Here is a 144179-nt window from a genome sequence, read left to right as displayed (position 1 = left end):
CTCTGCCCCGTTAGAGAAAAGAACAACGGCGGCAGCTGCCACTTAGTGAGCACTTGCTGCCAAGCACTTCACAACGAAACTACAGTAGATCTTGTATTCCCCTTTGAAGGTGAGGAAAGCGAACCTCAGAGAGGAAAATAAACATAATCAAGGACGCGCAGTCAATACACATAGCTCACCAGAAACACCTGACTCATGCTTTATCTTTTTCCTTTGTTTTTCAATTTGTTATCATTTAAAATATAATATTTGATATGGCACAAAAATGCATATAATGTACATATAATTGTTAAAGCTAAATAGTAAAATAACTGTTCACCATTCTGCCATTTAATTTAGGAACTAGAACATCATCAGTACTATGTTTTCTATCCCTCTCCCGCCCCCTGACCGCCCCTTGCTCCCAGAGGTAACAGCTGTGTTCAGTTTTGTGTGTATCATTCCCTTGCTAATTTTTAGTTTTTATTTTATTGCAACACAATTTAAAGCACAAAAATGCTTAAAGAATATTACAAAAAATAAAAAATAAAAATCCTTGTATACCCTTCACCAGGTTAAACAGTTATCATTTTGCCACATTTGTTTTCTTGTTTTTTTCCTCTATGTGTGTTGTTATTGCTTTTATTTTTGAGCCATTTGAGAATAAGTTGCAGATATCATGCCACTTTGTCTCTAAGTACATGAGTGTATATTTTCTAAAAACAAGGACATTCGATGATCAAAATCAAAACATTTAACATTGATACATTTTTATATCTAATCTGTAGTCCATTTTCAAATTTCACCTGTTATCTTAAGCAAATATCCTTTCCTGCCACCCCTAACTCCCTGCAGGATCTAACCCAGGATCACGTATTACATGTATTTGTCTCTCCAGTCTCCCTTAATCTGGAACAGCTCCTCAGTTTATCATTGTGTTTCTTGACCCTGGCAAGAAACATTTTAACATTTCTGGACAATTATTTTGTCAAATTTACCTCAATGTGACTTTATGATTTTCTTCATGTGATGCTTCTTCATAATTAGATTTGCTATAAATTTTTGACAAAAAAATATTATATAAGTGTGTCCTTTTTAATGCAACACTCAAGAAACATATTATGGTGACGTCAACTTTAATTTTGTGGTTAGGATGATATCTTCCAGTATTATCTACTCTAAAAGTAGTGTTTTTTCCCTTTGTAATTAATAAGTAATTTGTGGAGAGATGCTTTGAGATTATGTAAGTCTCTTGTTTTTCATCAAATTTCAACCAAATAGTTTTGGCATCCGTTGACAATTTGTCTGATTCAACTGTTACTACAATGGTTGCCAAATAGTGATTCTCTACCTTCATTATTTCTTTTCCGTGAGATTCAACTGTAAGAAAGAACTTTTCCTTCTTCCCTATTTATGTAGTTATTTATTTATTATCAGTAGAAAGTCATCTATTTATTCAATCTCACTGTGTACTTTCCTTTCTGATCAGCATGGTCTCTGTCATATATCAAGTTTCCACATGGTCTTGGGTCTTTCTGGGCTCTCTCATTCATTGGTCCCTTGCCCTTCCCTGTGCCGAAACAGCACTATTTCCATTATTATGGCTTTGTATTCGTTTTAATGTCTGGTTGGCCAAGTTTCCTCTTTTTATTGAGGAGTTCCTTGGATAATCTTGCTTTTCCATAAAAGTAATAGAATCAGCTGTTACAAAAACCCCTGTTGATATTTTGATTGGAATTACTTTAGCTGTATGGGTCAATTTGGGGGAATTCACTTTTAAAAAAAATTGAGCCTTTCTTTCCACAAATAGCATATTCTCTATTACTTAGGTCTTCTGAGTATCTTTTAATATTGTTACAGTTTTTTCTACACCCAGCTTATACATCTTTTATTAAATTTAATTTTATATATCTTATTTTAGAGCTATTTAAAGGAAATCTCTCCTTAAATTATGTTTTCTATGTGCTTGTTGTTATAGAAGTGTTTACTGAGTACTTATTAGATTTTACAGAAATGCAACTGAATTCTGCATATTGATCTCGTGGTAAGCTCACTATTTATAGTCAGTTGTCTTTTAGATTTTTTAAAAAAGACTACCATCATTTGTGAAATAATCAAGTCCTTTGTCTTTGATTTATTTTTCTTATCTTTCAGTAGGAGATTAATAAACTGACAAGGAGAACCTGCACTGTGGTGGGGCTGTTGCGTCACTATCTAAACTCATTCCAGTCCCCACTAGAGTTTGGCACCATCTGGTGGTAGTTGTCCACTCCAGCATACAGGTTGACTGGAAAAATTCAGAGTCTGTAGTTGATTGGACTTCAATGATTCCAGGAAATTCTTAGTTAGACAGCACCAGCTTCGTTGGCCCAGTTTAGGAATATTGAATTGGGAGATTATTGAGCAAGCAAGACTCAAACTCCACCTCCCCTCTGGGTCTGTGCTATTTCCCTCCCCTCTGTGTCCTGTTTCATTACCCAACCTCAGGAGATAACTTTATCTTCCCTTCCTCTGCTCTATTTTTGGGGTTGGGTGGCAGATAGGAGTAAGTCATCAATTCTATAATCTCAGAATGCATGATATCCTGTGTGCATTTTCACAGGATTTTATTGTACTTTTTTTGTGTATATTTTTTCTTTCCTTCCATTATAATATAAACTTCAAAAGCTTGAGGATTTTTATGTTTCATTCACAGCCAATGAGTAGAAGAGTTCCTAGTATGAATGCACTAAAAAATATTTATTGAATAAAAAGAGTAAATCAATATCAAAAGCTTCCTTTATATGGTATATTTGTTAATGTCTTCCTATAAGTCTATCAACTATTGCTTTATATATATTTTTTATTTTCTTCTTATTATTATTTGCTATATATAGTTAAGGCTCTTTTATCAGATGATACAAAATTAAAATTGTTATAGCCTTACTGGGCCAGTGTGGCTCAGTGGATTGAGTGTCATCTCATGGACTGAGAGGTCCTGGTTCGATTCCTGGTCAGGGAACATGTCTGGGTTGCAGGCTCGATTCCCAGTAGGAGGCGTGTAGGAGGCAGCCAATCAATGTTTCTAGCTCTCTCGCTCCCTACTTCTCTCTAAAAAATCAATAAAAACATACATTTTTTAAAAAGACATGTTTAAAATAAATAAAATTGTTATAGCCTCTTGATGAACTCCATCTTCCTTAACAATATATTTTTGTTTTCTGTTTGGTCATGAACCCTATTTCAGTACTAATATGCCACCAAGCTTTTTTTTGGTTACCATCTGCCAAGTATATTTCTTCACTTTTACTTTCAAACTTTATGTGTTCTTTTGTTATAGTTCCCTCTCTTCTAAATAGTATTTAGTTAGATTTTAAAAATACAATTATACAGTCATTTAATTGGTGAGTTTAGTTCATTTGTATTTATGTATCAAATTTATTTCTATATATCTTTTTTTATTTTTTATCCTCAACCAAGGACATTTTTGCATTTATCTTCAGATAGAGTGGGAGGATGGGAGGGGTGAGAGAGAGAGAAACATCGATGTGAGAGACACAACGACTAGTTGCCACCAAGATGACCCCAACTGGGGCGGGGACAAACTGCAACCGAGGTACATGCCCTTAGCAGGAACCGAACCCGGGACTCTCTGGCCTGCGGGCCGACGCTCTAACTGCTGAGCCAAACCAGCCAGGGCTATTTCTATATATCTTTAAAAAACTGTTTAATCCAGTTGTTGAATTTAAAAAAATTTTTAAACTTTTTTACATTACTAGAAAATTCTTTTACTTCTTTTTTCATTGAGGTTATTCCTCTTAGTTTTGTGTTGCCTGCTCATCTTTAATTCCATTGTAATTAGAATAATTTTATTGTTTATTTCTGTAAATATTCTATTCCTAACCCTCCATTATATGGTAAAGTTATAATAGTTATACTAGGTAACATTTGTATAGTGCTAACATAACTGTTACATACATTAGATAAACACATATGTGCCAGGTACTCTTTTAAAAAATTAATAATATACTTCATTTAACCCAGTATATTCAAAATATTATTTCAATGGGAACTCTTTGAGGAACTTTACTTGTATTAATTAATTTAACCCCCGTCTTACTAATTAACCCCATTTTACAAATTAGGAGGCTGCAGCAGTGAAAGGTAAAAAAATTTGACCAAGGTCACATAGTTATGTAGATTTCTGAGGCAGGATTTGAACTCAAGCTGTTGCTATACTCTCTCTAATACTCAGCATGGGGAGGGGTTGTGGGGCATGAGGAGCCAAAGATTGTTTTTGGCATAAGAGACTTATATTTTTGCTTTTTTAAATGTTAGTAATTTTCAACCTTATTCACATGGCTTTTGCTTTTTTTCCTTTAAGTTTATTATTTATATCCTTTGTCCATTTTTGTCTTGGAGTCCTCAATAATCTTGTGTATTAAAAGCTCTGTGCTTTGAGTACAATAAATGTCTTTTTATTTAATATAATTTTATATTTTACCAGAGATGAAATTCCAGTTAATATTTAAATTTTCTAAGGACAATTAGAAGATTTATACAATAATTTTCATTTCAAAGAAAATATACCTCTGCTGTTCCTCATTCTTACTATCAGAAAATTCTCAGCTATTATTTTCTAGTCCCTGAACTCAAATTTCCATAAGGAAAACATATAAAGAAAGAACCATTTCTGTTATGTATATCATGTAAAAATGTCATTTCTGGATCTGTATGAAATTAAATAAAAAGTTATTCGTTGCACCAAGGAACTAATTCTATTTAAAATGCCACAAACAGAATTTTACATAATTCATAAATAGACACAATTTACATTTAATACTTTTGAAGGAGACAAACAAAATTAAAACATTTTTAAAAAGGTCAAGATTAGCGATCAGGCGAGTTGTAAAAAGGTATACTTTATTTTCAATAATAATCCACTATAGAGTTCCTTTACGGAGAGATCCAAAGGCTTGTCTGATTTTTTTTTTTTTTATCCTCACCTGAGGACATTTTTTCATTTTTTGTTCAGGTAGAGTGGGAGGGAGAGAGAGGAAGAGAGAGAGAGAGAGAGAGAGAGAGAGAGAGAGAGAGAGAGAGAGAGAGAGAGAGAGAGAAACATCCACGTGAAAGGGACACATCGAGTGGCTGCCACCTGCACGACCTACCAGGGCCAGAGACAAACTGCAACCAAGGTATGCGCCCTTAGCGGGAACCGAACCCGGGTCTCTCGGGACTGCAGGCTGATGCTCTAACCGCTGAACCAAACTGGCCAGGGTGGCTTGTCTGATTTTTAAAACTATATATATATATATATATATATGTAAAAATATTTTAGAAACTGGAGATTTCATGTACTGTACTTCCATTTGGAGGCTCTGCAATTGCCATGATCAAATGGAGTCTTAGTGAAACCACACAATTTAGGAATGTTGCCATCTAGTGGTCCCCTTTAGAACTGGCCCCATAAAATCGGTGCTATCTGAACAGATTATTAGAAAATGTGAAGATCTTGACTCCTTGAAATTGGAGCCAGATATCAAGAGAGAGTTTTCTGGGGTATCTGAGCAGTTTTTAAAATTAAGGGGGAAAAGGAAGAGGCTACTAACAATATATGTGTAAACAGATGTGGGAGCAGCAATGACTGAGGGTAGACAGTAGGAAGAGAAGATGCTCAGTGCACAGGGTCCTTTACAGTAAATAAAGGCCATGAGGAAAAGTGGTAGGAAAATAGTGCAATTGGACATTGAAATGTATTAGATGGGAAATTTAAAAATATATATAATGTATTGGACATTTTCAACTTTTGGAGAATTTTTGTTTTAAATAATAAAAGCTACATTTGTTGAGTGTTTAGTGAGTGTTAGATAATATGCTTTTGTGAGTGTTAGATAATGCTTTATAGGTAACATATATTTGACTTCTATAATTACTCTGTTAGTTACCCCTATTTAAAGTTGAGAAATTGAGATTCAAAAGGCTACAAAGCTGGTAAGTGCAAAACTGATTTGTCTAAACCAGGAGGTGGGCTCCCATACCTGTGCTCTTAACCCATGTCATATACTTCCTTCTAAATTAAGTATACAACTGCCCGGCTGGTGTGGCTTGGTGGTTGAGCATAGGCCCCTGCACCAGGAGGTCTCTGGCTCGATTCCTGGTCAGGGCACATGCCCAGGTTTCGGGCCAGTCCCCAGCAGCAGTCAGCTGATCAATGTTTCTCTTTCTCTCTTTCTAAAAATCAATAAAGAAAAATCTTTAAATTAAGTACAGAGCTTAGGTTGGATATATAACATTAGGTAGAAATGTTAGTAAATTATCCAAATAATTTTGACCAAATTTTATTATTTTTATTATCTGGATCTGGTATTTTGCACTGATAAACTCATCCAACAGTAGTTTCACTTTCCTTTTACATCTGTACTATATTCTGGATCAACTCTAGGGCTCAATTTGTCTTTCATATAAAAATATTATAGTGCTTGGCCTCCATTTATAGAGTGTGAATATTAACTTCTTTGTTAGTAGTAAAGGTAAATTTCTTCTCTTCAGCTCTTGGTTCGCTTTCTGGTCACCAGCACAACTGTGATCACTATTATGGGTTGACTTGTGTTCCCTACCCCTGAATTCCACGTATTGCAGTCCTAATCCCCCAGTACCTCATAATGTACCTCAGTATTTGGAGATAAGGTCCTTAAAGAGGTAATCAAGTTAATATGAAGCCACTGGGGTATGCTCTTTTAAGAAGAGAAAATTTGGACACAGTTACGGAGGGAAGACGGTGAAGACACAGGATAAATACAGTCATCTACAAACCAAGGAGAGAGGCCCCAGAAGAAACCATCCCTGCTGCCACCTTCATCTCAAACTCCAAGCTTCCACAACTGTGAGAAAATAAATTTCTGCTTTTGAAGTTAGCCAGTCTATATTACTTTGTTAAGGCAGCCCTAGCCAAAGAATGCAGTATCAACCGGGGTTTTAGTTCACCAAAAAACTAAAACAAAACAAAATGAACACCCCAAACTAAAGAACCCCACTCTTGCCAGTTTAAGCAGGAAAAGGGCATTTCTTAAGGAATATTAGACCATTCAGGGAATGTTTGGAGGACCAAAGAGCCAGGTTGGGAGGCTATACAATTGGCAACAATGCCCAATCCCCGTTGTGAGATTGTGCCAGTGGTCATAAAATGCCAGAGCTCCCAACTTCTGACTATGAAAGATAACATTTCAGTTGCCACATTTTCATTCAATCAATAAATAAATCAAATGGATTTTCTGTAGTTCCTGCCTTGTCACATGGCTGGTTGCTGGTTTGACATCTTACATGGGTGTGTGATTGGGGAGGCCCAGGTTCCATGCCTACAGAACTGGCTGTCAGTATGAGAGAGTGAGTTTCTGCCTTCTGCTCTGGGGAGGGGGTCAGAAAGCAGGAAATTGCCTAGACAGGGAAAGGGTACTCGAAGGATGATGGTACCCCAGCAGTATGATTCCTTGACCAGCTGCTCTGATAGCACATTTCTCTGAGACCTAGTTGTCATTGCCATAGTCCTTAAACTTTTCTTGATCTATTTTTATTTTCAATGGTAATGCTCTCCCTTGTCGAGAATTCAAATAACTATCAAGAGTAAATAGTTGGACACCCTCACTCCACCTTATTGCGTACCATTTTTATTTTTATTTTTATTTATTTATTTTTTATCCTCACCCGAGGACATTTTCCCATTTTTTGTTCAGGTAGAGTGGGAGGGAGAGAGAGGAACAGAGAGAGAGAGAGAGAGAGAGAGAAACATCGATGTGAAAGGAACACATCAAGTGGCTGCCACCCGCACGACCAACCAGGACCGGGAACAAACTGCAACCGAGGTTCGTGCCCTTAGCGGGAACCGAACCCGGGTCTCTCAGGACCACAGGTCGATGCTCTAACCGCTGAGCCAAACTGGCCAGGGCTTTTTTATTTTTATTTTTAAGGACAGTGCTTTTACTAAAGCTGCGGATGGTGAAACAAGGAGGGGTCTAGGATAGAAGAAGCAACAGGAGAGCCTGGGCCGGGCTGTTGTCAGCTCACTAAGAAGTCAGAGAAAAGGGGTCCTTGGAGACAGATTCAGGGGGTTGGCCCTGGACGAGCTGCTGCTGCCCATCGCTCCTGGTTGCAAGTCTCATGGAGACCCTGAGAGTTTAGGAGATGCTCCTGGGAGGGAGAGCACGCTTACTGTGTACCTTTGTAAGAAAGAAATTAAGCAGCTTACTAAGAAGATGTTGTTTGTCAAGTATTCATTCCTCCTTATGCTGGTCAAGTTTCTTCAGTAAGTCATCCCTTCCCCTCGTCTTTCCCTGTGGTTTGTGAGTGGGTAGCATCCCCTACTCTGTTACTCCTGCCCCCATCCCAGACTCCTGTTCTGTTTGGCCAGTTAGAACATACCCACGTCTCTCCTCCCAGCCCTGCAATTAGCTCTAGAATAGGTAGGCACATTGTCCAGGACACTCTAATGAGCCTCAGTCCAGGGCACCTCTCAGCACGACAGACGTGCATCTCACTGGCTCCCCTCTCTGCCGTGGTTGCTGGGCTACGGTACTGCTGCCCAAACTGACGCTCCCTGAAAAGAACTTCCCCGGGAGGAAAGCTGACACAGAGGACAGCAGAGCCAAGAGCTAGACAGACAGCATCCTAATGTCCCTTGAGCATCTAGGACGAGCTTTGCTTGATGCTTGCGCTGAATCTGGATTTCTGATTCCTGTGCCAATAAAGTCGCTTTCGGCTTAAATCCATTTGAATGATTTTAGTCACTTGCAACCAAAGACTCTTCACTAATTTTACTTTAATTTAATTTTTTTCATTATCATTTATCCCCCCTATCTAATTTTATTGTTTAAATAAAATAAGTGTAGATTTCCCCTAATAATTCTGCTTTAACAAGCAATACTAGTACCTCTCACTTGATGTCCAGATGAAAAACCCTCTGGGCTCTGCCCTGGTCGGGGCTCTGTGACTTGTTCTATATGCCAAGTATCAGAACCCGCAGCTCCCTCTTTTTATTTGATTATTATTATGATTACTGACATCCTTGTAATAAAAATAAAGTTTGTACTTGGGGTTTAAAAAACAAACAAACACTTGGCCCTGGCTGGGTAGCTCAGTTGGTTAGATATGTCAAGGTTGTGGGTTCGATCTTGGGTCAGGGTACATACAAGAATCAACCAATAAATGCGTAAATGAGTGGAACAACAAATCGATGTTTCTCTGTGTGTGTGTCTCTCTCTCCCTTCCTCTCTCTCTCTCAAAGCAATAAAGAAAGAAAGAAAAATGGCCTTGTTTTTATGTGTGTTTATACCACATACACACACATACAAAGGAAACTTGGAGCAAATACATTAAAGATTTGATTCACCTTGGTTTTGTTCTCTTTAGATAAAATGACCTTATTAGGATCTGGTGAGCAATAAACGTACTTGAATATGTTTCTCCATATTGTTTGCTTTGTCCAGGTTTACTCTTGAATATAACAGAGAATTATTTTGCTGTTTTTTGTGTCCAAGTGTTTGGAAGTTAGCATAGGGTTAACTGCATTTATTTCGTTCTTTTTAACCTATGTGGCTTCACTTTCCTCAGGTTTGACCTTTCAATCTCATTCTTACATCTGACTTTTCCTGGTTAAATGCTGGGTGTAAACACTTAATTAATAAAGGGGCATTATAATTTCAGGCTGACGTGCACTCTCTGTCTCTTGTAAGAATTTATGAGCTCTATTGAGTAACAATAGTATTCTACTTCATTGTGCTTCATCTTTTAGTGCCCAGGTTTTTGTTGTTTGTTAATCCTCACCTGAGGATATGTTCACTGATTTTCAGAGAGAGAGAGAGAGAGAGAGAGAGAGAGAGGAACATTGACCAGTTGCCTCCAGCACACGCCCTGACCGGGCATCAGCAGTGCCCAGTGTTAACTTTCCTTTGTCTTCTCATCATAAATCAGATCCTACAACACCAATCATAAGGGCAACTGTTTTATCAAAGGAAATATATCACTATCACTAATGTATTTCTAAATCTACATTGGTGAAAATATTTCCTTAAAGGTACTGTACCTGAAAATACCAAGAATCTAGTTCTCAAGTTGTGTTTCTGCATAAATTACAAACTGGCTGAGACATAAATGAGTGTCCTGGGGACAACAATAGACGTGAGCACTGTCTTACTTTGTTCAGGCTGCAACAAAATACCACAGACTGGGTAGCTTATACACGACAGGTTTATTCCTTTCAGTTCTGGAGGTCGGGAAGTCTCAGATCAAGACGCCAGCGTGGCTGTCCTCTGCTGGGGGCCATCTCCCTGGTCCATAGCTGGTGTCTTCTCGTTGTGCCCTCATGTAGTGGAAGGAACTGGGAATCTCTGTGGGGTCTCTCTGGTAAGGCCATTAATCCCATTAATGAGGGCTCTACCCTCATGACCTGGTCACATCCCAAAGACCTCCAAATATCATCAACTTTGGGGGTTAGGATTGAACACATGAATTTTGGGGAGGACATAGACATTCAGAACATAGCAGCACTATGATACATTGGTCTGAGGAGCAGAGGCTGTTCTCTGATGTTCCACAATGCCTTCCTTTCTGAGTATGTCTTTTCATATTATCTTGAACTATGTTCCCATAATTCCAAAATAAAAACTTGCTCTTAAATATTTAAATTGATATTCTACAACTCTGCTTTACTGAATTTCATTTACTAAACTTTCTATAAGGAATAATTTCCCAGTGAATATCTGAATGTCGTATCCAACGAAGTTAACCGAAAACACAGCTTTTAAATAAGGAGCGAAGAGCTGTGATTTAGGGTTCTGTGCATCTTACGTGGCTAGATTACTCAACCTAGAAATGGGGAAATCCTGAAATAGGGAAGATTTCATTCTATCACAACATAGTAACACAATATCTGGGCTTCTGGCCGGCTTGTTTGAAATGAATGCATGGGTTTCTCAGAACCCTACATCACAAAAACTCACACCAGTGTGACCTACTGAACACCCTGGACACCCAGGGAGAGAAGGATTGGAGTGAGGGGAAGGCTGGGCAGAAGGGAAAGGGGAAGGTGGAGGAGGAGAGAAAGAGAACTCTGTTTAACTGGTGCATTTTATCTTCAGTGGGGTAAATAATTAGTATCCCCAAGCTTGTAAATAACAGGATAATGTTCCCAGACTGAAATTAGGAACTTGTTTTTACATTAGTAATTTATAATGTCCTGATTGCTATTGATATTTATTGCAGCCAAAATGAGCAGATGTGCTTTGAAATTAGATTTTCCTATTACAAACAAATGGATGTCTCAAGTTCAATCTAATTTTTTCTTAATTCCTTATTGTATGGAAGTATTTTAATTTTGTTTACTGTAAGAAATATGTACAATTAAATTGGCTTCTCTGCGATTAAATATTTTATAACTTTATTTTATTTTTAAGTTTCACTGATAATGTGGTTAGTTTCAAAAATAAATGAAGGCAAATGATTGTAGTAAACAGTGAGATTATTTAAGTATTTATAAATAAATAGTTGTGGATGAAAAAGGGGTTCTCTGGAAAGTAACCTCACAGGGTGATCTGGTCATAAATTCCTAAATGGATAGGTCATGGTGGCTGGTCATGCCCCAGGCATACAACTTTTTTAGTAAAAGTTTTATCTTGCCTTAAACAAGCCCTGTTCATTGTTTCTGTGCATCTAGGTTAACACCTTTGAAATGTCTCTTTTCAGAAGCCTAACAACCCTGCAGACACCACATGATCTTATCAACTGTCCTGTCCCCATTCCCCCTTGCTTTCTCCCACCTTCATGTATCTTCCTTACCACCCCCCTTAATTCAAATGCACAAAAGAAGCTGCCAACTGCCATTCTGAGAAGCATTTTCTCAGTCTGTTGAGATCTTCCTTCCAGAGGTATCATTAGTTTAGCTCAAATAAAATCTTATAGCCCGGCTAGTGTGGCTCAGTGGATTGAGTGTCACTCCATGGACTGAGAGGGCCCCGGTTTGATTCCCAGTCAAGGCACATGCCCAGGTTACAGGCTCGATCCCCATTGGGGGCATGAGAAGGAAGCCAATCAATGTTTCTCTCTCATATCAATTTTCTCTCTCTCTCTCTCTCTTTCTTTCTTTCAAAAAAAATAAAAGTAAATTAAAATATTATAAAAATTCTTTATAGGTTTGGACATTTCTTATGTCCACATCCTCTAAAATGGGTTATTTCTGAAACAGACATATGGATGTCTCAAGTTCAATCTAATTTTTTCTTAATTCCTTATTGTATGGAAGTATTTTGATTTTGTTTACTGCAAGAAATATGTGCAATTAAATTGGCTTTATAAATAGAATTTATAAATAGAATGTAGGCACAATATGTTAAGTTCATGCAACAGTTTTTCCAAAAACGTTCATATGCTTTTTGCTTACTTATTGATGTCTGACAAACTACCTGAAAACTTAGTGGCTTAAAACAACCACTTGCCCTGGCCAGTAACCTAGTTGGGTAGAGCGTTGCACCAATACGTCAATGTTGCAGTGCAGTTCCTGTTCAGGGCACCTATAAGAATCAACCAATGAATGCATAAATAAGTGAAACAACAAATCGATTTCTCTCTCTTTCTCCCTTCCTTTCTCTAAAATCAATTTCAAAAACAAACCCAACCATTTATTATGCCTCCCAATTCTGTGTACTGGGATTGGCTGTTTATTTCACTCAAGTCTGCCACTTCAGCTAGGATGGGTTGAGTAATGGGTTAAGACAGATCAGTAAACCAGGACAAGTGGAATAGGGAAACTGAGGCAGATGGTTAAACGGCCAAGCGGTTTACAGCCATCTAGTAAATGGCAAAATCCCGTCTTCCCTAAACAAGGACACTTAAGAGTAAATGGGGCACTCTTGATCTTGGGGACACGCCCGAGATCTTCCTCGCAGGTGCATTACCTTTACCTTCCTCTCTTTCTCCTGAGCTCCAAGTGTTGGTGGCGCGCAATGGCACCAGGTGTTAGACTGGTAGGGTCAGACCGAACCTGGGTTCAGCAACCTTGGTACTTGATTTCTGGCTAGGAAAGAATTCGAAGTCAGAACTCAAACTATAAGAGAGAATTTATTTAGAAAATCACAGAGGTAGAAGAAGTAATTTATAGAAGAAATGGGCTTAGGAAACAAGGTGTAGAGGCAAAGGAAGGGCTCCTGGAGCTTAGAAGTGAGGAAGGTAAAAGGTGATGACCTGGGGGCATGGGGACAGGAAGGGGAATGGTGTGGGTGTGCTCCAGGGAGGGAGAGCACACTGGTCCTCAGTTCGAAGGGTGGAGATTTTAGGGGCGGTTACAGGGGAAGATCTTGGTAGAATATTCAGCAGTTTTCCAGGTTTGTTCTTTCAGGGTCTAGGCCTCCACTGATTGATTGCTCGGCTCCAGAGGAGGGGTCATTATTCAGTGCAGCTGGTCCTGAGGTCAGCCTTGGTGTCACTTGTCCGGTTTTGCTGCTTTTCTGGGCCTGGAGCTGAAATACAACTGAGGCCTAGATGTCATCTCTAGGGAGGAAAGGTCAGGGGGTCCAAACCAAATGACCAGCAATATGCTAGGGGAGGACAGGTCGCCCTGGGGGCCAGGTCCCACCCTACAACTGTCTGTTGCTAGGGAACCAGGGCTTTTGACCCTGGTGACCTTCTGTACCAGGCTCTTTGTCCTTGTTCTGCTCATGTCTGTCTAACTGCCTTCCACACAAGGGCCCTTCTTTTGCCTTTGTAACTTGTTTCCTGAGCCATTTCTTATACAGCTCACTTCTACCTCTGAGACTTTCTAAATAAACTTTCTCTTATTAAAAAAAAAAAGGAGTAAATGATTTACACTTCTGCTCCCCCACCAGAAGGTAAATAACTGAAATCACTCTACTCAGGGAGATAAATAGCAGAAATCCAATTAGTGTCATTTGCCAAAGACATCTAAGGACAGATGAAGTTAAGAGAATATCTCATTTTGGTGCATAAACATAAAGCTGATGAATATTCTATTAAGCCCCTCCCCTAAGACCTCCCCTGACCACCCAGCCTTTAAAACCCTCCGGGTGAAGGCCCCAGCCTGGCTCTCCCTCTCAGGAGCGCCTTTCCCTCCTCCTCCTCTTCCCCCAGGGGCTTATCTTTGCTTCCCCTTCCCTAAGCTTCAGGGACCCTTCTTTTGCCTCTGTAACTTGTTTCCTTAGCCTATTTCTTTTACAGCTCACTTTTACTACCTCTGTAATTTTAAAAATAAACTTCCTTTTATAATTTGAATTTTTGGTTCTGAATTCCTTCCTTGCTGAACTTAAGAACTGAGGTCCAACACCGCCTGCAAAAGGGTCTGGCTGAAACCGTGCTACTGGGGTCAGAACTTTGGGGTGTTGTTTCTCCCTGTAGGTTGGTTTCCTTAGTCTTTTCCATGGAGTATCAGAGACTCTCTGTCTCTGTGTGGCCTCTCCATGTAGTTCTTTTGGCAAGGTAGCCAGGCTTCTCACGTTGTCAGTCTTAAGCCTGGAAATGACACAGCCCCTTCGGGCACATTCTGTTGGATAAGGTAAGTCACGGTGTCAGCCTGGATTTAGTGTAGAGAGGACTGGCTACACGGGGTGTGAATACCAGGAGGGGTGGCCCATCAGGGCAGAGGAGGCACCTGTGGAAACTACTACTACAGAATAAGTGTCTCTTGGATCCTAAATTGTAAAATCCAGGGCTTCGCAGGATATACCTCTTACATAATCTGAGGCTCAAGAAATGCTTTTCAGCAAAAGAGCATTGGTTTAATAAATCTGCGAGACAGTACAAGCTACAGCCTTTCTCTTAAGCTAAAAACAGTAAGGATTTTGAGGTATAAAAATCTGTTTACTTTGCTTGACCCAGCATTTCCCAAACATTTAAGTGCATAGAACTGTACCTGGTACTTCCCTTGTAAATATCTGTTGAATGAAATTTATCACAGGACCATTTTCATAAAACACCATTGATGTTAACAAAAAAGTGATGTTTCCAATGGAAGGAACTTTGGGAAAAACAGGTCTAGTCTGTAACAGAGGAGCATGCAATTCTGGTTTCCTCACCTACAAGCCCATCTAGGTGCTTCCTAATGGATTAATTGTTGTACTTTAGATGACATGGCCCTGCTTCCTGGTCACAGGTGATTAGACTCCAGATGAGCACATGCCCAAGGCAGCTATTCATAGACTGGCCAGCAACTTACAAGATACCCTGACACTAGAGCTTTTAGGGGTAGCCTACCTTGGATTGTGATAGGCAGACCGAATTAGAACCTGTCACTTGAGTAGTTGGAATGTGTGAAAACCAGTCAATTGGTAGGGGTAGAAGTAGAAGAAGTAGAAGCAGAGAATTAGTGAATTTTATTCTATGGAGCCCTCGGTTCTATTCTTCATTATCCTGTTGTGTGGCTGCTGAAAAGCTTCCTCTTTCACTTATCGCATCTTTAGAAGAAAACTCCATTAAGTGAGATAGCCCATCCATGTCTATTTCTTCCTTTCTGAAAGAAATTAATTATTACATGATGTCAGGGAGAGAAGCCTATGTTCACTTATTTAGAGTGAGAAAAAACTCTATTCACTCGTCTAGTCGGGGGAGAAATGTTCCTTCATGAGCATGCAAAACCAGTGGGAGTTCCTACTGGGGGCCCAAGGCTAGGCAGGACAGAGTAGGGGAGGCGGCCAAACCAACTGCTCAGTGTTTTCAACTGTCATCGGAAATTCTTTGGTCAACAACTGCAAGAAAAACTGGCTATAGGGGAGAATTTTTCTTTAAATGCTGATAGTCTACTTCTGGGCATGTTATTTCCCCCATTGACCATCAGAAAGGAATAAGGAAAACATTCCTTGTAGCAGACAGGTGACAGGTAGGAGAGAGCACACAGATGGCATGAAGTTGAAACTGTTGTGTCAACTCTAGCTAATTACTGAAGCAGAGCTGGTCCAGGAAATAATGGAAAACCAGGAGAAAGGTGTGCAGGCCACTAGTCTGAGTCTATGGGAGAGTCAAAATGGAATCACTCCCTAGGGTATTTATTAGGAGACAGTTTGGAAGGATAGGGAACAACACCCAGAAAACTCCATTTAAGTCCACAGAAATGCCTAGAAGGTCAGTGAGAAGAGATAGAATATTGACATTGGAACACCAAGTCAATCAGTGGATACAGCCGCAATTTTCACGAGGTAGAAGAAATGAAGTTGGGATGCCAGGTGCACACAGAACTTGCCTGCTGCTGTCTGGACAGCCTCACAGCAGGCTGAGCATTGGGGGATTTATCATAAGAGAGAAGCATGTTTCCTTCCAGGTGTCAGAGTTCTTTTTAAAACAATAATCTTTATTTTTTAGAACAGCTTCATATTTACAGAAAAATTGAGCAGGCACAGGGGTACATTAAGACGCCACAGAGAGTTCCCATATATACCACCACACTCAGTTTTTCCTATTGTTTTATTTATTTATTAGTTTTCCCTGTTGTTAACATTTTACCTTAGTATGGGACATCGTTACGTTTAATGAACCAATACTGATGCATTACTATTAACTAAAGATCAGAGTCTATTCAGATTTCTTTAGTTTTCACCGGAGTTGTGTTGTTCCAGGATCCCATCTAGGGTGCCGCATTACATGCAGTGGTCATTCTCCCAAGGCTCCTCTTGCCCATGCCAGTTTCTCAGACTTTTCTAGCCTTTGACAACCTTGACAGTTTTGAGGGGTGCTGGTCAGCTGTTTTGTGGATTATCCCTCTATTGGAATTTGATATTTTCCTCATGATTCACCTGGGGTTATGGGTTTTTGGAGGAAGATCACAGAGGTAAAGTGTCATTTTCATCATGTCAAACTAAGACTGCATATTCTCAACATGATTTATCACTGTTGACATTGATCGTGATTACCTGGCTGAGGTGGTGATTGTCGTTTCTTCACTGTGAAGTTACTCCTTGTCTCTCCATTTCTATAATACTGTTTGGAAGGAAGTGTGCACAGTCCATATTTAAAGACTGGAGATTTATGCTCTCTCTCCTAGAGAGTCGAGTATCTACGTAAATTATTTGGAATTCTTCTGCATGGGAGATCATTTCTTTTCCTCGTTTATTTATTTTTCAATCATTTATATTGATATGGATCCAGACATTTATTTTTATATTTGTGATAATCTGATATTTATTTATTTATTTTGTTGCTCAAATCATTCTAGTTTTGGCCATTGTGAGCCCTTTCAATCGGCTCCTGAGTGCTTTCAACAGACCGTCATGAATGTAGTGTTTTGTTGTTTTCGTTTTGTTTGTTTTGTTTTTTGTACTTCCTACTTTCTGACACTCCAAGATGTTTCAGACTTGTCTTATATATATTCTGGTTCCTTTTATTGGAAATGGTATTAGAAACAAAGATCTGGGCATCAAATGTACTTATTGCTACTGGGGTGATGCTGTTTTTGAACCCTCTCAGCTGACAAAGCACTGACATATACATGTATATATCATGTATATATATGTGATATACACTCATATCTATAAATATTCCTATATGTAATCATCTGTGTCTGTATCTCACTAGACATGAGTTCTTGCAAATGTCTTCAACTCTAATCTACTACCAAATGAATAATTCTAGCCTCCTCCCAATTCACACCCCTTCCTTACCCGAATCCCACTGCAACAGTTGAGAAACTTGGTTCCCACTTTGTGCCATCCATTTACTTAACTGTTTGATCCCATTATACATGTATAGTAGCATCAGAATCATTATACCTGTACCTTCATGGGGAATAACTTTATCAATTAAAGTACAGTACTTATGAGCAGTTCCTTTTGCCTCAAGTTTTACAGACTTTAATCATTTCTAAATTTATTTAGGTCAGCACCCCACTCCCTTTTAGTGACACTGTAAGGCAATTGAAAGGATAGAGGAGTACATTTACAGATTAAAATAGTTTTAAAGACATATAGTGCTTTTTAAAATAATCCTCACCTGAGGATTTTAGATGGAGTGAAAGAGAAGGAGGGAGGGGGGGAGAGAGAGGGAGAAACATCGATATGAGAGAAGTGAGAGATTTGGTTGCCTCCCGACCGAGGCTGGGGATTGAACCTACAACTGAGGTATGTGCCCTTGACCGGGAATCGAACCCTCAACTCTTTGGTCCATAGGTCGATGCTCTAACCGCTGAGCCAAACTGGCCAGGGCCATATCATACTTTTTAATTTGCTAAGACTAATTTACACTGTCTAGGGATGTACTATTAAATGGTAAAACAAAAAAAAGCAAAAGCAAAAAGTTATTACTGTAGAAACAAGCAACTTCTACTTCTGGATTGACAAAAATATCAGTGATTGAAACAACTTAAAAAAACCCAATAAAATAATATATAAAACAATGATTTTCAGACATTGGATACCAGGCAGTACAGGATAGTGATCCTGAGAAATAGGGAAATAAATGAAATAAGCCCTATAATTGCCTCAGCTTAGTATCCAGAGAGAGTTTCCAGGCTATAATACAGGGTCAGGGAACCCAGGTAGAGACTAGTGGTCCACTGAGTCAAGAAGTTGAAGCTGGGCCCTGGTTGGTTTGGCTCAGCTGTTGAGGCGCTGGCCTGTGGACCAAGGAGTTGCGAGTTCAATTCCGGTCAAGGGCATGTAACTCAGTTGTAGTTTGGTCCCCAGAGCTGGTCGGAGTCATGTGGGAGGTAACCAAAGGATGTGTCTCAAGTCTCTCTCACACTGATGTTTTTCTCTCTCCCTCTCTCCCTCCCTCCCACTCTATCTAAAGATAAATGGGAAAATATCCTCTGGTGAGGATTAAAAAAAAAAAAAGAAGTTGGAGCTGGGAATCTGGGAGACAGGGTAGAGTACTTGAGAGGAGAGAAAGCTCCAGAGATTGCAGGAAGTCCACCTGACAAAAGGTAATGAGGAAACTAATGGAGAACAGAGAAGCATACCACACAAAAGGAGCAGAGGAAAAATGCCTGGAGCTCACGACCAGCAGTAGATAGACTGTGTTCCCACCAGCCAGAGTGGAAAACTTGGTGATGGGCAAAGTACTCAATCAGTTATAGACCAATGGCTACTCTGATATCACTGAATGATGCTAAAAACAAGCCTTGAAAGGATGAAACAGTTTCCAAGTAACTTAACTGTGACCTAGAATAAAACTTTAAAATATTTATAGAGCCCTGGCCGGTTAGGCTCAGCGGTTGGAGTGTTGGCCTGCGGACCAGAGAGTCCAGGGTTCAGTTTCTGCTAGGGGCATGTACCAAAAAAAACAAAACAAAACAAAACAAAAAACCAACAAAAAACAGAAAAGAAAAGAAAAAAAATATTTATAGAAATATAAAAATATTCAGCATTCAACTAAGTAAAATTCACAATTCACAATACCAGGGGGCTAATAAAGAAGAGGAGAAGGAAGGAAAGATATGACCCATAATGAAAAAAAAATGAACCAACACAAAGAGATATAAACACAGATCATAAAATTAGTGGATAAAGACATTTATAGATAAAATAGTTATGTTACATATTTTCAAACAAGTAGGAGAAAGATTTTATGTTAAATGGATGTGTAGAAGATCTATTTTTAAAAGGCCCATAGTGACCTTCTAGAGATGAAAAATAAACTGTCTGACATGGGATATATAGAGTATTTTTATTTTAAAATATATTTTTATTGATTTTTTTTAGAGAGAGAGGAAGGGAGAGAGAGATAGAAACATTGATGTGAGAGAGAAACATTGATCAGCTGCCTCCTGCACGCCCCCTTCAGGGGATCAAGCCCGTAACCCCGGCATGTGCCCTGACCAGGAATCAAACTGGGACCTCTCAATCCATGAGACGATGGTCAACCCACTAAGCCACACCAATCGGACTACAGAGAATTTTTAAAACTCAGAAATAGGAGAACAAACAACTCAATTAGAAAATGGACAAAAGTTCTGATCAGACACATAATCAAAGAAGATACACAGAAAACCAAAAGGTACATGAAAAGGTGTCTAACATCATTGTCATTAGAGAAGGACAAATGAAAACCACAATGAGGTACCACACACTACTACAATAACTAAAATTAAGAAGACCAACCATACCAAGTGTTGACAAGGATATGGAACAATTCTCATGTACTGCTGGCAGGGATATAAAATTGTAAAAGCATTTTGGAAAGTGGTTTCAGCAGTTTTCAAAAAGTTAAACACGCGCTGACCATACAGCTTAGCCATTTCCCTCTTACGTATTTGGTCTAGGGGAAAAGAAAGCATATATCCACACAAAGACTTGTATATAAATGTTCATGGCAGCTTTATTTGCAACAGCCCCAAACTGAAATTACCCAAATATCCTTCAACAGATGAATAAAATAAATTATGGTATATCCACATGTTAAGAGTTCAGCTAAGCTACTCAATGGTATTGCTGCTTTGGCATCCGTTTTGTTTGGCCAAGTGCCTGTGGGAACCTAAACAAGCCACCTTATGAAATTGCGTGCCCTAGATCAGCGATTTTCAACTGGTATGCCTCAAGAATTTTTAAGACATGCAATACTATTTAGTCAGGGGCACTGACCTCTTTTCTCTTAGATTATCAAATTAAAAAAAAAAAAAATGACAACAGCCAACACAACAATAGCCGTTTGGTTGAATGAATCAAAATTATATCTTTTTGTTGTTGTTGTTCAGATGGGCACAAAATATATTTTGTGTGTGCTGCAGAATTTTAGTAATTAGTTTATGTGTGCCATGAGATGAAAAAGGCTGAAAATCGCTGCTTTACATAATAGCTTTCAGAGTCACAAGCAAATGTACGTTTCTGATATGACTTCCCCAACAGCTCTTGTGATCAACAGTCTCACCTGCCTGTAACACTTTCCCATTGCATGCATTTTATTTATTTTTCTTTTTTATTTTTTTTTCTCTTTACAGTATTTTAATCCTTTCTAGTAGCAGCTTAGATATTATCACAGTTTCTAAAAACCCAGAGACATAGACGTGGGATGCTCAGTTTACAAGTTGGGGAAACAATGATCACTACAGGACACGTCTGAAAATGGGGTAGAAGATGAATAGGTGAATCAATTCACCATATGCCCAACCTGTTAAGTGAAGTCCTGGAACACTAGAAAATGCTTATCTGATTTAAATAGAAAATGCTTTGTCTAAAAGTGCAAACAATAAAAATAGAAATTAAATCATACACTGTTAACTAGTTACAGACAGCCAAAATGCTTTACAGCTATAGCATAAAAATATTCTTTTAGGAAAAGCAAATGCCTTTTACAATTACTTTAGAAAATTCCTTCTTACATCAGGCCTTGTAGAAAACCTCACACAATTGTACATACATATGTATATGTATGTGATTACTAGTAAATGCAAATATACTTCATTGTTAAAGTGAAAATTCCTCAGGAAGAATAGACACTATGTTTGGAAAATCCATGACAAGATGAAGAATACCTTCTGTAATAGTCTGCCCGTCGCCTGCATTTTAGATAAGACCCCCATGGAGCTTATGAAAACCCTGCTCTTTTTAGCTTGAATTGACCGTTCTGTCCCTAGCCTGGACACACAGAGCACTTCACTTGTGGACTCTAACAACTGCATGTGCTCCAGGTCCTGTCGCTCTCTCTGTCTGCACCCTGCCCTGACCTCCTCATGTAGCCCCTCGAGGTGTGCTGTGTGCCTCTGCCAGGACTGTGAATAATAAACTTCTGTGTTTCAGTTTCTCTTGTGGCCTGTTGTTGAATAGCAACTCACTAGCCAGCATCCTATGCTCTACTTAACAAATGTTAATTTAACAAAATCATGACACAGTACAATGAAATACTAATCAACAAGAAAGTGGAATGAACTATTGATATGCACAACAGCATAGATAAATCTCATCATAATTATGCTGAAAGAATTTAGGGAAAAGAATATACACCGTGTTTGGTACTGCATCCCATTAATTATTACTCATTTATTTAAACATCAAAAATTCTAACACAATGTTTTACATATAGTAAGGCGCTCAAAGACAATTTTTGGTTTTGATTACATTATTATTTTCAGGTATAAATGATACCTAAATTAAGAACCTAGAATAATTTTAGCATTGGAAGAATCCTTTGAGATAAATTTATCCAACTGACTCCCACCCCCATAAGTTAAATGTTTACCTGAAGTCATGTAATTAGTAGAAAACCTAGAATTTGAGCATATAATTTTCACTCACTCTGAAGATCTCCTTTGAATTATGGGCAAGCCATAATTTAAAAATATAACAATTTTTAGTCACTGATCTTATGAAATTCACAATTTGGGGGATTTTTTTTCTAAGGAAGAAAATGGCAATGATGACCACAAGGAAATGCTTCAGATGAAACATGGTAAGTGATGTTTCAGGGATTCTTTCAGCCCTATTTCTCTTATCTTGTTCTTTATTCAATCAAATCCCCCTGTTGGAGAAGATATGCTTTTGATTAACTTCATATATCTTCTCCACATATGCAAACTATGGACAAATAGTACTGCCTTGACTAGAGTGGTAGTTTTCACTACAGACTAACAAGTCCCAGACATTCAAAGGGAGTAGGAGGAAAGGTATTTTCCTAAATCTGCAGTGATCCCTTCCAGAAGAAAATTCCTGTCTGCTTACAAGTTATCACACCAGTTTCTTAGCTGGTGGGAATTTAACAGCAGGGAGTGTAGAGGGTGAATGACCTCTGGCTTATGTGGCATTTTAAAAATTGTGTTCATCCCAGACTAACTTCTGAGATAAATGCTCTAATATTACCAAGCTTATTATCAAGCTTATTTACTTACCTATTACCATCTTCCTGAGAATACCTGTGTACCTGAAGGGTTAAAATGCACTTTGCTCCGGGTTTCCTAATTTTTATATCCCCTCAGTTTAGCTTAAAATATTTGACTTGCTCTTTTCAATTTTGGTGACTTTTGTAATACACAGTTAAATTATGGGAGAAGAGATCTCAGTGCCTAAGCTTACTGAGTTATAGATATCTATGAATGCCCATTTGTTGTTTAGAGTAGTAGTTCTGAAAGTATGGTCCTCTCTCACTAATGGCCTTGCCTCATGCTTAAACAAGAAAATGAAAATCCTCAGTGGAAATCCCCTCACCTTCCTACCATCTATACAAATGGGCTGGCATCTGTGCCCATCTTCCTTTACGTTATTTGGCAAGAATTACCTTTCTCCCTCCAAAGGTCCATCTTCACTTGTGGTCTGGATTCCAACCTTCAAGAACCTCCATCCTTTACCCTCTTGCTCCCTGTTGGATCATTCTCATTGGCATGCAATTTGTTCTAGCTTCTTTCTTTTTATTTTATTTTTCCACTGATTTTTAGATAGAATGGAAGAAAGGGAGAGAGAGAGAAAGAAACATAGATGTGAGAGAGACCCATCGATTGGTGTGCCCCACCTGCACATGACCCTGACAGACCACCAGGGCATGTTCCCTTGGCCAGGAATAAAACCCATGACCCTTTGGTCTGTGGGTCGATGCTCTAATCGCTGAGGCTGAGTCAAATTGGCCATGGTTCTACTTTCTTTTTAAAATATCCTATCCTGATTCTGTATTTTCCTGCAGCTATGCCTTTGCTCTGTTTTAAAGCCAAACACCTTAAGAGTTGTTCTCATATGCTCACTTCATTTGATCTCTAATCCACTTTTTTAAAAAAGTTTTTTTTTTTTTTTTGCATGTGTGTGTCAAAATTACATAACCAAATAGTTTAGAACCAAATAATTCTATAAGGAATTTTAAGACAAAGAGCAAAGCCCTGGTCATCTTCCCTTTCTGCCCCAGTTTTCATTCCCTAGAGGCAACCACTCTTAAGTCTTTTAGCTAATTTGCTTGACACATATTTCCATATCTTGAAATAATGGGTGTATTGCTTTAGGCAAAATCTGTTGATTTCTCACTATGAAAAATGAGGATTTATCCACCTTCCTCTCTTATCACCATCTCTCTCTCTCTCTCTCTCTCTCTCTCTCTCTCACACACACACACACACACACACACACTTTCCTTTCATTCCCTCAATCTCTCCATCTAGTCATACTATAATTTTTTATGGTTTATATTCATAGTTTACAGTGTTATGACTAAGGATCTGTGATTTACAGCTGAGTAGTAAAATTATTATCATCCTTTCTTTCCAGCATGATTGTTTTCCTCTAGAGATGATTCCTTTTTCCTTCCTTCCTTCCTTCCTTCCTTCCTTCCTTCCTTCCTTCCTTCCTTCCTTCCTTCCTTCCTTCCTCCCTCCCTCCCTCCCTCCCTCCCTTTATCTCTCTCTCTCTCTGTCTCTTTCTTTTTTGTAGGTTTGTTTTGACTTTCTTCATGAAATTTATTATTTTTCTCTCTTCTTAAAGAGAAGTACCCTCTTACATAAAAAACAAGGAGCAGAGAAATGGTTATAGCAAACACTTCTGGTGCCCCATTCATATCCCCTCAGCCCTTACTATTGTGAAGCATACCATTCTGACTCACCTGTGAGTATACCTCCATCATTTTCTTTGGGACCAATGTCCTCTCTACCTATGTACATTTCCATCCAAAGTAACAAGGGATGAACACCCCTGGGAAAAGTCCTTAAATAATGACTGAAGAAAGGTGTATAAATACTCCAACTCTATTGTCTCAGGTAATATACTCTGAAGCACATGTTCAACACTTTCTCCAAATTCCCTGGTAGGATTAAGCTCCAGTTGCTCACAATATTGCTTGATAACAAACTCATTATTGACTTCTTCCTGTTCCTGTATTGGTACTTTCTGGAATCACTTTCCAAATAAATGACTTGTACTGGAATCCTTCTTCCAAGTCTGATTCTTGAACAATCCAAACTAAGATAATTAGTGCCAAGTATTTCTTATTATATTACATTCAAATGTACATGATATCTGGCGTCCCAGTTTTAGAGAAGCTAAGATTGATCAGTGGCTGCAGGTGGTATCAGCCTGATCCCTCCATTATAAATTTTCCTTTTCTACCTGTATTAGTTAGGGTTCTCAAGAGAAATAGAACCAATAGGATAGCTAAAAAGAGATCTATTATAAGGAATTGGCCCATGTGATTATGGAGGTTGAGAAGTCCCAAGAGCTATAGTCAGCAAGCTGGAGACCCAGGAAAGCTTATGGTGCACTTCCATTCTGAGTACAAAGGCCCGAGAACCAGGAGAGCTGATTGTTTAAGTTCCAAATTAGAAGCCAAGAGGCTTGAGACCAAAGAGTCAATGTTTCAGTTTGAGTCTGAAGGCAAGAAAGACCAATGTCTTAGCTCAAGTCAGTGAGGCAGAAGGAGTTTCCTCTAGCGGAAGAGTTATCTTTTTGTTCTACTCAAGACTTCAACTGATTGGATGAGGAGCACCCACACTAGGGAGGGCAATCTGCTCTCCTCAGTCTACTAATTTAAATGTTATTCTCATCCAGAGACACCCTCACAGACACACCTAGAATATTTTTTAACTAAGTACCTGGGCACCCTGTAAGTTAACACATAAAATTAACCACCATACAATCTTTTACCTAATATTTTTAGCAGTTACTAATGATTATTGCCTATTCCAATGACCTCATCAGGTATTTAAAATGGTAATTTTTAAACATCAATATTTCTTCTGCATTCATTAACCTAAAACTCTATCACTATGAACTTACCCTCACTGGCTACTTGATTACCCTGAATACAATTTGTACAGAAGGATGCAATAAATGTGTTCTTTTTGATGACTTAATTTTCTAAGTAGTTATTATTAATTTAACCCCAAACTCTGTCAGCTGTCTGAATCATTTTTAATTTGGTCATTCCCATCAGATGCTCTATCAATTTCATCTTCCTAAACAAGGCTTTCCAAGGGCCTTCCGACCTCTTGGGAAGATATTTGACTAATTATCCTCTAGACCTAGTACACAGCAGTCATCCTGATATCTCCCTTTACTAACATCTGGGAATTCCCTTTGCCACGTCTTCCTCTTTCTATCTTGGTGGAGCATATCCTCCAATATTTTTTTTGAGAAAGGGTGCATGCTAATCCCACAATCTTTTGGACCTCTAAAGACATTGTTTCAAATAGTGTTTTCTAGCTCTCAGTGTTTTTATTGAGAGCTTCAATTCATTTTTATTCCCGATTCTTCATTTGTGAACTTCTTGTCCTTGGAAGGTTGTAGTAATTCCTAAGAATTTCAGAACACTGGGAAACAGTTTGCTAAAATTTCATAGTACTATGCTTTGTGTGTTTGATTTTTTTCTGTCAAGCTGGACATTCAAGGAAGGACTCAAGTCCTTCAGTGTTGGGATATTATTTTTGAATAATTTCCTTGGTTATATCCACCACTGAGTTTTCTCTTTATGGAATTCCTAACATTTGGATATTGGATTTTTGGACTGTTATTTCTGTTAAACTTTCCCCTCATTTAAAAAAAATCTTTTGGGATTTTAATTTTGCATTCTGGCATATATCTTCACCACCCCCCCCCCCCCCCCGCCCCATTCTTGCTATCTTGTTTTTAATTTTCAAGAGCCCCATTTTGATTCCTGAATATTATGAGCTTGCAATTTTGCTGATAAATCTTTTCTTATGTATTTCTAAATTTAACCCTTATAAAACATAACAATGCTATTATCACACCAAAACATGTAAGACTTTAATATCAAGAATCCAGAGATTTTTCAAGTTTTTAAAGTATTTTTTTGTTTGAAACATTGTTCAAATAAATTCTATATATTTCAATGGCTCGATTTTTTTTTTATTTAAATTTTTAGTTCTTCCTGATTTCTTTTTTTGTCATTAAATTAGTGAAGAATCAGATCATTTACGATGTAGCATTTTCCACAGTTTGCATTTGTCTGATTGCATTTGTGGTGATTTTATATCTTCCTTTTTCCTCTGTATCAACTGTAAAATAAAATTAGACCTCAAGACTTGATTAAAATCATTTGATTTTTTTTGGCATTACTACTTTATCAGGAGGAAAAAAGTTCTGATGTCTTTATTTTCGTATTAGCAGTGATTGATGGTCATTGTTTTTATCCATTTTTCATTAGAAGTTGTAAACAGTGATATTATAATTCTAGCTTTCCTTTATTTTAGCTTCTACAAAGAAAAACTTCTACAAAGAGAAACTTTTCCTCATCAACCTTTTCATCACCTGACATATAGTTAATGTAGGGAATGCAAAGTGCTTAATCATTTCCCTTTATCAGTTTTCAAAATAATGAGTTGGTTCACTAATATCCTCCAATGGTGAGAATGAGTTCTTTTTAAATTGTCATTATTATGAAAACCTAGATTTAAACATATTTAAATTGTTCTAATATTTTTTAGTTATTACCCCTTAGTACTCTGATTATACCATCTTTGACATGGGAAAGCTTTGTCAAGTTGGCTCCTAAGTCCTTTTTAACATAATTCTAGTACTTTTTGATAATTTCTTTGTTTTTGGTTTGACAAGATGTTTCAGGCTTATCTGTATGACCCATGTCTGGAATCATGAATTTGAATTGATAATATCAATGTAAACTTATGATATAATTTATCTTAAAAATAGTCTTTCACTAAAAAGCCTAGAAACATGGACTAATTCATAAGCAATGAGTCCTCCCAGAGCACAGGTTGTGATATCTAAATACCAAGAACCAGGATTCCTTGGAGAAATGGCTATTCCAAATGTGGTGATGTTCTCTTCTGAAGCTTGGAATGCTCTTCCAAGCTCATTCCTCTCATTGGCAGAATTCAGAATTATACTGAGATTCAATTCTGTATACAGACCCCCGATTAAGAATCCTCTAGAGAAAGCTATAGGGAACCAGTGACATTTTAATTGGTCTAATAACAAGACTGAATTTCAATTTTAGAAATAGTACTCTGGCAGAAGTTTCAAGAATGTTGTGGGTGGCAGGTGTGTACAGAGCAGCTGCACAGGTAGGAGGGTGTTAGGTTAAGGGGCATCAGTAGTGACTCGTGTTGGATATGGGAAGGCTCTAATTTGAGACAGTAGCAATCTGGTAAATAAATAGGAGGCTTATTTGCTAGCACCAAGAGGTAGCAGTTTCAGGTCTGAGAGATTGGTGTGTGTGTATTGAGAGAAGAGAGTATTGGGGGATGGAGGAGAAGAGCTTCAACTATCTTGGTGTCAGGGGACAGCTGTGGAGAAGCACTAAGAGTAATGGTGATAGCAGAGGAGAGAACTCATGGAGGAAGCCCCTGCCTCTGCCCCATACCCTCCTGCTAGTCCTGGAATAATTGGGTGAATTTGAAAATGTCCTCCATAGGTGGGCATTCTAGCGTACGGTAACATGCAGTCCTCTTAAGCCTGAATTTCAGTCCTTTTAAGGATTTTCTGAGCAGCTAATAATATAGAGGACCTTTTCAGCCTAGTCAGTGAGAAGTACTAGACGGAAATCTCCCAATGTGAAGAGAGGTTTCCAAAGACAAAGTTGAGGCTGTAATAAAGAAAAGGTATTTATTGGAGCAAAAGGATTGCAATCGGAAAGACTCAGATTCAGGTAGCAACCCAAACTGTTCCGGAGAGAACAAAGAAAGGCAGGGTTTATAAAAACAAAAACCACAGTGTAATTCTTCCATGCAAATGAAGGATAGTTAATAGGGATGGGTTAGTTACACTATACAAATAAGGGAGGGAAAAACTACAAAGAAGGAAGCAAAGTCCATACATTTCCATGTAGCAGCTGTTCCAGGATGTTTATGGCTCCCCCTTAAGCAGTGTAGCAACAGGTAGTGACTTAACAGCAGCTCTGAGAGCCTAGGCACAAGATGTCCATAAGCCCTATTTCCTTAATAGCTCCGTTTTAAGTGACTCTCTTAGCAATGCTTATTCCATTATATTTTCTCCATTATCATGGAGAAGGAGGCACTTTGCAAATAACCACTAAATCCAGTCGAGATATTATTGATGTCCACAGATGGGGCATTGGCTTTGTAAAAATTATGCGTTGAGCAGAACTTGAAAGTGAAGAGGAACTTGTGGAAGATAAATTCGGCGGATCCATCCCTCCTTTTTGCAAGTCTGGAAAATCCCTTTTTAAATGTGGCTGGGCTAACAAAGGCACAGATTGGGTGAACACGAGACTGGAGGCTGGGTTTATGGAGGAACAGCCAGAAGGGCAGCATTCCGCGTCAATGTCTTCGTCCAACGAGCACTGGTACCAGCAGCCAGTAGCCATTCTTTCCGGGGGAGGCCGAGGCCCGGACCGCGGCCCAGCCTCCGCGCAGGCGCAGCGCAAGGCGGCCCACCCGGAGACGCCTGGGCGTTCCACGACGATTTTCCCAGGCGCTGTCCCTTCCTCAGAATTAAGAGAGAGGAGCGACGTGGGCGCGCCAATCCCGCCCTCAATCATCCCTCAGTTCTCGCCTTTCGCTTCGCCCCGCCTCCCATACCTCTGCCCCGGACCTATTCGAGGAGCGCGGCAGACACGCCTGCAGTCAGAGTCGCGTGTACGAACGTACGTCGGCGCGCGCCGGCGCCGGCGCGAGGAGACCCCGCCTCCCGCCGGCCCCGCCCCCGCCGGCCCGCCCTTCTCCTGTTGGCCTCCAGGTTCTGAGAACCCGGTACTCGCGCGCTCTCTGCAGCCATGGAGGTACCCGGGAGCCTGTGCAAGAAAGTCAAACTGAGCAACAACGTGCAGAACTGGGTGAGTTGGGGCAGAGGAGGATGCGGCTAGTTCCGGAGCCGCTGCCTCCCTTCCGCCTCTTTTGCATTCTCCCTAGAACGCCAGGGATGGGTGCGGGAGGCCGCGGCGCCTACCAGCTGGGGTGGTGGGTGGTACTGGGCGGAGTGGCGCGGCGGGGGTCTGAGGATGGGTAGTCCGTGCGGTCCGACCCACCCTCAATGGGAAGAACGCCCTCTTCCCCAGTTTCTCGGCTCAGATGAGACTTCGAATTAAAGTCTTTGCGGAGAGAGCTGGCAGCTGTTGAAACCTGCACCCCCGACGGGGCAGCTGCCTGCATCCCCTGGAGTGGCGTGAAGGTCTGCAGAGGAGGCGCAGGCGGACGTCTTCGGCGTGTTGCTGGTTTTTCTTGGCTCTGCTAGCGCAGTCAGTCCAGGTTTGGGTCCATTTCCAAGTCTTTCCATGTCTGAGCCTCATTGTGAATAGAGTGCCCAACAATGTAGCCATTCATGAGTTGAGAATTCACTGAACTGAGGTTCTTTGTGGCTCGGTGTTAAATTGGAATGTCTAACGCATAACATGGAGTTTTTAAGACTCGATTCCTGGAGACAGTAAGGTGTGGGAAGACTAATGGTTTATAACGTTTAGCAACGACAGCCAGTTTGCTTTGATGTGCCCTCATTTAGGTGGCTTCCTTCCTTATTCTTAGATGAGACATTTAAAATCGTCAGTGCCCTTCTGGGTAGGGTGGGTAGGTGGTGTTCAATTTGGCAACCTGGAAAGGCGCTGGTTTTACGTTTAGGTGGACATTTTTATTTCATAGTACAACAAAATCATGAGGTTTAAATGAGCCAAGGGAAAAAAATACCTTTTCAGGCAAATGTTCATTTGCAGCCATTCATTTACCACATCTATTGTTGCCAAGGATTCTCACAGGATTCCTTTCTCCTTCTAGTTATTACCTTCTCCTTAGTTGTATTTATTTTTTAATCCTCACCCGAGGATACTTTTTTCCATTTATCTTCCAGATAGAGTGGAAGAGAGAGAGAGACATCGACGTGATAGAGCCCCATAGACTGGTTGCCTCCCTAATGACCCGGACCAGAGCCCTACCGAACCTCATCCGAGGTACGTTCCCTTGACCAGAATTGATCCCGCGACTCTTGGGTCCGCAGGCAATGCTCTACCGTTGAGCCAGAGTAACCAGGGCCTTTGCCTTAGGTTTTAAGGGAAGGTGAGTTAGAACATTGGAAAGAGCTCTGGACTTCTAGCCTGGTCTCTGGTACCAGCTTTGCCATTTACTAGTTTGTGATCATAAAGAAAATAACTTTATGTCTTTAAGCCTCAGCTGACTCAAGAAGGGTATAATATAGTGTGTACTTCACAGGGTTATTTTGAAGAGTATAGAAGATACTGAATTTGAAAGTACATTGAAGCCACTGCCATGAAACTTATGACATTGCTTCTGTTACCTTGAGTATTTCTTGGTTAGGGAAATAAGGAACTCAATTAAGGTATTTAAAGGTAATTTTAGTTACACCATTTGTTGCTAATTTATTTACTATTTCATTTGCCAAAGAAGTGCATCTTCTTTGTAGAGACCTGTGGCAGACATAGAAAATATGAAAAATGAGCACTCAGTGTTTGCATTCTGGTTGGTCATGACCTGATTGGGGTTGCAAATGACTATGCCAGGTGATAAGTTTGTTATAAAGTCCACAGCAAGTAGTGTAAGATATGTTATTATTATTATTATTATTTGCAATTTAGAGGCAAGATTAATTTAGCCTGGGTGTTTTGGGGAGGGTTTATGGAAGAGAAATGTGCTTAAATATCTGAGGTATAGGGGAGCTGTGTGACTAGGGCTGGGAATAAGAAGTATTACTATTATTTTTTATTCCAAGACTAAAAGTTTAACTACTCTGGAAGTTTTTGTTGAGGAGTGGAGATAAAATTTGATAGGGTGGGGTTAGGTTATGCAGTTGTTAATGTTTGTCTCCAGATTAAGACTTGATTCTGTAGAAGATTTTTGATGAGGCTAGAATTTAAAATTTTCTGGGCCTTGTCTTTTCTGCTCCAAAAGGGAACACCCACCATGTTTCCCTGTGAAGAACCCATACGTCTTTAATATTCCCATTACATGATAAAACTAGTGTTCCAGGAAAACCAGTTGCTGGAGAAATTAGACATTTTTCCAGATGTAGAAGCTCTGCAAACAGACAGGGTTATTGTGAGGTTTAAATGAATTACAGGCATACCTCATTTTATTGCACTTCACAGATACTGTTTTCATCAACACTGAGGTAAGACCCTCCTGTAGTAGAGAAGATTATCACTTCACTGAAGGCTCAGTTGATTGTTAACATTTTTAGCAATAATGTATTTTGAAATAAAGGTATACACTTTTTTTTGTTTGTTTTTATCCTCACCTGAGGACATTTTTCCATTTTTTGTTCAGATAGAGCAGGAAGGAGAGAGAGGAAGAGAGAGAGAAACATCGACCTGAAAGGGACACATCGATTGGCTACCACCCGCATGACCCAACCAGGGCCGGAGACAAACTGCAACCGAGGTACATGCCCTTAGTGGGAACCGAACCCGGGTCTCTCTGGACCACAGGCCGATGCTCTAACTGCTGAGCCAAACCTGCGAGGGCTGTACTTTTTTTTTTTTTTAAGACATAATGCTATTGCACACTAAATAGACTGCAGTATAGTGAAAAACATCATTTTGGTGCACTGGAAAACCAAAAATTTCTGTGACTAGCTTTACTGTGGTGGTTTGGAACCAAACCTGGGATATCTCTGAGGTATGTCTGTAATAGATTTGAAGCATGCCTGGGACATGCCTTTGTTCCATGTGTTGGGGATGCAGTGGTAAAAAAGCAGAAAAGGGTTCTGCTCTAATGGATATTACATTCTACCTGGGAGAGAGTTTAGAAAGCAAGCAAACGAATGAGATATTTTTCCCTTTTACCGGTTCTACCTTTTCTGAACATTTTCCCCTTATACTGTTAGATGCTTTTCCTAGAAGGCCAGCTGCCCTTTTGGATTTTGGGGAAGACTGAGGTGGTACAAAAATGAGACAAAAATGCAGAAATGGAACACAACATATTAAAGGCCAAGCAAGAGGCCAGTGTATTCATTCTTTGGAGCATTGGCCTGGTTGTTGTCGGGGGCAGTTATTGATCTTCCTACCCTAGAAGCCAGGGAGATGTTGCTGGAATTATTGCCCAAAGAGGAAAAGCTGGACTTTTACCAAGATCGTACTCTTAATGTTGACTAACAACAGTAATAAGAAGAATGATAGCAAGGTTTAGATTTGCATTGTTTAATCTGATAGTTACTAGCTTCCTGTGGCAACTTATATTTAGTTAAAATTAAATAAAATTAAAAATTATGTTCCTTAGTTTCACTAGCCACATGTCAAGTGCCACATTTCATGTAACTAGTGGCCATTGTTTTGGACAGCACAATAGAACATCTTCAGCACTTCAGAATGACATTCTATTGGACAAGGCAGGTCTAGATAATCACTTTGGGATGGATGCCAACATTTTTTTCTACTTATCTATGTATTTTTGTATTCATGTTTTTATTTTTACTTTCTTTCCAGGGCAAGGAAAATTCAAGAGATAGTGGCTTACATCACAATTTTAGGCAATTCTGAGCCCTGGCTTCTGGCAGGGTACCCATCACTGTTAGCTTCCCCTTAGCACAGTTGCTTCTCCAAATTTGAAATGTGAAATAAACTTCCCCATCCTGGCTCTGTTACATTGAATTTTGAGGAGTAGTTCTCTACTGCAGTGGTTCTCAACCAGGTAAAATTTTGCCACCACCAGGGGGCATTTTGCAGAATCTGGAGATAGTTTTGGTTGTTACAGTTATGTGTGTGTGTGTGTGTGTGTGTGTGTGTGTGTGTGTGTGGTGTGTGTATGGTGTGCTTATGGCATCTAGTGGGTAGAGGCCAGGGATATTGCTAAATATCCTACAGTGCCCAGGATAGCTTCAACAGCAGATTATCTGGGCCAGAAAGTTGTTATTTCTGAAGTTGAGAAATCCTATTCTATTCTTAGCTTTGACTTAGAAAAAGGGGGAAAAGTTATATGTATCTGAAGTTGTAATTTAAAATGCAATCCAACTGATGATAGAAGTTTCTTTTCTAGTCTGGATGTTATCTCGTGCTCTGAGATAGATCCATTACCCATAGCACACCAACAACAGAGCTCCAACCCTGAATTGTTTTAAAAACATATTATTAAGTAATTAGTTCAGACGAAGAGAATAATATTTCTTTTTGATATTTACTTAAGTGGTAATCATTTTAGTGAAATATCCTTTCCCAAAGGACGCAGTTCTTTACCAAATAAGTTTTAAGTGAGTAAAAATAGTGGAAATATTAGACACCATTTTATAAAGTCCATTTTCTAACTTTAGATGAATTCAGGTTGCTTTCTCTTTTTTTTAAATCCTCACCTAAGGATATTTTCCCATTTATCTTCAGATAGAGTGAGAGGGAAGGAGGGAGGGAGAGGAAGGAGGAGAGGTAGAGAGAGAGAGACAGAGAGAGAGACACACACACACACACACACAAAAAGAGAGAGAGACACACACACACACAAAGAGAGAGAGAGAGAGAGACAGAGAGAGAGAGACAGAGAGAAACATCGATGTGAGAGAGGCACATTGATTGATTGCCTCCTGCATGACCCTGACCAGGGCTGGTGACCGAACTGCAACTCAAGTTTGTGCCCTTGACTGGAATTGAACCCATGACTTTTTGGTGCAAGGGCTGACTCTCTAACCGCTAGGCCAAACTGGCCAGGGCAAGGTTGCTTTCTGTTATTCTTTCTAGTTTTTCTGATGTTTGCATCTCTTCCCCTGTATCTCTCTTTCATGTTAAGTGTACAATTCGGTGTGTTTTTGTATATTCACAGAGTTGTACAACCATCACCAGTATATAATTTGAGAACATTTTCATCACCCCCAACAGAAACCCTATATATTCATTATTCATTCCCTATTTTCCTGCTTCTAACCCTCCAGCCCCTGACAACCAGTTATACACTTTGTGTCTTTGTATTTCCTTATTTTAGACTCCTATAAATGGAATCATACTGTATGTGGCCTTTTGTGTATGTCTTCTTCCCTTAACATAATGTTTTCAAGGTTAATGGACATTGAAGCATGTATCAGTATTTCATCCCTTTATGTATTCCACTATGTGGAATGTATATTTTTGATATCCATCTTTTGTTAATTAATTTTGGTTGTTTCTACTCTTTGGTTATTACAAATAATGCTCCTGTGATTATTTCTGTACAGTGTTTTTTGTACACTCATGGTTGTAATAGTTAATTTCAACCTTTGAGGTAGATGCTAATTTGTTTTTGGCTGCCCAGCCTCTGAACTCCCTTCATGTGTGTGGGGACTGCCCTGCTATCACCGTGGTCGAGGCAAAGGTCTGTCACACTGTAATGATTTATCTGTAATGTTTTGCTCTCTTTTATCCCCAGTATTTAGAAGGGATCAGTCAGCAGTACTGAATGAATGAATGGGTATTCCAGACTCATTTCTGACTTACAGGAATCTTTTAGGTCTGGGCTCTCCACCTGGAAGTTGTCCAGAGGCCATTCAATTGAAGGTATTGATGTTTAAAAAAAATCTATTAAGTTAATATTTAAATGTTCTTTAATCTTTAAAACAGAATAGTTGTGCCCTGGCCAACTTGGCTCAGCGGTTAGAGTGTTGGCCCACGGACCAAAGAGTCCCAGGTTTGATTCCGGCCAAGGGCATGTACCTCCGATGCGGTTCGACCCCCGCCCTGGTTGGGGTCATGCGGGTGGCAACCAATCTATGTGTCTCTCTCACATCGATGTTTCTCTTTCTCTCACTTTTTCCCTTTCTCTGTCCCGCTTTATTGAAGATAAATGTAAAAATATTCTCGGGTGAGGATAAAAAACCCCCAAAAAACAGAATAGTTGTGCCCAGTTGGTGTGGCTCAGTGGATGGAGTGTCGTTGCCCCATGGACTGAGAGGTCCCAGTTCCATTCCCCGTCAGGGCGCATGCCCAGGTTGCAGGCTCCATCCCCAGTAGGGGGCTGCAGGAGGTAGCCTATTGATGTTTCTCTCTCACATCAATGTTTTCTAGCTCTTCCCCTTTCTCTTTCTCTAAAAAATCAATGAAAGTGTATAAAAAAAATAAAACAGAAGAGTTGTGGAGCCAAAATATATATGCAAAGTGTGATGGGGGTCAGGTAAGCATTCTGGTAACTTAGTTCCGATTCAGGAGGTTTGGGATAGGGCCTGAAATTTGCTTCCTGTCATGCAGTCAGTATTGGCTACTCATGAATTGTGGGCACAAGGTTTAAGGGCAGCCTTCTTAAGTTGTTTTCTCAGCCTCCAGGAATGTATGATCTTGTACTGTTTGGCTTGTTATCGTTCAAAAGACTAATTTCAGTTATTGATAACTGTGAACTAAGGGTTTCCTCTCATTGTACATTACTGTCTCTTCAGTTTTATCCAAATTATGTCTTGGGACATAAAAGTAATGTGCCTGTTACCATTTCAGGGGTTCTCTTTGAAGGGAGGCACTGTTTAGCAGTCAGTTTAAGGTAGATTGTGGGATGGGAAATAGAAGTGAAAATCTGGAATTACGCTTGGTATTTGGTGCATGCTCTGTGCCTTTACACATTTCATTTAAAAATGCAGTTCTTTATAAAATCATAATAAAGTCACAAAGCATGAAATTCTCTAAATCACACTGTAGGAAAACTTAATTTGCCCCATAGGGAAGTGGATAAAAATAAAACAGCTCATGTGGAAATTAAGATTTGTCAAAAAGGAGCACAAGGCCAGTTGTGTGGGTAATGAGGCTAGAGTTTGTAGAATGTGTAGAAAAGTATGAATATCAGAGGCCATGTGACTGCAGCCTAGCAACAGGACTGATAGTCATTTAGTCTTGAATTCTTTTACAGCGAATTGTCCAGTTCTGCTAGATGTAAGATTTTGGAATGTTAGTCATCCATTGCACATTATACAGAGACAACAAATTGTACTTTAAAGTAAATGTCTTGTGCCCAGCCGGTGTGACTCAGTGGTTGAGCATTGACCCATGCACTGAGAGGTCACCGGTTCAATTCCCGGTCAGGGCACATGCCCAGGTTGTGGGCCAATTTCCAGTGGGAGGAATGCAGGAGGCAGCCAATTGATGTTCTCTCTCATTGATGTTTTTATCTCTCTCTCCCTCTCTCTTCCTCTCTCTCTCAAAATCAATAAAGAAAAAAAAAAATTCCTTGTATCTAACTTTTAGGGATTATCACTCAGAGTGCTTGACCTGTCTCCCCAAGCAAGTAAAAATATATATGAACAAAAAGACACTTAAAAGTATAAATCGGTCTATGAATAACAAATGACAATGGGTAGTAAACGTTACGGGGTCTATAACGTACCTGAGCCATTGAAGACTGAGACTAGGAATGTAGAGTCAGAAGGAACTACTGACTTAACTCCCTCTTGGTCCTTAGTGAGTCATATTATATTTTTCTGATAGAATGATAGGAAGGATTTGTCTGGAATGGGTGGAAAAGGAGAAGAAAGGGGAAGGGGAGTGAGAAGATTACATATAGAGATGGCCTTTAGGTGCTTTATGAAGTTCAGGCATTATTCCTACCACCTTTCAGTTCTAATAGTTTTAGAAAGTGCTTGTTTATTTACTCTGAAAAAACTGGGAGGGAGGAGAATGTGCCACATTGTTTTTTTTAAGTTTTTTTTTTGAATGAAAAATATCAAATGTAAATAGTAAACCTCCTTTTATCCAGACTTTTTTTTAAATTCTCACCCAAGGATATTTTTATATTTATCTTCAGATAGAGTTGGAGGAAGGGAGAGAGAGAGAGAGAGAGAGAGAGAAACATTGACATGAGAGGATGAGAGGGACACATTGATTGGTTGACCTCGACCAGGGGTGGGGATGAACCGCAACTCAGGTACATGCCCTTGACTGGAATTGAACCCATAACTCTGGCCAACACTAACCACTGAGCCAAACTGGCCAGGGCTACCTAGACTTTTTTACTGCCAGGATTTTTTAAAATGTAGGAGCATTCTTTTCTAGTGATTAAAACAAAAGATCTCTCCTTATCTATATTTTCTCTCAGCCATATTCTCAGTAGATGATAGCTTGTCAGATAATTTTTATATATTCTACTCAGTTTGCTAAGAAAAGCAGAACAGATATTATAGGGCTAAAATGAACACAAATTCATCAGATACATGTTTCTACTTTCCCCAAAGCAAAGTAACTTAGAAAAAAAATCCCCGAACAAAATCACCCAGTGAAACCCATTGTGCAAGTGTTGCTTCCCCTCTTTCCCTTCTTCAGACTCCACTCCTCCTTGGGCAGCCTGGCTGGGAGAGAAAGCAGAGGAGGTGCCTCTGCTTCCTAGGGATGCAGATGTCTGTGTTTGGAACTTGTTTTTGTTTAAGATACTGGAAATGCAGAGCTGGACAGTTATGTTTGCTTCATCAGCTCACTGGGAAGAGGTGGGTCAGGAGACCCATATGATAATTTTCATAAGTGATTATTGAACATATAATGCGTGATTTTATTAAAAATACATCTGTTAATGAGATGATTAATGGGGGCAGCTTTTGTGGTGTGCCTATTAAAAGAATTGTCCAGCTGTGCCTTTGGTCTCAGAGAATTTTCCACTTGAGGGTTGTGAGTGATAGTAAGACTCAGATGGGCGGAGATGTCTTTCTCCTGAACACGGGAGGTACTGTAGATGGAGAGGTGTGGAAAGCGATCCTGAACCTTAGATCGCCTCTGGTATTTGAAGAGCTGGATGTAAATACATTCCTTTACAAAGTCCATGCTTACATATCTACAAGGGTGTTTGTTCCCCATTTTGAAGACCCTTGGGCCAAACCACAGCCCTGGGTGGGTTCGTCTCTGACTATTCCATGTCTCAATCTGTGACTGCAGAAAACACAGTCACAGTGACTGGTCTTGCTTTAAATTTATGATTGTTGACTTCGCATGAGTCCTTCAGGTTGCCCACTGTCATTCTAGACTCCCTAGTCACTTTTTCACTTTGTGCTTAATGGTCCCTCTGGAAGGTGCTTCCTGCAGGGGTCATCAAAAGTCCTAAATCTTTCTCTCTCTCTCTCTCTCTGTTTTACAATGGGGCAAAGACAGCCTCCTCAGTAAATTATAAACTGTGTTGGGAAAACTGGACAACATGCAAAGAAATGAAACAAGGACCAGCCTTTCCACACCACACACAAAAGCAAACCCCAAATGGATCAAAGACCCAAATGTAAGACCTAAACCCTTAAAACTGCTAGGAGAAAACATAGGCAGCAAACTCTCTGGCATTCTTCCCAGCAGTATTCCCTCAGGAAGGGAAACAAAAGAAAGAAAAAAAAACCAAAAACAAATGGTACCACATCAAATGAAAACATTTTACATAGCAAAGGAAACCATCAACAAAATGAAAAGACAACCCACTGGGAGAAGACACCCACCCATGATACATCTGATAAGGGGGTCCATATCTAAAATATGCACTCATACGACTTAATACCCCAAAACCTCCAAATAATCTGGTAAAAAAATGGGCAGAGGACCTGAATAGACACCCTGCCAAAGAGAGTGCAGAGATGGCCAACAGACATACGAAAAAAATGCTCAACATCACCTATCATTAGAGAAACACAAATGAAAACCACAAAGATACCACCCCACACCTGCCAAAACGGCCGCCATTGACAAATCAACTAACAAGTGTTGGTGAGGATGTGGAGAAAAGGGAACCTCCATGAACTGCCAGTGGGAATGCCATCTGGTGTTGCCACCATGGAAGACAGCATTGAGATTTCCCATAAAATTAAAAGTAGAGCCCTGGCCGGTTTGGCTCAGCAGTTAGAGTGTCGGCCTGCCGTCCAGAGAGACCCGGGTTCGGTTCCCGCTCAGGGCACATACCTTGGTTGCAGTTTGTCCCCGGCCCTGGTTGGGTTGTGTGGGTGGCAGCCACTTGATGTGTCCCTTTCACGTTGATGTTTTTCTCTCTCTCTGTCTCTCTCTCCCTCCCACTCTGTCTGAACAAAAAATGGAAAAATGTCCTCGGGTGAGGATAAAAAAAAAAAAAATAGAACTACTATGTGACCCAATAATTCCACCTATGGGTATCCACCTGAAGAAGTCCAGAACACCAATTCTGAAAGATATATGCTCTACTAGGTTCATTGCAGCATCATCCACAATAGCCAAGATATGGAAGCAACCCAAATGTCCATCAATAGATGAGTGGCAAGGAAGATGTGGTACATACACACAATAGAACACCACTCGGCCACAAAAAAAGAATGAAATCCCACCATTTGTGACAACACAGATGGACCTAGAGGGTATCATGCTAAGTGAAATCAGCCAGACAGAGAAAGACAAATTCCAAAACAAACAAAAAAACCCCAATCAAAACAGAAACAAACCCATAAGTAAAGAGAACAAATTGATTGTTGCCAGGTGGGAGGGTGTTGGGGAGATGGGTGAAAATGGTGAAAGGGACCAAGAAGTACACATTTCCAGGTATAAAATTAGCCACAGGGATGCAAAGCACCACACGGAATACAGTCAACAATGTTGCAACAACCATGTATGGTGTCAGATGGGTCCATCTGAGTGGTCACTTTGCAAGGTACTCAAATGTCCAATCACTATGTTATATACCTGAGACCAATACAATATTGTATTTCAACTGTAATTAGAAAAGTAAATTAATTAAATAAACCTAATAAAATATCTGGGCTCTGTAGTCTAGTACTTACTAATATGGGAGCTTGGGCAAGTTATTTCAGCTTATCTCAGGTTTAACATCTTCATCTGTAAAATCACAGTAGTAAGAGTTTCTGTGTCCTTGAGTGTCTATAAGGATTAATTAATTGTGAATGTAAAGCAATAAACACTGCCAGGTACTCCAAAGGAAAAAAGCTAACTCTTAGTTTTCATCTTTTTCCTTGCTTTTCGCATGTTAAATAGGGTAGTGACTATATGTGTGCAAGGAATATGTGTTTACCTTTAAAAAGATCCAAATGAACAAAATTTCCCCTCCCCCCCCTTTTTTTTTCAGGGGATGCAGAGAGCAACTAATGTCACCTATCAAGCTCATCATGTCAGCAGGAACAAGAGAGGTCAGGTGGTAGGGACCAGAGGTGGCTTTCGTGGTTGCACAGTTTGGCTAACAGGTACAGTCAAAGAGAGATAAAGCAACTTATTTCAAAAGCAGTGTTATAAACAGCCTTGAACCCAGGAATAAGCAGATTTAAATTTTGAACTTGGTTCTTGTATCTAGGGTGTCATAACATGTAACCGACAACATTACTTAATAATTTATTTCCTTTTGGTAATTGTTTTTGTTCTTTATATAATTATTAATATAAAGGGATGCATCATAAAACTGCCTTCTAGTTGATAACTACATTACATTCTATAGACTTTTGCATGCAAATAACTCCTGGATTCTGCCTTCAAAAAGCTAACGAGCTACCCAGTCAAGGCTTACCTTATTTTTTGTCTCTTTGCATTATTGTATAAATTTTTTTTTTTTTTTTTTTATCCTCATCCGAGGATATTTTTCCATTTTTTATTCAGATAGAGCGGGAGGGAGAGAGAGGAAGAGAGAGAGAGAGAAACATCGACATGAAAGGGACACATCGATTGGCCGCCCCCCGCACGACCAAACCAGGGCCGGGGACAAACTGCAGCCAAGGTACGTGCCCTCAACGGGAACCAAACCCGGGTCTCTGTGGACCGCAGGCGGACACTCTAATTGCTGAGCCAAACCAGCCAGGGCCTGTATAAATTTTTAATCAGTTTAAGCAATTCACCCTAAACCCTGTTGGGATTTAGTTTGAGATTACATTATATGTAAGCTCAATTTGGTTGAAAATTGATCTTTAGAATATAGGATATTAGGTACTCCTTTTCTGGAACATGGTATATTCCATTTATTTTACCACTAATGATGGTTATAAATACTGTTGATCAGATTTTTTGGTACTTGCTTTTTGGTCCTGTATGTGTTCAGTTTTCATAAATGTGTAAAGAACATACATTTTCTGATGTGTGTAATATGTTCATCAGATCAGGCTTATTATGTTGTTAAATCTTCTATAGCCTTCATTGATTTTTTTTTTTTTTGATGATGTTGGAAATGGAGGTCAAGATTTCTTTCTTTTCTTGCAATTCGTTAGCTTAACTGGGATCTCTCAGGGTATTGGATGGTTTGTATGCAGTTCTCTTGGAGTATGGTTTGTTTTTTCTTAGATTTTATTTCAGATAAATTTTCTTCTTTTGTGTTTTTACATTGGTTGGTTTAATAGTATCCCAGGACTGTTGAAGCAAATCACTATAAAGTGGATGGCTTCACACAACAGAAATTTATCCTCTCGTAGTTCTGGAGGCTGAAAGCCTGAGGTCAGGGTGTCAACAGGGTTAGTTCCTTCTGTACACTCTGAGGGAGAATCTGTTCTATGCTGCCTAGCTTATGAAAGTTGCTGGAAATCCTTGGAGTTCCTTGGCGAACAGATGATTATTTTATTTTATTTTTTATAAGCGAAAGTTTATTTAGAACGTAACAGAGGTAGAATACATGAGCCATAGAAGAGGTGAGCCAGCTGGGCTGTGTGGGCTCAGGAAACAAGTTACAGAGGTAAAAGGAAGGCCCTTGGAGGTTAGGAGAGGGACAGCAAAGAAAAAAGGCCCGGGGGAAGGAGAGGGAGAAAGGTGCGGGTATGAGAGTCAGAGAGAGAGAGAGAGAGAGAGGGATCTAGATGCACTGTTTTTATCTCTACCTGTCTTTGCAACACCTTCTTCTCTCTATGTCTTTATGTAGCTGCCTTATAAGGGCACTGATTATTAGGTTTAGGGTCCACCCTAATCCCGTATGACTTCATTTTAATTTAACTAATTATTATATCCACAAAGACTCTGTTTCCACAAATAGGGTCACATTCTGAGGTTCCACGTGGACATGAATTTTGGTAGGACTCTATTCAACCCAGTATAGTTGGTTTTTCTTCTTCAGGTATACTATACCTTAGTTTTGGGTTGTCTATTTTCTTTTATCTATTGTTTTTCTATAACTGCTTTAATTTCTTTGCATTTTTGTCCATGTTCACTGTAATCATCCCAATGAAATATTTCTGTGTCAATAATTCAGTTTTCAGAAGTGTCAATTCTTATTTTGTTTCAAGTTAAATATATACGTAAAAAATATTTAAATACATGTGCATATAAACAGACACTTTCACTGTAATTTAGGTTGTCTTTGTTGTATAACAAGTTTAGATGTTCAGGTTTCATTTTGTTTTTGTTTTTGATACTTGTTGCTGAACTGATAGTTAAAAAGAACAACAAAAACCAGAATAACTCATTCATCTCCAACCTCCATCTCTTTATTTCAGCATTATTGCTGTCTAACAAAGTACCCAAAACTCAGTGGTGTAAAACAACCATTTTAATTTACTCGTGGTTTTATGGGTAAAGAATTCAGACAAGCAGTTTTCAGTTAAGTCTTGCTTGACTGAGGTTATGCTTGTGTGGGCTGCTGTCATCTCATGGCTGGACTGGGTTGGGTGCGTGTGATGAGTCAGTTGGTGATGCTTCTCAGCTGGAGTTTAAGCTGATTGAGGCAACTGACTGGAATACCTACTTGTGAACTCAGGGTACTCAATAGCTGGCTTCTCCCAAATTAAGCATCCAAGGAGAAGCTACTTAGCCTTTTCTGATCCAGCCTTGGAAGTCACACATTGTCATTTTCAAAATTCTGGAATGTAAACTCTTTTTAATGAAAGTGTAATTGATATACAATATTATATTAGTTTCAGGTATACAACATAGATTTGACATTTATATACTACGAAGTGATCACGAGAATTCTAGTAACCATCTGTGACTGTACAAAATTACTGTAATTATTTACTGTATTTTCTAGGCTGTACTTTGCATACCCTTGACTTATTTTTGTTATAATTATAAGTTTGTTCCTCCTAATACCCTTCACCTTTTTGCCCTTCCCACACCTCCCAACCCTCTAGCAGCTATCAGTTTGTTCTCTGTATCTATGAGTCTTTTTTGTTTGTTCATTTAAGTTTATTTAGTTAAAATAGCCATTGTGACAGTTGTGAAATGATATCTCATTGTTTCATTACATTCTTTTGGCCACAGATGAGTCTTAAGGCCAGTCCAGAGTCAGGACAGGAGCAGGCTCTCCCTCTTGATGTGACAGTAGCAGTGTCACAGTGTAGACGAGCTTGTAGGATGGGAAATGTCTGTTGTGACCATATTCGGGAAATGTAATCTGCTATACTCATATAAGTTTTTAATGTATAAAGCAGTTAGCCTGTATTGATCCTCTCAACATATCCTCTTTTCTATTTTTTTTTTCAGTTAGCTTTCCATACTACCATGACTTCTTTCAAGAGCATCAGTACAATAGACTTCAATATTCTATCTCTTGCCGCATAGCTACCTTAGTTATGAATTCTGCACTTAAACACATTTCACCAAGGTTGCAAGTATAAGTGTTCTTGCCTTCTCCTTTCCTTCTCATTGTTCAGTGAATCAACATCGTTGGTAGAGGAAGTGAATTGAAATTAGGATATTCTTTCAAGGTTAGTTATATTATCAGTTGGATTCCCAGATACTTTTATCTGTGAGAGGTGATGATCCTGGGATATAGAGATAACTTAATAATATTTCACTTCTTTTGTCTTTTCTTTTTCTTCTCTTATCAGAAGTAATTTGGGCATATAACTTAATTTTAAAGTTGGATTCAACTTTAGAATAGTGGTAACAAGAAGATAAAGTAAATATCTGTCCAACCTTGTCTAATATTAAAATTGGTTAAGCTGTTCGAAGTTCATCAGTGATTTCTAGGATACCTTTGGGCATAGATGGGAGTTATTAAAACCTAAATGAGTATTATTTTTAAACTAGATGTTTTTCTAGCTTGGAGGTAAATCTTATAGAGAAATATTTGTAAGATTGTTGCTGAGAGACTGCTATGAATAATAATATAATTAAGCATGTATTAAAATTCTTTATTACTAAGTAGTTATCCTTCTAACTTTATGGAATCTGTGTGGCCTATATACTTTTAGGCTTATCTGGAGCAGGGAAGACCACAGTGAGCATGGCTTTGGAGGAGTACTTGGTTTGCCATGGTATTCCATGTTATACTTTGGATGGTGACAACATTCGTCAAGGTCTCAATAAAAATCTTGGCTTTAGTCCTGAAGACAGGGAAGAGAATGTTCGACGCATTGCAGAAGTGGCTAAGCTGTTTGCAGATGCTGGCTTAGTATGCATCACAAGTTTCATATCGCCTTATACTCAGGTATGTGACTTTGTGCTAATTATACTTATTGGGAATATAGCAAATAGTTTAAACATTAACATGCGCTTTGAGGCTAAATCCAAATGAAAATAATTAACCTATAACATTTTTGTGCGGCGACTTTCTGAGTACACTCATTTTTGATAAAACCTGCAATAAACTTCCCCCCAAAGTGTAACCAAAGTTGTTGACCTGAAGCCAATGGCCAAATCATTTCAGGCTGGCTTTTCAGTTCACTGTGTCTATAGAAAATATTTAGCAGGTATTAGACACTAGTGAAAATCTTGTTTCTTAATGTGGGTCCTGCCATGTTAGCTTTGCTCAAAATTCGTGAGTCTCATCTCTTGTCATATTCCTATTTCAGAGCCCAGAGCGGCATTGATTCACTTTTTTGTGTTTCTCTGAAAAAATTATGCTTCTCACTGCAAGGTCTCTGTTTACCCCACCTGAAGCACTCTCTCCTTCGTGCTGCCCCCTCAGCATCATTCAGTCCTGGTCGTGCTGTGAGACTCGGTTAGGTATCTCCTGCTCCTGAGAACCTTCCTTTCTCGAAACACCAGGCTTTGTTGGGTACCCCGCTTTGGTGTCCTTGTTATCGTACCTTAACACATTGTTTTGTTGTAAATACCAGTTCCTTGGTTGGCGGTAGTAATGGCAGCAGCGGCAGCAGCAGTAGTAAAAATAATTGTGATAATAGCAGCTAACATTTATTGAATGTTACCTACTTTGTACTGGTAACTGTTTTAAAGTGCTTTTATGTGAATTAACTCATCTAGTTCTCATCACCTTATGAGGACGGCAGAGGCGAGGAAGCAGAGGTGTAAATTACCACACATTGTACGTGGAAGAGCAAGGATTTACAGCTTGACATTGTTCCTGGAACCCATGCTCTTGCCTGCCGTCCTTTGCTGCTCCTTAGGGGCTGGGACTACCTCATGTTTATCTTTGTAATCTTGGTGCCAAACCCAGCTCCTGGAACATAGTAGATATTTAGTGTTTGTTAAATGATAGCATAGCCCCTTAGGAAGCCCAGATATCAAAGAACAGGCAAGTTTGTTTAATGATTAATGGCAGGGGCTTTGGAGTCAGACACAGTGGACTGAAATGTCAGCTCTGCCTATGACTTACGACGGTGGCAGGTTCGCTTAACCTTCCTAAGCTCAGATAGTGCCTGCCTCCTAGGGTTGCTCTGAAGGTTGCATTCAGAGCCCTCAGCACACTGGCTGGGTGTATAATAACTATTCAGTATGTGTGATACAGAATAGCACAATTCTAGTTTGTCATAAACAAACTCGGATGGTGACTTAGACCCGAAAAAACAAACAAATAAACATTTAAACTGTAAGATTTATAGATAAGTATCAGGTTGCGTGTTAATCTTACAGGTTCAATGAATGGAACCATGGCAGGAGTCCTAACATGTTCTGTGAGGGTAGCTACTTTTCTTCCTGAGATGTTGGAATCTGTGTCACTATCAGTTTAAAGTACATGGATAATGAAGTGTATAAACGGAATGAGAGGTGTTTAGAGTTCCCGAATCCTTGGCTATAAACAAGTTTTACAGTTATAAAATGACAGTGATAGTCTTGCACCTTTTGGGAACTGTTGCAACAGTGGGAAAAGGAGAAGGTAACGCCTGATTTGGGGAGCTGGACATCTGAAAGCATATGCTGCTCTGCTTTTTTGGCCCCCCTGTTTCCATAGTGTGGAGCAAAACTGTTGTTGATCTCATCTCTCAGAGCACGAAGAATGAGGTTTGGACGGTGCTCAGGGCATATCAGGATCTATGATACCATTTGGATTGAATTATGTAATAGAGGATATGTGCATTTTTCCTTGTCACTACCGAACTTGAGCATCTTGGTTCTAAAATAAACACGACTGTTCCTATTCTTAAGGAGTTGGTATGGTAGGTAGTCTGGTAGGAACATACAGATGTGAACAGTTATAATGTCTTGAGGCAAGTGATGAGGTGCATGTATATAAAGGTGCTGTGGAAGATCCACAGAGGGGATGCTTGGAATGAGTCACGAAGGGTGAGTCAGAGTATACCAGTTAGACTGGAGGAGAAAACTATTGCAGACAGAGGAGACAGTGCAGTATTTGCCAAAGCATGAAAATGGGAGGGCATTGGTCTTTGGGCGACGAGGTAGTTTGGTAAAACTGCTGTGCAGGGAGACGAAGCTAGAGCCATTTGCCGAGGTTGGTGATGAACTCTGGACTGTGCAAGGTTTCGCCCCACAGGTGGTGAACTGTTTGAGATTGTGCTGGAAAATGTTCTCATTGAGTTTGCACCTTAGTGATGTCACCCTTGAAGCCAGGAATGAGAATAGCCTGGAGGTAGACTGGATAGGAGGCTTTTGGAGTGAATTCCAGCGGACCATGGAATAGAAAAGACAGGTAGATATTGAAGGGGTGCTGAGCCAGTAGCAGCAGCAGGACTTGGTACCTGGTTGATTGTTGCTTTTTGGGGGTGGGGGTGAAGGATGATGCTTTCTGAATAAAGATGGTATAATTAAGTTAGGAAATACAGGGTAGAAAGGGAGAGGTTGAGTATCTCATTTAGTTAGATGTGAAGGGCTAATGGAGTGCCTAAGTGGAGATGATCACTGGGTCATTGGGACATTGGTTCTGGGGCTCAGGAAAGTAGAATGGAGATACAGATTTAGGAATCACTCACTTCATTAGTTGAACCTTGGTAAAGTTGAGTATACAGAAGAGTGTATAGAATGAAAGGAGAGCCACTGATTGAAACTTGGGAACACCTTCATTTAAAAGGACAGCTGGAGCAATAAGATCACAACTTAATAATCACTCTGCCAGACACTATGGTTATAAAGCTAATGAAATTATTTTAATACATTGGAATAAGATCTATGACTGAGGTACATGGTGGGTACTCTAGGAATCCAGAGGGAGCAAGGGACCTCAGTCTGTGTGGGCGTGCACGGAACGCTTCCTGGAGGATGTCACCTTGGAGATGTGCGTGAGGGAGCACCTTGCTTCAGCTAGAAGAGTGTGCGTATGGGCGGGGTGGGGGTAGGACGTGTTTCTGCAGGGGAGATGGCAAAGGCATGAGCCCAACATCCAAAGATGCTTCTGGCAGGTGAATGAACTGGCCTTAGAGTTCTGATGGGCCCTCGTGTAGTGTAGAGTGAGGTTGAATGTTGTTATAGAGATGCCTGAAGGCACCTGCATTCGATCGGGGCTCTGGCTCAGGTTCCTCATAAAATTTAAGTATGAGTTTTTATGAGGCATCCATTATTTTCCCTCCTAGAATTGCCCCGGTATCTCTGATTTTAAGAATTGTATGCCTTTTAAAATTGTTAGGAAGAATGGGTGTGTTAACCTAATAATTTCTTGGAATTTTTTGTTTAAATTTTAAAAATATAAATTAGAATTTATCTGATATATTTTTTTACTCATCCTTGATATTTGCATAGTACCTTTGATTTGTATAAGCACTTTCTATTGTTCCGTACCAACAGGATCGCAACAATGCAAGGCAGATTCATGAGGGTGCCAGTTTACCTTTCTTTGAAGTGTTTGTTGATGCTCCTCTACATGTTTGTGAACAGAGAGATGTCAAAGGACTCTATAAAAAAGCACGAGCTGGAGAAATTAAAGGTAAGTAATCTTCTTTTCTCAGTATCTCTTTGCTTAGATATTTTATCTTACCATATCTGAGGCTGGTAATCTAGTTTTTTTTTTTTTTTTTTTGGTACATGCCCCTAGTGGGAACCGAACCTGGGACTCTCTGGTCTGCAGGCCGATGCTCCAGCCGCTGAGCCAAACGGGCCAGGGCTGGTAATCTTGTTTAAGAGACTGGGAGTACAGTATTGGAATGCCCTGGAGCTCCCTGGGAAGAGAAAGAGCGACACTGTTGTAGTTCTCAGGCCTAGCAGCAGTACTTGGCACTGTCTTCACAGTGACTGTCACTGATCAGGCTGGAATCCTAATCAGAAGACAGAATTTTAGAGGGTTGGGACTTTGGGGGCTGGTGGAAACCTCCTTGGAATAACTAAGTGCCTAAAATTAGATGGGATATCAATAAAAAAGAGCTAGTGGGAAAAATGCCTGAATTATAAGCCTGTTGAGAGGAAGAACAGTGTCTTGTTCTTATTTATATCATAGTGCTTGGAATGATTGCTATTCGTTCTGTGTACAATTGTCGAATTAGGTTGAATTAACATATCACTGTTTCCATCAAAATATCTACACCTTGCTTTTCAGGTTTTATGGTCTGTTCCAAGAGTTTCAACTATGATGAGCATTTGCACATAGAAGGAGACATTTATAACCTGTCTGCTGTGGCCTTTGATACCAATCATATTATTTTGATCATATTATCTTCTAGACATCCTTTGACATTAGTCCTGTTCTGTTATTAACAGAAACAGAGGACTTGCCAACATTAAAAAAGGAAAAAAGAAAAAAAGATAGATTACTCAGTCAGCCTTGTTGGGATCAAGGATTCATGCAGGCAACTTTTGTTTACCTTCCCAGCAGGGAGGGAGATAGCCTGAGACTATCAAAGGCGTTCCAGGAGCTCTGTGAATTAATAGATTTTGGCATTTAGCTTCTGACCCTGAAAAGGAAAAGTTGGAAAAGGAAGGAAAATGCTTGTTGTTCTGGGCTCTTCTGTAGTTTGGACATGGGAAAGCTTCAGTACTTCAGTCAGATTCCACTTGCTTGGGAAATCTGGGTCCTTGGGCAAGGCTGTTATCCAGTCGTGCCCCCACGGAGACTCAGTTCCACTTGTTCAGCTGGCACTGTCTTGACTCAGGAAGAACAGGCTGCTCAACCTGAATAATTTATGACAACGGGAGGGAAAACAGTTTCACCCTTTAACTTCTATATCGTCCTCTCTCCCTGTTGATGGCCAGTTTTCATTTCAGTTTGTTGTAATAGAGTTTTGGCAAAGAGAATCAAAGTGATGTGTCCAGGATTCTGAAGTTTAAATCTTTGACTTATTTTAGTTGTACTTGTTTTGTTGTTTTTGCAAAGGTGGATTGTTGAGGGAGGTAGATTTGTCTGCCTGACTGGAGTAAGTACTTGTGAGCATAGACAATACCTTGAACATTTTTTTTTTCCATTTTTTCATTCACTCTTTTTTTTTAAATCTTTATTGTTGAATGTAAAATGTATTACACATGTTCCACATTTCCCCCCCATTGACCCCCTCCTCCCCACTCCCGCCCCCCCCCCCCCGTCCCGCCTTTTCCCACACTATTGTCTGTGTCCATTGGTTATGCATATAAGTTCTTTGGTTTATTTCTTCCCACCCCCCCAACCCCTTTCCCTTTGAGGTTTGTCAGCCTAGCAATGAATTTGTACTTCTTAATCCCTTCACCTTTTTCACCCATTCCCCCAACCCCTCTTTCATCTGGCAACCAACAAAATGTTCTCTGTATCTATGAGAATGTTTCTGTTCTACCTGTTCATTTTGTTTGTAGATTCCATTGTTGATAGATATGTATTCATTGCCATTTTGTTTGTTCATATATTTTATCTTTTTCTTCAAAAAGACCCTTCATCATTTCATATAATAACGGTTTGGTGGTGATGAACTCCTTTAACTTTTTCTTGTCTGGGAAAGTCTTTATATGGCGATCGATTCTAAATGACAGCTTTGCAGGATAGAGTAATCTTGGTTGAGGATTCTTGCTTTTCATCACTGAATATTTCTTGCCGCTCCCTTCTGGCCTGCAAAGTTTCTTTTGAGAAATTAGCTGACAGCCTTATGGGAACTCCCTTGTAGGTAACTAGCTGCCTTTCTCTTGCTGCTTTTAAGATTCTCTCTTTGTCTTGAACCTTCTGCATTTTGATGATGATGTGTCTTGATGTGGGCCTCTTGGGGTTCATCTTGTTTGGGACTCTCTGTGCTTCCTGGACTTGTATGTCTGTTTCCTTCACCAAGTTAGGAAAGTTTTCTGCCATTATTGTTTCTAACAGGTTTTCGATTTCTTGTTCTCGCTTTTCTCCTTCTGGCACCCCCAAGATGCGAATGTTGGCACGCTTGAAGTGTTGTCCCAGAGGCTCCTTACACTATCCTCATTTTTTTGGATTCTTTTTTCTTTTTGCTGTTCTGATTGGGCGTTTTTTGCTTCCTTATATTCCAAATCGATGGTTTGCTTCTTGGATTTACGTACTCTACTATTGAATCTGTGTAAATTATTCTTTATTTCAGTTAATGCCTCCTTCAATTCTGACTGTGCATTCATAATATCTGACTGGTCCTTTTGTATGCTCTTGAGGCCCTCACTAAGTTCATTGAGCATCCTTATAAGCAGTATTTTGAACTCAGCATCCGTTAGGTTGCTTATCTCCATTTCACTTAGTTCTTTTCTTGGGGTTTTGTTCTGTTCTTTCATTTGGGACCTGTTTCTTTGTATCCTTATTTTGGCTGCCTCCCTGTGTTTGTTTCTGTGTATTACTTAATGAGCGGTACCGGGCTAGCTGAGACCAGATGCTGCTCGTTTGAAAGAATTTAGGAAAATCCTGAAGCAGGATCCAAGACAGGCCAATCCTATGGTTAACCAAGTGGCAACAGCTTGGGTGGGCCTGAAAGTTGGGTGGGGCGGGGCCTCAGGGAGTCAGCAGGGCGGGGCTACCAGTGTGAGCCAGGTTGCTGGAGGCCCAGATATGGCGACTGTCTGCCGCCCCAGGGAAGGGCTCACCAAAGCAACAAAGGCCTCTGACAGCATGTCTGTCCTGGAGAAAGCCCCCTCTCCAGCCCTCGCTCCAGTGCCAAACAGCTCAGTTCTTCCCTGTATGTCTCTGGTGCCCCTCGAGCTGCCTCCCCTCCAAGCTTAGAGGGAGAGAGTCCGATAAGTCCGTGCGCGGGCCCTTTAAGAGGAGCTGCCTGGGGCTCCAGCTGCTTCAGCCTCCCTGAGCCTCAGTTCCCACTGGTTTTTCCAACCAGAAGTTATGGGGATTCTCTTCCTGGCACTGGAACCCTGAGCGGGGCACCTGGTGTGGGACAGGGACCCCTCAGTCCTCAGGAAGGACCTTCCCAGCCGAGATGTCCTCCTGTTTTTTTTTTTTTTTTTTTTTTTAATCCTCACTCGAGGACATTTTTCCATTTTTTGTTCAGGTAGAGTGGGAGGGAGAGAGAGGAAGAGAGAGAGAGAGAGAAACATTGATGTGAAGGGACACATCGAGTGGCTGCCACCCACACAACCGACCAGGGCTGGGGACAAACTGCAACCGAGGTACGCGCCCTTAGCGGGAACCGAACCCGGGTCTCTCAGGACCGCAGGCTGACACTCTAACTGCTGAGCCAAACCGGCCAGGGCTGTCCTCCTGATTTTTATCCGCCACACGTGGGTGTGGGACCCGCCCATCTCGCCACCAGCCCTCACTCCTCTGCTCCTCCGACCCTCTGCCCCTCCTACCAGTCTCGATGTGGCTGCTGCTTTAATTCTGTAGTTGTAGGACTTCCATTCAGCTTGATTTCAGGCGGTTTTGAATGATGGTTGTTCTATAGTTTAGTTGTAACTTTGATGTGGTTGTGGGAGGACGCGATACCGCGTTTACCTACGCCACCATCTTGACCGAACATTTTTATACCGTTAGAATTTAGCAGTGTGTGGCCCAAAGCATAATACCTGGCAAACACATAGTAAATGCTTGTTGGATGGATTAGAAGGGGGAATGAAAATTGGATGCTCAACACACATTTATCAATGCTTTCTATTTGCTATTTGCAAGGTATATATTTGGTGTTTGGGAAGCAAAGATGAATAAGACTGCATCCAGAATACGTTGAGTCACTTTCAGTTTGCATTCCATGTGTGGGGGTGTGCTTGTATTGCTTTAGTTTTCTGTGTGTTACTTGTTTAATTTTCTGAGTGTTTCTCAATTCTTCTATGTAGACATTGATAAAATGTTCCTCAGCTTAAAATACATGTATGTATGTGTGCACACATTTATTTTGAGTCTGCCATGGTGCTAGAGTTCCTGACTGTAGAGTTGTTTATAAAAAATTACTTGTTAGATTATTTAAAAAGTTCCCTGTCAGTGCTGTTTCTGAGCTTTGATGGTGAACATTCAAGGACAGATGAGATTGCATACATTCAGCAGACCTCAGGATTTTACAGGTCTTTAGGCATTTATTAAACCATAAATATATCGCTCTGTCAGCCATTTTAATACTTAGATGATCTTTGTGATTACTGCTCAAGTAGTTATTATCTACTTAAACATAAATGTTTTTCTTACAGCGTAACGTGTATTATAGTCACAGGACAAATTAGCTTGGAAGAAAATTCCTTGACTTTTAAAATGTTAAGCTCAGTTTTCTAACATACTGATTGTCAAGCTTTGCTGTTTGACAATTAGTATTACCAGGGGAATTTAAAAAAAATCCAGTGCTAAGGCTGTCCCCAGACTGGTGAAATCAGAATCTTGTGGGAGTGGGACCCAGTGATTCCAGTGTAGAGCTACATTTGAGATTCAGTTTAAGAACCAGTGTTTTAACCAGAATTAATTGTCCCCCAGCTACTTTATTGTGACTCACCACTAATACTGCTGGAAATATTAATAAAGCAGGAATTTATTAGGGTTTAGGACTTCATGTCCTACTTAGGAATACGAAATAGAAAAAATGAAATAAGAGGGCTGTAGACTTGTAGTGTATATTTTAGAATTCTTTTGAGAACTATTGCTCTTAATAGTTATGATTTTAAATTCACATTCACCCGTCTAATCCGAGGATGACCTAAGCATTCCAAGGCAGACAGGCCTTGCATGGCTTATCATGGGTGGTACAGGAATGTAAGACAGGAATAGTGTATCTTCAGCTCAGCTAGCCCATTCTGGGGAAACATCATGGCTTTTTTTCTTTTCTTGGCCAGATACATAGGAAAAATCTAAATAGTGGTTAATAACTAAATTGATTATATTTGATTGTGGAATATATTTTGTGATATAACAGGGTTACCTTCCTGATTTGTGTTTGCTTAAGCTAGTAGTAGTTAATTTGTCTTGTCTGAACACTTAAGCTGGTGGCAGAAGCCTGCAGGGCTTCAGTGGGGCCATAGGTAGTCTTTGTATATGATGCACACACTGATTTGGTATCGGTTTCTGCATTGAGAGGAAAAAAACCTTGTCAATTTTAGTTTTATGCCCAGGGCTTAGGTACTATATTCTATATTCCTGTGGAGAAAGGAGGTGCTTTTATCACTTGGTGTTAATTCCTATGTCTTCATAGACAGTTAGGTCATTTAAAAAGAAAAAAAAGTCACAGAAGTATAGTTGATCCTCATTAATTGAAGATTCCATAAGTTGGCTTAATCACTGATTTATTTGTAACCCCCACATGCGAACTATGGCACTTTGGCAGTCATTTGTGGACACGTGAAGAGAGGCAAACATTTCAGTCACCCAGAGCAGGCACTCCTAATTGAAGTCAGACACGATGACATTTGGTATTTGTGTTTTTCCGTTATACAGTAAAGAAATGTCCTTTTCATGGTGTATTTAGTGCCATGGTTTTTGCATTTTTTGTGCTTTTTGTTGATGGTTTTGCTGTTTAAAGTGGCCTCCAGGCTTAGTGCTGAATTGTGGTCTAGTGTTGCTAAGTTCAGGAAGGCTGCCATGTGCCCTTCGGAGAAAAGTGTGTGAGAAACGCTTCATTCCTGCAAGCATGAGTTAGACTGCTGCTGGCCATGAGCTCAGTTAACAAGTGAACAGTATATATTAAGCACGGCGCTTTAAACTGACACACAGAGCTGTATATCAATCACTTGACAAAAGTTGCGTTGCCAGAGGCCCGCAGGAGCCTAGCCCCGCATTCCCCCACGAGCAGCGCTGGTCTTCACCAGTGTCGTGTCCACAGCAGCGTCACTGAGCACAGCTGCTGTGCGTGATGCCCATCCACTGCATGTGTGTAAAGAAGAAACAGAAGTTTAGTAAGAAATCTTCTCCCAAGAAAGAAGTCTCAGTATGCTGACCCTCCCCTGTACCTTAGAGGGGCAGCATGAATAATAGTAACTTCAACAGAGCAGAGACCTGCACTGATGAAACGAGTGTTGTTCATTTTTAACTTCCGTCTTCCTTTATTATCTGGTACTTTTGGTAGGTTTCACTGGGATCGATTCCGAGTATGAGAAACCAGAGGCCCCCGAACTGGTGCTGAAAACAGACTCCTGTGACGTAAATGACTGTGTTCAGCAAGTTGTGGAGCTTCTGCAGGAACGGGTAAGAGAAAGTCCGAGAGGGAATCACAGAGGCGCATTCTGTCCGTTGCATAACCATGTCCTCCAGAAAAGGGTGGTAATATGGAAGAAGATCTGTGTGTAAAATTCCTTATAGTGCTAACAGTTTTCTGTGTGTGCATGTTGTTTTGTTTGGTGTTGTGGGGGACACTATGTATATACAACATATGAAATACCCTGGCAGTGTAACCCACTGGAGGCTTGAGAGCCAATAATCTTCTATTTCTCCAGTGATTTTACCACATAAGTACCTAACAGAAAATTCAGCCTTGATTTATTCAGATTTACAACTTGGAATTATTATATTTTTTTTCTCTTAAAGTACCTTAGTTAGTACCATGGTAGTCAACATCTGCTTGGAACGTGGGTGGCCTTGGAAAGGGAGATTTCTGCATCTTCACTTGAATTAGCACATCCCTGGTTTGTGTCAGTTCAGGATTCTGGGCCACTTCCCCCACTTTGGCAGACCCCATTTACTTCTCTACCCCTTCCCCAGAAACAGTGAACCCTGGGAGGCTTTCTTGCTCTTCCCTGTCAGCTTGAGGCTTGTGTGAGCCATCGGTACAGGGAGCTGGGAGACTTCGATGCCTATGTACCACGGAGAGAGCTCACTGTTGAGTCTCCAGACCTGCTCTTCATCTTTCTTCTGAGCACCTGTTCTAGGCCTGACTGTGAGTGAGTGCAGAACCCATGTCTGGGCTCCCAGTTATGCTAACTAACCTGTCACACTAGTCTTTGCTTAGCCTTTCAAAGTTTTAAAAACATTTTAGTTGTTTCTTCCTTTCTGCCTTTATTGCTGCTTCTTCCTCCCATGCTCTACTGAAGGGAACAGTTCATGTGTCTTGTCTTTTCTTGGTGGCACTTGTCTCTCTGTGGAGCAGTTCATGTCATTGCTTTAGGACCTCTGCTCTGTGATGGGCTCAGGGAGGTTTATGATTTTATAGAGTAGCTGGCCTTTCCTCTTGTTACGTTTTATTCTATTGCAGAATCTCTGTTTCATTTTCAGCACATTGTCTCTTACTCTATTTTTACCCTTGGGGTTGTTTATAGTTTTCAAAAAGAAATTTGTATGAAAACAATCGATATTAGTTCCAGGTCATTTTTTTTTTGAAAGTAGGTTTCCAGTGTTTTTCCTTTTTATTTTCATTGTATTTTGGTTTGACTGCATTTTTTGTACGTTGAACCTATCTTTTTTTTTACTTGAGATTTGTTGTATCAGTGTTAATAAGTTGTACATAATTTTATTTTCTATTAGTTTAGATAGATTATTTTAATTTAATTTAATTTTTTACTGTTGAAAGTATTACAGATGTTTCCCCCTTTTTTCCCCATTGACCTCCCCCTTCCTACTCCCATGCCCCTTCTACTTTCCTCAAAATAGTGTGTTTCCATTGGTTGTGCATATTTGCATGTTAAGTTCTTTGGTTTATCTCTTCCCAAAGATTTTTTTTTTTTTTTTTAATATCTTAGTGATTCTCAAGTTTTTTTTTTTTTTTTTTTAATAAAACCTTAGAAACATACTCATAGATACTCATATATAATTATAGGGGGTTCATGAGTCTCTGAAGCCATTTTATGGGCTACAGATAATTCCAGATAGTTCAGACACTTATAAGGGATTATTAAACTTAATGTGTGATGGGCACCACAGGTTCCTTCTGTCCTTCCTTCCTTCCTTCCTTCCTTCCTTCCTTCCTTTTCTTAACCACTTCTTTGGGTCCTACTTACAGTAGCGTTCTTTAGAACCTTTTTTCTTTTCTTTGGTAGAAGGCAAATTATTTTATTTTATTTTTAAAATTTATTTTGAGAAAATTTTGCAATTCCTTTTTTAGTCTAAAAATAGCACAGATAATTCCCAAATCTCCTTCACCCAGCTTCCTCTTATGTTACATAATATTACGTGACCATAGAACATTTCTGAAGATTAAGAAATTAACCTTGGGTATGATACTGTGAACTAAAGCACAATTTTATTTGGATTTCATAAGTTTTTCCACTAAAGTGCTTTCCAGTTCCAGAATTCAATCAGGATCCCATACTGTATTTAGAATTAAATTCATTTTAACCATGATTCTGTAAACAAAAATACAGACTCGTGGTATGTATAATGCATAAGACTTTGCATGTGTTTTTTTTTTCCTTTGTGGTTAAAAATTGAGAAAAAACTGCCACTGTATAGTTTTAGGCTCCTACCACTCGCATTCTCTGTAACTGGTCACCCAGCCTCCAGTTTTGTGTGCCTTTTATTCCATCCTGTATTGTTTGCACTTAACCTTTCTGAAGTGAAGTCTGATCTTTTTTCCACTCTAAAACATTTATTGATTTTTCCATTGTTTATAGCATTAAGATGATTTGTGTTCAGGGTTCTCCATAGTCTGGTTCCAAGCTGCATATTTTTTATTGTCCTATGTATTCCACTTCGGTATTTCCTTCCTCTCTCCCTCCCTCCCTGCCTCTGTCCCTTCCTCTCTTCCATTCCATTGCTTACTGTAGTCTGTGTTCTGTGGTCTTAATTACTGCCTTGCTCCTAATTAATGATTATACTAATTGCCCTTATTTTTATACAGATCATCGTTTATATTATGCCTGATGGACAATCTGATGATTTGACACTTTTGTTCAAAGTTTAAAAATAGGGACAGATAAGAAACTCACATTTACTGATTACTTATTGTAATGGATATATATGCATGGCTTTGTGTCTTTTTTGAAGTAATTTTTTAAAAACTGAGTTTTAGAAAGGGAGGGAAAGAAAGGGAGCGAGAGAAACATCGATTTGTTGTTCCATTTATGCATTCATTGGTTGATTCTTTTATGTGCTCTGACGGGGAATGAAACCCACAACCGTGGCATATATGTGGACGGCACTCTAATCAGCTGAGCTACCAGGCCAGCGCAGGGCTTTGTGTCTTTTAAAATACTTGTTTTGATTGTTAGACTCTGGGGGAAAATGGCCGTTCACATGTTTAGCTTGTATAACAGGTCCTGAATGAAGTCATTTTGTTCAACGTTGTTTTGTCATAACATCGATGAGATGCTGTAAGAACTTAATTCTTACTTAAGTTCTTTAGCCTATTGTAAAATTGGTTTCCTTAATTCTTTTTCTTAATCGAAGAACCTATTGACAATGTTAAGTGAGGACTTACTGTAATCACCTCTAACTTGAATTACTATGGTAGTTTCTTAAAAGATCTTTTTGCTGGGTAGTTTATGTATGTTTAGTTTTATTCACACAATGAACCTATGAAGTGTTTAACAGATACTAAGTAACTTGCTCATGAACCTGTGGCAATCTTTATCGAAGATTCCGGGTATAGGAATTCTTAGGGCTCATTTTCATATGCCATTGGCTTTTACTTTCAAGAATGTTCTCATTCTACCTTAAGTGCAATGTAATTAAGGCTATAACCAGAAAGGTTATATTAGTTTAAGAAAAAGAAATTTTCTTTAGAAAATTTATTTATTTTTATTTTAAAGCTGGGTGATGACAAAAGAAGAAATGCAGTTGTTTTCTTTTGGTACCATCCTCCTTTAGGGAAAATATTTCAATTATGTACCTTCCTAAGTAAATGACCTAATTTCCCATTGAAAGCTTGTGTTTCTGTATTGTATCTGGTTCATACTGTTGGTTAACTTAACAAATATTCAGTGCCATACACAATGGGCATTACTGTAAACACTGGGGATGTGGCAGTGAATTAAATAGTAAAAATTCCTTTCTTGTGTACTTCAATTTTTAGTTTGTTTTTTCCCTTAAATTTATTGATTGTTTTTTAGAGAGAGAGAGAGAGAGAGAGAGAGAGAGAAAGGAACACACACACACACACACACACATTGATTTGTTGTTCCACTTATTTATGCACTTATTGGGTTTGATCTTATATGTGCCCTGACTGAGGATTGAACCCACAACCTTGGGGTATCAGGATGACACTCTAACGAACTGAACTACCTGGCTAGGATCCTTAATTTTTAGTCTTTACCATCATTATTTGTAGTTACAGATGAGAATGGCAATATATAAATTCATTATTTTTTTTTAATAACATGATGTGGAATATAAAAATACTGTTGAAGGAAGACTACACACACACACACACACACACACATACATACATGACTGCTTATGTTCTGGAATGTATCCTCTTGACTTTCTCAACAAAGTTAAATCTTAAATGAGCATTAGGGCACACGGGGAACTGTGAATACCTGACGTTCCACTCAGAGTTTGTGATTAGTTGGTGATTAAGGAGCACATTTGCTTGCTTCACCCTTATTGCAAGGTGACTTTCTTTTAAAAAAATTTGTTTTGAGCCACACCGGCCAGCCTCAAGGTGACTTTCCATAACAGACTTCTCCCTGGTGATCAGGGGTGGCAAATGCAGTCCAGTTTCATTATCATCATCACAAAGGAATGTGTTAGGTTGTCCAGAGGTGGGTTATGTGAGCTTACATAGCATTCACATATAGATTGGGAGGGGAAGAGGTTGAATGTGTAGAGTGCGGTAGTGTTTTCAAGCAAGGAAGAATAACAAATCATCGCAGTTTTAGTGTGTGCTTTGAATGGGGATGTGAAGGTAAGAGGCTCTGCATTACCCATTGTGTGTAAGAGTATAATTGTGTGTGCTAGAAGCATGCTTCCTTACCGTGTTCACCAACCCAACCCAGTTCACCTGCCCTTTAGGAGTTTTTATAGAGGTTTTATCATACAGGGACAACTGATTAAATCTTTGGCCATTGGTGATTAAACTCAATCTCCAGTCCTCCACCCACATCCATCTGGGCGTGGAGCTGAAAGTTCCAACCCTCTAAGGTCTTGGCATTTCTGGACTGAGCCCCTCAGCCTGGAGCAGCGATTTTCAACCTTTTTCATCTCATGGCACACATAAACTAATTACTAAAATTCTGCAGCACACCAAAAAATATGTTTTTTGCTGATCTGACAAAAAAATAGCTATAATTTTGATTTATTCATACCGACAGCTATTTTTATCATTTTTTTATTTGACAATCTAAGGCAGCGGTTCTTAACCTGTGGGTCGCAGCCCCTTTGGGGGTCGAACTACCCTTTCACAGGGGTCACCTAAGATGTTCAGAAAACACATATTTTCGATGGTGATTCATACCAGTAGCAAAATTACAGTTATGAAGTAGCAACGAAAATAATTTTATGGTTGGGGGTCACCACAACATGAGGAACTGTAATAAAGGGTCGTAGCATTAGGAAGGTTGAGAACCACTGGTCTAAGGGATTGCATATTTTAAAAACTCTCGCTGCACACCGGTTGAAAATTGTTAGCCTAAATGGTGATAGGAGACTTGACTTGGGCTAGTGAACACACAATATAGCTTACAGATGATGTATCGTAGAATTATATATCTGAAACCTGTATAATGTTATTAACCAATGTCACCCCAATAAATTAAATTTAAAAAAATGGAAGGAAATTGCTGGCCTAGAGTCATCTCATTATTGTACCAAAGACACTCTTACCACGTGGGAGGTTCCAAGGGTTTTAAGAGCCAGGAAATGGGGATAAGGACCAAATATATATTTCCTATTGTACCACAATTTTTTATAAGAACAAAGGGAGTAGTATGTTTTGAGATTTATAGAGAATGCAGGTGTTTGAGGAGTGCTGTCTCCTTGGTAATAAATGGAAGCTTTTCTATCTGGTTTTCGTTACTACTTTGGAGAGACTCTTCTGAAATGAATTTTATCAGGAATTGTTTCATTAATCTTCTTTACTAGAAATGGCATTGGTTTCACTGACGAAGAAAAATATGTTTTGAGTGTGCGGTATGATGAGTATTTTAGGAGGATGGGTGTTTTGGTTAGCCTAATATCTGCTGTCATCCCTGCATTGTCTACTTGTCTTTCATTCTGGCCTGTATCTTATAACGGGATAGGCCAGCGTTGGTCATTTATTTATATAATGAATTTCTCAGTTTTATCAGAGCATGTTTATTTTTTATTGTGCTTCATGCATATATTTATTCAAGGATGTGGGAGACACTAAAAAATATTGAGGATTTTGCATTAAAATTTTTTCCCTAACCCTAGAACGGTCACTAGATGGCCTGCTGGTACTGCATTTTAACTTGGTGTGTTGTGACATGGGACGCAGGCTTCTTGCTGCTGGTTTTGATCTGAAGTGATATTTTAAGTACTGTTTTTAAATCTACCAGGAACTCTAGATTTACTAGAGCTATAAATTATTTAAAGGTATGTCTCTTTATGAAATGGTGGTTTAGTGCTCTAAGTGGATTTTATACTGTACATAAAAACCAGACTTTGCAGCTTAGTTTTAAAGTGGTGCCAGAATGTCGTTTGGTTATGCTTTGGATGCATGTATTTTAGATAATAGACATTTAATATTTACATAAAAATATGAATGAGCTCTAATGTTCAGATCTGTTGAGCAGATTTGGCTCAAGAAAAAAGTGCAGAAGCTCTATTTAAAGGAAGAACTTAAAATATGGAATCACTATGTGTATTACTATGTTCAGAGTTCTTTGGGAAGGGTTGAATGAAAAGAGAAGGCAAGATGCCCTGGCCAGTTTGGCTCAGCGGTTAGAGCGTAGGCCTGCGGACCAGAGAGTCCTGGGTTCGTTTCCCGCTAAGGGCATGTACCTTGGTTTGTCCCTGGCCCCGGTTGGGGTCATGTGGGTGGCAGCCACTCGATGTGTCTCTCTCACATTGATGTTTCTCTCTCTCTCTTCCTCCCTCTCTCCCTCTGCTCTATCTGAAGATAAATGCAAAAAAAGTCCTCGGGTGAGGATAAAAAAAAGAGAGAGAGAGAAGGCAAGAGCTACTATGTATTTTCAGGTAGTGAGTATAGTGAATATTGTTTTTCTGCCGTCCAGTTTCCAGGTAAAAACAAACAGTTGTCTCTTTGAACAAAGATATGCATATAGTGTATTTTAGATCTTAGATTGCTTGTCAAACAAAAAATGTTTTGAGTTCCTGTGTTACATTTTAAAAAATTAATATTTAAACATTCATAATATCTAAACCTACCTCACTGGCACATGTGAGTGGTGTCTTGACCCCTGTAGTCAGGATGACTGTTAGGGGCACCCCTGTACCCCCTTTACTCTGAAACACTGGTGACTGGAGCTCTGAAGATTAGGTGAGGGATTTATGTATGTAAACACTTGCTCCTGGCCTGGCTTATGCTCTTTGTGTTAAAGTAAATTCTCTGAAATAAAGGGTTTTATATGTACAATTTGAAGAAGAACACATTGTTCTCTATTAGCTGACTGTGTTTCTGGAAATCCTGATGCATCCCAAACAAAATGGAAAGCTCATGTGGCAGAGACGTCACATGCTGTCGTGCAGAGTCCTGGTCTCAATTGGCGGTGGTTTTGCTCCTATGAGAAGTTTAGTAGTAGTTTTGGAAACTAAAAGATTTGTTGTCACTAGAATGTGCTAAAAACTGGCTGTGTCTTCATTTAAAAAATTATTTTTGTAATCCTGATGAGTTCTAGGGAGATTAGTTCTCTTTCTACATTCAGAATCTCCATAGAACTGAGCAAAGCTTCCATGGTTGTCTTGATTTGTGCTGTTTCATTTGTGTTAATTGCAAAAAATATTCACTTTATGAATCTTTTTAGATGATGGACACAGAGCAACCTTTTGAACTTTTATTCTGACATGGGTTAGTCATGAAAAGAATTTTGTTTCTAAGTTGTGAGGCTGTAATTCATTCTAAAATAATCCTGGATGGGAATTTTGAAAAGGGAAGAATTTTGTGAAATGCTTATAATGAAAAAAATATTTTGACTCAAAAATAGGAAAAAAAATTCTCATTCTTGAAAACAAAGTAATTATAGCATCTTTGTCTATACATATAAAGCAGGACATTACTAAAAATGCATTCATGCTAAAGCTATGGCTTTATTAGTGCACAGAACATTAAAAATAATTTGGTTGGGCTAATAGCATAAATGTGACCCTTTCACATTCAAAGTAATTCTTTTGGAGACAGATTTGCTCATACATTATTTATACATTTGTTTTTTTAACTCTGAGTATGGTTGGAAGGAAACTCTAGACAAGGTGTGTAGACACATTTTTTAGTTCTCAGTTTCTACTTTGCATCTCTTTAGCGGGAGTTGATTCCTATACCTGAGTGGACTCTCCCGTGTTGTGGTGTTCTGGAGAGGGGTGATTCCAGGGTGGAGCCATGTGGGGCGTCACAGTGAGCACTTGGTGCTGCTGCTCTTCAGTATTGGGGAATGGAATCTAGTGATGCTGTTATAGGAAACGAGCTGAAAAAGCCTTGTTGCCTCCAACGAAGATCACAAGAGTAGTCTGCTGGATGCTGTCCTCTGACCCTCTGTGGTTGTTGAAATTATCAGTGGTAAATGTGGAGGAGTAGGAGAGTAGTCAGCCCCCAGCACAATGTCAAAAAGGTATTTTACTGTAGTGCAGAATTCAGGGATGGCAAAGAAAGCTGTATGCAGAGTTGTCATATCGTTGAAGTTGAGAATGAAAATCTTCTCTTCCCAGAGTCCCTATGTAATTTGTTCCCAGACTGGATTCTGGTTTTGAATTTCCAAGGGGTCTAGAGTGGTGGAAATGGAGGTTTTCATTCTATTTACAATGATGGGATTTGAAGGAGTTGATTGAAAATCATTGACATAGAAATATTTAGGCCTAACTGTAATGTTGTGTTATCTCTACTTTTTATCAAGAACTTGATTAACATAGAAATATCACATGCTGACCAGAAACCCTGGGAATTATAAATATTTAATTAACTCATGAAAATAAATTAAGAACACCTTGTGTGACAGAATGTTTCATAACTTAGTATTCATGGGAGAAACAGTAAAGGTTTTTTTTTTAGTGATTGAGATCTCAGTTCCAACTCTTACCAATTAACTGCACACCTCAGAGCATAGTCTGCTTTCTGAGGCTTCAGTTCTCTGTTCTGTGAAATGGGAAACAATAATAGTGCCTGCCTGCCTCAGAATTGTACTGATGACTCTATGAGTTAATATGTGTCCAATACTTAGAACTGTTCCTGGCATGTAACAAGCAAACTGTAATGACTATAGAGTATTTATTGTGTGTTAACTGCAGTGGAAGACAGGATAGCAGGGGTTTGGGACAAGATAATAACCTTTCTCCTGAGCCTCAATGTCCCCATCTGTAAAAGGATAGCAGTAGTTTCTTCTACCTTCATAGGTGGAATTGCCTGGAGATGAAATGAATTAATTCATATGAAACTCTTAGGATAATGCTGGCATTATAAAACACACTCAGTAAATATTAGCCCTGCAGTTCATATACTTTAGTCATTTAATTGTACCAATGCTCTGAAATAAATAAATCAATAAATATTTTTTAAACCTTTGAGAAGGAGACAGGTTCAGAAATATTGGGTAACCTGTTCAAGGTTGCACCATCAGAATCTGAACTCAGATCTTAAGTACAGACATCGTAAATAACTGGCCTGTAAGACCCCAGTGGCTTTCTTTTATCTCTTTTTGGTTTTGAAGATGGTGTGTCCCTAATGTTTTGTGATTAATGTAAATATTTAAGTTTAAGTCTGTTTTGTCATAGCCTTCCTCACAAAAGTCTTAATGAATGTCAGACTTTTTGTATAACTTAAGTACATTTTAGCATTTGTTCCTAGTCTGGAGGATTTTAATTTCTTTATTTTGCAGCTGGAAAAATGTGCATGCCTCAAGCCATCTATGAGAGCTTTATAGATCCAAGAAGCTAATTGAACATATAGGGTGTGTGTGCAGTTCACTTCATACACATTACATTATTCTTTCAGGAAAAGTTGATTCTGAATTTTTATTTTCTAGTTGCTGAGGTAATAGGCTTTGTACAGAGTTTGAAACCATTGATTGCCCTGTAATGTGCCGATGGGCACAAAGCACTTGGAAGGGAATACACAAAAAGGATAATGATAACCATGTACAAGGTGATTCATTTTTCTCATTTCCAAATTCTCTTACTGCTATTTCTTTACTTTAAAAATGTATTAAATCCATTAAAACACATGTATTAGTGTACTAAATATAATAAATGTATTAAAATAATTCCTGGAGTTAGAAGGCACAGAATAGACTACAGTAAGTTCATTTATTTCTCTTGTTAGGTATAAAGAAAAATCTTCAGGTACATAGTGAAGTCAAGTATTATTGTATATATTTACTTATCACTTCTTTGACCCCTTCAGCAAAATTTAAGACATATCCTCTTTACTTTGGGTTCATTGGAAATAATGTGCCCCATTCATACAAAGTTGCATAGTGTGTATATCTACAAAGAGAAGAAAGAGGCAGCTAATGAAAGCTGTCTTCCGTCCTCTGCCATTGTTCTTTATTTTTTATTTTTATTTTTAAAATTATTTTTATTAATTTGTTGTTGTTACAAATGTTTCTCCTTTTCCCCCCATTGACACCCTCCTCGCCATCCCTCCCCCACCCCATCCCCAGCTTTGTTGTCTATGTCCATTGGTTATGCGTACATGCATATAAGTTCTGGGGTTTATCTCCCCCTTCCCCCCAATACCCTGTCTTCTGGAGTTTGTCAGTCTGTACCCTACCTCTATGTCTCTGGGTCCATTTTGTTTATCAGTTTGTTTAGTTCATTATATTTCATAAATAAGTGAGATCATGTGATATTTGTCTTTCTCTGCTTTGTTCTTTAATGCCCTGAGATGGTCTTCACCATTAGGAAGGACAGTGAGTACCCTCGGCTGTGAGTGCCTGCCCCGCGTTTAATTGCAAACGAGGGTCTGGAGGATTTATGAAGTGTCTTGTGCTGTGCAGGGTTTGAGCTTCACACACACTTTTCCACTTTCCTCCTGTGAGCAGTGGGGCAGTGCTCAGGACTGAGGGGCCCCCAGAGAGTGCCCTTCATATCTGTACTCCAGGAGCGATCTAGCTGGCTGAACTTGGTATGGCAGCCAGCAGTGTTTCCTTGTTTATCCTGTCTTTTAATTTTATTCATTCTTTTTCTTTTCCTTCATGTTTATTCTTCTTATTTATTCTTAGGTTTATGATGAGAAACATCAGAATTGACCCGTAGGAGGAGCCTCGTTTTTTTTAAATCCTTATCCAAGGGTATTTTTTCCATTGATTTTTAGAGAGAATGGAAGGGGCAGGGGGTTGGAGGGAGACATCGATGTGAGAGAAACACATCTATTGGTTGCCTCTCATATGCACCCTGACCAGGGCTGAGGATTGAACCTGCAACCCAGGTTCATGCCCTTGACCCAGGAATCAAACCTGCCACCCTTTGGTCCTCCTGCCAACATACTAACCACTGAGCGACACCAGCTAGGGTAGAGGAGCCTGATTTTGGCACATGATTTAGCCAGTGCTGAACTGTCTCTCTTTTGCTTCATTTGTGAGGAAACAGAGTGTTGGAGGACTGTAGAATAATCATTTCTAGATTCTCGGAACCCACAGGGACTGCTTGAGTAGTGGCATCCAAACCTTTCATGAGATCATCTAGCTTTGATATGCATATCTGACCCTGTTTTTCCCCCTCTACTGAAGATATTAATGTATAAGTTGAAGTTTCTTCCCAAATTTAATCCTTGGGAAAAATAGTAGTAAGGAGTGTCCTTAAAAACCTGGTTCTCCCACTTATATTTATTTCGAATAACTTTTTTGTTGTTAATTGTTTTTTTGATGGACTTTACAGAGCAGTTTTAGGTTCACAGCCAACTGAGTGGACAGTATGGATAATGAGTTCCTATATGCCCCCTGCTCCCCGCCCCACTGTGCCTGCCTCTCCTGGGGTCAACATCCCTCACCAGAGCAGTGCATTTGTTACCGTTGAACCTCGTTGACACCTCATTGCCACCCATAACTTATAGTTTACATTAGGATTATACATTCTGTGGGTTTTGGCAAATGTGTAATGATATGTATCCACTATTGTGGTATCATACAGAACAGTTTCACACTCTCTCCATCCTCCCCAACCCTGGCAATCGCTGATCTTTTTACTGTCTCCATAGTTTTGCCTTTTCCAGAATCTCACATAGTTAGAAGTATACAACATGTAGCCTTTTCAGATTGTCTTCTTTTACTTGGTAATATGCATTTAAGTTTCCAATGTGGTTTCCTAGCTCATTTCTTCTTAGTGCTGTATATTATCCCATTTTTGGATGTACCACAGTTTATTCATTCATCTGCTAAAGGACTTCTTGGTTGTTTCAAGTTTTGACAAGTGTGAATAAGGCTGCTGTCAACATATGTGTGCACACAAGTTTTCAGCTTATTTTGATAAATACCAAGGAGTACTATTGCTGGACTGTACTGGTAAGAGTATATTTAGTTTTGTAAGGGACCACCAAATTGTGTACCATTTTGCCTTCCCACCAGCAGTGAGTTTCTGTTGCTCTGTATTCTCACTAGTTTTTGATGGTGTCAGTGTTTTAGATCTTGGCCATTCTAATAGGTCTGTAGTGGTACCTCATTGTTTTAAATTGCATTTCCCTGATGACATAAATGATGTAGAGCAGTGGTTCTCAACCTGGGGGTCGCAACCCCTTTGGGTGTCAAATGACCCTTTCACAGGGGGTCGCCTAAGACATAACAGTAGCAAAATTATAGTTATGAAATAGCAACGAAAATAATTTTATGGTTGGGGGTCACCACAACATGAGGAACTGTCTTAAAGGGTCGCGGCATTAGGAAGGTTGAGAACCACTGATATAGTGTTGTTTCATATGCTTATTTGTTATCTGTATATCTTCTTTGGTGAGGTGTCTGTTTTGATCTTTGACCCATTTTATAATCAGATTTTCTTATTTTTGACTTTTAAGAGTTCTTTTTATATTTTGGATAACATTTTGCAGATATTTTCTTCTAGTCCATGGCTTGTCTTCTCATTCTCTCTAGAATTACTTTATTTTGAATAACAAAATACTGCTTGGATGAGATACATACATGAAAAGCTTTTAATATATATATATATATATGTGTGTGTGTATATATACATATATACACACACATATATTTATCCTCACCTGAGGACACTTTTTTCTTTTTTCTTTTTTTGTTCAGATGGAGTGGGAGGGAGAGAGAGGAAGAGAGAGAGAGAGAAACATCGATGTGAAAGGGACACATCAAGTGGTTGCTACCCGCACAACCCAACCGGGGCTGGGGATAAACTGCAACCGAGGTATGTGCCCTTAGTGGGAACTGAACCCGGGTCTCTCTGAACCGCAGGCCGACGCTCTAACCATTGAGCAAATCGGCCAGGGCATACATGAAAAACTTTTAATCAGTGCCAATTTTATATGCTTACCGAGGTTACTTGATAGATTTGGCTTAACAAATTTAAAGCAATTAAATACATTTAGTAATTATTCCTAGCAGTATGACAAATGTGAACAAGCCTTGTAACAGTCACAAATGAGTGGCTATGTTGCAATAATTACAAATACGTCCTTGTTGGATAAATGAGGATAAGGACTGTCCCAGTGTTATTTAACTGAGTACTTGGAGTTTGCATAAAATTTCCAGACTACATTTCATGTGGGATCAGAAGTGCTGTTTCTCAAACCTTCAGTGGTGGGAGTAAGGCTGGCACACTCTGGGGTACTGTGTCGCATCACTGAGAAGGTGGATTACGTGGCGTGGTTTTATGACATGTTAAAGATAATAGTGGTTATGTTTAGAGTGGGGTTTTGTGTGTGTATGTGTGTGTGTGTGTTTGTTTCCACATTCTTTTTATCATTACCTTTTGAGGTCACATCTGCTCTGCAGTTGCTTGATTTTGACATATATGGTACATTCTTGGAATTTCTTTCTCACTATAACGGGACATTATGAGTAGTGGAGGATTTTATCCTGCTTGAGAGTATACCAGTTGACATTTGGAAAATTGACTGGGGAGGGACAGCATTCAGTAATATTTCTTTTTTTAAGTCGTATTTTGAAATTTTAATTTTCTTCATTATGATACCCTTTGAAGAACTCCAAAATGTAACAATTTATTGTACTTTTGTTTTTGTATAGGATATTGTACCTGTAGATGCCTCTTACGAAGTAAAAGAACTGTACGTGCCAGAAAATAAACTGCATTTGGCAAAAACAGACGCAGAAACGTTACCAGCACTGACAATTAATAAAGTAAGTGCTGAATGGCTTTTCATATCGAGTAATTTAGCCTTACGTACGGTTAGTAGTCTGTAAAATTTGTGGTTTTATATTTGTGTTTGAGGGCATGGTTAGTTGTGGTGTGTACCACAATTTCCGGGGTGGGAAATGTGGTTAATTTGTAAAACCATATTCCCAAATTACCATGCCTTTGCTTTTCTTTTTGTCATAATATTTATTTATTTTCAAATATCAAAGGACAAAGATTGTATAAGACTTTTAGGCTTATCAGAAGACCTGGGTTCTAAAAGTTAAGAAATACTAATCTGTAATAATTAATTGATAATTAATAATTGGTTTTTTAAAAAATGAACATATCTTTCTTTAAACATGTATCTTAGTACCCTACCAAAATCCTGACTCTCCTTTTCTTATATTGTTAAGAATATTTCTGTTGTATATCTTAGCTCTAATGATATTGTTAGGTATTTTCCCAATAAAAAACTGCTTAATTAAACTAGATATGATGATAATGGAGATTATAATTTATCAGTTTCAAATCTCACAGCATTTTAAGTTGTTTCATTAGGTTTACTCTAAAAACAGAAATTAAGGAATAGAAGTTGCGTTCCCCAGTCTTTCTTTTAATATAGTAAAAATCTGACACACTCAGGGAAGTGCCAAATCTGGAAGTAAGGAGAAAGAGGAAAACAAAAAAACAAAAAAACTTTTGAGCTTGGAGAAAGACTCTTGAAGTAGTTTTTCAAATCTCTGATAGGAATAGATGGTCTGATGTGCTTTGCGTGATTGGGACTCCGACCAGAAGCTGCCATAACAAATACCTTAGACTGAATGGCTTGAACAGCAGAAATTTAGTTTGTCACAGTTCTGGAGGTTGGCAAGACCAAGACCTAGGCGCTGGCTGATTTGGTTCCTGGTGACGCTCCTCTCTTCCTGGCTCGAGGACATCCACCATCGTAGCATATCCTCACAGGACAGAGAGAGGGAGCTCTGGTATCTCTTTCTCTTCTTCTGTTCTTCTTCTTCTTTTTTAAATTATTACTGATTTTTAGAGAGAGAGGGAGCGAGGAGGGGAGAGAGAGAGAAACATCAATGTGAGAGTGAAACATTGATCAGCTGCCTCCTGCATGCCCCCTACCGGGGATCAGCCTGCAATGGGCATGTGCCCTGAATAGGAATTGAACCAGCAACCTTCTGATGCATGAGACGATGCCCAGCCAACTAAGCTACACTGGCCAGGACTCTTCCTCTCCTTATTAGGGCAACCAACCTATTGGATTAAGACCCACCCTTATGACCTCCTTTAACCATTATCACTTCCTCATAGGCCCTGTCTCCAAATACACTGCCATTTGGGGTTAGGGCTTCGGCATGATTTTCAGGGGGACACAAACATTCAGTCCATAATACATACCATCTAGACGTGGATTCTAATACAGACAATGAGTGGCCATAGTCAAAGATGTAGGAAAAACTAATAAGATGAAAACTAGAAATCAAACAATTTGGTGCAGGAATATATTATTTCCTGTGAATTGAAGAAGAGGAATTTGATTTTTCAGTGGAACACGTTGGCCAGCCTACTTTGGAAATAAATAGTAAGCAACATTTTACTGTCTACCCCCTGGCCAGGTGCTTCATCTTTTCTCATTTGAGAACCACTGTTATGTGTAAACAGTACCCAGTTAAAAATGAACATACCAGCTTACATTAATGATACATAGATGATCATTTCTTTAACATTCTATTGATATACTAGAAATGTTAAAGTTCAAGTACAAGCTTTGTAAAATGAAGGGTACTCTGTCATTGGGGAGAGACTATTTTTGGTAAGTATTTATCTGAAGTTTGTTTTAGTTTAGGATGGTGGTTGTCAGAGTGTAGTTTTCAGACATCATTGTTAGTATTTTCTGGGGACCTGTTAAAAATACACATTCGTGGGCCCTAGAGCAAAGTGACTGAATTAGAAACTGGAGAGGGTTGGTGGTGGTGGAGGAGCAGTCTTCATTCCAACAAGGCTTCTAGTAGTTTCCTACATGTATTAATGTCTGAGAACCACTGGTTTAGGAGACGCTATCCATATTGGAAATGCTTGCGAGCCTAATGTTATTTAGACTTACTCAGAGAAATGGGAATTTTTCTAGTGCTCTTATTTTTTAGATTTGTATAATCTGTAATCATTCTTGAGATGTTTGTTTCCATCACTTTCAGAATTAAATCTCTAAAAGTGATTACTGCTTTCATTCACAAGTACATGACAGAAGATTTTCCTTTCTCATTTACTAGGTGGATATGCAGTGGGTGCAGGTTTTGGCAGAAGGTTGGGCCACCCCACTAAATGGCTTTATGAGAGAGAGGGAGTACTTGCAGTGTCTTCATTTTGATTGTCTTCTGGACGGTAAGACATTTGACATTCAGTACTACATTGAGTGCGGAAGCAGGGATTTGTCACTATGTATTTTTAGAAAGTAGTGGTACCATCTTGAAGGTAGCATTTTAAGACTGAGTTGTATCAGTACTGGACATTGTAAGTGGATAGTGAGATCTGTTTTCCATTTTTGTTTCCCCAGTTGTGATTTATTGCAAGGGGAGAAGGAAAACCTGAGGATTAGGGATGAAGTGAATTTCAGAAGCAAATAGCTTCCCTATGCCATGTCCACCTGATCATTCTCATCTCCCTGAAAGTGAACACATTTGCTCAGTTTTGCTGTACGGAAGCCCGTGCTTACTTAAGCCAGGTGTTCCAGTAGAGAGTCAGGGAGTCCAAGTGAAGGGGTCCCGAAATAGGTGGGTAAAAGGATGGTTCTTCCTATTCTTTAGAACACTCAAAAAATTGCCAAAGACATTGATGTTCAGTGTATTGTAATTCCAATCCAGCTACCTTAAACTTTTTATACTGTTGGTAAGATTAATTTGCCACCTTTAAGAAAATATTGTTATTAAAGGTCACAGAACCCCACTGCTACCACATTCTTCTGTATTATGACTTCTTTTAACTCGGAAGTGAAGTAGATATTATTATTATATTTTGTTCCATTGATTCTTATTTTTATTTATCTATTTTTTATTTTAATTCATCTTTATTGTTGAATGTATTAAAGATGTTCCCCCCCCCTTTTTTCCCCATTGACCCCCTCTTCCCCAGTCCCGCCCCCCTCCTGCTATTGTTGGTGTCCATTGGTTGTGCATATATGCATAGAAGTTCTTTGGATTATCTCTTCCCACCCTCCCTCCCCCTTTCATGTTCATCAGTCTAACAACCAGTTTGTAGCAACAATCTTTTTGTTGCTTGACCCACCCATCTGGCAAGCAACAAAAAGTTCTCTGTATCTATGAGTCTGTTTCTGTTCTGCCTGCTGAAGTAGATATTAGGAAATGTAATTTCTAATCATTCTTCTTGAGAAATTTTATCAGAAGAACATGAGGATTAAATACTGCTTTTTTATTTTCTCCCTTGGAACTAATGGTAAAATCTTTGTGGACTGTGTCCTGCCTGATGATTTAGTCTTGGGTTTGGTGCAGCATTTTGAACTGTACATAGTAGTGGTAATTTTAAAACAGCCGAGCAGTTATCAAAGAAGTCATACCATGATTTCCCAAAACAGTATGGTTTCTATTTGGTATGTAAATAAGATCCACATAGGCATTTGGCAGTGCATTTTATTTTTCTAATATGTGGATGGTGAGTAGAAAAACATAAAACTTTAAGAACTTGAAAGGTTGGGAACTGAGAATATGCCTTTAGTCTCAGTGGAACATATTTTGGGTTAGAAGGAGCACTGATTACCTACTGCCTTTGTTTCTTGGCCAGTGATACTTGATGTCAGTTCCATTCTGATTAAAACCCAAGAAACAAAAACACTGGCTGTTTTTGTCTTCCTATCTCAAGTATTCCCAAGTATATGCAAGTATTATTTTTTAAAATTTGTTTTCATTGATTTTTTAGAGAGAGGGAAAGGGAGAGAAACATCGATGCGAGAGAGAAACATTGATTGGCTGCCTCCTGCATGCCCCCTAGTGGGGATTGAACCTGCAACCCAGGAATGTGCCCTGACTGGGAATCGAACCAAGACCTCTCAGTTTACGGGATAACTGCTTAATCCACTGAGCCACGCCGGCCGGGCCACTCAAGTATTTTTAACTAACTTCCCACTCAAAAGATGGTTATCAGCAAGGATTTAAATTTTTCCTTAGAAGGCCCAAAAGCATAGTTCTTTGTCTTATTCATATCAGAGGTGTTCAGTATATTTTTGGTGATGTTAGGCTTAACCAGTTGATTTTTCCTTGTAAACAATTTCTTTTACTACTGTGCTTCTATACCATAGTTTTCCCCCAAAAGACAGTTTCATGAATTGTTGTGAGTATTGCTACACACATTGTTGATTTTCTCCATTTTTACTGTTTTTTTTTTTTTTTAAACTTCTGTCTCTTGTTCCGTCTTCTGATTTTCTGGACCAGGCACCAACTGAACACTCAGTGTCCACTGAAGTGAAAGGTGGATACACAAGGCCTGTTGAGTAATCCACGCTGCGTGTTCTTTTGTGCCCTGCAGGGGGCGTCATTAACTTGTCAGTGCCTATAGTTCTGTCAGCTACTCATGAAGATAAAGAGAGGCTGGACGGCTGTACAGCGTTTGCTCTGATGTATGAGGGCCGCCGTGTGGCTATTCTTCGCAATCCGGAGTTTTTTGAGCACAGGAAGGAGGAGCGTTGTGCCCGGCAGTGGGGAACGACATGCAAGAACCATCCCTACATCAAGGTCCTGTGCAAACATTGCTGCTTTTTTTCTTGATTTACAAGTAATGTTCGTGTTGAAAATGTGGGCATTATGTGTATAGTGACTATTCCATTGGAATTGTTAGTATTTCGCAGAATCAAGACTGGATCTTAGATTAGTGTGATGAGCATATGGTCTTGTCACTCGGTCCAGTTGTTTAACAGCTATTTAATCATCTACTGTACACTAGGTCCTGAACTAGATGCTGGTGCTGGAACACAGGCTGATGGGCATAGGCACAGTCCTTGTACACGTGGAGCTCCTACCTTCTGGGTGTGGAGCAGACGTTAATCATGCACTTATGGGTAGGATGGGAGGTGAGGATGCTGAGGGAACCCAACATGGTTTTATCCAGTCTGGGTGTTTTTTTTCTTTCTTTTAAATCCTCACCTGAGGATATTTTTCCATTCATCCTCAGATAGAGTGGGAGAGGGGAGAGAGGGGGAGAGAGAGAGAGAGAACATTGATGGGAGAGAGACACCTGCATTTCTTGCCTCCTGCATGAACCTGACCAGGGTTGGGAATCAAACCACATCTGAGGTATGTGCCCTTGACCGGAATCGAACCCATGACTCTTTGGTCCACAGGCCAATGCTCTAACTGTTGGCAGTGCTAGTCTGGATTTTTAATTGAATATTGTATTTCCGGCATGGAAGCAGTGAAACATAATGTCTCCCCAAAGTGCCTCATGTATTTTATGTATTATAGGCGAAATGTTATCACTGAAGTCAAATCTCTTTCAGTTGTTAGGTGTTTTAAAGTACACTTTGAGCATTGAAGAAACTAAGTGCAATGGTGGTAACTTTATCTAGAAAATTTCTGTAACATCTGTTTAGATCACGGCAATGTGCTAAATCTCATTTTATTGTCTCATGAAGGACAAAAAAATGATAACCTTTTTAAAATAGAGGATATGTTTAAAAAAATTTTTTTTTTTGTGGTACGTGCCCCTACTGGGAACCAAACCTGGGACTCTCTGGTCCTCAGGTTGACGCTCAACCACTGAGCCAAACTGGCCAGGGCAAAAAATTTTTTTTGTAATTCTCACCCAAGGATATTTTTCTTTTTTCTTCTTTTTTTCCTTTTATTATAGGTAATACATTTTTTAAAAAAAATTTATTTAATTTTTATTAATTAATTTTTGTTACAGATGTTTCTCCTTTTCCCCCCACTGATTCCCCCCTCCCCCTCCCTCCCTGCCCTTTCCCTAGGTTGTTGTCCATGTCCACTGTTCATGCATACATGCATATAAATTCTGTGGTTTCCCTGGCCGGTTTGGCTCAGCGGTTAGAGCGTCGGCCTGCGGTCCTGAGAGACCCGGGTTTGGTTCCCGCTAAGGGCGCGTACCTCGGTTGCAGTTTGTCCCCGGCCCTGGTCGGTTGTGCGGGAGGCAGCCACTCGATGTGTTCCTTTCACATCGATGTTTCTCTCTCTCTCTCTGTTCCTCTCTCTCCCTCCCACTCTACCTGAACAAAAAAAAAAAAAAAAATTCTGTGGTTTATCTCTTCCCCACCCCCCCCTATTTAGGGGATTGTCAGTCTGTATCCCACTTCTGCGTCTCTGGGACTACCCCCTTCCTCAGACTGTTATGTTCATTATATTCCACAAATAAGTGAGATCATATGAAACTTGTCTTTCTCTGTTTGGCTTGTTTCACTTAGGATGATACTTTCCAGGTCCCTCCATGTAGTCTCAAATGATAAGAGGTCTTTCTTTCTTACAGCTGCATAGTACTCCATTGTGTATATGTACCACAGCTGACTGATGGACACTTGGGCTGTTTCCAGATCTTAGCTATTGTAAATAGTGCTGCTACAAACATGGGGGTACATGTATTCTTTCTGGTTGGTGTTTCAGGCTTCTTAGGATATATTCCTAGAAGTGGGATCACTGGGTCAAATGGAAGTTCAATTTTTAATTTTTTGAGGTAACACCATATTGTTTTCCATAGTGGCTGCACCAGTCTGCATTCCCACCAGCAGTGTACTAGCGTCCCCTTTTCTCCACACCCTCGCCAACACTTGTTGTTTGATGATTTATTGATGGCGGCCATTCTGACAGGTGTGAGGTGATACCTCATTGTTGTTTTAATTTGCATCTCTCTGATGATTAGTGATGATGAGCATTTCTTCATATGTTTCTTAGCCATTTGTATGTCCTGTTTAGAGAGGTGTCTATTCAGTTCCTCTGCCCATTTTTTAATTGGATTCTTTGTCTTCCTTTTGTGGAGTTGTATGAGCACTCTATATGTATTGGAAATTAACCCCTTGTCTGATATGTCATTGGCAATTGTGCTCTCCCATACAGTGGGTAGCCTTTCCTTTTTGATGATTGTATCTTTCGCTATGCAGAAGCTTTTGAGTTTGATGTAGTCCCATGTGTTCATTTTCTCCTTTGTTTCTATTGCCTTTGGTGATGTGTCAGTAAAAATTCTGCTGTGTATGATGTCTGAAATTTTGTTGCCTACAGTCTCTTCTAGGATTTTTATGGATTCATGAGTTACATTTAAGTCTTTTATCCATTTTGAGTTTATTCTCGTGTAGGGTGTAAGTTGATGGTCTAGTTTCATTTTTCTGCAAGTAGCTGTCCAATTTTCCCAGCACCATTTATTAAAGAGGCTGTCCTTACTCCACTGTATGCTCTTGCCACCTTTGTCAAATATTAATTGAGCAAATTGCCTTGGGTCCATTTCTGGGTTCTCTGTTCTGTTCCACTGGTCTATATGCCTGTTTTTGTGCCAGTACCAGGCTGTTTTGATTACAGTGGCTTTGTAGTATAACCAGAAATCTGGTATTGTGATCCCTCCAACTTTGTTCTTCCTTTTCAAGATTGTTGTGGCTATTCGAGGCCTTTTTTGGTTCCATATGAACTTTTGAAATAATTGTTCTAATTCTGTGAAGTATGCCGTTGGTATTTTGATGGGGATTGCGTTGAATCTATATATATTGCTTTGGGTAATATGGACATTTTAATGATGTTAATTCTCCCAATCCATGAACAAGGTATGTGCTTCCACTTTTTTATATCTTCCTCTATTTCTTTTTTCAATGACCTGTAGTTTTGTGCGAATAGGTCCTTTATTTCTTTGGTTAAGTTTATTCCTAGGTATCTTAATTTTTTTGCTGCCATGGTAAATGGGATTGTTTTTTCAGTTTCTCTTTCTGTGAGTTCATCATTGGTGTATAAGAATGCCATCAATTTCTTGACGTTAATTTTGTATCCTGCTACTTTGCCAAATTCATTTATTAAGTCTAGTAAACTTTTGATGGAGTCTTTGGGGTCTTCTATGTACAGTATCATGTCATCTGCAAACAATGACAATTTCACTTCCTCCTTTCCAATTTGGATCACTTTTATTTTTTCTTCCTGTCTGATTGCTGTGGCTAAGACTTCCAGTACTATGTTAAATAGGAGTGGCGAAAGTGGGCATCCTTGCCTTGTTCCTGTTCTTAAGGGAAATACTTTTAGTTTCTGCCCATTGAGTATGATGTTGGCTGTAGGTCTTTCACATATGGCCTTTATTATGTCTAGATATGATCCCTCTATTCCCACACTGCTGAGCGTTTTTATCAGAAATGGATGCTGGATTTTGTTGAAGGCTTTTTCAGCATCTATTGATATTATCATGTGGTTTTTATCCTTCATTTTATTTATGTGGTGTATCACGTTTATGGATTTGCGAATATTGTACCAGCCTTGCATCCCTGGGATGAATCCCACTTGGTCATGGTGGATAATTTTTTTTGGTGTATTGCTGGATCCGATTTGCTAGTATTTTGTTTAGGATTTTGGCATCTATGTTCATCAGGGATATTGGCCTGTAGTTTTCTTTCTTTGTTGTGTCTTTTTCTGGTTTTGGAATTAGAATTATGCTGGCTTCATAAAAGGGGTTTGGAAGTCTTCCTTCTTCTTGAATTTTTTGAAATAGTTTGAGGAGAATGGGTATTAGTTCTTCTTTGAATGTTCGGTAAAACTCCCCTGTGAAGCCATCCGGGCCTGGGCTTTGTTTGCTGGGAGAGTCTTGATTACATCTTCAATTTCTTCTGTTGTTATTGGTCTGTTCAAGTTTCGATCTCTTCCTGATCTAGTTTTGGGAGTCTGTGTGTTTCTAGAAATTTGTCCATTTCGCTTAGATTGTCGAATTTGTTACCATATAATTGTTCATAGTAGTTGTTAACTATCTTTTGTATTTCTGTGGTGTCAGTTGTTATCTCTCCTCTTTCATTCCTGATTCTGTGTATTTGGGTTCTCTCTCTTTGTTTCTTGGTGAGTCTAGCTAAGGGTCCATCAATCTTGTTTATCTTTTCGAAAAACCAGCTCTTTGTTTTATTGATCCTTTGAATTGTTTTTTTGGTCTCTATGTCATTTATTTTTGCTCTGATCTTTACTATTTCCTTCCTTCTACTTGCTCTGGGGTTTTCTTTTTGTTTGCTCTCTAGTTCTTTAAGTTGTGAAGTTAGATAGTCTATTAGAGATTTTTCTTCTTTTTTGAGGTAGGCCTGTAGTGTTATGAACTTCCCTCTCAGAACTGCTTTCACTGCATCCCATAGATTTTGTGTTGTTGTGTCTTCATTTTCATTGGTTTCCAGGAATTTTTTGATTTCTTCCTTGATCTCCTCAGTGACCCGTTCATTGTTTAATAACATGCTATTTAGGTTCCATGTGTTCGAATGTCTTTGTATGTTCTTGCAGTTGATTTCTAGTTTCATGCCGTTGTGATCTGAGAAGATGCTTGATATAATTTCTGTCTTCTTGAACTTGTAGAGACTTAGTTTGTGCCCTCACATGTGGTCTATCTTTGAGAATGTCCCATGTGCACTTGAGAAGAATGTGAATTCTGTAGTTTTGGGGTGTAGTTCTCTGTAGATATCTATTAAATCCATTTGGTCTAGTGCTTCATTTAGAGTCTCTGTTTCCTTGCTATCTTTTTGTCTAGAGGATCTATCCAGCGATGTCAGCGGGGTGTTGAAGTCCCCTGCTATGATTGTATTGCTATTGATTTCTCATTGGAAGTCCTCCAGAAGATTTTTAATATATTTTGGTGCTCCTATATTGGGTGCATATATGTTAATCAAGGTTATATCTTCCTGTTGGATAGATCCTTTCAATATTATGTAGTGGCCTTCTTTGTCTCTAATTATGGCCTTCATTCTGAAATCTATTTTTATCAGATATGAGTATTGCTACCCCAGCTTTTTTTCTATTCCGTTTGCTTGGAAGATTTTTTTCCATCCCTTCACTTTCAATCTATGTGAGTCTTTTGTTGTGAGGTGGGTCTCTTGCAAACAACATATAGATGAGTCATGCTTTCTTATCCAATCAGCTACTCTGTGTCTTTTTATGGGAGCATTCAGTCCATTTCCATTTAAGGTGATTATTGATATGTACTTATTTATTGCCATTTTTGTTTAGTGTGGTTCTATTTTTCTTCCTATTTCTCCTGGTAATAACAGCAGTCCTTTTAACATTTCTTGCAGCGCTGGTTTGGTGCTAGTGTATTCCCTTAGCCTTTTTTGGTCTGGGAAGCTCTTTATTTGACCTTCTATTTTGAATGATAGCCTTGCTGGGTAGAGTAGTCTTGGATTCAGATCCTTGTTTTTCATGACCTTGATTACTTCTTGCCATTCCCTTCTTGCCTGTATTGTTTCTTGTGAGAAGTCAGCTGAGAGCCTTATGGGGTTTCCTTTGTAGGTAACCTGTGCTTATCTCTTGCTCCTTTTAGGATTCTCTCTTTGTCTTTAATTTTTGGCAGTTTGATTACTATGTGTCTTGGTGTAGGCCTGTTTGTGTTCTTCTTACTTGGGGCTCTCTGTGCTTCTTGAACTTGAATGCCTCCTTCCTTCACCAAATTAGGGAAGTTTTTTGTCACTATTTCTTTGAATATATTCTCTAACCCCAAGGATATTTTTCCATTGATTTTTTTGATAGAGTTGAAAAGAGGGAGAGAGGGAGGGAGAAAGAGAGAGAGACATCAATGTGAGAGAGACACATCGATTGGTTGACTCTCACACAACGCCAACCAGAGCTGGGAACTGAACCACAACTGAGGTACGTGCCTTTGCTGGAATGGAACTCACGACTCTGGTCTGAGGGCTGATCCTCTAACCACTGAGCAACCAATCAGGGCTAGAGGATATGTTTTCTTAGGAAATGAGGTCGAACTAGTGATGGTGTCAGGCATTCCTTCGACATTAAAATCCTACTTATCAGTAACAAGTAGCATAGTTTCCAAAACATGTTCATGTAAATTCTTTGAGCCACATAGCAAACCTGTAGGATGAGTGGCGTGTCCATCATCCTGTGGCATGTACACATGGAGAAAGTGAGACTTATAGGGGATAAATGTCACGACCAAAATTATGCAGCTAACAGGTGGGATGGACGCAAAGCCATCTTTTGTAATCGTAGCAGAGAATGATTATTGGTATGTCGAGCTTCTCATACTGTGTAGCCTCCATCACTAGAGGGGACTTTTCATATGAATTTGGTGGAAGGGACATTTTTTAATCACTCAAATGTGGGTGCTGCTTATATTTTGTATCATTGTTTTAAGAGTGACCTGTAAGACTTCTTGGTGTTAGTTGGCACCTGCTCTGCAGCCTTGGGAAACCAGTGGGGTTTGGATAAGGGACTGGAGAACTGTGGCCCTCGGGGCTGTGGAAAAGGAGGAGCAGAGAGTCAGGGTGTGGGAGATCTAGCTGCTGTCGAGTGGGAGATGGGACCTTGGAAAGGTGGAGGGCTTGCCATGCATTCTACCTAAAATGTTATGCCTTTGTTCAGTCATCATAACAATTTACATATAGGTGTGCTTCTAAGACCACATTTCTGTTTGGGGTTCTTACAGCGACCCCCGGAGGTAGACAAGGTGTTTTTCCTCATCCTGAAGAGTCTAGAGTGGGTTCCACGTGCCCAGGGCTGCAGAGGAACCAGTTAAGAGTCAGGATCAGTCTGTCCTGGGTCTTCTGTGTTCTTTGTGCCACACTGCATGCCTACTGGGGACGAAGAGGCCACAGGCAGGTGTGGAGCATGTAAGGATCACCAGTAGTGCCTGAGGACGTCCATGCTCCACTCCACTGCCACCGGTCCCGTCCACCTTATCCAGTTTCTAGGCTAGACTGTGGCTGGAATCTGCTTCCTGGCACACCCACTACCGTCCATTCTCCTCGGAGCAGCCAGACTGAGTCTTCTAAAAATATAAATCTGAGCTTATCACTCTACTCTTTAAAACCCTCCAGTAAGCTGCTCATTGTAATTAGAATAAAACTCGTTCCTGACTGTGGCCTCGTGTGGTCTAGCCCAGTCTTCTCACCCCTGCCCTCGCTCACTCTGCCCCTGCTCCTGCCCTTGCTTTAACCCTGTCTGACCTCTAGCGGCATTAGCCTTCTTCCTGTTCCTCAAAGACAGAGCCTGCTGCTCCAGGACTTTGCACTTGCTGCCCCCTCTACCTAAAATGCTTTTCCTCCACGCTGGTTCCTTTTCATCATCTCGGTTAAATGTCACTCTCAGAAAGGCCTTCACTGCCTCCTTTTCTTAAATGTTACTCCCTGTATGCCCTGGGCACTGTGTTCCACTGCCCTGGTTATTTTCTCTGTAGCATTCGGTACCAGCTGATATTTCTCTGGTCTCTGCTCTGTGTCTCCTGTTGTAACTGTAACGTAAGCTCCATTCGAGGAAGGTCTCTCTCTTGTTGTCTGTGTATTTTCCAGGCCTGGTGTAGGCCCTGGCACATACTAGTTACTCAGAAAGTATTCATTGGATGAGTGGTTTGATGGATGGACCTGCTAGTGAGGAAGACCAGGTAGAAAGTGACTGCAGCAGTTTAGATACATTGTTAGCACAGAAACCCAAGGAGTCGAGGGGGAAGGGTGTGCTTGAGCTGCTCTGGGCGAGTGGACATGACCTAGAAAATGACACCTGCTCTTCCCAGGTGCAGGGACAGAGGACGAGAGAAGTGGTAAGACATTTGAGGTGGTGTGGAGATGAGAAGACATGTGCCCAACTCTGACATTATTGTAATTGCTTGAACGTTAGCATTGGAGGGCACGAAAGACGGGGTGACCTAGGACTACACGTTTTTCTGTTAACACACAGCAACATGAAAAGAATGCTTTTGTGACTTTAAACGTTGTAATTATTGGGGTTGGTTTTGTTTGCCTTCTGTTTGTAAATGTAATAGTTGTTTCACAAGTCCTGTGAGAAATTATAACATATATTCTACTTCTGTAGCATTTGCAGCCCTAATTCCGTTGTTAGGCTAAACAGGTTTACCATTGCCCTTGAGGTGAAAGTGGAAGTTACAACCATCGTTAGCTTTTATGAGAGAAATGTTCCTATTTTCTCTTGGTTCCTGTTTAAAACAATTGTATTTTTTCCCCTTCCCATTAGATGGTTATGGAACAAGGAGATTGGCTGATTGGAGGAGATCTTCAAGTCTTGGACCGAATTTACTGGAATGATGGTCTTGATCAGTATCGGCTCACTCCTACTGAGCTAAAGCAGAAGTTTAAAGACATGAATGCCGGTATGACATGGGCTTCGTTCTCTAATGTGGGGCGTCTTGGGCTTTCTACTTGATGGGGAAAGTTCTAGGAGGCTTATTATGACAATAATGTGAAACAGAATGAGTAAAGGTAAATGTAGCATTTGGAATATGTAAGCAAAGGTATAATTTGATCTAACAGCATTTCATATACTATGTGGAAGATAGATGCTAATAACAAATTGACCATTTACTTGTTTAGTATAAAACTCACCTGTTAAAGCTGAAAAGAACTATGGAAGAGGAATATTTTGAAGGACTCACTCACCTCAATGTGCTTTATATCTTGGAATGTCTTCCATCTTGGAACGTATCACTGCGGAAAGTGCTAGAGCAACAACACTTTTATCATGTTTGCTATTCATTCAACAAATGTTTGCTATTCATTCAACATATGTTTGCTGTTCTTCTTTATAGGCCAGAGTGCCAAGTGCTGAGGTCCATAAATAAATAACAGCAGCTTATAGTGGAAAAGAGAGAGTAAGCAAGTAGCAGAAGAGGTTGTGGGAGCGGAGGTCAGTAATGATTTTAAATTTCTGGAGTAGGATGAACAGAGCAGGAAGAGCAGAGTCTATAGATGCTGTTCTTTATGATATTGTCTTATATCATAACTTTCTCAGGACAGGCTTTCTGTATCGGACGCCTGTGGTTGGCAGTCTTCACACAGCGGGAGGGGAATGCCGTGTTGACGCTGGTGTGCCGGCGCTCGCTCTCCCTGCGCGCACACGTTCAGGCGCCGCGGGAGACCTTCTATCTCACTGCATTCATGGTCGTTGGGAGGTTTTTTTTAAGATCTGAAGAATTCGAAGCATCTTACAATCATGCTACTAATTAATTTTCACCCTCTGCAGAAATGTGTAAGGCCTGAGCTTCAGTGAGTGTGTTTTTTTTTTTTTTGTTTTTTTTTTTAAGATATTTTCTGTATAGAAATCAGACGGAGATGGCTGAGAAAAGTCCGGTGAACGTGGTTACTTTTTACGGAATTAGCTGGTCACCAAGCCATATTTGTCTCCGCCCAAGTGACAGTAGGAATGAGGGCGAGAGCACTCTTCTGTCAGCTGTGTTCAGCTTCTGTGAACCCCGGATCCTAGAGTCCCATGCACAGCGTCCCTGCTTCCCCACCTCGTAGTTCTGTGGTTGTGGGAGATTGCTTTTCTTTCTAAGGCTTGGTTCCTCCATTGTAAAAGTGAGCGTAATGATGGTACCTAATGCACAGGATTTTATTTTCAAATGGAAGTGAGGTAAAATGCTTAGGGCACTGTAAACAGTACCTGGCACAGAGCAAGAGGCTAAGGTCATGATCTCTGTTAGGTGAGTGAAGCTAGTCTTATCTATATTTGTGTGAAGGTTAGAAAAAGTGTGTCAGTTTATTTTTAAGCTCTCCTGTAGTTTGCTGATATTTGAAGTGTTGAGATCAAGGACGGGAGGCCACGCACACACTCTTCAGAGCCGAGTTCCCACCCAGCCTGCCCCCTCTGTGCTCGGTTTCTGCTCGGCCCCTGCAGGGCACTGCTGCAGGCGTGCTCACCTTCCGCCCTTCCCAGCTGGACTCCTTTCTCTGAATTTGAAGCAAATTATTTGGCTTTAAAACCTGTGCAGGACTTTCTCTGAATGCTTTACTTGGTACTTGCCTATGCAACAGCTTATTTATCTTGTTTCTTGCTAACATTTTTGGGCCCAGACAGTGCTTCACTCTCTTGTCACTGATTTAAGGGTCAGTGTTTAAGTCAGTTCTGCCCACTGAGACGTAAGGTTTTCCTTCCTGACAAGAAGCTGGCTGAGAACAAAAAGTCATCTTGTCCCATCCTTCTCCTCCAAGCAGGGGGTGCTTTGGATGCTGTGATGTAAAGGTACAGTGTTTGGAGCTCTGACAGTCATTTTGTGCTCATGAGAATCCCTGAGACTCTTACACTGTTTCAGTTTCTGACCCAACCCTGGATTCCTCTATCTCTGATCTCTTACTCAGAGACCTAATGCATGTTTGAATTATTTCAGGCACTTCTAATTGGGTCTTCTTTTATTTGTAGCTAGAAGTATCCAGTAGTTTGTCTTTTTTTAATGTGTAGATTTCTCTCTCTTTTCTGGTGAATAGGAACATGTTTAATGGAGGACTTCCTAAGACGACCTCACTTACTTTAATTTTTTGCCAAAATTGAATTCATATTTAAAATTCATGTTAGTGAATTTATTGTGGGCACTGTTGAGGAATCTTATCAAGGAATTAGTATTCATAATTAGAAACTTTAATATTACATCTATTTTATACTTTTCTTAGTGAGCCAAACATTTTATATCAGTTAAAGAATTTATTACATAACGAGGGATTGCAAATTTGTTTAGAGTAGCTAAGAGCCAGTTATTAGCTTTATATTTGACAACAAAGATCGTGGAGTGTTATTTTATTTACTTTTCCATTTTAGACTAAGGCAAATAAGCAACAGACTGAGGAGTTTGCTTTGTAGTTCTTGTTCACTGTTAGGAAGCCAGTAATAAGTCATCTGCTGGTATGTATGAAACATAGTTCAAGGGAGAGAAAACAGAATATTTTTTTCTTTTACTTAGGGTTTTTTTCTTACCGCTCTCTTTCTCCTTCCCTAATAAGCACCTTGGTTACCCCCTGTGGGCTGATGTGTTGTGCACATTGATATGGTCAGCTTTGCTGTTCCAGCCATTCTGTAGCTGGAAGGATTGCGAGGTCTTTAATACCCACACAGTGGTTGCAAGGTGACACGGCAAGTTCTTTGAATCACTGGTGGTTGATCACTATTTTGGAAAGAAAGAATGAGTTTCACTTAAGCCAAGTGAGAGCCAGTTAGTATTTATTACACACAGAACACTGGGGTCCTGCCAGGTTACAAAGGAAAAAGTTGACATAATTTCTTTCAGGCTAGTATGTGGTAGCACAGTGTTGAATAAATCTAAGAAAGCTTTGTAGAGCTGTTAAACCAAAAAGTCTTATTTTAAATGAATGGATAGAGACATGAGACGGATATCTTAGCAGCGTTGGGGGTGATCCATGAGAAAGCTGAGGCTGAAGCAGGTGATTTATCTGAGGGCACTAGGCTCTCCTGACCATACATGGCAGTGAGCTGGAGACAGTGTGACCGGAGGCTGGTTGAGGGGAGGCTGCCGGGCAAGTCAAGCACACTCAGATGAGGCTCTGAACATAACTGCACAAAGTGAGCGTTTCAAGAAGGATGGTCAGGGTTAAGGGAACCCACAGGAATGCCGCAGCATCCAGGGACCAGCAGTGCGGGGCGTGTTACCACTCCTGGAAGGGCAGGGGAAGGGGCCGAGGCTGAAACCCGGTGAGAGGAGCCGGAGCTGTGAGGAGGGGCTGCGGGGCAGGGCTGGTTGTAGGGATGGAGGCCCAGCCAGAAGCATAGCGTGGAGGCAGGATGCTGCCGGCGTGGGGGCTCCTGCCAGTCTTGTCTTCCCCATCTCTGGTGGCCCGCCGAGCCGAGGACTGCCGCCATGGAGGCACGCGCACACGCACACACACGCGCACACACGCAGGCGCGCGCACACGCGCACACACACAGACGCACACACGCGCACACACGCGCACACACGCACACACGCAGATGCACACAGGCGCAAGATAGAATTAATGGGAAGCAGCCCAGAGCCCAGTTGGCAACAAGTTTATATTCCACCTTATTTATTATTTTAATTTGAAAGCATTTCTAGTCCTAAGAATGAAAAACATTTCATTGCTGCATGCTTTGGGGTGTAAGATACCTGTTTGTGAAGAATTCTAATACTATGTTTGTATTTACTCAGGTGGACTATCTTTGTCTTACTGAGTTTTTCTCTCATACGCAGTTTTAGTAAGAGAAATACTGGTAATTTATGACAGCCCAGAGAGAGGCAGGGAGATCAAAGTTTTTCTTCCAGTTCTCTTCAGAAAACTCCCACGGAAGCAAACATTCAATGTGTGTATGCTCACCCCCCCAACTCTAGAATTACTGTCAGTACTCTGGTTTAGCTGCACTATTTAGGGGAAGCAGACACGCCTGTTTTAGAGCTTTAGGCTAGGTAATGTGGCAGATATTAAAGCCTGATAGGATTGGAAGAGGAGACTGAGTAATTACTGCTGTATGTGGGACAGTGGGACAGAGAAGTTGAAAGCCGGGAAGCAGGAAGATGTTGTAATTCTGGGTTCAGTGGTTGGGATGCATACTGGGGCTCTGACTGTGGGCCAGGGGGCCAAGCACAGTTCTGAGGAGTCTGGGGGAAGGATGCCTCGGGCTTAGGAGCACTTTCTTGCTCATCACCTTACTTGTTGCTCAGAACAGCCCTGCCCAGAGCGCTGAAGTTGTCCACGGGTACTCAGCTGAAAAGTGGCAGAGCAGGGGTCCCACCCTGGTACTTTTCATGGTGCCCCACAGAGTCAGATGCCATGATACTGCATCGGGCGACCCGTGTCCTGCTCTCCCCGGGGAGTCAGTGCTCACACTCTTCCCACCAGCAGGAAATGCTAGTGGCCGCTGTTTGCTGGCCCTGTTGCACATCAACACTTGCTCAGAAGAACCTTCTCCACGCTCTTCCCCTTCCACCTGCTGGAAGGAAAGGGTCAGCTCGTGCTTGTTTCCATGTGTGGGCTCCTGGGCTAGATGGTGTCCAATCCAGAGGAAAAGGGGCCCAGCCGTACCACTGGCTCTTCCTTTATGTGGATATGAAATACAGCAAAAGGAACGGGTGTGGCTTGCGACGTGAAGGTGGAAGCAATGAGGGGATACAGGGCAATAATGAGCAATATGGATCGAAATGTTTTCAGTCTCTAAACTGCTGAGCAGGAAGGTCAGGTCTCTGAGATGCAGCTAACAGAAGCCATCTGTGTGCGCAGAGTAATTGGATCCAGGTGAAGGGTACGTTTCCTGAAGGGTAGGCAGAGAAAGAATTTCATCGGACCCAGCAGTGAACCCCGTTGCACTGAGAGGGACTACCAGGTGTCAGGAACGGGATCACACCAGCATGGCCAAGCAGAATATGAGATGTCATGCAAGTCTGATTGGAACTGTGTAAAAATGCATGCGTATGCGTAAGGAGAACAGCTGTACGGTGCAAGAAACAGCTATATTAGCATGGTGCATTTGTGGGTGACGATTCCCCCGCAAGTTTTCTTCAGTATTTCATGGTTTTTACTGAAAAAAAAGAAAAAAAGAGTAAAGAGACAAATGAAGCAGAAAAGATTGGTGTCATGGTTGGCAGGCCTGAGACCATGAGGAACGTGGAGTATTTTTTTAAACGTCAGAAGTAGGGGAGAGGTCAGGAGCATTTAAAACAGGAAAGTGCCTTTTGGATTTGGCCGGAGTTTCATGCTATGTGATGGAGCAGGAAAGAACTGGTCAAATGAATGAATCCAGTCCTATTTTTTTCTTCCATCACTTCATCCTTCACACAGTCACCAGACTTATCTTCTGAGAACAAAGATCTAATTCTGTCCTGTTGCAGTTGCAGGAAGTCTAGCGTTCCTCACGTGTTCTGGTTAGTGAGTGTGTGCTCCTTCTCCTCTAACTAGACTAAGCTCTAAACTCCTGGGGGCAGGACCAGTTTCCCTGTTGTCTCAGGAAAACATATCTAAAATGGAATTTAAAATTTTTTTATTTATTTATTGATTTTAGAGAGAGGGGGAGGGAGAGGGAGAGAGAGATAGAAACATTGGTGAGAGAGAACATCAACTGGCCGCCTCCTGCATGCCCCCCACTGGGGATCGGGCCCACAACCTGGGCATGTGTCCTGACCCGGAATCAAACCCATGACCTCTTGGTGCGTGGGTTGATGCTCAACCACTGAGCCACACTGGCTGGGCTCTAAAATGGAGTTTTTGTCTTGCCCCAGACTGATTTCCTCCCTGCCCCAGCTGTGGCAGCTGTGTGGCGGTGGGGAGGAAGACCAGTAGCACACGTCTGGTGCAGAGGCGGCAAAGGGCTGCTGTGGCATCACTAGTGAGGAGAGCAGAGCAGCTGGTGAGCGCCAGGGACCATGTGCTTCGCTGCCTGCGGAGGGTGAGGGCCAGGAAGGGATCTGAGACTCTGGGATGAGCAGTGGCGCTGTGGCCCCCGAGGGTGTTGAGGAGGACCAGCAGCGCAGGAGGCTGGGAGGAGTCCCGTCTGAGCTGTGCACCGGGCACTAGGCAGTGGAGAGATGGTCTGGAGCCTCGGGCGGGCTTGGTCAGCATATGCAGATTTACTAGTCACTAACAGAGCCCTGCTCAGGGGCCTTGGCTGCTGGGAGCAGGATGGGGAGGGTGCGGAGGGAGAGGGCAGTGCCTGTCTTCAGCTGTCCTCAACCCCAGGTCAGCAGTGTGTGGGAGGAGCCTGTCCGGATCCTGGGGGAGGAACAGATTAAGTGGGTGGAGAGAATGGAAGAATTGGTGGAAGTTTTATTTTATATGGAAATGTGGGAACATGGTCCTCAGCGACAGTTGTCTTTTTGTTTTGCTGGCCCTTCCCTGTACCCACATACCCTCTGCTCTCCCCACATCAGTCCTGCACGGTGCTGTTAGACTTGTTTTCTGTAAGATACTCCTGGCTCACTCACAGCCCCTGCTGGGAACGCTGTGTCTTTCCTAACCTGGCGTTCGATGTTCTACGTGACATCTTGTGCCAGGTTTCATATTTATATCCCTCTTGGACAGAATGGAGGAGCCTGTGTTCCTCAGACACGTTTCTTTTCCTCTGCATCTACATGTTCGCTCACATCGGCTGGCTTGGTTGGAACGCTGACTTTACTTCTATCAGCCACATTTCATTTGGCAAACTATAGCCTGCAGGCCAGATCTGGCCCACCGCTGGATTTTATAAATAAAGTTTTATTGGAAAGCTGCCACATTCAGTTGATTATGCATTGTCTGTAGCTGTTTTTGCACCACTGTAGCCTGCTGAGTAGTTGCTGCAGAAACTCCATAGCCTTCAAAGCCTAAAATACTCACTCTGGCTCGTAAGGGAAAACGTTTGCTTTAGTCATGGTGTCAGCGGCTTTACAGTGTACTTTCTATGTCAAGATTATGGAATACCTGGTTCTTTCCCAGGAATGGGTACAGAGGGCTAGAAAGACATGGAAGTAATACATGTTACTACTACTTTTCAGTCATGTAGACCATCTTCCATTCTCAAACACAGTCAAAGCCATGATCTTAGGTAAAGCAGTCTTAAATGAAGCTGTAAGGAATTATAAGTGAGAAGGCAAATATTTAACACTGATTATGGTGTGACAATGGGGGAAATCACTGATTTTTAGAAAATGGGGATGAGAATGTGAGATGTTAATGAAAGTTGTTGTATTAGTGGCCCCAGGTTCACAGTTGCCCATTATTCTTTTATTCTTCATGGAAAATTGATGGAAGAAAATTCATAGTGATGCATACTAAGTTATGTTAGTTGTGACATTACCTTGGGAATGTAGCTTCCAGTGGATCAGGTACTCCTGTTAACAGTGTTCATTCCCAGAAGTTCTCTAGTGGAGAAACCAGGTGGTAGGGGTGAAAATACATCTTGGATCTACAGATGGTTAAAGCATTTGCGTAATTTATTGATAAATAGTTACAAGGAATCGAAAAGACCACAAATTTAAGAAAGACCTGGTTCTGTTGGCAAGAAAAAAATGGGCAGACAGATCAAATGGTCATTGGGTTTCTGAGTGCAACCAACTGATGGTAGGGAAGGAATTCTACCTGGAAGACATTTTGGCAGTAAAACCCTTTATATGTTTCTGATATGAACTTTTAATAAGTCATCCATCTTAACTTTATCTGTTACATGTCCAGTGTGGAGCTAGATTAATTCTTTTTGGAAAGAAAGCCTAGGTAGATAAATTATTAGAATCTGTGAAATATGTGTATTTGAGACAGAATATATTTTTTATGTTTCCTTTTGCACATCCTGTCATATAAATAGCCCTGCTAAATGGCAAGTTAAAATCAGATTTGACCTGATTGAAGTGTAGAAATGTAGTCATTATATACCTGAGATGTATTAACCAGAGGTCGTGTTCACAGAGAGACTCCTGTTCCTGATTAAGAGGGCGCAGGCTGTGTATCCAGCAAAGAGCTAACAGCCCTCACCTTGGACACGCACTGGCAGCAGAGTTGGGACTGCAGTGGACCTCTAGCCACCAGTGGGGCAGCGGGTTCAGTTTTCTGCCAGGAGTTTGTGTGTGTGTAAAGAATGAATTGTCTTTCCCTAGGTGGTTTGGCTCAGCATTTAAAGCATTGGCCCGAGGACCGAAGGGTCTTGGGTTCGATTCCCAGTCAGGGGCATGTACCCGGGTTGTAGATTTGATCCCCAGCCCCAGTTGGGATCATGCAGGGGGCAGCCAATTGATGTGTCTCTCTCACATCAATGTTTCTCTCTCTCTCCCTCCCCCTCTCCCTTCCACTCTATCTAAAAATCAATGAAAAATATCCTCGGGTGAGGATTTAAAAAAAAAATTGTCTTGCCCTGATGGGTCTGTCTCAGCAGTTAGAGCATCAGCTCGTGGATCGAAGAGTCATGGGTTTGTTTCCCAGTCAAGGGCATGTACCTCAGTTATAGGTTCGATCCCCAGCCCAGGTTGGGGTCATGCGGGAGGCAACCAATCCATGTGTCTCTTTCACATCGATGTTTCTCTCTTTGTTCCCCAACTCCCCTCTAAAAATCAATGGAAAAATATTCTCAGATGAGGATTAAAATAAATGGAAGGAAGGAAGGAAGGAAGGAAGGAAGGAAGGAAGGAAGGAAGGAAATAATTGTCTTAAGGAACTTCGACTTACTGTGTGTACTATGCGTCTCACCATGCTCTGTACTTTATATTATTATTATTATTATTATTTTTAAATCCTCACTCGAGGGTATTTTTTCATTGATTTCTAGATAGAATGGAAGGGAAGGAGGAAGGGCGGGCGGGGGGGGGGGGAGAGAGAGAGAGAGAGAGAGAGAGAGAGAGAGAGAAAGATACCATGATACCACTATCGCATCTACATAGTAACATTTGTTTCTGAATATTATCCAATAACCAGTCAGTCTTCAAATTTCTAATACTTTTATAATAGTCACTTTTTTTTACAGTTTGTTTGAATGAGTATCTAAATACGATCTACACATTGTAATTGGTTCATGCCTTGTGTCATAACTTTTGACTTTGTTTTTTAACTTTTCAATTTGAAATAATTTTAAATTTCAAGAAAAATCGCAAGAATAGTACCAAGAACTCATATATTCTTGACCTAGATTCCATAATTATTAGCATTATTATTATTGCTTTTTCAGTCTGTTTGAAAGTTGAAGACTTGTTGCCTGATTACCCCTTAGTATTTTCTAAAAATAAGAGCAGACTCCTATCTAAGCTCACTGTGCTCACCAAACTCGGGAAAATAACATCGATGTACTGTCTCATCTGTGTCCTCCATTCAAACCATATGCCACTGTCCTACTAGTGTCCTCACAGCAAGACCAACAGCAACAACCATGTCTTCTCTTTGCCCTTTCCTTTCTGGTTTCGGATCTCGTTCTCTTTCGATTTGGAACGGTGGGTCTTTGTTGTGTCTGATGAGTCATTTATTTTTGTGCCTGTAACTAGCTTTGACTCCTCTGCTGTTTCCTCTCGATCAGATTCAGGTTGCACATGTTTGGGCAGGAATACTGTAGGAAGCAATGCTGGATTCTCAGTGCATTGTATTTGCTGGCGCACAGGGTAGATTTGTTCTATTACAGCCAAGGTGAACCTTTCTTAAGTTAACTTTTGTCCCTTAAGATTGCTGTAAAGTTAACCAATTATTTTGTACTTACCAGTATTTTGGGGGAGAGATTTTGGACTATAAGTAAATATTTTGTTATCAAACTTTTACCTGCTAGTTTTATCACACTACAAATACTGCCAAATGGAGACTTTCTGATTTCTTCATTTTGTTGACTTTCTACCACAAGGTAAAATTTCCACTTCTCGCCCATTGGTTAATTCATTTATTTTATTCTCAGGGACTCACAGATTACTGTGTAACTCAGTACGTTACGATCCATTACTGTTACTTACTTTCATGTTTAGCTTGTTCTGGGTTTGCCTAACTGGTTGCTTTGTCCTGTGGACATGTCCCCGTCATTCTTGGAGTGCTTTCTTTCTTTATGACACAGAGGATGTTGCAGCTCATGTTGTACTGCAGGTTCATTTCATTATAACAATGAGATGATGTAGGGACTTAACTCTCTTTAAAATAATTAGCATGTGGTAAGATTGGATGCGGAACCTATTGATGATGTTAAATGAGCACTTACTGTACTTTTCTTGCCTCAGCCCTAGAATCAGCCGCTTTGCCCCGATTAATTTCAGTGGGGAATGCTTAATACCAATTGAAATAGAATGCAAAACTCGGGCCTCGGTTTTGCTCATTGCCGCTGATAGTTGTCGCTTGTAGGTCCTTTCAGTGAACAGAACTAGGAAATACACCTTTACACATATACACATAAACTCACATGCGTTTATGTCTGTCCCTGTATCTGTCTATCTAAACAGCTGAAAACCACGAGTTCATACTACTTCCAGTCACAGTCCAGTGTCACATAGTCTGTTCCAGCCATTCTCCTTTGGCACTTATGCCTTCCTCCTCCTCTAGTAAGAATCCTGGCTCCCATTATCCTCGGCGTATTTACTTACTTGATGTACCTCCCTGTATGTAGGCAGTCCCCGTCTTTAGGCCCTGGCCTGTCGGCCTGATCATGCAGGAGTGTCCTTGGTCCTGGTGCTGGGCCTGTGCTGGGCCAGTGTCTTCTCTCCTCCCGTGGTTTAAGCCTGGACCCCCCCCACTCCCCCCCAGACCGTCCCATCAGTGCAGTAACTCACATTGACCCAGGAGTAGGATTCCTTAACACTTAGTGTCTCTGTTGTGATTCAAGGCAGTGTATGAAAAATGGGCAGCGTGAAGGGAAGGGAGGAGAGGTGAGAGAGCCAAGCTGAGTGAGCCATGAGGTTAGGCAGGTGAAGTTCAGGCAGTGAGCCCCTAGAGGGAGGAATATTAATATTCGCGTCAATGCCAGCAGAAAGTCGTAAGAATGTCATTCTTCATCTTCTCTTTTGAAGAGCTGGAGTACGGTAGAGTCCCAGAGTAAAACTGCTGCTTGGTCTTGGGGGAGGTGGGCTCTAGAGCTCTCCTTAGTCAAAAGGGACATTTTGGAATCTTTTTATATCACGTGGAAAACACAATTTGAAGTGAATTCAGAAGGATAGAAATGCTTTCAGGTCTGCACACCTCTTCCCATCTCCTAAAAGCAGAATAATTTTAAATGCTCATATATCTGTATCAAGACTTTCTTGTTCTTTGTACCTTATTTCGTTATCAGTTATTTCATGGGTGAAAACCAGCCTTGTTCATGTACAAAAGGTAACTTGAGGAACTTCAAAGCAAAGTGCTGTAAATCTTGGAATATCAGAGGATGCAACCAAAAATCCCTGGTCAAGTAGGTGCCACAGTTTCCCTCCTGGGCCTTTGTCATGGGATAGAAAAGGGTTAGAATTGAGAACAGATTGGAGAAAGACATTATAGTATTTGTCTTAAAATGATTAGGGGAAAGGAAGATGTTCCTCTCTCTGAGTCAAGCTTGGATTCACAGGGCGTGGTGCTGCTGTATGTGTTGTGATGGCAATATGATACAGAGCTCCTCTAACTGGGTTGTCACGCTGTTCTGTGAAATTGCTCTGTGACCCCCCAAGGAACCGTGCCTTCTAAGAAAGGTCTCCTAATAGCAAGCCCCCCAGGTTGGGATAAAGCCAGGGTTGTAAGCTGGAGCTACCGAGTTAATCAGTCTAATTAATCTAGCAATTTCCATTGTTTGGGTAATAGCAATAGCCCTTGTAAGGGATATTGGTGGTAGTTGGCTGTAATCCAAAATCCCAAAGCTAGGTAGGATTCCAGTCAAGCACAGTAATCAGTTTAAATGAGCATATTTGGATAGCAAGTATGTTTTTTAAATGATAGATTTCTCCTACCTTACTGTCTTCTCTTAATAAAGATGTATCTTAGGTCCTATGGAGGGATTGACCTGATGAGTTGTTAAGGCAGAGACCAAGAATTTATATCTGTGTAAGCAGCTGGATTTGGATGTTAGGACCCAAAAGTCTGATTGTTATTCTCAAGTTTCCCATGAATGCAGAAAGTAATTGTTATAAACCCATCACTGTTATGTTACACATCCTCAAGCATGTGAGATTTGTAAAGTAAAAATACAGTAGGAGTATAGGTCTTGTTGGCAGGTCAGAGCAGTACATGTTTGTCACCAGTTTGATTCTGAGAATGCATGTTTGCTTAATCCTCAGCATCAAGCTTCAAGAATTGTTTATCTTTTGCTAGGTAGTCTGTTAGAAACATGCTGCTCTTAACTCTGGAAATTCTCTTTTCAGATGCTGTCTTTGCATTTCAGTTACGCAACCCAGTGCACAATGGACATGCCCTGTTAATGCAGGATACCCATAAACAACTTCTTGAGAGGGGCTACCGGCGCCCCGTCCTTCTCCTTCACCCTCTCGGTGGCTGGACGAAGGATGATGATGTTCCTCTGATGTGGCGGATGAAGCAGCATGCCGCAGTGCTGGAGGAAGGCGTCCTGAATCCTGAGACAACAGTGGTGGCCGTCTTCCCGTCTCCCATGATGTATGCTGGACCAACAGAGGTAGACTGTTTCCCAGATTTTCACTGCAGCAGTGTTGAAACCGCTCCTATTAACACAGCCAGTGTCAGCAACAGACCTGTCTGATCTTAGGTCTGTTGCAAATGTTAGGTGTGCCCGGAGCACTCTCCTTCTCTGCCACGGATGTTCTCTAGGGGTGGCCCCCAGTGGCAGCCTTCTTGGGAAGGGCAGGCATGGAGGGGCATGCTTCTCTTGCTCTTACTGCAGTTCTTAGTCCTAGTTTGGGAGCAAGTTCTCTGCAAACAGAGGGCTTGGTGAGCTCAGGAAGGTGTGACACAGGCACCTCTTGTAACTGCTGACCATGTGATAGACAAAGCTCAGAGAGCACCGATCCATCCCTTTTAAAAAGTCCCACATTGCTTTTCCCGTATTAGATTTGGTCTGATTTTTTCTTCTCAATCTTGGAAGGGCCAGAGGTATGTCAGTAGAAAGAAGGCATAGTATCTTAAAAACATTCAGGGGATATTTTTCATCTGTTCTTTTGTGAAGGACTGGAGCATAATAGAGTCAGGAAATAAAATTGCTTCTTGATATTGGGTGGGAGAGGGTTCTGGAGTTCTGCTTAGGGATCAGAAGGGCTATTTTGAAATCTTCTTATAACTATATAAAGAGGACTTAATTAGGTTTTTGCTTCAAGGCAGAGTAGGCTTTCAAAAAGTATTTGTTGAATGAATGATTAAATCAATGAATGACATAAGAACGGTGGGAAATTCCTAGCCAGCTTCTTGTTTAGTGTTCAAAATAAAGAATGGAAGGCACATTGTTATTACATTTTTAATCTCCACCTTCAAGGGAGATGAATTTACTTAGTCCTGTTTATCTGAGAGGAAAAAACCCTTTTAGAAAGGATTAAATACTCTGATGTCTTCCTCAAAAAAAAAAAAAAAAAAAAAAAAATATATATATAGCTTAAAAGGAAATCCAGTTGTGTTTGGCTATTCTTTGGGATCAAGCCTAAAAAATTTTATTGGAATTTAGTTGTGGGGTTATGTACTCTGTTACCTCTTTCCAAGGGAAACAGGCAAATAATAAACTGTAGTAATCACAACAAGCCGAAAGATTAAAATTATTTGAGTCTTCTCTTGGATCCAGCCAAAGTGAGGCAGGTAAAACTCCTCACATTCTTCCCTTTTTGTTGGTATAAAGTGTTCATGAGTATTGGGTAGTGATAGACCTTGGAGTTTCCTGGACACCACCATGACCTTTAGTTTTTACATCTCAAAGAGGAGCTAAATTGTTTTGGAAATAAAGTACAGTAACCATTTTGTTACAGCAGTTCCCCAACCTCTCCTTTGGTGCTGTCTCCATCATCATCATTTAAGGGAAGCATTTGGTCTGAAGTTCTCCAGAATTAGAGGGTGAATGGTTTTCAATGAGGAAATGACCCAGATGTGTTTAGCGTAAGAAATGGGTCTATGATAAATAACCTTATTAAAAGCCAGATAGGAAAGGAAAGGCATTTACTTTTCCTGTTTAGGGCACATTTACCCTCTTTGTGTTTCTTTTTTAATCCTCACCCGAGGACATTTTTGTATTTATCTTTGGATAGAGTAGGAGGGAGAGAGAGAGAAAAACATCGAAGTGAGAGAGACACATTGAGTGGTTGCCACCCACACGACCCCAACCAGGGCTGGGGACAAACTGCAACCAAGGTCCGTGTCCTTAGCATGAACCGAACCCAGGACTCTCTGGTCCACGGGCTGATGCTCTAACCGCTGAGCCAAACCAGCCAGGGCCTCTTTGTGTTTCTTATTCTCTATCTTAAGGGGGGAGAGATAGGGCATTTTATTAACTAAATAAATTAAAATCTGCTTTTTAAAAGGTGGGAATGAGGGGATAAATAATAAATGCATCCAGCTGTAATAAATCCTTTCTTGAGAGAACACCACGAAGGGTCAAGCATGCTGTTTTGTCTACATTAGAAAGATGTTTTTTGTCTTCTGATTGCATAGCAGGGTATATTTCTAAAGGAAGACTAAAAGGTGGAGATACCTAAAGGTACCATTAGGGTGCTTGCAGGTTGGTTTACCTGAGAGTCTTCCTCTTTGCAAGGCCAAGCTGATTAGTTGGTTGCAGAAGGCCTCCAGTTTGACTCCCGTTGTTGCCCACGAGCACGGTCTGGAAAAAAAATAGAAGACTGTTGCGAGGAGGCCAGGCACGGATGTGGGCCAGGTTTGCCACCAGCTGGTTTGCGATCTCAGGTTAGACTTCTCTGGGCTGTGCTGAATGCCCAGAAAGTGGTTATTTAAGGGGTGCACAGGAGGTGGGCCTGAATGTTCTTTAGGGTTCAGCCTCATATTGATCATTTCCTATTTTGTCTCATTTTCTTTTAACTTCATATTGAAGTATAATTATAGTACATCAAAAAAATTATGCATTTCATATGTTTACAGTACAATGAATTTTTCCCATTTGATCACAGTCAGCACCCCAGTTTTTTTTAGAAAAAGACTATTACAGAAGAAGAGCCCAGACGCTCTTCTTCCCTCCCCTCTTATACAAACCTGCCCTTCCCCCAGCAGTCATCTCTGTCCTCACCCCTCACTGCATGGGTCCTGCTTGCTCGGGTTGTGGTTTGGATGCTCTGGCAAACGGACTCGGAGAGTGAGATTAGGAGGCCAGTGTTTGTGGGAAGGAGGGAGCAGGATTGGGCAGCAGGAGAAGCTGATCTGCCATTCAGTCTTAGTGGAAGCCTAGTTGATCCCATATGGAGTTCTGGAAAGGCCTTCAGAGATGTTCTAAGTTGCATAAGAAATAGGCGGTTACACCCCACGTTGACCAGTGATTGGCTGCCCGTGGGAGGGGCAGGCCTTTGAGCTGCTGCTCTTTCAGAGGAGGTCTCTGGAGAGGGTGGCAGCTGCTGGGTGTGGCTGGCAGGACTCCCAGCAGCTGGGGAATGAGCCTCCCTTCTCTGGGGGACCTGGGTGTCTCATCCCAGCATCCAGTCCCGCCTGTGCTAACACTTTTTTTATAACTTGACTTTTGTACTCTTGTGTCTGGCTTTTTTCACTTCACATTTTGTGAAACTTGCCCTTAGAGTTGTGTGTAGTTGGTTGCAGGTGAGTCGTTCTCAGTACTGTGGAATGTTCTGTGATGGGTTTGCGGGCAGTTTCCAGTTTCTTGCTGTTAGAGTAGTGCTGGTGTGAAGGTGTTAGTGCATGCCTCTTTTAGATGGTTCTGGTTGGTGTGCCTGGGAGTGGAATTGCTGGGTTGTGGGTTTACATTTGTTCAGTTCAGTGGATGCTGCCAGTCAGCTTCCCAGTGGGTGGTACTACTTCACATTCCTATCAGCCGTGGATTTCTTCACCTATACTTTTTCATTTTATTTTATTTTATTTTTATTTATTTATTTATTTATTTTTATCCTCACCCGAGGACATTTTTCCATTTTTTGTTCAGGTGGTGGTGGGGGGGAGAGGAACAGAGAGAGAGAGAGAGAAACATCGACGTGAAGGGACACATCGAGTGGCTGCCACCCGCACAACCGACCAGGGCCGGGGACAAACTGCAACCGAGGTACATGCCCTTAGCGGGAACCGAACCCGGGTCTCTCAGGACCGCAGGCCGACACTGTAACCGCTGAGCCAAACTGGCCAGGGCCCATTTTAGCCATTTCTGTTCTTTAGCCCAGACTGTGTAGCTACGTTTCTGTTTCTAAACCAACTTAAAAAATGTTTTCATTGAACCAGTTTCACTGCAGAGGAAATGGAGCAGAGTAAATGAGTTATACTTCTATACAATGACTGAGAAATAGAGTATAATAATGGTCCATTTTTATTGCACTCTTACTGTATTTACCAGGCAGTATTTCAATTGCTTTACATGGATTACTGAGCATAATCCTTAGAACAACACTGAGGGGAGGTACTGTTACTATTCTTAATTTAAAGGTGAGGAAACTGAGATAGATAGAGAGGTTCAAAAGGTTGTACAAGGTCGTAGAGTAGTCTAGACAGTCTGGCCCAGAGTCATGTATTTAACTTCCACAGAACGTTTTTTATCTTACTGTATAATAGTAAAGCATTAAAAAAAAAAAATGTGGTCATGTATATTTTTGAGAACAGTTTGGAAATAAATCTACAGGTGTTCTGGAATAGTGAGTTAGGATGGCCCTAGCTGACATCCATTTGAGGTGGAATCTCTAGTACAGTGGCTTTCATTGTTTTTTGATTATCATAGCCTGGGGTTGTGGGTTATGATATTCTTTACATAATCTGTACAGGCGTACCTCGGAGATATTGCGAGAGCGAGTCACATGAATATTTTTGTTTCCCAGTATAAAAGTTATGTTTACACTATACTGTAGTTTATTAAATGTGCAATAGCATTATGTCTTAAAAGACCAGTTAAGAAGTGTGGCTCAGTGGCTGAGCATCAGCCTATGCACCAAGAGGTAAATGGTTGAATTCTCGGTCAGGGCACATGCTCGGGTTTCAGGCTCCATCCCCAGTAGGGGGTGTGCAAGGTGATCTATGCTGATGTTTTTCTCTCATTGATATTTCTATCTCTCTCTGTCTCTCCCTTTCTTGCTCTGAAATCAATAAAAAAAATATATTAAAAAAAAATAATAATTTCGGGTCAAGGTGGCTACATAAGCAAATGTGGTACTGTCCTCCTCCCACAACATCAGAATTACAGTTAAACTACAGAACAGCCATAATTCAAAACTGCCTGAGATTGAGCTGAATGGAAGTCCCACAACTATGAAATTAAAGAAGCAGCTGCATCAAGACTGGTAGGAGAGGCAGAGGCATGACGGGTTGGTTCCACACCCACTGTGGCCGATAAAAATCAGGAGGGACACCTCAGCTGGGAATGTCCTCCCTGAGGAGTAAGGGGTCCCTGTCCTACACCTGGCACCCCAGCTCAGGGTACCAGGGCCAGGAAGAGACGTCCCCATAACTTCTGGCTGTAAAAACCAGCGGGAATTGAGACTGAGGGAGGCTGAGGCTGCTGAAACCCCAGGCAGCTCCTCTTAAAGGGCCCGCGCACAGACTTACTCGGACTTGCACCCTCCAGGCTCCAGTGAGGAAGAGGCAGCTTGAAAGGCACCAGAGACATACCAGGAAGAACTGAGTTGTTTGGCATCAGGAAGAGCTGGAGGGGCAGCTTTCTCCGGGACAGGCATACTGGCTGAGGCCTTTGTTCCTATGGTGAGCTCTTCCCCCACAGGGCAGGCAGAGGGCCACCATATCTGGGACTCTAACAGCCTGGCTCACACTGTTTGTTCCTCCCTGGTGATTTCCTGAGGTCCTGCCCCACACAACTTTCAGGCCCAACAAAGCTATTTACAGTGGCTTTACCAGAGGATTGGCCTGTCTTGATCCTGCTTCAGAGTTTCCTAAATATTCTCAAACAAGCAGCATCTGGCCTCAGTGAGCCCCATACTTCTCTCTAAGTGGCCCTAGTCCTGGCCCTAGAAGCAGCTAGCTTTGGTTCACAAGTTGGCTTTGCTTGGGAACCTCCAAACCCATCACAAGAAGCAGCCATTGGCAGATTGCTTTGTAGCTTATGCCTGGTGGCCCCGGGTGGAACATAGGCAGTGGCTGACTTTGCCCCAGAGCCAGCACACCCAGCAGACAGCTTCAGACCACGTCAAAGCACCACCACCTAACCACCACCACAAGTGACACACTCAAGGAGTAGACTCAGTGGATACCAGAGCCCAGCTAAAGTAAGTTGTACTCTGGGTGGTAAGCTCCTGGACAAGTGTTTCTCCAAAGTAGTCAGAGGTCAGTGGTCAGTGGGCATAGCCAGTCCTTACACCTGATCAGCCTGTGTAAATCCCTTCCATTGGCATGCCAACAGCTATCAAGACTCAGTTACAATAGAAGAGTGTACAGTTCACACGAGGAGTGTACCTCAAGGGCACAGCTGGGGTGATCAGGGAGGCTGTGCCACTGGACCCTACAGGACACCTACTATAATAGGCCACCCTAGGAAGCCTAGGAGACATAGCAACTGTACCTAATATATAGACACAAACACAGGGAGGCAACCAAAATGAGACAAAGAAACATGTCCCAAATGAAAGAACAGAACAACACTCTAGGAAAAACTAAACAAAATGGAGATAAGCAATCTAACAGATGCAGAGTTCAAAACATTGGTCATAAGGATACTCAGTGAACTTAGTGAGGACCTCAAGAGCATAAAGAAGGACCAGTCAGAAATGAAGGATGCACTAATTGAAATAAAGAATAATTTATAGGGAATCAATAGTAGAGTAGGTGAAGCCAAGAAGCAAACCATCGATTTAGAATGTAAGGAAGCAAAAAACACCCAATCAGAATAGCAAAAAGAAAAAAGAATTATCCAAAAAAATGAGGATAGTATAAGGAGTTTCTGGGATAACTTCAAGCGTGCCAACATTCGCATCTTTGGGGTGCCAGAAGGAGAAGAGAGAGAACAAGAAATCGAAAACCTATTTGAAACAATAATGACAGAAAACTTCCCTAACTTGGTGAAGGAAACAGGCATACAAGTCCAGGAAGCACAGAGAGTCCCAAACGAGATGAACCCCAAGAGGCCCACACTAAGACATCTCATCATCAAAATGCATAAGGTTCAAGACAAAGAGAGAATCTTAAAAGCAACAAGAGAAAAGCAGTTAGTTACCTGCAAAGGCACTCCCATAAGACTGTCAGCTGATTTCTCAAAAGAAACTTTGCAGGCCAGAAGGGAGTAGCAAGAAATATTCAGAGTGATGAAAAGCAAGGAGCTACAGCCAAGATTACTCTATCCTGCAAAGCTGTCGTTTAGAATAGAAGGCCATGTAAAGAGTTTCCCAGACAAGAAAAAGCTAAAGGAGTTCATCACCACCAAACCAGTATTATATGAAATGTTGAAGGGTGTTCTTGAAGAAAAAAAGATTGAAAATATGAACAATATGTGGCAATAAATACATATCTATAAACAACTGAATGTAAAACAAAATGAACAAGCAGAATAGAAACAGACTCATAGATACAGAAAACTTTTTGATGGTTGTCAGATGGGAATGGGGTTGGGAGAAAAAAGGTGAAGGCATTAAGAAGTACAAATTGGCCTTGGCTGGTTTGGCTCAGGGGTTAGAGCGTCGGCCTGCGGTCCAGAGAGACCCGGGTTCAGTTCCCGCTAAGGGCAGGTACCTCGGTTGCGGTTTGTCCCCGGCCCTGGTTTGGTTGTGCGGGTGGCAACCGCTCAATGTGTCCCTTTCACGTTGATGGTTCTCTCTCTCTCTCCCTCCCACTCTATCTGAACAAAAAATGGAAAAATGTCCTCAGGTGAGTATAAAAAAAAAAAAAGAAGTGCAAATTGGTTATTAGACTGAGGAACTTCAAAGGGAAGCAGGGAGGAAGGGGGCAGTGGGAAGAGATAAACCAAAGGATTTCCATGCATATATGTATAACCAGTGGCCACAGACAGTAGTGTGGGGAAGGCAGGAGGGGTGGGAGCGGGGAGGAGGGGGTCAGTGGGGGGTGTAGGGGGGACATCTGTAATACATTCAACAATAAAGTTAAAAGAAAAAGTACTTTATTGCTAAAAATGCTAACCATCATCTGATCTTGGCCATCATCTGAAAATGGCGCCGATAGATTTGCTCAATGTAGGGTTGTCACATTCAGTTTGTAAAACAACAAACCCCAACATCTGTGAAGCACAATAAAGTGCAGTAAAACGAGGTGCGCCTGTATTCTGCATTTTGTACTCTTAAGATACCTGCCTCATGCTATTAGTAATATCTGACTGTTTTCATTGCTGTGAGAAGTGAATGGGATAATGTGAATCATTTAACTCATTGCCTAGCTTGTGCTAGTACATGGTAAGTATTATCAGCTGCCTTAAAAATAATAACAAAGTACTTTGCTGCAAGTTCTCAACATCCCTAGGATTCTGTCCCCACATCAAGGGAGCCGCCTCTACCTCCCAAGGCTGGCTGTCCTTGCTGCAAGCAGTCTGGTCTGATCAAATAGCAGTTGTGGGTGGAGAGGGACGAGGAATTGGATCAGATAATGGAGGATGAGAAATTCCACGGAGCAAGATTTTTGCTGCAGCTGGGCAGTACAGACCGTACCAGGGTGCACACTGAAGGTCGAGGCCTAGGGGCCTTCAAAGAGCCTGACTAGAGTTAGGTCACGCAGAGAGTCTGTGTCAGATCATATAATCAGCAGAACACAGAGGGGGGGATGGAAACTCGGGCCTGCGTGTCTTTTTCACCAGTGCTCCTTGCTGTCTGGAAGCTGCTAAGAGATCTGTGCCTCGAGCTCCCAGGTTTCCTAGAGGCATCAAGGCACCTTAAAGTTGATTCTGCCCATCCATCTCTGTCTGGGCGTCAGTTATGAGCTCAGTGGTGCGGTCCCTGTCAGGAAGCCACAGATCTGGAGCAAGAGCAAAAAGCATAATTTAATTTATGAACTTTTAAAGGACAAACTTAGGAATTCTAGGAAACATCTTCATATTTTAAACCATTAAGTGTTTTCATGTTTATGACCTGGCAGGATTTAAACTCTGAGATTGAGTGGTTTATGAAACCTACCCGTTTATTTTTCTCAAGCGCCTCAGTTGTTTGACTTATTTGGCTTATTCATAGCCTTAAGTGAATATTATTTTTTTGTAATTAAAAAAAATAACAACAGCTCATTTTTTTGTAGCTTTTTCAGTGACATCAGGAAAAAGACTGCCAGTAATGCTTATTTGCCAACTAATAATAATAAAATAAAAACAGTGATTCTTCCTTTAATCATTGTCTGTTGGTCATTTAGAAGGCATTGGTACCAGATTTGTTTCCCTAGCACAAATGCTTTTCAGAACAATGACCAGCTGTCAAGCCTGTTTGGTTATCACCAGGATATCCCCTATTTTCCAGTCTGTAAAGATTTAATGCCTTGATTCCTAAATTCCATTTTAGGAATTGGGTGGGTGGGGGCAGCGTTGGAGGAAGAGTTGCTTTTCTAATTCTAAAAGGGTGTTACATATGTACATTTATGTTTTTGTGAGGTATTAATCGACTGTTGAAGTTGTGTCCCTTCTCACAAAAGACTAAATCTATTTTTGTAAAAGACAGAGAATGCTTTCTAAGACCTGTTGCGTGAAAGTATGATGTATTTTGGAATGTGGGTACGTGCAGCTAACAGCTATACCCTGGTTTTTGATCTTCACATGATAATTGCCATTTGAATTTTGGAGAAAACACATTATTGGTCTAGGAATTTTTCATTGCCATGAAAGTCATCCATGCCTTGCTAGATGACTCCTTAATAGAGACCAATTCTGTGTGAGTGAGCAGATGCCCTTAGATAGGGGTGGTAAGGAACATACAATAGCCCTTTATCGTCGGGGTATGTTCCAGGACCCCCAGTGAATACCTGAAGCCATGAATAATGCTGAGCCCCACATATACTGTTTTTTCCCCTATACAAACATACCGTTGCATTTAAAGGAAGCACCTTCTCTCTGGCATACCCAGCTTGCCAGCATCACTACTCTTATGCTTTGGGCCTATCATTAACTAAAATACTGTATTTTACTTAGTTACTTGAACACAAGCACTGTGATATGAAGACAGTTGATCTGATAACTGAGATGGTTACTAAGTGACTAACTGGCAGGGAGTGTCTACTTCATGGAGAGTCTAGACAAAGGGGTTTATGTCCGAGGTGGGATGGAATGGGAGAGCATAAGATTTCATCATATTAGTTAGAATGGAATGGAGCACTGAACTGTTTATTTCTAGAATTTTCCATTTAATATTTTCAGGTGGTTGACTGCAAGTAAATGAAACCATAGAAAGCAAAAGAGCAGATGGGGGGTGGGGGGAGACTACTGCGCTGTCACCTGGATTCCAGTATATTCATTTAATTAGTCCATTCTTTACACCAGTATCTGTCTGGGGCAGTAAACAGAATGTCTGTAAGGACAGAAGTCTGTTCCTCTCTATGAACACTTGCAAGAGTACTTATAACCGCCTGGCTGGTGTGGCTCAGTGGATTGAGCATTGTCCCATGGACTAAGAGGTCCCAGTTCGATTCCTGGTCAGGGCACATGCCTGGGTTGTAGGCTTGATCCCCAGTGAGGGGCGTGCAGGAGGCAGATGATAGATGTTTCTATCTCTCCCTTCCTCTCTAAAAAAATCAATGAAAAAATATTTTTTTTTTAAGAAAGAGAGTTCTTATAACCTAAAAGGATGTTATTTCTTGAGATCTGAGCCTAATTATGGGAACCATAGACTCCCAAGTTTTAAGTGTAACCTTTGACTCCCCTCTGGGGTCTTTGGTAATTTTGACTTATACTCATTTATTTTATTCATTTTTCTGGAGTAGTGTGACACAGATTCATATCCCTTATCCAAAATCTTTGAGGTCATGTATTACTTAATTCTACTGATAGGTCTGGGACAAAAAGAACATAAAAAATCTGAAGCAGAGTGAATGATTTGTCATACTAAGTGGGATCAGAAAACCCATAAATAACTTCATGTCAGTTTTGATCAGGTTTTGCTACTAAATTAGATAAAAAACTAGGTTTTGGAGGTTTTTGAATTTCAGATGTATATGCTAACTAATCTTACTGTGGTAATCATTTCACACACACAAAAATACATATCAAACTCAGGATGTTTCATACCTTAAAGTTACAGAAAATGATATGTTAATTATATCAATAAAACTGGAAAAAAAGTTGGATTTCAGATATTTTGGTAAGCAGTTTTGGGTCAGCACTACAAAAACATTGTAGATCTGTTGGTTTATTTGGAAAGTAAGTATTGGGATCTGTATAGTGTGATATTTTATATAATTTTAGCTTATATGTTTCTTGAGAACTGAAATGACTAATTTAATTCAGAGATGTGAGGGTTTACAGGTGTTCTGGGATGCTTTCAATGGGCTAAGAACATCCTTTTTCTTTCTCCTGATTTTTCTGTAGCTTTTCAGCTCAGAATCTGTTGTTTCTTATTGAAGCAGCATCAAGTTGTATATTTTCTGTTAGCCAGGTTTTCTGTAGTTAGGTACTCTATATTGTTTCTTCCCAAAATCCGGGTTTGTGCCCTGACAGGGAATCAAACTGGCAACTTTTCGGTACATGTAATGACATACAACCAACTAAGCCACACCAGCCAGGGCTGATTTCACTTTATTTTTAAATCATTGCACAGTTTTCTAGTGTTAGGAAAATAATTTAATCAATACCCACACCCCGATGAAGGGTGTTGAGGTTGTTTCCTGTCTTTTGTTATTAACAACCCTGTGATGAATCATGAAATGAACATCTCTGCATACTGGTCTCAAGATAATTTCTGGAATTGCTTGGGTTTTTGACATGTTATCAACATGCCTTTCAGAAAATTTATAACCAGTTTTCATTCACATAAGCAGCGTAAGAGAACACAATATTCAAGCAGGTGATTACTGGGCACGTAGATGTCTGTCTGCTTCCTCACCAAGTTTGAATCTGGAGCCCACCACAGGTCTTTGTGGCTAACATGGTACCCAGAGAGGCATATTTATTGGGCAAGGTTTTTTCTCTGTAAACCTGTGTATTTAAGTCCTAGAAAGACCACAGTTTCCAAACAATTGAACAGTTGTACTATTTGGGGTGATAAGAGTATTTTAAATTTTTGTTATATAAATTCATATTTGTTACATAAATTTTTAATTTTATGATCTCTGTATGTAGATTTTTCTTTCAGTTGGGTTGAGTTAGTCCCAGTATGTAAATTTTTGTTAGTGGTTTTGATTGTAAAATGTTAACCCACTGGTTGCTTCTGATTGTTTCTTGTTTTAATTAGGCTAATAAAAACGTTTCTAGGAAGTGGGGAAATATGTAGAGGAAAACAGTCCTTTTTCCTTCCATCTATCTCCTTTAATTAATATGCTTTTAAATGCAGTTTTGTAGACTAAAGTCACTGATTTCAGATATCAGATAAGGATCTCCTTGCCTTTTGACTAATGGCAAAAAGAATAATTTCAGTGAAGATGTTATCCCTTTAATGTTTTATTTTGGCTTATATTAAGTTGTATCCAAGGGAGTGAAGCTCAGCAAATATACACCATATTCATGCTTGGGGCCAAACACAGTCTACAGTTTAATTTTCTCTTCTCAAGTTTTTATTTCACTTTATGTTTGTTTTTGACAGTCGTCTTTTAGGGAGCATATTATCTTTTTCAGACAATGAATGGGTTTCGTGGGTGTATTCATGTTGTAGTTAAGGACAAGACCATATAAAAGGGAAGGAAAAATATAAAACATTTTCAACAAAACTTTTAAAATATAGTCAGTGTTGTGGAAATCTTAGGTCTTGTGAATATTTTTGTAAAGTTTAGACATCCTTTAATTTTCTTCCAGCTTGTGTAATGAATACAAAATCTCGTGGTGTGTGTAATTTGAAACACATTTAGAGCAGTGTGAGGTAGGAGCCCTAGGAACCAGAGTAGGTAAAATTCGAGCTAGCTACATTTTAAGAAATGTGTTTTCTTTTTTTAGGTTTATTTTAAATGATGTATCTACTTAATTTTGTAGGAAACTGGGAAACTTAGTAAAGTTTTCCACCATTTATGTTGAAAAAATAAAACGTGGTGGGAGTATAAATTAATATTGCTTTGTAAAACAATCTTGCTTGGACCTCAGATGCACAGAATTAGATTAATCATCATTTGTGGTGTACGGTACACTGTCATCATTGGTCCTTGAGTGGGTTTTTAAAATTTTGATTGTTTATGTATTTGTTATTTTTGAAAATTACTGAGCGCACCAGTTGCCTGTGACCTGAAGTATAGCCTGCATCTCTCAGTTTCTCTTACCAGTCCCATCTGGAATTGGAATTGCCTGGGTTTTTGACATTATCAACATGCCCTTCAGAAATTTTATACCGGTTTTCATTCACATAAGCAGAGTGATCACTATGCACTTACATGTTTGCTTTCTCACTGACTGGATCTACAGAATCCACGAAGAGTCTTTATGGCTGACGAGATAAACAGATACGTTGTTTGTTGAACCAGTTTTTTTCTTTGTGAATCTTAAATCCTAGAAATACCACAGTTTCCAAAGTAACTCTCCTGCCCCTCTCCAATCTTGAATTTTATATTTTTTATTTCTTTACCTTTACATACATTCATACACATTTTTTTTTATCACATGTACATATGCTTACGTGATATATTATTTAGCTTAACTTGTTTTCCAACTTGACTAAAAGAGTACAATACTTTATGTAGTCTTCGGGGACTTATGGGTGCCCTTACGCTACTAAGATTCTTCCATGTCATTGTGTATGTAGCAATAGTTAGTTCATTTCACATATATGACATAGTGTTTCATTATTAGAACATACCTTAATTTATTTATCTGTGTTTTTCCCATTGTGGAACATTCATGTTTTCTTTTTTGTTGCACGTGTTCTGTTTTTGTTTTATATACGGTTTTGCCATTGTGAATGGTGCTGCTATAATTTTTTGGTGTCTGTCTCATGCACGTGCGTAAGAGTTTCTTCTGGAAGTGGGATTTCTGGATCCAGTGAAATGCAACTATCCAGCTTTAGATGGGAATGAAAATTACTTTCAAAAATGTTTTTGCCAGTTTATGAGCCAAATAATCCACAAGTTTTTCAACCTGGATACCTTTTTTGGGAAGTGATTTGATAATTTATAGCTAAAGTCTTGACATTGTATGCTTTTGGGCCCATCTTTCTCTTCTTAAGGAAATACTCAGATCTTTTAATGCCTTTACATTGCAGTCCCCAATGTTCCTTTCCTCTGTATCCATGCAACCCCCTGTGATGGTCTCATCCAGTTTCCTGCTTCAGATATCTCTGTGCTGATGATGCTCAAATACCTATCTGTAATTCACACCTCTTTTCTCAACTCCAAACTGATATACCCAACTGCCTCGAATGTCTGATGTACAGCTCAAATTTAACATGTGGACATTGTTAGTGGCCTCGTTTTATCCCTCCAAAGCTGCTTTATCCTTAGCTTCCCCCATCTCAGAGGATCGCAGTTCTTACAGGACCTTGGAATCATCATTTTCTCTCATAACCCATGCCTGGTTTATCCACAAAAACAATGCTCCTTCAACTTTCAAAGTATATCTAGACGTTTGCTTCTGGTCATGATGAAGTGTTGGGTACTAGGCTGCCCTCTTGCTGAAAACAACTATAAAATTGATTAAGTACGTGAAGCACCTGTTTGCAGCATTGGACAACAGGAATATAATGTGGAGGGACAGGAAGCACACGCCGTGAACCCCGTTTACCCTGGTTCTTTGCCTGGGGATGGTGTGCTGGCCGCAGCACAGACTGTGGGAATCCACGTGGAACATGGTGGCCCTGTTGGGCTGAGGAGGCAGAGGCTAGATTTGGGGGCTGCTACATCTGCTGAGACCCGCAGAGTACTTACCGGAGAGGAGGATGCAGCACAGAATGGAGGCACCAGAAGGCCGTGAGGATGTTCCCCATGGTGCCTTGGACTGCCTTTGTGCAGGGCCAGACTTGGGGCCTAGTGGAGAGTGCTGCAGTGGTCTAGGATGGAATGGGCATGCCAGGGGTTGGCTTACATAGTGCCGGAAGATGACGTTCCAGCCCAGCTCGTGGAGAGACCTTGTAAACACCCCAGGCACTGAACTGAGACACCAGAAAAACATGCCTTTTGAGTAAAGACCACCCTTTACTTTACCCTAGACAGTGTATTTCTCTGAGTTCCATTAGGAGGCGAAGATTGCATAGAAATCGAATAAGGGAAATTTAACGAATTATTAAACTTCAATAGGGGAGTAACTGTGAAAATGTAAAGTGAACTCTAAAGGGTACCCTAGAATTGAGGGAGATGACCAAAGGAAGGGCAGACTTGTAAAAGGGATCACCTCCCTGAGGGTGGGCCACTGGCCCCACTGAAAAAGGTATGGTATCATCCCATGGGTGGGAGAGAAAGTCAGTGGATTGCCTGGACCACAGCGGTTCACAGAAGCCAGAAAGCAGGACGGACACAACCCTCTGGTGCACAGGCTAACTGAGGCTGACAGACTGCTGCCCAGAGTGGGCCAGGGCATGTGGGAGCCACTTGGGCCAGAGAGGTGCACAGTGTGTGATGCTCGTGTTGAGAGGAATGCAGGAAACAGTCCTCTGGGCACAGGTGAGCTCAGGCTGGGAGGGAATCAGGGAACCCCTGCTGGTGGGAGACTTAGGGTGCCCCAGTGTCTGCATTAGGAGGGCTGCAGCAAGGTGGTCACTGGGTTCAGGCTAGGGCTTTGAGTTTGTGAAAGATTATGTACTCTGGGCTTGCTCCTGGACCAGAATGCCACCAGTTATCCCTATTCTCAGGCACCACTGATGCCCCCTTCCTCCTGCAATGTCCCTGTAATGCCCTCTATTGATGAAACTTAACATCGTGCTTGCTGTTAAAGAGACATGCTCAATGAGTTCAATCCATTATCTCAAGTACTGAAGGGTAAATTTGGAGTTGAGGGGCAATAGATTGACAGTTGGCATAAAAAGCCAGACCTGTCCTGGCCGGTGTGGTTTGGTTGGAGCGCATACACTGAAAAGTGGAGGGTTTCATTCCTGGGCAGGTCACCTACCCTGGTTGCAGGTTTGATCCCTGGCCAGGGCACGTACAAGAGGCAACTGATCAATGTTTCTCTCTTCCTCTTTCCCTCTCTCTCTCTCTCCCTCTCTCTGTCCCTTCCTCTCTCTAAATCAATAATCAAACCTCAGAAAGATAAGAGGTGCCAGTAAATTACCTCCTTAAAACAAAGGCAGTGCAGCATACAGTAACAAATTACTGGCAATAGGAAGAGACAGGAAAGTGTGATTTATAATGTAGAATAAAAACTGTCACTAGAAATACACCTTGAGATGCTGCTGATGTTAGAATGACCAAATAAGAGCATTAAAGCTGTTTAAAGGAAAATATGGTTTAAGGATGGGAAATTTTGGAAAAAAAATGGAAACAAAGAAAATTCAAATGGAAAGTGAAGGGCTAAAAAAGTATATCTGAAATGAAAACATTTATTGGATGGACTTATAATCAGACTAGAGTTGGCAGAAGAAATGATCAGTGAACCAGAAGTAAGATTAATAGAAATTATTTGAAAAAAGAAAAAGAAATCGATGGGGAAAATGTCAAGCCATCTAACATATGTGTCATTGGAGTTCTAAGAGGAGGAGAGAGAGAAATGGGGCAGAAAAATATTTTGAAAAAAATGATGGTTGCAAGTTTTCCGAAATTGTTGAAAAACATCAACCTAAAAATTCAAGAAGCCTCCAATCTTAGAAAAAATAAACTCAAAGGAAACCACACTTATGCACCTAGTAGTCTGCTGGAAATAAAGATGATATAAAGATGATGAAATAAAGTGATATAAAGATGAACCTTGCAAGCAGAGTGATGGGGAGGGAGAGAGGAAGAGAGGGAGCATTAGGGAAATAATTGCAATGGAGTCTCACTCCTCAGGAGCAGTGCAGACTGGTACCTCAGTTGTGGTTCGGTCCCCAGCCCTGGTTCGGGGTCGTGTGGGAGGCAACCAATTGATGTGTCTCTCTCATCGATGTTTCTCTCTCTCTCCTCCACCTCCATACTCTATCTGAAGAGAAATGGAAAAATATCCTCGGGTGAGGATTTAAAAATAAATGTGACGTAAAGACATTTTCGATAAATTGAGTTGAGACTTATTAGGGAGGACAAGGTTTTCGGAAATCTTCCAGCAGACTTCCGGAGGCCCCGTTATTTGCTCAGGTGCCCACGCTGTACGGGCTGTATGGCAGGGAAGACCGGGAAATCCAGGGCATGGCATTTTCATCCTCTAGAATCAAGCCTCAGAGAAATCAGTTGTGTCGGCGTCCAGCAGTGTTTGCCACATCTGAATTAAATTACTTTTATAATCAGAGAAAAGTGGCAAAGCTATTTGGTACTTGGTACATAGATGCAAGAAAAGCAGAAAGAAAGTCATTTGTTGTTACCTTGGCTATTTATCGATTCCTGTAAGGCTTTATAGAAGACCTTTGGACATCACCTTGTGTTTCTTCAGTATTCAGACATTGTGCCAACCACTGGGCTTAAAGAGATAACTAATACATCTTGACCTCAGTCTGCTGGAGAGAGAAACTGGCAGCTGAGCTCTTACGGGTTGTTAGTGACCATCTTCTAGGCAATGTGTCATCTTTTTATAGAACAAATGCATTTCTATAGAAACACTGCTTAGGAAACAGTTAATTTAACTGGATCAGCAGGGAATGTTTTACAGAATAATAGTAACAGCAGCAATGTTTATTGAGGGCCAGCTGCTGTCCTGAGTGCTTTCAAATCTCCTATCAATCTTATGTGTTAAGTATTATCCTCATTTTTATAAATTCGGAAACTGAGGCTACATAAGGGAATTGCCTAAGGGCACTCAGTTCGCAAGGGGCAAAGTCAGGATGTGGACAGCCCGACTCCAGAGCCTGTGCTTAACCAGCTGCAGCAGTGGCTCTGAGCTGACTTGCATTCTTTTGATTAAAGCATATTACCTTTTCAGTAGGTTATAAGTTAACTCACAGCAGGTATTCTTGGAAGAGTTACATGTGTTTTACTTATTCACGTCTGTTACAGTTTGAGAAGTATTCTCATAGGGACACCATTCACTAAAATGTAAATGAAAATAATTCAGGTCACCTGCAGCAGAATGTTTACTTCTTGTTTGGTGTGTTTCCATTTGCTCACGTAACCTTGAGAAGTCCAAGAGCCGTTTAATTGGCTGGTTATCTTACCAGACAAAATTATAAGTGGCCACTGCCACCAACCACATACTTGGTGACCCTATAGGGTGCTAATATTTCTGGGCTTCAGTTTCCTCTCTTGTTTTAAGATGGTGGAGGTGGTTGGATTAAATGATCTGAGCTGCCTTAAATATTAAAATTAAGCCATACATTCCCAGTTTGTGGACCTTTTGGTACTTGAATGATTTAAAGGTCTAGACATATTTAATGAGCAAAGTGAGTTCCCCTAAGTTCGGGGAACTCAGACTGACCTTTTAGTTTCACGCTATGTAAGCAGCCATTAATTTGCATGAGGTAGAGAAGATTTTTCATTTAAGTAGAGTTGCAAAGTGGTTATCTGATGATAAAATTCTGACCTCTTGATAAAAATTCTGAGTCCGAACTAGCAAAGGTCTTTCGTGTGACTGCTGTGAAGGGGTAGAGGGAGTGCGCAGAATTTTCATGAAGAGCTGAATTGGGGTGGGGAGAGAAAGAAGTGGCATACTTGGGGAGCAGAGGTCTGTTAACACCATGTTTTGCTCTTTTGTTCAGACAGAACTGTTGCAGCTCAGTGCACACAGAATTAATGCTATCGCAGAAAAAGGTGCAGGTCCTTGGCGTCCTCTCTGTTCAGCTGGCGCATGGAGGGAAAAGAACTAAGATAGAACTCGGGAGGCTTTTTCATGTTCCACAGTTGCAGGTGGCACACCTCACTTTGGCTCTCACTCCTTTGGCCAGAACTCAGCCACATGGCCACACTGCAAGGCAGGCTGGGAGTTGTATTTAACAGTGTGGTCAGGAAAAAGCATAGTGCAAGGTACATAGACACAGAGGGGACGGAAAACTAAGCGAGTGAAAAAAAATCAAGACAGTGATTAACTCTAGGATAAACAGTTGTGCAAAGAGAGGACTAACAAAAAGATGATAATAACAGCTAACATTTGTTGTGTACTTACTCAGTACCAGGTGCTGTTTGTTCTAAGTGCTCACATGTTTCATATACAGTACAGTTGGCCCTCGTTTATCGGGGTTAATCACTTCCAGACTCTACTGCGATAAATGAAATTCTACGAAGTAGGATTCTTTATTTATACAATCATCCCTCGCCACTTCGCGCTTTGACTTTTTGCAGCTTCACTCTGTCACAGTTTTTTCAAATCTAGTGTAGTATAGTATTTGAAAAAACCATGATAGAGTGAAGCCACAAGAGTCGAAGTGCGAAGTGGCGAGGGACGATTGTATTAGTTTACTTAAAACTTCTGTTTTTAGCCCCGGCCTATTTGGCTCAGCAGCTAGAGCGTCGGCCTGCGGACCAACGAGTCCCGGGTTCAGTTCCAGCCAAAGGCGTGTACCTTGGTGCTGTCCCTATCCCTGGTTGGGGTCGTGTAGGTGGTAACCAATTGATGTGTCTCTCTCACATCGATGTTTCTCTCTCTGTCTCTCCCTCCCACTCTGTCTGAAGGTAAATGTAAAAATATCTTTGGGTGAGGATTTAAAAAAAAACAAAAACCCAAAACTTTTATTTTTACAGGTGAATGTTGATTTCACCAAAAATGTGCCACTGTATTTACTGGGATAAATGGGATAGAGAATGAGAGTGGAGTAAAAGCCAAGCATCATCATTTATAGTAGGAAAAATAATGTGAAAATACTGTCTACGTTATATAATATCTGAAATTAAACAGTCAAGACATGGTAGTACATGAATGTCATTTGAAAACAAAGAGGTAGATGTCAGTAGAGACAACTGAAAACGCAAACTCCTCAGGGTGACCAGCTCAGGTGTGGGCTATGGTTGCCCTCACGCTATTGCACTTTCTAAACATGTCGATAAATAGACACGTGCCTGTTACAAGGGAAACTGTCAAGAGAGAGAAATTGAAAACAGTATGTAGTGTTCATTATGTATACCTTATTTTCATGTGAACAGAGATGGTTTTGTAAACATTAGTAAATAATGGAGCCTACTGGGAAAGGGAGCTAAAAACAGATTTCCAGACCTGGGTTTGCTCCATACTTTATTGGCCAAATCACTTAACCTTTGGGTTTGCTTTCTTCAAATTTTAATGAGAATGATCTCTTACAGTTACCTGAACGTCTAAATTCTAGGTGTTCGACTAATTGTTGTTTTTAAATGATGTCTTACTGTGAAAGTACAGGCTAGTTTTGGAGGCAGCCAAACGCCATGTTTAATTCTTACCTACTCTCTTGGGTCATAATCACTTAGCTACTTGATTTTCTCAGTACTGTACCAGTTTATATACGTATTCAAATAATTTAAATCATTTTCATCCAGTAGTTTTTTTTTTTTTTTGGTACGTGCCCCTAGCGAGAACCGAACCCGGACTCTGGTCCGCAGGCCGATGCTCCAACCTCTGAGCCAAACCGGCCAGGGCTCATCCAGTAGTTTTTCTAACCTGTGAAAGTATAACACAGAGAAAGGACAGAAGGTACAGTGTACGCACAGCTTAGTTAACTGACAGCGAGCGCGGCGTTCGCCAGCACCCGCCCGGATCCAGAAACGTTGCCAGGGGCTCGGAGAACTGGCATCAGAGTGGATCGGGACCAGCTCTTCTTTCCAGAATCAGCCAGTTATAAAGTGAATAAACTCTGAGGATCTGGTGTCCAGCAGGGTGACTGTGGTTAACAATAGCTGTGTTGTATCCTTGAAATTTGCTGAGAGTAGATCTAAGTGTTCTCAGCACACACAGAAAGCAACTATGTGAGGTCATGGATGTTCATTTCATTGTGGTAAATAATTTGCTGTGTATACATATATCAGGTCATCATGTTGTATACTTTAAATATATACAATTTTATTTGTCATTTTATCTGTCAAAAAAGCTACAAAAAACAGCAGAACATTACCATTACCATTATCCCAGAAGCCCCTTCCAGTCGCTTCCCTCAAAGGTTCAACCACTACCCTGACTTCTGACTTCCTGGATTAGATTTTGAGCTGCATATAAATGATATCTAGTAGTTGTGTAAAATCATAGATGTAGATACATATATACTCACATATCCTATAAGTAAAAAAATATGAACACGTATGCATAAACACCTATACACATTGATACTTCTAGGTATTTTGTTTTGTTTTGTTTTGTTTTGAGGGGGAAGGATTGTAACCACCTCTGTTGTGGTTTTCCAAAGTTATACATTTAAATTTGTTGAGATTTCCTACTGATAAGATATGGATTGTATAAGAAGCATATGCATTTATTTTTCATTTACTGCTTCTAAGGACTGGCCATAAAAGCATAGATATCCAATACGAGATCTTTTGTTCCAGGTCCAGTGGCACTGCAGAGCACGGATGGTTGCGGGAGCCAATTTCTACATTGTTGGACGGGACCCTGCTGGCATGCCTCACCCAGAGACAGGGAAGGATCTGTATGAGCCAACCCACGGTGCCAAAGTGCTGACAATGGCCCCTGGCCTAATCACTTTGGAAATAGTGCCCTTTCGTGTTGCAGCTTACAACAAGAAAAAGAAGCGTATGGACTACTATGACTCCGAACAGTAAGTGTACATTCTCTGCTCCCGTCTATGAAATACCTTGTGTTCTGAGCTGCTCCCAAGGCTTTCACGTGCTGTCTCCTCTTGACAGCAACTTCACTGATGATAAGCTTCACTGTACCCATTTCAGAGACAGGCATACCAAGGAAAGTATTTTCTTGATATTCCAGAAGTTAGAGATAAAAATTGAATTGGGTTTCATGGTTCATGATTGCAGGAATTTTGTCATGAAGTAGTTAAGGGCAGTGTTGACATTTCTGTGTCCGCCACATCTGTATCTCACGGAACATAGAGAAGTGGTTCAAGGACTTAGTGATGTTCATTACTCTGCTAAGCCCAGGCATCTGCGTAGTGAGAAAGAGTTTGATATTCTTGCAATCACTATGTGACAGGCACTCTCCTAATTATTTTACAGATATTAAGTCAATTATTCCCTACAGCAATCTTATGAGGTGGGTACATAGATATTATTATCTCCAGTATATAGATTGGTAGTAAGCTGAGACATATGAAGGTCAAATACTTGTAGAAGGTCACAGAGCCAGGAGTCGGCGGCCAACAGCTGATCCCAGGTATGGTGGTTCCACAGCCAGTGCTCCTGGCCAGTAAGGGTGCAGCTTCTTACTTCAGAGCTCTTGGGAGGAGCAGCAGATGAACAGGCTTTTAGTACACGTTATGGTAGTATTAAGAATGGATTGCTCTCCCTTTGACTGACGAAACTATTAATTTCTATGTGTAGATGCTATCAGTAGGTACCGCACTCTGTAATTTAGAGGGACAAAGTGAGGCTTTTGAATCAGAAATTGCAGGTTCTAGCTCATCCGTGCTGTGTGATTGAGAGTCCTGAGTGACCTCTGGCCTTGTCTCTTCATCTCTAGAATGACGGCCGTGGACAAGGGGATTCCCTCCATGCTCACAACCGATGGTTCTTTCCATGATCTGTAGCACCTAGTTTTTATTCTTAGAAGGTGCTTGTACATGTGAATTGTTTTCTTGATTGCCACCTATTTAATATAATTACATCTGCATATTTAGTCTACCTGCTTTTTTTTTTTTTATTCTCACCCAAGGACATTTTTCCATTTTTTATTCAGTTAGAGCGGGAAGGAGAGAGAGGAAGAGACAGAAACATCGATGTGAAAGGGACACATCGAGTGGTTGCCACCCACACGACCCAACCAGGGCCGGGGACAAACTGCAGCCAAAGTACATGCCCTTAGCGGGAACCGAACCCGGGTCTCTGTGGACCGCAGGCCGACGCTCTAACCACTGAGCAAAACTGTCCAGGGCTACCTGCTTTTTTTTAGTACCAGTTATAATTCATGTTTAGCAAATAGAACTGGTAAATTTTTTATTTTTTTCTTTATTGATTTTAGAGAAAGAGGAAGGGAGGGGGGGAGAGAGAGAGAAACATCAGTGAGAAAGAACATCGATTGGCTGCCTCCTGCATGCCTCCCCCCGCTGCGGGATTTGGCCCACACCCTGGGCATGTGCCCTGACCGGTAATCGAACTGGTGACCTCTCAAAGCTCAACCACTGAGCCACACCAGATGGACTATTTTTTATTTATGTTTTATCAGTGTACCTTTACTGACAGTTGAAAATTGACCATAGTACCTGTAATCTGAGAGCTCTCATTGTTTTCTCCGTGGTTGTGTAAGCTGACTCTGTGTTCAAGAATGATCTTGACCTGACCCTGACCCTGCATCTTCATTTGGAGTGGCCTATTTTTTAATGGTGGGGACAAGAAGAAAAAGAAACCTTTTTAAAAATTAAAATATTTTCTTGTTTCTGAGAGGGACATAAATGTGTTACTTAGTTCCTTTGAGATAAATAAGTTGTCTAGATAAAGAGAGACCATTATCAGAGGAAGTTGTTGGCTTCTCATTTAATGACATAAATAATTCTGGAGAAAATGCACAGTATTAGATGATAGCAGGCTATCCTGAGTGACGAATTGTAGCTAAAACACAGGAAAATCTTGAGTCAATGAAGAGAGAAAGCTGATATAACTGGTGCAGGAATAAAAGACTTGTGTTCCCTAAGGCCTAGGTGTGGAATTCAAGACCAGAGCAATTCTAGACTGTTGTTTTCTGAACATCTGAAATCTGGCCCAGATGCTAGTATACTTCTGAACAACATCATGAAAAGAATTTGCAATAAAACAGAACATTTTACCCTTGTACAAAATCAAGGTTTGCCAACACCTAGAAATAGTTCTGAGTCATGGCATATTTAGTTTTATTTTGGCCTAAAAATGTGTGTGTATACATACATATATATGTATGTGTATATATATATGTGTGTATATATATGTATACAGGGTGGGGCACAAGTAGGTTTACAGTTGTTTGGAAAATAATACAATAATTAATAAATAATAACACAAGAATAAGCTCTGTTTCACATACAACTGTAAACCTACTTTTGCCCCACCTTATATATATACTTATGCAAATATACAAACACACACTATGATTTCACTGTTAAAAAAAAGCAGCTATAAAACTGGTGTGCTAACAGTTGTAAATAGGTTATTTCTACCAAAGAGATGCCTTAGAAGCTTAAAAAAAAATGTTTTAGGAAAAATAAAAGAAATTATAGTAAACCTTGAACTACAGTACCACAAAAGGTGATTAAACGTGAAAATATAAATTAAATATTAAGGAAAGTAAAAAAGTTTCTAATATAATTCTGTCCTTTTGTGGTTACAATTATAGAGTCACTCACAGAGATTCTAATTTACAGTAGTCCCCCTTAACTGAAATTTCGCTTCCCATAGTTTCAGTTACCCTGCTGTCAACCCTGGTCCGAAAATATTAAAGGTGAAATTTCAGAAATACACAATTCATACGTTTTAGATTGCATGCCATTCTGAGTAGTGTAATGAAACCCCACACCATCTCATCTGTCCTGCCCGGGAACACGCATCATGACCCTTTGTCCAGCGTATCTACGCTGTGTATTTCCTGCCTGTTGGTCACTTAGTACCATCTCAGTTATCAGGTTGACTGTTGAAGTATCAGTAACCCTTATGTTCAAGTAACCCTTCTTCTGCTTAATAATGGCCCCAAAGTACAAGAGTAGTGATGCTGGCAGTTCAGATACGCCAAAGAGAAGGCGTAAGGTGCTTTTCTTTGAGGGGAAATGGGAGTACAGTACTGTAATATAATTTGTGAGAGGCCTTTACATAACTTTTATTACAGTATATTTTATTTTATCAATTATTGGTGTTAACCTCTTACTGAGCCTAATTTATAAATTAAACTTGACCATAGGGGGGTGTGTGTGTGTGTGTGTGTGTGTGTGTGTGTATATATATATGAATGAAACAATGTGTTATATATAGGGTTCGGTACTATCTGAGGCTTCAGGCATCCATTGGTGGGGGGTCTTGGAATGTATACCTCTCAGATAAGAGGGGAACTACTGTATTTAGTCATGGGAGAAGCCTACTTGGGAAATTATTTGCAAAGCTCCCCAGCATTGCCTTTCTACAAGTTTATAAAACATACAGTGTCAGAGACGGAGTGCTGGGCCAGGCAACTCTTTGCTTCTCGCCCAGCACGCAATTTATTTGTTTAATTGTGTACAAGATGTTTTGAAAGTAATGATCAGTCACTTACAGAGTGAGGAGAAAAAAACAGAATCATTCAACTAGTGGCCAAATACATAAAACTCAGGTGCACTTCCATTATTACAAGTTAAGGAAACAAAACCAGAAAGAGATTTTACATGTTCCTTGTGCCGCTACGTTTCATTACTGTGGCTTCTTTGCATGATCAGCTGATTTAATCACACGCAGGACCCTAGAACCATCTGCATGTAGTTAGCTGACTGATGTGCTGGGAGGCCCTTGATAACTTTCATGTTTCCTGTGTAGTATTGCTTTAAGTCTCTCTTTTAATCATTCAAAAGCTGAATAATTACATCAGTTCTCATAAGATTTTCCAATGATGAATTCTATATTAGTTGCATGAGTGGCTCATTTTCTTGGAATTTTTTTGAGTTAGCAAATCTTAATAAATTGTAACTTGGGAGGCTTTAAAACTGCCTTAGTTCTCTAAATTTTTATATTGTGTTCAAATATAATTAAGTTGATGGGAATATGTTGGAAAGTGATTAAAATTTTGTGGAAAGGCAATAGTCTTTGATGTAGTGAGAAAACAGTTATTAATTATGCACATATGAGGTTGGCTTAGGTTTGATTAATGGACATTATTCAATGCCAACTTTTATGTAATTAATGATTTTGTAGCTTTTGATTTGACTAAATACCAGTGTAAGACAAGGTTTAGGGTGAAAAACCAGCTTCATAAACATTTCAGGCAAGATATTATTGATAGGAATTATGATAAAAATCATCTGTTTATACTTAGGAAGTTAAGTAGGTTCATATTAGCTATAATAGTGACTCAAGGAAATTTAGTTTTAGGACTACAAGATTAAAGCCCATTCTTTCAGATATTGTAAGCTTTTAGAGATACTTTTTTTTTGTAGTGTTTTTCTCCTTTATGTAGTAAATCTTGTATTTGGACAAATGTAAGATTATGATTCACATTATCGAAATGGCAGTTGACACGGGGAGCACACGTAAGTGAGAGTGCCTTGTGGAAGGAGACGAGTGAATGAAGGGGCAGGTGGATGTTAATGTTTACCGACATTATTTCCACATTATCAATAGAATATTTCTTTCATACATTTTAATACTAGAGTATACCTGAAATAATGTTCTATTAGTGTCATCAAAAAACACCAAAAACATTCTAAATATAGGTATCCTTCAAGGCCTTTTCATATATTCTTTCCTTCTTTTATATACTTTCCACGGGAGAGCTCATCTATTCTAGCAGTTTCTATATGGTGACTCTTAAAGCTATACACACTTCATTGTTTCCAAGTTCCCAATTGTGTTAGCTTTCTATTACTGTGTAACGCATTGCCACAAATTTGGTGGCTTTAAAGTAATATTCATTTATTACCTCACAGTTCTTTTAGGTCACAAGTCTGGGTGGACTAGACTAGACTCTGGCCAGACTGGGCTCTTATCTGAAGGTTCTAGAAAGAATCCACTTTCAAGATGACCCTTGTTTGCAGAATTCAATTTCTTATGATTAGAGGATTCAGGTCCCTGTCTTCTTACTGACTGTTGGCTGAGGATTGCTTTCTGCTTCTAGAAGCCACTGTGAGGTCCCTCCCTGGGGGCCCGTTCATCTCAGCCTGAAACCTCCCTCTCTACTTCAGATCTCCCTGACTTCCCCTTCTGCTATCAGCCAAGAAAAGTCTTTGCTTTTAAAAGGCTTGAATAATTAGTTAAACCCACTCAGATAATTTCACTGTTTTAGGTCAGCACATTAGTAACTAATTGTGTCCGCAAGATACTTTTGCCATATGATGGATGACATGTAATGGTAACACCATGAGGTAAAGATCATGAAGGCCATCTTAACATTCTGTCTACCCAACTAATGGGCATTTCTTTCTTTTTTTTTTTTTTTTTTGTGGCACGTGCCCCTAGTGGGAACCGAAGCTGGACTCTCTGGTCTGCAGGTCGATGCTCAGCTGCTGAGCCAAACTGGCCAGGGCGTAATGGGCATTTCTGCTTAGACTTCTTAATGTCCCTTAAAATATCCAGAAACAACTTTACCTTTCCCTCCATCTATCTTCAAGTCCTAAGTTTCCTTAGTTACTTGTTCTTCCCATTATGTAGATTCTTGAAGTCTTTTATTCTTTCGCCTCACTTTCCATATCCAAGTCTCGTCATGTTGACCACTGAGATACTTCTTGTGTGAATTTTTTTCTTCCCCTTTCTTGCCATGTAGTCTTTTCAATACACAAGTATTTTTGTTAGAGTGTCAGGGAACATTCTTTTCCATTAATTCATAAATACTTCGTTTTCATTAATTTTGATGTTCCTTCTGAAAACTTGTATATGTTTTGACAGTAACTGCAGAATTTACTGAGTGTCATTTTGTGTTTGTAGATTTTGCACATATTTTACCAAGGGAAGTTATTGCATGACTGTTAGTATAGATAAGATCTAATTTATATTCTATTGTATTGTCTTCTTTGTGCGACTATACATTTGACTCATAATTAGGGATGTACTAGTGTGTATATCTTTGAAATTATATATTATATTTGTATATAACAGTCTTATTTTAAAGTCAACATGTTATATTGAAATTAGTACTAAACTTTCTGATTTTACTGTGCTTTATTCATTTATTAACTATTTATTGAATCTTTACTACGTACATGCAATTGCTAGGTGTGGGCACGATAATTGAAAATGGGCAGATTCTGTTGTTGCCCTCAGAGACTTACATTTTACAGAAGACAGACAGTAACCCATTAAACAGAATTAATTCAGGGTGGTAAATGCTTTGCAGAAGACTTACAGGAAGCTCTGCTAAAACTTGTCTGACCACCTTGGGGTTATCAGGGATGGGTTCCTGGAGCAAGTGACATTTGGGCTGAGCTCCAAAAGATGAATAGGCATTTCCTTCATAAAGAGGAAGGTATTAGCATTCTGGACAAAGGGATAAACACATGCAAAGGTCCTGAGGTGAGAAGACTCAAGGAATGTTTGGAAAGAAGGCCAGGGTGGGGTAGAGGAGAGAGTGAAAGGAGGATGATGAGATGGACAGGGACCAGATAAGGCAGTTCTTTGAAAGGTAGGAACTGGAATAGATTTTTATTTATTTATTTTATTTTATCTTATTTTTTTTTAATCCTCACCTGAGGACTTTTTTTTTTTCTTTTTTTTTCTTTTTTTGTTAAGATAGAGCGGGAGGGAGAGAGAGGAAGAGAGAGAGAAACATTGATGTGAGAGAGACACATCAGGTGGCTGCCACCCACATGACCCCAACCGGGGCCAGGGACAAACTGCAACCGAGGTACATGCCCTTAGTGGGAACTAAACCCAGGACTCTCCGGTCCACGGGCTGACTCTCCAACTGCTGAGCCACACCGGCCAGGGCTTCTCCCTAATTTTTATGGAAGATTTCCTTTGATCAGTAATGAAATAGATGATGTGGAAATGTACATTATTTGTTTTTATCCTTTTATAGACCCCTCTTTGGTAAACATTCTAGAGAAACAAGAGGCTTACGTATTCTAGAAATAAAATTAAAGTACTTTTTTTCTCTGATGGTTAACATTAGGAATGAATGATAGGACATCTTAAGGAGATGTTGTGTATTTCCATTATAAAACCCAGCAAATTCTATGTGCTGCTTTTCATGAGCCATAACCTCTGATAGAGAGAAGGAGGGAGGGGAGAGGGACCTGCACTGGGAAGCAGGCTGCAGTGTAAGGCCCCGGGCTAGAACTCCAGTGAGCTCGCATAGACTCCCGAGGATTTACTGTTTCAGTGTCAGGGAAGCCGAAGTAGCCTTGAACCAGATCCGGTCAAAGGTCTGCTCCTTCTCTCTCTATCCCCAAACCCTGACGAGGCTTGACTCTGGTGGGATAAATGGACACACCTGTCTGTACTAGAAGAAAAGTTGAAGAAGCAAATGAGACAGTTCTCAGGAAAATGTTTCCCTTGGTGCTTAGGATAGAGTGGTCTGGGTCTCCCAGAAAGCAGTGCAAGGTGCTGTTAACTCTGGCGGGTGGAAGGAAAGTAGGTCTCCGTGGTGTGTGCTCACTCTTTAAAACCTTTGTTCCTGGGAAGCTCCTTCGTGGCTGAGTGGGATACCCTGGTTTGATGGCTTCTTGGGTGGATAAAGGATGAATGGAATGAGTTCCCTCAGTGGTCAACCAATAAAGTACGTGTTTATTTTTTATTTTTATTTATTTTTATTTTTTATCCTCACTTGAGGACATTTTTCCACCCTTTGCTCAGGTAGAGTGGGAGGGAGAGAGAGGAACAGAGAGAGAGAGAGAGAGAAACATCGATGCGAAAGGAACACACCGAGTGGCTGCCACCCGCACAACTGACCAGGGCCGGGGACAAACTGCAACCAAGGTACGTGCCCTTAGCGGGAACCGAACCCGGGTCTCTCAGGACCGCAGGCCAACGCTCTAACCGCTGAGCCAAACCGGCCAGGGCCGTGTTTATTTTTTATTTTATTTTATTTTTTTATCCTCACCTGAGGACATTTTTGCATTTATCTTCAGATAGAGATGGGGAAGAGAAAGAGAGAAAGATCGATGTGAGAGAGACACATCCACTGGTTACCACCCACACAACCCCAACCAGGGCCGGGGACCGAGGTGCGTGTCCTTCATGGGAACCGAACCTGGGACTCTCTGGTCCGTGGGCCGATGCTCTAACCGCTGAGCCAAACCAACCAGGGCTAAAAGTATGTTTTAAAAAAAATATGAAAGCATTTAGATAGAGAAAAATATCACTCATATATCACCCATTATTTTGGGTGCTTTGCTTGGAGTTTTCTATGCATATATTTAACATAATGAGCATAACTGAGTGCATGATGTAGTCGAATTTCGTTCTTGCTTTTTATTATTTCCTTTTCATGGGCATCTTTCCATGCTATTAGAAGTTCTCTGCACACGTTTCAATGGCTTTTTACTGTCCGCTCTGGTACTATACTGTGCTCCAAGTCCTGATGGGCTGTGCACACACGGAGATGCTCTAACCGCTGAGCCAAACCAACCAGGGCTAAAAGTACGTTTTAAAAAAAATATGAAAGCATTTAGATAGAGAAAAATATCACTCATATATCACCCATTATTTTGGGTGTGATGTGTGATGCTACTTGAGCAGGCTGGCTGGGGAGGCTTCTGCTCATGTCTTCAGGTTTCACTGAGGGAGGTGGCATCTGCCTGTCCCACCTAGTCCCACCTCTTCCCACCCCTTCCTCTTGCAAACATGGGGTATCTTTTTTCTGTACCTGTACCTTCCAGTGCTGCAGTGTTCATTGAGATCTGGCTATGCTCTCCCTCGAGTGCAGAGCTGTGCTTATCCACTGATCTTGTAAAGAGTTCCAAGAGGAAATAGCTGCAAATCATATATAATCAGGCACTGATTTTCCCTGTCTGTTATGCCAGTTAGCAGGCTTTCTCATCCTTGGCTCCGTGGGTGTTTAGAGCCATGTGATTCTTTGTTGTGGGCACCTGTCCTGTAGAATTGTTGAATGTTGGCCCTGGGGAGGAGGAGACACTGTAGCAAAATCACTTCTGTTTGCAACAATATTGACATACTTGGGTACCTTATGCTCTTCTTAATTATTTCATCATTATTAACAAATAAAAAAAAAAGCGTTCCTTTTTTTTTTCTCAGAGACTTCTTTTTACTTTGATATTGGGAGCTGATCTGTGTATTTTGAGAGTACTAGAAATCCTGGTTTCTAAATAAATGAGGACAATAGCATGTCACAATAGTAGAAACCAGATAACAAAACAAATAAATCCTGTGACAAACATAAAGGAAATTGCTTAATGTAGTTAGACTAATGTCCTTGTTATCTAGAATTCAGTACTTGGGTTCATTTAATTTTTCTGGTTAACTTGCAAATAATTAAGCTGTTCGGGCTACTACTTTTTAAAAATGCTTTACAAATGTATTGTTTATGTCTCGAGAACCTCTTGCCTTTGCTGCAGGCCTTGTACAGGAAGCATGTCCACGCATGTCGTTGTGCTGCTCAGAACAGTCCAGGGTGGTCTGCCGAGGGGAGCTCAGCCATATGCCCCTTCCTGGACAATTTTTTCTGGTGATGGGCATCTCAGAGCGCCTAGGAATAGTTTCCTGAAAACTGAGATCCATTCTTGAGTGATCAGAGGCTTCTTTCAGAAGCAGATGAAAAGTGACGGAATTCTTTTCTTGTTGAAAGCACAGAAACCCAAAGTTTTGCCCGTCACGATATTGTGGATCCTTTTGAAACCTGTCCATTGGCACTCAGTTAAAAACCCCTGTTCTTAAGCTCAGAGATACAGAGGACACTTTGGTGGGGGAATGGGTGACGTTAGTCAAGAGCTACAGACTTCTAGTTATAAAATAAATAACTAGATGAAAAGTACAGTCTGGTAACTATAGGTAGTAATACTGTATTGCATATTTGAAAGCTGCTAAGCAATTAGATCTTAAACCTTCTCATCACGATGCAAATTAAAACGACTATTAACACACCTGCCAGAAGGGCCGCCATCAACAAATCATCAAACACCAAGTGTTGGCAAGGGTATGGAGAAAAGGGGACTCTAGTGCACTGCTGGTGGGAATGCGGACTGGTGCAGCCACTATGGAAATCAATATGGTGTTACCTCAAAAAATTAAAAATTGAACTTCCATTTGACCCAGTGATCCCACTTCTAGGAATATACCCTAAGAAGCCTGAAACACCAATCAGAAAGAATATATGTACCCCCATGTTCATAGCAGCACTATTTACAATCATAAGATCTGGGAACAGCCCAAGTGTCTATCAATAGATGAGTGGATAAAAAAAGCTGTGGTACATATATACAATGGAGTACTATGCAGCTATAAGAAAGAGAGATCTCGTATCCTTTGAGACAACATGGAAGGACCTAGAGAGTATTATGCTAAGTGAAACAAGCCAGTCAGATAAAGACAGGTATCACATGATCTCATTTATTCATGGAATATAATGAACAAAATAAGCTAATGAACAAAATAGACCCAGAGACAAAAAGAAGTATGGTTCAGACTGACAAACCCCAGAGGAGAGGAGCTGGGGGGAATAAAGGGATGAACCAAAGAACTACATGCATATAAGCATAGCCAGTGGACATAGACAACAGTGCTGGTGGCGGGGGGAGGGGGGGAGAGGATCGGGAGGAGGGTGTCTATGGGGGGAAAAGGAGAAACATCTGTGACAAAAAATTAATTAATAAAAGATAAATAAATGCTAAGCACAGTGGGGAAAAAAAAGTTCTCATCACGACAAAAAATCTGATTTTTGGTAACCGTGTATGACGATGAATGTTAGATGTATTTCAGTGATGATTTCCCAATACAAATGTCCAATCATTATGTAGTAGACCTGAAACGAATACAGTGTTATATGTTAATTACACCTCAGTAAAGAAAACAAAAAGCCAACAGTAAACCCTGTTCTTCTGCAGTGTAGTCGATTCTTGATTTCATGACTGTTGATGGTAAAAGAAAACTGAGCTGACTGCAGTGACTTCAGGAAACCCTGGCGATTTGCTGTTTGACTATCTGGTAGAAGCTGTTCTCTAACTTCTATTCATAAGACTGGGATCGGGGAGGAAACTAGGATGAATTAAGGATTTGGGTTCATTAAATGTTTTGTGTATTTCAACTGGCCTTTGGTTTGGAAATAAAAGTTGTTAAACTTGTTGTGTATGATGTCAACCAGTGCTTTTTAGTTCCTGGAAAGGAAGCCATAAATAGCTATTTATGTGATAGAGAAAAAATGACTTTTTTTTTACCTCATTCTTAAGAATTCTTTTTTGTACCCTGTAGTATATATAAACTTCACTCCAGTTGGATGGAAAATTAAATACACCCCAAACAGTTCATTCGATTCACTTACAAGTTACCATCCTGTGCTTCTCTGATCACTTATCGCCCAGTTCTCATTTTAAAAAGCTGGCCTCACTGAAGATGAACCGTCAGAAGATGCACTCGAAGACCTGTGCTGACCCCAGACCTTGTCACTGTGAACAGCTTGTGCTGGCGGCTCTGATGGCCACATATGTGGAATGAAAGACAGCAGATGGCTGTAAAGATTTAAAATCAACAACAAGAGGCCAAGTGTTATTGCACGTTGGAGTTAGTCAAGATGCTGGCCACATGCGCCTAGTGTGCCCCACGTGGGACGAGATGCCAGTCCCACAGGGTCCCACATAGTCTGCTTAGCTTGTCTGGTTTTCCCCTTCCTGCTCCTTAACCCCCCCCCCCACCTGCCTTTTTAAATTTTATTTGTAAAGATCAGGCATTCTGTCAGCTGTGGATTATAAGAATCTATGACCAAGAGTTTTGAGAAGGAAAACAAAACAAAACATACTTGTGCTTCTTTCTCCAGGTGCCGTGGGAGACTGGTTAACTAGTGAAATTAGATGGCCTCATTAGAGTCGCTTTGTAGTCAGGAGCCTAATGCCCTCTATTCAGTAGCCTTTTCTGCTTTGGCAGAGTCCTGATTACTCACAGGTGAAGTTCAGAGCTAATTTTAGATCGTTCCTGGAGTGCCTCATTTCTGTTTGATTTCATTATTTCTGTAAAAAAATGACGGCGTTTAAATATATAATCATAAATGCTACAATTCGATTACAGATAGTGACTCTTGTGTGAAGTCCTTGCACCTGACTTCTGGTAAAAAGCAGGATCTTTATGTGATGGGTAGAAGTACAGTTATGAGGCAGAGGGAGATACATGTGCTTTTCGTAGCCAGGGTGGAGTGCAACCACCACCATGTGGAAGCAGAAACTCTGTCATGTGATGAAGAAAGGCTGTGGCATGCGGGGCAGATGGAGTGTGAAATAGCGTTGGGAAAAGAGGTACCCAGGGACCTTGGTTTAAAAATGCAATTTCAGAAGGAATGCAAGCAAACTTCTGGATTTCAGACAGCTTGGCATTCTGGGGAAAGGAAAGACTTTAATTGGTCTGGCTTTTTTCCTTTAATCAAAAAGTCAAGTCAGAATCATCAGCAGCTGCTGCACTCTGGTGTCTTTCTCCTTGCCATCAATCACATGTGACACAGGTCTTCTTTTCTGAAATCAACATTTAAAATTCTCATGGCCAGAAAGCTCTAAGGTCATGAATTCCCTCAAGGAAGCTTATTTAGGGAGCTGGTAAATGAACCTCTTAAGGAACTGAAGCATTCAATCGAGGTTTTGTCAGATGATTCTCAGCTAAACCTGCCCATTTTACATCAGGCTGGAGCTGGAACGAGGATTGTGAGATGCTGTTGGAGAGATTTCGGGACCCCCTCAGCTTCCTTGACTTTGTGCTGAGGCTCGGTGCTGCTAATCCTATCAGGTGTGACCTGAAGATAAGTTGGAGATAAGTTGACTGTGTTGATGGATTGTATTATCAGTTCATTCCCACACTGCTTCTTGTTATCCTCAGAGGTCAACCTTATGTTTTTATTGAAACATAACCGTCTCACCTCCTAACTTCAAATCATCACCATTTCTTCTTTTCATTCTTGACTCTCCTCTCGCTCCTGGTTTTCCTCCTCCTCCCTTTTCTCATTCTTGCCATTTATTTTCTTTGCCTATATACCTATAAGCCTTCCCTTTTCCTGAACACACACACACACCCAGCAACAAACAAAAAAAAACAGATTTTCTTCACTGTGTGTCTCTGTCATTTTACCATTTCATCTGTTTTCTTCATCATCTACTAAAACTCTTAGAGTAAAGAAAATTTAAATTCTGATTTGTGAATCCAGTGTTTTGGGTTTTTCCCTTCCCTCATGGTCATCTCCCTTAGCCTCTCTGTGGCCTTACAACTTTCAAATGTCTCTTCTTCCATGACTTTCATAAAATCATCTTAGTTTTCTTTGTATTCCTTTGACAGATACTCTCTCTTTTGCTGAGCTTATCTGTTTTCTCCAACTCAGTTTTCATTTTAGTGTTGACAGATTTGCAAATTATGTCCCTAACCCCAACCTTTTCTGAAGTTTTAAAAAATCTCTCCTAGTCTTGCTTCTTTTCTCAGCCTGTCTCACATATAGTCTGTTTCTTTTTCTCACCTTAAGTTGTAGTCATTCATGTAAGAGAAAGATGATCACTTACTTCATGTATTGACTATGGTAACCATCCCACCTGCATAGGCCAGTACAGTATAGTAGCTCTGATTTTTCTGCATATTGAGAAGTTGATAGAAGTGGGAGAGACTCTCCAGATTTAAACTCTTTGAATCCAGCCTGGTTGGAGGCATTATTCATTACCCTTTCCTTCTCACCAGTCACCTTTGAAAATTTGTATAGGCATTTAGAAGGTGTTTACTTAAGAAGATGAGAGCTGTTGAAATACTGAGTTGAATGCGACATATATCTTCCTGACTTGGTAGTAGTGTGGGTAATAGGAAGGGCAGACAGGTGACTTGGGGGAGAAGTCACACGTCTGAATTAAAGAAGTGCCTTCTGCTTAGTAGTAAGAGAGAGAGCATTAGTGTTGTTAACATGGATTAATGAGTGCCTGATTAATGATTCCCAGGACTTTATATTCATTTCCTATATGTTTAGCATTCCAGAACAAAACTCTTAGACATCTTTCATAGGGGTCTAGCACATTCATTAAAGTCTGGGTACCTCAATGGGGAGTTGGAAAGACCAGAATTAGGACTAGTAGGGAATCTTAAGAACTAGAACTAGATCCAGAACCAAGAGTCAAGGTGATTTTAGGAACTAAGAGTAGTGTCAGGTATAGGTGCAGGAGGTATACAGAGGCTGGTTGTAATACAACCAGGTCCAAGGTTCAGAAGCCCAGTGAGTGGGCAGGTTATTGAATACACAGACAATGAAGATCAGAAAAGCAAGAGAGACCAGAAGCTGGGACACACTCTGGGTCATGAGGAAAGCACAGTACTTCTGTTTTTCTTGGTCTGGGGTCCAGTCCTATTGAGTGGACAGCCCAAGCTCACAGATAGACTAAATGAACCAGGTTTGGAAAATGGTGTGTGGGTTCCCCTGACTAGTGGGAGGTGAGCGAGGTCAGAAAGGAGGCAGATCTGAAGATGCTTATTGAAGACCTCACAAAGGACACGCAGAAAGCTCTGGTGTGAATAATCTAGACTCAGAAAAAGGGGATGTGCAAGTAGCTCAAATTCCCCACAGCAATCACAAACCCTGTGTCCCCATTTTTTTTTTTTTTTTTTTGCCAGAGGATGAAGAGGAGTGACTCGCGTAAGACTATGAATTGTTCTGTATTGAACCAATACAATTTTTCTATACATGCACCTTTCATTTTTTTTATATTTATTGAGTTACTAGTTAGAAAGCTAGTAATGTACCTGGTCACTGGTCAGTAAATATTTCCTGAATGTGTTCCGCATTCATAGCCCTGTTCAGATATACTCTTTACTGCCAATGTGTGCCATTTAAGTGTGAGTTAATAGCTATTGCCACGACTGGGGCAGAATAGGAAACATAATGCTATAGCAGCACCCTGTGTATCTGCTCTCATTGCAGTGATGTTCCAAATGACTGAGGTTTCAGGTTAATTAAAGGCTACATTATTTAAAATTATTCTACATCACTTTGGATAGAGGTTTTTTAAAGTAAGCTTTTACTCATAGTTGTTATTGACAATAATTTGATATTTTTATTTGATTTTGATATTGATAATTGATAAAAATCATTATTATAGAAAATTGCAGAAAACATGTTGAACAAGATTAAAAGTATGTGTGACCCTGGCCGGTGTGGCTCAGTGGTTGAGCATCGACCCAGGCACCAAGAGGTCACCAGTTCGATTTCCAGTCAGGACAAGTGCCTGGGTTGTAGGCCCAATCCCCAGTGAGGGGCATGCAGGAGGCGGCCAATTGAAGTTCTCACACTCATCAGTGTTTCCATCTTTCTCTCCTTTTCCCTTCTTCTCTCTCTAAAATCAATAAAGAAAAAAAAAAAATTCTTTCTAAATAAATAAATAAAAGCATCTGTGACACCATGTCGTAGAAAGAACCACTTTAACATTTGGGTGCATTTCTTTCCCCTGCCCTGTCCCTTGTATTTTAATAAAATCGCAGTGGTATTATGTATGAAGTTTTGTGCCCTGATCATTTTACCTACTGTTACATCGTGAACATCTTTTCCCCTGCCCTTAGCTGTACTTTAATAACTATGTAATTCTACTCAGGGCTGTACCATCGTTTATTTAGAACCTTCAACTTTTAGGTTATTTACAGTATTTGACTATCATGAAACAACTTTCATATAGATGTCTTTCTGCACCATATTTGTCTGCATCTCTAATTATTTCCTTAATGTAGATTCCTGGAAATGTGATTATTAGGTAAAACATACCTAGCATACCTCTAGAAGGAGGGGCCACTTAGCAGTTCATTTCACTGGGTCCCCAGGTTAACTCCACGGATAGAGAAGTGGGGAGAGAACATAGAGCTTCTAACAAGGGGTCAACATGGCTTATGACCTGGTGACTTGAGCGCCCCAGAACTCATGCTGGTGTTGGGGTGGGGGGGGGGATGAAATTACCAGGAGGCAGGGTGTGTCACAGCCTTAGGTTCTACCTGCTTAATGGTGTGAGGGCTTTTGTGTGTTTTGTATGTATGAAGATGAAAAGAACCAACCCTGCCTTTGTGGTGTCTTATCAATGGAATAATAGCAATTACTGCTGCCCACTCACTGTTGCCATTATACAATTTCAGGTTTTTCTCTTCATGTTCCAGTATGCATTTAGCCTTTCAGGGTCAACCTTCCTAAAAAGTTTTTAATCTGTGTTAGCTAAATTAGATTTAATTATTGTTTTTTAAGTTCCCAGTTCTAAATTAGTCGTTGCCAGGGGCTGGGGAACAAGGAATGAGATGGGCTTGGCTATCACAGGGCAACCAGATGGATCGCCCTGGTTTGGCAACTGTTCTGTATCGTAACTGTGGTGCCTGAATGAACCTGCACATGTAATAACACCGCACAGAACAAGAGAACAGCCTGAGAAACAAGCACGAGTAAAACTGCAGAAATTTGAATAGGATGATGGGTAGGTTGTTTCTAGGCTGATGTCCTGGTTGTGATGTTATGCTGTAGTTTTGCGAGATGTACCATTGGTGGAAACTGGCTAAAAGGATGCACGGGGTCTTGCTGTATTTGTTCTTATGATTGCATGTGAATCTACAATGATCGCAGTGAAGATGTCAATTAAAATATTTTTGCCAGTTCTGAAATTGAGTGATTTGCGATAGCATGATTATTTTTGCTCAGTGACAAAGTGTGACATCATTTTCTTTTTTCTCTTTCAGCCATGAAGACTTTGAGTTTATTTCAGGAACCCGAATGCGCAAACTTGCTCGAGATGGCCAGAAGCCTCCTGAGGGGTTCATGGCTCCCAAGGCCTGGACGGTGCTGGTGGAGTACTACAAGTCCCTGGAGAAAGCTTAAGCTAGTCAAGCCCTCCACTTTCGACGCCTCCCTGAGGACCCAGAAGGGACCACGTAGTCACTGTTGGCATTTCTTTGTGGTGGTGTCTGTCTGGACACACTTCCCAGAAACAGACCGTTTTCCTTAACTTGCATCCGTCTCAGTCTGCCTTATGAGTTCTGTTTTGAACTAGTGTAATACACTGCTGGTTTTAATGTGTCTTTTTCACTTACTATAGTTAATATTCCTATAATGCAGTTTTAAAATCTTGTCTTTTTATATTTATGCTCTGTCTCATGATTTTTTTCAAGCTGTTATATTAGTGGTAACCAATAGTATACACATTGAATCACATTCTTCATTCCTTGAAAAAGAAAAAAAATCCTCTAAACAATAAACTCAGCTAGACCTTGTTTTGGGAATTTTACAAGACATCTGTAGCAATTAGATTTTTTTCTACATTGAAAATGTAAACTGCTTTCTTCTTTGCTTCCAATCAGCTATTGACTTATTATCTGTTATGAGCTAAAGTATTCCTATGATCTGTGTAAGCCCTGAATGAACTTTCTTTATTCAATAAAATTAAACCTTTTGACTTATTTAGGTGATACTTTTATTGTTTTGTTTACACATACTCTTTCCTTTTTGTGAAGTTTCTGATGGAGGAAGGAAAATACAGGTATCTTTTATTACTGGAATCTAATAATTAATTTCTAATACTGTATTTCATAGCGAATTCTTAAGTGGAAAAATAATAGTGTACTCTCAGCCTATCCAGAAACTGAACCTGTTGCCCCAAATATCTCTCCCATGTTTTTTTTTTTAAGTAAATATTTTTCTTTATCGATATTAGAGAGAGAGATAGAAACATCAATGAGAGAGAACATCGATCGGCTGCCTCCTGCACGCCCCCCACTGGGGATCGGCCCTGCAACCCAGGCATGTGCCCTGACCAGGAATCAAACTTGCACCTGTCAGTCCATGGGACGATGCTCAGTCCACTGAGCCACACAGGCTGGGCTTTCCAATATTCTTAAACACCTACGGTGGTGGTTCCGGTAATAGAGAATGGTACAGGGAGTAGGGGATGTCAGTCCATTTTTTGGGTGGAGGGGAGGCAACATCCCAAGTTTGCTCTTGTAGACTATCCCCAAAGTGGATATTTAAGTGAAGATGCTTATTTAGGAACTAGATACACAGTTTTGGTTGAGATGCCAGCTTTTCTGATTTGCAATCCTACTTTCTGTTGTGAAATAATCTTGCATGATTTGGCCTTAAAAATTCAACATTATAAAGAGATGGCAGATTATACGTGGAGATAGATAGTACATTGTCATTAAGGCAGAAGGGAATAAAATACTACTAGTAAAAGAAATAGAAGCCCCCCCCGCCAAAAAAAAAAAAAAGGTAAAAATGGATGAATGATAGAGGGAACCACTTAGTGAGAAAGCTGATAAATAGAAAAGAAATGAAGGCTACGCATAGACATTTTCTAGTGGATAGATATGTTCGCTGTGGATACTGAAGAAAGTGTTAGTGGGTGATTAGAGGATACATGGATGGATATGTTGATGGGGAAAATTAGAGGTGATTGATGATATTACTTTCCTGGCACCACATTGTCTAGATCTCCATTTAGGGGTAACTCCTTTATATTCGTCTGCAGAAATTGAAGGGCACCACTGATTCTCCTGCTCCAACCACAGATGGCTCAGGTGTGACAGTACCTCAACTCAACCGATTCAGAAAGTCCCACCTGACGCTGAACGTGCAGGGTGATGCAGCGATGTAGACAGAACAGAGCATGGTTTTGTGGTGGCAGCGAGTGTCCCGTGGAAGCGGCACCCGGGGCAGCTGGGTCTCTTATGCAGAGGTAGTATCCTATCTAGAAGATTTCAGTGTCATGACCTTGGCTGAACCCTCTGCCACCAGCCTCCTTTTGTTCCTGGCCATTTTCTAAGCCTTGTCCTCTTGCACTTTCCATCAGTGCTGGAAGATACCCAACTGCCTTCCATTAGTCCGTTGTTATCGAAATTATCTGGAGCTCTCTTGTTAGCTACCAAGTATCCCGATTGTAACAGGTGGGATGTGAAAAAAAAGTATTTGCCATGAAAACCATGGGACTGCTACATTTTAAGATGATTTTTACAGTTAGCAGCATTAAAAGTTTAAAATATAGAAAATAATTTTTTAAAACTTGGCACTCAGAAAATTTAGTGTTCTTTCAAAATTATAAAAATATACTCATGAGCCTGGCTGGTGTGGCTCAGTGGTTTGAGCTTTGACCCATGCACCAACGAGTTGCTGGTTCTATTCCTGGTCAGGGCACATGCCCAGGTTGTGGGCCCAATTTCCAGTGGTGGGTATGTAGGAGGTGGCCAGTCGATGTTCTCTCTCATCGATATTTTTCTCTCCCTCTCCCTTCTCTCTCTAACATCAATAAAGAAAAATTATTAAAAAGGTGTGTGTGTGTGTGTGTGTGTACTCATGAAATCAAGATTAACAGCACTTGGCTGAAATGTGGTCTAAAAAGTAACTTGGTGCTAATGGTGTAATTGTCCTTTTTGAGTCCAGAGAGGGATATAATGAAAACATGGTTCTAGGCCCCTGTGCCCTTGGGATTGGCCACCCACTTTTGTGTTCCCAGAGAGGGGGAAGCAAATGCAAGCACCCAGTGACTTCCACTAGCTCACAGGTTGGTATGTGTGTCTTTAACCGGCAAATCTGCTAGGCAGGAATTGTTTATTCTCTTCCCAGTTCATAAAAAGGAGCCCAAACTAATCTTTAAAATATTCAACCTTCACAACAAACCTTTCCTGCCAAGTGGTCTGGGGAAACTTAGTACCATTTTAATCTATACATCAGCTGGAAAAGTGAGTGGGAAAAAAAATATATATATAAATATATGTTTTATATATTTATATATAAAAATATATATTATATTTTATATTTATATAATTTTTTTTTTTAAGGAAGGAGAAAAAGAAAGTGTAATCGTCTTGGCAGAAATCTAATGTTTTAAATCTGTCAAATCTCTATTCCACTATGATAATCAAGACCACATATTTGAATTTTATTGCCATCTAAGAGGGGAGCAATTAGGTCTATCTCTTGGAAGTCAGCTTTCAATTACTTTATCAGGAAAAATTCGGAAGTCATGCTTCTCACATATGGTATATTTTTATTAGCACATATGTATCCATGGGTGGGTTGGCTTACACAGTAAAGTATTTGCCCACTGGGACTCTTATGTGTGGGGTATATTTTTTAGAGGGCCTCCAATCCTCTGCTGGATTCCATTCCCTGCTCCACACGGTCTCATCCTGAATGTAATTATGTATAAGTTGTGCAAAAAATAAAAAATCCTGCCCACCTACCTCCCAGTCTTTTCTGGACTGAGATAAAAGCTGGACGAACTAAAGATATGTGCTTAAGGACTATAATTGAGCAGAGGTGAGTGAAGATGGAAGCCTCCTTTTCCCGACATCCTACTCCCCCAGATTCCCAAGGAAAACAGCACCAGAATGTAGGGCCTAGATGTGAGGAACTGAAGCAGGAAACGGGCATTCTGTCATGGACCCTTATCTCTGGCCCTGTGCCAGCATTGAGCATCCATAGTCATCTTCCTTCATTAAGGAAAGGAAGACACCCCCACCGAAATGAACGGGAACGCCCACCCGCTCTCTGCTTTCCCTCCAGCAGCTCTGGCTTACCCTCCCTGAGAAGTGTTTGTTCTCTCCTAGAGCTGAACTACTCCTGTTGCCCAAGAGCATTGAGACATCTGTTAAGAGCAAACGCAGTGCGGAAGCCTTGCTGCACTATCAGAAAAAAAACAAAACAGCGAGTTTGAATGATGCAAGGAAATTTTGAATTAGTCTGACAGCTGGACCCACCGCCTGGCTGGCCTGCGTCTGCCCTCAGTGCCTCCCAACCTAGGGGCATATATATTCTATACAGGTGCCAGTGTGGGAATTTGACTTTTGAGATGTGGGAAAATGCCCATGGGCAGCTGCTAAAGAATTTTGAGTAAAAAGTAAGTGAAAAGTTTAGTTATCTAGGTGTTTTGGCTTAAGCAGAGCCACAAACTGAAGGGAGAGTAGAGTTTTGAGGTTACGTATTCAGGCTCTGAAGTCAAACTTGACCGATTCCTCGTTTGTGTGACCTTCAGCTTCAAGAGGTGTTAATTTCCTTATCTGGAGTGAAGGTTATAGTCAGTAATTTGTGTAGAGCACTGCTTTAGTATTATTATTTTATTGACAGATGCAGTCTTTTGATCAAGAAACAGTGATATTGTTATTGGTGGAAGTGGGGGATCCCTTTCCCCACTGAGTGTTGGGGGTGAGGTCTTTATAATATCTTGAGAAAAAGAATTTTCTGAGACTCACATGGGAGGATTCATGATTTTGACTTGCGTGGAATTAGATCCCTGGGTTTCCACAGTCCCATTTCCCTTCATCTGGTCCTGGAAGAGGTGCAGCTGGGGATTTGGTAGAGCTAGAAGCAAAGCCAGTGCCCGGAGTTTCTGTTCCATGTTGGAATTGGGTCTGGTTTAGTGTTAAGCAGTTGCAATCCGTGAGTCCACTGTCTGGGGTCCACATGGCTGTGGTTGAATGCAGGGGAGCCAGGAAAGCATGCCCCCCGCAACAAGAGTTCCAAGAGAACCGAGAGCAACCAAGAGTGCAATAGAGCAAACTTCTTTGTGTAGGGGATTAAATATCTTAAATTTTCCCATGCTTGTAGTGGCCACCTCTGCTCTCTCTAGTCAATGACCTGTTCCCAGGTGTGACTGACAGGCGAATACCTTCCTATTTCACCCAGACTGGACCGGACATGCGTCTGTTCTTTCTCTGTCTGGTCCCTTCCCCCATCAATCTGTGGAGAACAGACTGGTGGCCCCTGGGGAGAGTTAAACTGCAGCTCCCTGGCAAAGCTGCACAAATGAATGCCTGTAAAACTTGGCCTTCCCTTTGCTCCCCTCCTGTTATTAATAACTAGGTTCATTACAATGGTATAATTACCAATATTTATGAGACTAGACTTTGTAATCTTCGTTTCATAATACCATTCTCTAGCCCAGCGATTTTCAACCGGTGTGCCACAAGAATTTTTAAAACATGCAATACCTGACTATTTAGTCCGGGGCCTCTTTCCCCTTAGATTGTCAAATAAAAAAAATGGCAAAGCCAACACAATAATAGCTGTCTGATATGAATTAATCAAAATTATACCTATTTTTTTCTTTGTCAAAAATATATTTTTTGGTGTGCTGCAGAATATTAGTAACCAGTTTATGTGTGCCATGAGATGAAAATGGTTGAAAATTGCTGCTCTAGCCCACTGAGCAAAGTAACTGAATACAGATATATGTTAGATACAAATCTAAAGGCCTTCAAGCCCTGGCCGGTGTGGCTCAGCAGTTAGAGTTGGACAACACACCGAAAAGTGCTGGGTTAGATTTCCAGTGAAGGGCACGTACCTGGGTTGCTGGTTAGATCCCAGGCCCCGGTCTGGGGAAGTGCAGGAGGCAACCAATTGATGTGTCTCTCTCACATCAATGTTTCTCTCTCTCCCCCTCTCTCCCTTCCACCCTCCCTCCCTCCCACCACTCTCTCTAAAAAGCAATGGAAAAAACATCCTCACATGAAGATTAAAAAAAATAAATAAAGGCATACAAAACAGTATTCAGCTACAAATTGTTCAGCCATAATTTTTGCTCTCGCTTTTTCTTTGTGTCCAACTTCTATGTTTCCTAGATTAACAAAGGAATACAGATTTTTTTTTTTTTTTTTTTTTTTTTTTATCCTCACCCGAGGATATTTTTCCATTTTTTGTACAGATAGAATGGGAGGGAGAGAACGGAAGGGAGAGAGAGTGAGAAACATCGACATGAAGGGACACATCGAGTGGCTGCCACCCGCACGACCAACCAGGGCCGGGGACAAACTGCAACCGAAGTACGTGCCCTTAGCGGGAACCGAACCCGGGTCTCTCCGGACCGCAGGCCGACGCTCTAACCGCTGAGCCAAACTGGCCAGGGCAGGAATACAGATTTTCAAAGAAAAAATACACAGAAAAATGTATGCATTTCCCTAAAGCAAGCATAGAATCATTCAAGTGCAAAAGAAAAATCATCGAGCCTGGCCAGTGTGGCTCAGTGGATTGAACGTGGTCCCATGGACTGAGAGGTCCAGGTTCCATTCTCCAGCAGGGCACATGCCCTAGTGGCGGGCTTGATCCCCAGTAGGGGGCGTGCAGAAGGCAGCCGATCAATGTATCTCTCTCACATTGATGTTTCTATCTCTCTAAAAAATCAAAAACATATTTGAAAAAGAAATCACTGAAAAATGATAGTACTTTGGGAAAGTGGAACCAAGTGGAAGATATACCTTAAAATGTGAGGAGTAGAAGATAGCGATTAGAAAGATAGTTTCTTCTAACATTAAATTTAATGAGGAAGATCTGCTTTAATTAACATGGTCATTGTTATGTTAAAGCTTAATTTTACAAGTGTTACACTTTATATATAGAAACCGAGTTCAGTTTGTTGATACCACTGATCAAAACATAACATTAGTCCAGCTGGTATCGCTCAGTGGTTGAGCATCCACCCATGCACCAAGAGGTCGCTGGTTCAATTCCCGGTCAGGGCACATGCTCATGTTGTGGGCCTGATCCTCAGTGGGGGGCATGCAGGAGGCGACCAATCGATGTTCTCTCTCATCAATGTTTCTATCTCTCCCTCTCTTTTCCTCTCTCTCTAAAATCAATAAAGGAAAAAAAAATTAAAAACCAAACAAAACAAAATCATAAATATATTTAATTTTAGAATTGGATCTATATGTGGTGGTCCATGTACTTGCAAATTATTTGTATCTTCCGTGACTATAACTGGTATTAAGATAATAGGGACATGAAATACAAAATTGTATAATGTTTCCCAGTTTTCCACACAGATATTTTTCTTTCTTTCTTGCTCATATAGTCAAAAGGTCTCATAGCTAGGAGTAGGATGACCAATAAAGAATAGCATAAAATTTAAATTTATCTTGAATAAATATAATCAAAATCTTAAGAATAGCTAACATTTACTGAGTGCTTACTATTTTATTTGCCAGACACTGTGCTAAGTGCTTTACATGTATTATTTTATTAAATGCTTATAGCAATAACTGGCATAGTAAGGAATATTAAGAAAGGAGAATTGAAATAAGAATTAAGAGTATAATTTTTAGAAGAAAAATTAAAATTAAATTTAACTTTGATAAAGAGGTCGGGTATATGATAAATGTGCAAAATCAAAATCTTTGTATTACTAATGATTGACTACAAATGAAAATGTTTGTCGGAGGAGCTCAGGGAGAGGATGTGACCACCATTGACCCATGAGTGACACCTGGGCAATCAGAGGCTCCTCCACCACCCACCCCACCCCCAGCCCACCTGTCCTTGGAATGCACACTCTTTACACCTGCCCCCACCCTGTTCCCACAGTGGGAGCTGTATCAAGGACGTAGCTTTGAGAGCACTGTGTTGTTGAGACCGTCTGGACTGTGCACGGGCTGTACCACGTCATAAACTTACGAGATTCTGACAGGCGAGTGTGGAGATCTCGTCTTGTAGCACTGAAGACAGCCTCGTATGCAGTCCCCTTGCTTATTAAACCGCCACTTGCCAGTCTGCAGTGGCTGCCTCTTTCTTCAGTCCTTCCTTGCCCCTCATGTAGGAGGGCTGGCTTCAGATTTCACTGGGGAAACTTCCCAGTATGTCTCAGTAATGATGGCCTCACAGCCTGTAAGATACTTAGGAACAAAACTAAGAAGAAAAGAAACAGGGTCTGCTTCAACTCAACAACACAATTTTATGAAAGAGCATACATCAAGGTCTAAAAAAATGGAACAGTATGCCATGGTCTTAGGGGAAATGACTTGGTATCATACAAATGCCAATCTTCCTAAAATTAATAGATGTTTGAGGTGATTGAAACCTCAATGCATGCTTTGGGTGGGAATTAGGACCAGATAAATTTATCAGTATGAGAAAAGTAAGGGGAAACTTATCAACTGACCCAGACTCATGAAAAATAAGTCATTGTTTTAAACCACTGAGCTCTGGGGTGCTTTATTATACAGCAATAACTAACTAATACAGAGATTACAGCTCATGTGTCTGAACTCAGTTATTCTCAGTAGCTGATGATAGCTGGGGAAATCTGGGCTGTGTTAAAAGTAAAAGAAAAGAAAGGAATCTAGAGTAGGAGCTAGAAGCTTTGTGACTAAAGGATCAATGCTAGAATCAATTAGAATAGTAGTGGCAAGATATAAAACATAATCAGGCAAAAGTGTATATTGGCTCAGCAGTTAGAGTGTCGGCCTGTGGACCAAAGAGTCTTGGGTTCAATTTTGGTCAAGCGCACATACCTCGGTTGTGGTTCAGTCCCGGGTCCTGGTTGGAGCAACCAATCTCTCTCTCTCTCTTTCTCTCTCTCTCTCTCTCTCTCTCTCTCTCTCTCCCCCTCTTCCCCTCCCCCTCTCCCTCTCCCTCTCCCTCTGCCTCTCTCTCTCCCTCTTCCTCTCCCTCTTCTTCACACTCTATCTGAAGATAAATGGAAAAGTATCCTTGGGTGAGGATTAAAAAAAAGCACAGTATGCATGGGTTTGGATTTATAGCAGGCCCGTCCCTCTGGGTCTCTTACTGGGCTCCATGTGGGCACATTGTGGCCTTGAACCATTGCCTGCCTGTGTCCATAGGCTGCAGACACTGAAGCGGGTTACAAAGTGGAAAAATAAATAAATACATACATAAATAAATAGTGTTGAATTACTGAACTATAAAATAAATATATATCCTTGATAAAATAATTAGGAAAAAAACACAGATAAGCAGGATTTTCTAGACTAGGAGCTGGCAAACGGGGACCTGGCTGGCTGCCGTCTCTTGAGTGAGGCCTACGGGAGCAGCTGCACACACTGGTGCGGCTGCTTCTGCCCCCCCCCCCCCCCCCCCCCCCCCCCCCCCCAGAGCTGAGTCGCTGAGGCAGAGGCCCTGGGGCCTGGAAAGCCGAAAGGATTTACTGTCTGGCCCTTAGTAGGGGAAGTGTGCTGACCTTTGCTCCAGACCAGTGATTTTCAACTTTTTCCATCTCATGGCACACAAATTAATTACTAAAATTCCTCAGCACACCAAAAAATACATTTTTTACTAATTTGACAAAAAAAAACAAAAACAAAGTATAATTTTATTTATTCACACCAGGCAGCTATTGTCGTTTTTTTATTTGACAACTGTCTTTTTATGCTTATTCCTCAAAACTTTACAGTCATGAAATAAATAATTCTGGATGACAAATACAAATATGCTATATGCAACTTCATAAATATGCAGTACATTAAAAAATAACCACAAAGTAATCTAGTCATTTCTTCTGTGATTAAGAATAGTTAATACTCTTCCCCCAGGAAAGCCTCCTTCATAAACATGTATTTTTTGCAATAATTTGCCCTGACCGGTTTGGCTCAGCAGTTAGAGCATTGGCCTGCGGTCTGGAAAGACCCGGGTTCGGTTCCCGCTAAGGGCATGTACCTTGGATGCAGTTTGTCCCCTGCCCCGGTTGGGTTGTGCGGGTGGCGGCCACTCAGTGTGTCCCTTTCATGTCGATGTTTCTCTCTCTCTCTCTCTCTTCCTCTCTCTCCCCCCCCCCCCCCGCTCTATCTGAACAAAAAATGGGAAAATGTCCTCAGGTGAGGATAAAAAAAAAATATTTGACAATTGAAGGGCAAAGAGATCAGAGCCCCTTACTAAATAGTCAGGTATTGCATGTATTAAAAATCCTTAGATCTTGGCCAGGTAGCTCAGTTGGTTAGAGCATCGTCCCAATACACAAAGGTTTTGGGTTTGATTCCAGGTAAGAGGACTGATAAATCAATGTTTATCTCTCCCCTTTCTTCTTTCTCTAAAATCAATAATAATTATTATTACTTTTAACTTTAAAAAATTGTTACAGCACACCAGTTGAAAATCACTGCTCTAGACTGACAATGACTTCTTCAGTATGGAGTTTCCACATCAAAGTGACTTACAGGCCTGGGGAATGGATCAACACATGCGCTATTAGTCTGTATATTTCACCTATGGTTCCCTTTCTCAACTTGGGGGGGTGGTGGCAAAGGGGAAGAGACCCTGAAACATCAGTGAATTTAACCCCACAAAGTCAAAGGTCAGGGTGGTAAATATTCAATTGCCTCCTATTATGAGAATGAGACTGGATGTCCCAATAATTAAGTGTCAGCCACCCATTCTGACTTGATTTGGGGCTATGTTGACTGAACTGTTTACTGATTTGCTCAGAGTTTTTAGTATCATGTTGATCCAGCAACATTTTTTTTTGGTAATGGGAACTAAAAATTTGTGAATACAAATAATTATATATTTAAAGTAGATACAATGCAGAGAATAAAAATAAATATGAATTTTAATAAGTGATCATTCCAATAGTAGTTTTTATACTTTTCCTTTCTCTCTCTCTCTCACTCTCTCTCTCTTTTTTGGTAATCCTCACCTGAGAATATTTTTTTCATTGATTGTTTAGAGACAATGGAATGGAGGGAGGGAGAGAGAGAGAAAGAGCTAAAGAGAGAGAAACACTGATGTGAGAAGACACATCAGCCTCC

General features: G+C 40.5%; 1 protein-coding gene and 1 non-coding gene across 5 annotated transcripts; both read left to right on the top strand.

The window, feature by feature from the left end:
- The first annotated feature begins 29498 nt into the window (after nucleotides 1-29498).
- Nucleotides 29499-134113, top strand: PAPSS1 (3'-phosphoadenosine 5'-phosphosulfate synthase 1). 4 transcript variants are annotated; one of them, XM_036267164.1, is made up of 13 exons: nucleotides 29510-29613; nucleotides 29836-30025; nucleotides 40721-40835; nucleotides 44754-44989; nucleotides 48478-48616; nucleotides 55074-55192; nucleotides 69214-69327; nucleotides 71602-71713; nucleotides 73868-74073; nucleotides 82477-82612; nucleotides 95003-95271; nucleotides 116292-116521; nucleotides 133395-134088. In XM_036267164.1, the coding sequence occupies exons 3-13, from the start codon at nucleotides 40724-40726 to the stop codon at nucleotides 133531-133533; spliced, it is 1812 nt and encodes a 603-aa protein (XP_036123057.1). In that variant the 5' UTR covers nucleotides 29510-29613; nucleotides 29836-30025; nucleotides 40721-40723; the 3' UTR covers nucleotides 133534-134088. The 4 variants fall into 4 exon arrangements, with proteins under 4 accessions (XP_036123049.1, XP_036123057.1, XP_036123063.1 ...); XM_036267156.1 differs by lacking the exon at nucleotides 29836-30025 and having other exon boundaries at nucleotides 29499-29613; nucleotides 133395-134113; XM_036267170.1 differs by lacking the exons at nucleotides 29510-29613; nucleotides 29836-30025 and adding an exon at nucleotides 33093-33409.
- An 8045-nt stretch (nucleotides 134114-142158) lies between these two features.
- On the top strand, nucleotides 142159-142289 carry LOC118622453. The gene has a single exon (XR_004958063.1). It is a non-coding gene; the product is annotated as a small nucleolar RNA SNORA42/SNORA80 family (small nucleolar RNA).
- Nucleotides 142290-144179: the final 1890 nt, after the last annotated feature.

This window comes from Molossus molossus, unplaced genomic scaffold (genome assembly GCF_014108415.1).
Source record: "Molossus molossus isolate mMolMol1 unplaced genomic scaffold, mMolMol1.p scaffold_m16_p_1, whole genome shotgun sequence".
Lineage (NCBI taxonomy): Eukaryota > Metazoa > Chordata > Mammalia > Chiroptera > Molossidae > Molossus > Molossus molossus.
Note: the sequence above shows the minus strand (reverse complement) of the source record. Positions and strands in the feature narration are given on the sequence as shown.

What these genes read in the sequence shown, in the direction of transcription:
- PAPSS1 (XM_036267148.1), top strand. Translation starts at nt 35,143, where the DNA reads ATGGGTATTCCAGACTCATTTCTGACTTACAGGAATCTTTTAGGTCTG. An exon ending in TGGAGCTTCTGCAGGAACGG is followed by an intron (nt 55,193 to 69,213) that starts GTAAGAGAAAGT and finishes GTTTTTGTATAG; the next exon opens with GATATTGTACCTGTAGATGC. An exon ending in AGAACCATCCCTACATCAAG is followed by an intron (nt 74,074 to 82,476) that starts GTCCTGTGCAAA and finishes CCTTCCCATTAG; the next exon opens with ATGGTTATGGAACAAGGAGA.